Raw genomic sequence first — 144,179 nt, 5'->3', positions numbered from 1 at the left:
GACACCATCTTCTCCTTCAGAGGCTCCAATCTCAGAATAATTATGACCAATGGCTTCCAAGGTGACTCTACCTTATCTCTCTAAGTATCTATGCTCTTGTGAGGGATTGATAACTAATAAAGATTAATTACTATTATTATTATAATAGTATAAAGATGTATAGTTCAATCTTTTATATATATATATATATATGATCATGTCATCATGTCTTTAATAATAAGGCTGTGTATTTATATTATTTTGTATTCTTAATATGCGCCTTAATATATTCAATAAAAGGAAAGTTTAATTTATAATTTTGAGTTGCTTTTTTTTTTATCAATAACCACACTGTACAATGATTAATTAATCTTTAAAAAAAGTATGAAGAGCCAATGAGTATTAGATATATTACTATTAGTGTTACTTTTTTTCATCAGTTGAAGTTTTTGTGATGAGTAGTATCATAACATGGTATTAGAGCGCTAGATCCGAAATGTTAAGAATTCGATCCTTGATGAATCCCAAAATTAGCTTAAGTTCGATCCTTGTTGAATCCCAAAATTAGTTTTGGGAAGATGTTTATTATCCCTAATACTCTAATGGTTATTCTAATTAGTTAATAAGGGAAATGTTCATTTTATAAGTCAATAACCCATTGTACAAATAGTTCATTATCTCCCTAAGAAGACTCTTAATATTTCATTCAAAAAAATCATTATATACATTTGCCTTAAAAGTATTACCCGCCGCAAAGAAACTATTATTATTATTATTATTATTATTATTATTATTATTATTATTATTATTATTATTATTATTATTATTATTATTACAGAAAAAGTTCTATAAAATATCAAAAACCAATGTTTCATTCTTAAATTATTAAATTTTTTGCCGATCGAGTAATTGTCTAAAGTGTAACGAATAAGTTCTTAGCTTATACTATCTTAAAATTGAGATTGTGAGAAATTAATTTAACACAAAAAAAAACTAGCTCTTGAGAGATGAAATATGTTCACGCATGCTTATAATGCTTATAAATTCTCTAGAGATTTTATCATTAAAAGATATTGATCTCGTAATATGAAAATAAGTTAAAAAAAAAACCAAAACAAATTTGGCTATTTTTTTCTTATTTTATGTAAATGATTACAACGTATATATATCATGATTTTTGTATATATACATTATGTGACAGACTAGTGACTTTATGAGTTAAATTTAATTAGACATAAATTTTGGAAGGCTAATAATAAATTTTACAGTGGAATATAATACACATAAACTGTAAAATGCTCGTGTATATAGCTCGCATATATAGAAACAAATTTTTTTATTCCTGTCGAAAGAAAAAAACAAATCAATTAATCAGAAAACTAAATAATTAAATATTACCCAAGAAAAAAAACAAGAACATAACATATGAGGCCATGACAACTAGAAAACACATAAGAAAATTAAACAAAAATAAATAGGTCATATAATCTTATATATAAGGTTGAAAGTAAGTCAAATTAGTTCATAAATCTATTCAAATTTGACTTATTTGATAAGCTGAACTAGTAAGTTTGTGTTTATATAAACTCAATTCATTAGTTTGTGAGTTGACTCAATTGTATATATTAAATCATTATGAATACATATATTATTTAATTTATATTTTTTATATAAGACATAAATAAAAAATTTATAATTAATAAATAATATATAAAATTAATTTTTTTAATTTTTTAATATATATAAATTATAATTTATTATATTTAAATCAATTTGTACTTTTAATAAACTAAATTTAACTTAAAAAATATATTCGATTATTAAAGAATCGTAAAAGTCAATTTTTGTTATTCGAAAAAATGCATCAATTAGCAGTGAATCTCTCTCTAATTTACCAATTTTAGTAAATACCGAAAATACCCCTAAATGAGCAGTTATAGATAGTGATGGCGGTGTGCGTGGTAAGGTGAGGAAGAAAGAGGGTGCCGGTTCGCCACTTTCACCTAATCATATATACAATTATGTTTAATTTGGTCACTTCAGTTCATGTCTTTTACATGATTGGTTATTGATGATTTGGCATATTAAGAATTTTCCAGAACAAATTTCACTTTCTTTTGCTACTACTCATATGTCCATATCTTCCCTAACATCATTATCTTACCTACTCCATCTCTACTATCTATTCTTTCTTGCTTCTCTACTTGAAATTCATAAAGCTCTTCAAGTTGGTTATCCTATTTAATATGTCCAATTGAAGTGCATATGTGTCTAATTTACTACTTAAGCTTATTCACTATAACTAAAAAAAAGGAAAACCGTGTGAAAAAGTCGGCGGAAAATAATTAATTGAAGAAAAATGTTGAAAAATCACTACCTTCTATAATAAAATTTAATTTTAATATATTAATTATACAATATTTTATGCAATTATTTAATTATATTTATTTTTTAAATAATTTAAATCGTTAATATAAAAAATAATTATTTTTTTAGCATTACGCAATATATATATTAAAATAATTTTATAAGTATTATGTTAAAATTAATTTTTATGAATATAAATTTAATTTTAATATATTAATAATATAAAATATTTTATATACACTATTAACATTAAAATTTAAAATTTAATATTTTTATTAATAAAAAATAATAAATTTTATTAATCATATGCTTAAAAATAAGGAGTCTTTTTCACATGTCATATGTATGTAGTTCGGTTTTGGAATATTCAATGTACCTATCTACTTGTACTTAGATGATAAGATCATATGACACATTTTTTTGGTCTGGTGACAACTGCCAACTAAATCTGAGTCACTACTACCTCGCTAGCCTTAAATAATGCCAAGTGCTTTAATATGCCAAGTGCTTTATACCAGAAAATTAAGGTAGTAACATTATTTAAGGATAAAAATTTAGATACAGTCGATTTCACGTAAAATTGATAGTTGATAACGTCAAATAATTTGATTAATTTAACTAAATTTTTATTTAATAACTCCTGAATATTAATTTTACGTAAAATTAACTACACCTGAATTTACACCTTATTCAAAACACTTTAGCCAATCAAATTTCTAAAATAAACCCTCATGAAATTGATAGCTAAGAACGTTGAAATGACTCTTAACTATCAATTTTACGTGCGACTCCTAACTATCAACTGCACTTGAATTTACACCTTATTCTTTATTCTTTTTTTAAAAAATCAACTGCACCTAAATTTACACCTTATTCGAATAACCCCAGCCAATCAAATTTCTAAAATAAACCCTCAAATTTACTATTTGATCTTCATCATTTCTCGTTAAACTTCCATCCAAATGAAGCAATTTAATTTACATTAATTAATTGATTATGAACAAAACAATTGATTAAGTGAATTTGTTTAATCATTGTTATTATTATTATATAATAAAACGTAATGAAAACTAGACAAGAGGGTTTATTAATTTACATAATCTCAAACTCTCCCCATCAAAAGAATCCACAGGTCCGAATTCTAGACATTTCTATAATTACTCATTTTAAATGTATTCACTTAAAAGATTTTTAAATTATCATAGGTAAATGATAAATTACTAAATCTTTTAATAAATACACATAAAAATAAGTGATGATCAAGATATTATTATATCAGTTAAGGGTTTTCCAGCTGGCAACTGTGGGGACCACGTTCTGAATCTGTGGTGGTTGAGTCATGATGACACGTGAGCAAGATCTTGCCACCTCACCAACCAAGGGAATGACAGGGAGGCACTCACAGTTGCAAATCTCAACCATGAAACCATCAGGGTCATGGAAGAATAACTGATCCACTTGGATTCCTCCTTCTTCAACTCTTGCTCTCACATGATTTATGTCCATCTCTTTCAGCTTTTTTTCCACTGCTTCCATGCACTCACACTGCCAACAAAATATCAAATAAAAATTATAAATATTTTTTTTATTTTTTTGTAGCATTTTAATTTTGAAAAATTAAAGACTAATTTATTATAAATTTAAAATTTATATTTAGACAAACAATAAATTATAATAGTTTTGTTATTCTTCGGAAAGTAAAAAAAAAAGAAACAATTAGATAAAAAAAAGAGATGAAACCTTTTTTAATTAAAAATCAAATATAAAATTTATGTAGTTAATTTATTTTATTTTTTTGGTTAATTCTAGAAAAACAAAACAATTGACTGCTGAACAGTATGATATAGAAAATTTTTAAGTACGATTATGGAAAAAAGGAAAGAAATTGATAATTAGAAACGATTAAACAATAATTATCTGTTATTAATTTTACACTTTCACGAAGATAATTACAATTAAATTCTTATCTTTTATAATTGTTATCATTATTATTAATTGAAAAGTTTAGATAGATTGTTTGACTTGGTCAATGCACATGTTTTTAGAGGATAAACTTTCATAATCTATGATCTAGACACACTCATTAATTTGGTTAGATATATGTATCGCTCTATATGGTTAACAATGGAGCTAGGGTGAGAGTGGTGTCAATTATTATTTCTATAATTGCAAGTAGCTAGAAGTTTCTATGTTCAATTATGTATATCCCTTTGTGTCGTCAATCATATCATGATGATGAAAACAAAACAAGTGTTTGTTTGCCTCATCCACTTACAAGACACGTACAAGTAATCAGTTTCAAAATTGCTTGAAAAATCATGAATTTATTGTTTCTGAACATTTTCTCAACAGCCACGAAAGTGACATGAAAAATAATTAAAGAGCAGTGTTAGAAACCAGCAATTTTTATGATTGTTAGTCATCAATTAACCATTAATAATGATTTGATGATGTGAGATTGGTGTGAAATTTCATCTAATGATTCATCTTCCTCTACTAATTACATGCTGGCCAAAATTTAATAAAACTGCTAGCCCTTAAACTTTTTCATAATTAAAATAATTAATACTAAATAAACAACTCGGTATTCTTTGTACGCATTATTGATCCATATCTCTTAAAATATCCTATCATTTTTAAGGAAATTACATTAATATCATGTTTTTCTTTTTGAATTTATTAAAATAAAAAATTTAATTTTAATACATAATTTTGTATATATATCTAATTACATAACCGCGTCAATAAAAAAATAATTATTTTATATATTAATTACACAATAAAAAAATTAATTATCTAAAGAAACAAATATAACTGTATCACCGTATAAAATGGCAGAACAATTCCGGTAAGTTAGAAACTCGATCAAAAAAGTGAGAGTAAAAAAATTAATTTGAAATTAGATTAATTATATATTACCTGAAAAGATATGTGATTATCCTTTGGATTAATCTCTTTCTTCTTGGGTAATTTCTCAGGATCCTCTGCTTGTAGCAAATGAATTCCGATCCCAAATCCAAATAACCTATTATTCAAAATTAATCACCATATACAAAAATCAAATAATAATAATAATAATAGAAAATGTTTTAATTACTACCATGCTCCATCAAAATCAAAAGATCCAGGCCTCCTTATTGGGAAGAAGCCAAGAACATTCTGGTAGAAATCCATGGATTGTTCCACTGATCTGCACACTAATGAGATGTGGTTAAGGGACTTTAGCTGCAAAGGATTTCCCATGCTTTCCTTCATTTTCTTCTAAGAGAATTGAATAATAATGTTATTCCTAAGAATCAAAAACCAAACACAAGCTTGTGAATTATTGAAGAAAAATTGAAGAAGAGAAGAGAAAAAAATGCATGAAAGTGAATGATTCACGGAAGTAAAGTGACAGGGTGTTGGTGCTCTATATAGAACTTGAGATTGCACCAGTCAGTGCCACGTGTCCGCATACTTTAAATGTACGTGTCAGATACGTATTTTGTTTTTGTCACATCAGCTCCACGTTGCTGATTAGGATCATATGATACTGTTTAGGTAGGGTGGGCCACGTCAACTTCCATCTATATTTATTTATTTTTTTATGAATAATAATGTATCTACCAACAAATATTTCAATTATTATAAAATTTCTAAGTCAGACAGATTTCCTTCTCAATACTTTTAATAAAATTCTTATTGTGTATTTTATATAAATAATTTTCTTTAATAAATATTATTATAAACTAATTAAATTTAAAATTATTATTTAAAATAAATTAATATTTGTTACAAAAAAATAAGTTCATTTAAAGACCTCAACAATAATAAATAAATTTTATTAAAAAATAAAAATTTAATTTAATTTTTTTAAAAAAATTTATTACTCATTAGTGAAAGGATGGATGAAAGGTTAAAATGATGTTTAGAATTTGATGTTATTAGCTACTTATAGAGTTGAAAGTGAGTCAAATTATCAGTTTATAAGTTAGCTCAAGTTTGATTCATTAGTAGTTTGATAAACTAAATTTATAAGTTGGTGAGACGAATTTAAACCTAGAATTAAATTCATAAATTAAATGAGTCGATTTTAAACTTAGATAAACTTCACTCATTAACTTATAATCTGGATCAATTATATATATATATATATATATATATATATATATATAGTCATTTTTATATATAATTTTAATGAAAGACATAAATAAAAAATTTATAATTAATAATACACAACATATAAAATTAATTTTTTTAACTTTTCTCTTCTAGAAAAAGTTAAAATGACATTTTCCTCTCCTCTATTTATATAATGTATACTCCTCACCCTTATAATTTTTAAAAAGTCTCTTCTTTAATTTATTTAAATTTTTTGTATTAACTAACATTAATTTTATCCATCTGTTTTTAAAAATAAATTTTTTTTACAAAAATACCCTTTAAAAATTTTTTTTTATGATTAAATTTTGTTTACCAAAATATTCTTTAATAAATTATTTTTCTACTGATTAAATTGTATTTTTTTATCAAAATATTCTTTTAAAAATTTTTTAATAATTAAATTATTCTTTTCCTAAGATATCCTTCAATAATTTTTTTAATTATTAAATTGTAATTTTATCAAAATTTTTGTTAATAATTATTTTTGTATTTTATTATTAACTTTTCAATATCAATATATATTATTTTAATATTATATTTAAAAAATCTAACCACTGTTAATACGTATAACAATTAATGTTAATAAATAATTTATTTCATAGAATTATTGAAAATTATTAATAATTTTATCAAAACTTAAAAATAGTTGAAATGGATAAATTTCAAATTTAAAAAATTAATATCTCATTTCTTCACATCTTTATACAGTAAGTTCTTTAACAATTAAAAAATTATTAAAGAGTATTTTAGAAAAAATAATTTAATTATTAAAAATTTTTTTAAAAAGTATTTTAAAAAATATAATTTAATTAATAAAAAAATAATTTATTAAAAAATATTTTGATAAATAAAATTTAATCACAAAAAAAAATTTTGCTAAAAGGTATTTTGTAAAATATAATTTTTTTGAAAAATGGGTAAAATTAATGTTAGTTAAAACAAAAAATTTTAAATAAGTTAAAAAAAAAAATTAAAAGTTATAAGAAAAAAATATATTTTATAAATAAATGGAAGGAGAGTACTATTTTAACATTTCTCAAAAAAAAAAAGAGAGTGGAATTTTTTTAAAAATTTAAAGAGAGAATTTTTTCTTTTAATATCTAGTGGTACCTCTAACTTGTTTTTGCTGGGTAAGGCAAGTGCTGTAGTTGTTGTGTGTAGTTTATTTGGACATTTCCCCCAATGTTCCAATAATTAAAAGAAATTAAATAGTAGTAAATATTTTAATTTGGCATTTCTATTTAGACACTGATTATTATTATTATATGAACCTTAAAAATATATGAACGTACATATTCTATATATGTCTGTGTTATCATTTTAAAATTTGATGTGTTCACATGTTGATGTTAGTATTCATATTGTGTTGAATGTCTATTTTTTTCTGGACAACTAAATCAACTACTCAACTCTAAAATAAAATGATAGCATAAATAAAATTATTTCAATATATATTAAAAAAATTTCACTAGATGTATATGACAACTTAAATAGATAACTTGTAATTTTATTATAATTAAGTTGAAAGTTTGAAAAACGAGTTGTTAACCATTTTTAATTTTCTAAATAAAAATAGTTATATATTAAGAGACTTGCTACACATAAAAGTTTTTTTTGGCTTATAAATTATATAAGTTGGCCCAAGTTTGAGAAAAAAATACGCGCACCACTCTTTTAGAATTGAGCGTCCAACACACGCGCCTTAGTCACCCTTCCACAACACGTTCATTATGTCGCACTCTTTCTCTTCTTTCTTAATCAAAACGCCAAGATTCAAGCGACATTCGAAATAAACTACGATTCTGCAGAAATATTCCAACTCCTCGCAAAGAGTAGAAGAAATCAAAAAGTAAAGATACAAATCTCCATAAAAAATCACCAGAAAAAATGAAAAAACATTATTCAAGGTACTGTATTAGTTCATCTAGTTTTTTTTTCTAGATTGTCTCTGTCATGTGTAGCAACCCTCAATTTTAAAAATATAAATATAAATAAGTTATAATTTATTTTATAAAATTAGAATCTCCTTATTTTAAAAAAAAAAATTATTCAATTATCAGAAATCGAACTAATAATTTTAATTTAATCAAATTCATATTATTATTATTATCTTCTGACTTTCCTATTTTGATTACCTATGCTTTCGTTTATATATATATAATATACCTTATTATTATTCACTAAAGTTCGTTCCTGTATTATTATTATTATTATTATTCACTATTTAACCTAATACTTCAATCATATTATATATATATATATATATATATATATCCACTAAAATTTATCATTATCGATATGTATACGTATACATATAATATTAAGTTTTGTAATATAATATTATGGTATTATAATTCATTCTTAGCTTCCTTCTATATAAGTATAATTTATTATTACAATTCCCTTTCATAAAGTGTGTATATAATATAAAGGAAGCTAAGGCGGCGTACTAATCATACATATATATATCATTAACGTATGCGGGAGGAAAGAATAGAAAGAAAACGGAGAGAGAAGACCAAGAGAGAACGTAAAATTCTTCTGAACCTCCGGCTTCGATTTTTTTGTAATCCGTAACTCCAATCAAAAATTTAATCCGGTAAGAGTATTCGTAACCTCTTCTTCTACACGTTGGCACCATTTTTGATTAGTGGAAGTTGACAGTGACATAGTTCATCTTTTCTTTGGGTTTGGCCAACGGGAATTTTGGGAGGCATAAACGATTCTGGATATTTTCTTCTTCAATAGCTCAGCCAAAAAGCTTCTCCGGAGCTTTGAATATTTTGATTCCGTACGAAGGTATGGTTTTGGTTTCTTGTAGTTAATGTTTAAAGTCACGTGAAAACTTAGGCTAGAAGACCTTAAGATAGGAATGAAATGAATGAATAATTGATGGATTTGTGTAAATGGTATAAAATGTGAGGTTTAGCTATTGTCAATAATTTGCTGTTGAAGTTGGTCGGTTTGAAAAAAGATTTAATATTGGTATTTGTTTGATTATGAAATAATTTGTTACTGGAAATGATTTGAATGACTAAGAGGTGTTTGGTTTGATAGTTGGGACCCTTGAAGGGTGGTAGAAATTTGAGTCTTAGAGGAGATATTGCCAAAATTTCTTTAAGAATTGGAGTTTGATTTGAGGTAATATTTTAAAAGAGAAAGAGATTATTATGTGGCTTGTATATTTGAGACTATTTGTTGACCCTCTGTCGCAAGATGTGACCGGGCACTTTAACTCCCCGGATTCCCCCATGGGCATGCATATAAATATGAATATTGAATATTATTGAGCTTGGAGTTTAACTCCATGGAATACTATATTATTGAGCTTGGAGTTTAACTCCATGGAATACTATACTATTGAGCTTGGAGTGTGACTCCATGGAATATTATATTTGAGCTTGGAGTTTGACTCCATGGAATATTATTGAGCTTGGGGATGCGCGCACAGAGGGACTGTCCAATGGTTAACTACCAGGACTTGTCGGGTTGGCTGTATAACCGACAGATGAGACTCATCAGCCATAGGACAGGCATACATCATATGCATCTGTTTGCTTTGTTTGGGTGTGCATTGCTTTAGTTTGTTTAACTGTTAAATTCTACTTATCTGCTACTTGTTCTACTTGCTGTAAATGCTTCTCTATCTGTGTTTTCTTTGCTTGAATTGTATGTGTATGTTTTTTGGGAAATTCCTCTTGACGAAGGTGTGAGGAGAGAGGATTGTTCCACCAATGATTTGGAGGATTAGAGGAGACAGAACGTGAATTATTAGGTTAAAGTTAGATTCAGAATTAGAATACCTTAGATAGCTTACCTAACTTTTGGTTTAGTTTATTTTCCTTAAGAATGATTCTGAGTGTCGAAGTTTTAGGAATGCCTCTGGCTTTCCCGAGACCTTTTATATTAACTATGCGGGCACCTTTACCATACTGAGAACCTCCGGTTCTCATCCCATACTATGTTGTTGTTTTTCAGATGCAGGTCAAGAGACACCTCGTTGAGCATTTGGGTATCCTCCTTACGAGCGAAGAACTGTCTTTTGGACTGTCATATTTTGTTTTAGGCTATGTATATATGTTTATAGAATCTCCGTATGTATATTTTGTGTTTTGTCCCTCCTAGAGGTCGACTTGGAGATACAGGGATTTGTTTTGTGGTTTGAGTTTTATTTTGGGTTGTATATAAACATAATTATATACTCTGGTCGGCCTTAGCTTCGCAGGTCGAGTCTGGAGCTTGCTATCTGAGTTTTGGAACTCTGATATGTATATATATGTGTTCAGTTATATTTCGATTTTACCTGTCCGTTTTACGAATATCCATGCGAGTGTGTCACGATTTTCTGTTTATCAATTTGTTTAGCTTGTTCTTCAAGGCTCCTAAATATGATTTCACCCAACTATATCTATGTAGATATCATTTTCTTTTAGAGGTCGTAATACCTCGCCACCTCTGCTTTACGACTTAAGCGTAAGGCCCTGTGTGGTAGGGTGTTACATCATGTGCCTCATCCTTAACCAACAAAACATTAAAAGATTTCAAGAAGAAATATACTGTCTCTCCCATGTTTTGGGTGTATTTCTTAAATCATTTGGGTGTATTTAATCCTTTGGGTGTATTTTTGTAATTCTTTCTGTAACCGTTTGGGTGTATTTTTGTAATCATTTGGGTGTATCTCTGAAATTCCATTATCTTCAAAATGATTTCAAAGCTTGATTTTAGAAACCATGAAAATCGAAAAAAAAAAAAACGAAGCAAGAATATAGAGAGAAAACACACGAAGGAGATCCAACAAATTTGGCAAGAAACTCGAAAAAGGAAACGAAATCTTTTAAAAAATGAAAGTTATATATTTGTGCGTTAATTGATTTGAATTGATTTAAAAGTCTGTTAAAGAGGCACGTAACATAAGTAGCGCATTTAGTGGATTTCGTTCTCTTCAGGCTTGTAAAGCTTGTAAGCACAAAACACTTGTACGTAGATATTAAATACTCTTTATATTTGTATAAAAATATAGTTGTTATTAATTAATTATGTATTTAAATTATTTTTTAATTAATAAATTAAAAAATTATTTTAATTATTAAAAAAACATTAGCATCAAAATAATGTTTATTTTAAAAAGTATATCCGTAGCGGAATTGTTCTAAATAATGTTGTTGAAGTTCAAATAATATAACATAGTAATTTATATTACTGTAAACACTTATTATGTCTAGTATTCATTATTTGAATCCAAACCCACCCCACCAAAAAAAAAAAAGAAAAACATAAATAAAGTTTCTATAAACTTCCACAAGGTCATAACTATTCTTTTGTTTTTTGTAATAACTTTATAGAGATGATGACCAATAATTGAGTATACCTCGGATTGGTTTTAATATAATAATAATAATGAATTAATAATAATAATATTTGTTTTTTGTGTCTAAATTAAGAATAATAGATACTACTTTAAATATAGCGCTAGCTGGAAGCAAGTCACTCATTACTTAATTAATAAACCATAAATTCACGAGTTTTATAGTATGTGTAAAATAATAATATATATTAGGATATTAAATAGTTAATAATTTTTGTGATTTGTAGTATAAATAATTAATAAATAATATTTTTAATAATATAAAATTTTATTTAGTAGTATAAAATTATTCATTTTTATTTTACAGATAAAATTATTGTACCTAAACTTTTTCGTATTAATATATAAAAAGAATCACATCACTAATTATATGATGTCTTGCATGAAAAAGTGCCATGTGTGTATATAGCTTCAGGGGTCCATGCTAACGATATTTGCTAGTGACATCTTAATTATTCTCATCGTTTTCATCGTTGTCATTTATTTCGGAAAATGAGTTTTTTTATATAAGGTCTAATTTTCAATATCTGACCAGTTTCATTGACTAACATTTCAACCATGATAAGTTTCTTTCGACATTGAACGAATTGGTCGCTCCTACTTAATTAATTCAATGACTATATATATATAAGATTATATTATCATAAAATTTGTCATCTCAAAAATTAAATTAATAAAAAAATAAAATTAATAATTATATCTCTATCATATATATCTTATCCAATATGAAGCTTGTACAGTTTGATTGAGTCTGTCAATTCTAAAACATGTGTGACCAGATTATTGTTTTTCATCTGGTGTGCCACAATGATGAGATGGAGTCTTTTAATTTAAACTTGCTCGAAGAATTGAAGTAAAAAAAAGTGTAGAGACTAGTAATTTTAATGTTTTGTAGTTAGTACTTAATTATTAAAAGAAAATGAAATAATTTTTTATTATTGGATATAATCTCACACTATTAAAAAATTATTAATGGACTATTGATGATTACAAAACACAAAAATTATTATCCCTTAAAAACCAAACATAAAATAAAAAACAACAAAATGGAGTAATAATGAAATTGCTACAATTGAATTAATAAATCAGAAATAAATTAAATTTTCTAACAAATTCTGTTGACTAATAAATTATTACATACACAAAATGAAATTCAAATTTCCAATACTTACTTAAATAGACGAGTTAGTTCACCATAAAACCAACTTAAATTGGATTCATTGAATAACATGTATCGTTTATTAATAATCACATTCATATACCTAACATTTATGACAAATGATTTTCTTATCAACATGGACATATATGATGGTGGATACAGAGTAGACAACCACAACAAAACTATACGTACCTCTGATTACATTGCTTTTTCTTATGTTCTTTAATTTGTTGAAAGTGTGGACAAGTGGCTAAGATTTTATTTTCGGTTATTTTCCGGTTCATCATTTATGTAAGGTTTTTATTTTGTTTTGTTTTTGTTTGTAATATATAAATTATGAGAGGATACTTAGTTGGCAAGTTGATGCAGTATTGCAGGTAGGTTTTGATCCGAAATACATATATATATTATTGAGCCTCTTTAGACATTTCTTAAATTATATATATCATAGCGCTTTAAATTCTTAAATATATGTTCTTTTTATAGTAAACTATAGATTTCGAGAATAGTAGTAAAAGACTTGTTAGAAAATTATTCGTCCCAAAATATTATAATAAAAAATATATAAATAATTATATATTTATTTTAATGTATTTCTCACACATAGAAATTTTTTTTGGCCGTATGCTAAAACATTTTTCCTTTAGAATAATAAAAATAATCAAACTCAAAATTATTAGATACCATACAAATTTTAATATTATATTATAAAATTATTTATCCAAAATTTAAATTAATAAAAAATCTACATTAATAATTATATTTCTAACCAAATTTAAATAAGAACGTGTGTCTTTTACCACCAACACTTAGTCTGGATTGTTTATTATTGTTCTTTTGTGAAGTAAGAGAGCTTTCAGGTATTAAATATAATGGTAGCATCGTAGCACTCAGACGTTTAGAACGTTTTTTTAAAGATGTTTTTTAGTGATTAAAATTTAATATATATAATTAATTAAATTGTATTATTTTTGTCAAAATTAAATCAGACAAATTAATTTGACCAAAAAGTCGATGAACTAAATTTTGAATTGGTCTAAATTAATATTTTTTATAAAAAATGACTACAATACTTTTATTATAGAAAATGACTACAATACTCTTATTATATATTATTAATTTTAAAAACCCTAAATTTTAATCATTCTCTTCTCTCTAAGCTGGCAAGGGGTTAAGATTTAGAATTTTCAATATATATATAAATATTTTAGTAATTTTCTATAATAGGGATATTATAGTCATTTCTTATAAAAAAAATTAGATTGGTTTAAAATTTGGTTCATTAATTTTTTAGTCAAATTGATTTATCCGATTTAATTATGATAAAAATAATACAATTTAATTGATTACATATATTAAATTTTAATTTTTAAAAAATATCTTTAAAAAAAGACATTTTAAACATTTTTATTTAAGTAGCTTCCAAATATAATACCATTATTTCAATACGCATGTCGTCATGATTCATGAATAACAATTAATTAGGCATTCCTAATATTTAAGTTAATTTCAGACCATCACCTAATAAATTACTGAATCACATACATGTGTTAGAATATTCTCTCTTTTTAATTTCTTCTAATTTTATTTTTTTATTATATAGAACAGACAACTAATACTATATATTATACAGGCATGAAGTGGATATTGGTACCAACAAGCTAAGCGATATATATAGATTATCAATGTTAACTTTTGTTCAGATATATATTATTATATTTAAATAAAATGGGTATCAATTGAAAGTGATGATGATGATGAGTTGTTGTCATATTTCTTAGTTAATTATTAGTTTAACATATAATCTAATAAGTAGGCAGGCACTGGTTTTAATTAAAATGGGTACCAAATTTCATGTCTCTCTCTCTCTCACACACACACACACACACACACACACACACACACACACACACACACACACACACATATATATATATATATATATATATATATATGTTTATTTATTTATTTTGAGAGAGTTTAATTTGGTATATATGAATTCATAAAGATTATTGTTAATAATATTGAATTAATTAAATTGTTTGGATTTATCTTGTATTATTCTGATATGTTTGGTTGAGTTATGGTATACATTAATGGTAGAGATACACTGTCTCTGGTATTATTAGATTAGCTGTGTTAGAAGTTAGTTAAGTTTGTTGTAGTTAGTTTCCCATTTAACTAACATTCCTTCTATTGTAAGTTAGTTATAACTAATGAAGGTAGAGATTCATATATATACATGTAGAAAATGCTTAGCTAGGAAATTAACTTTTAGATCAACTATTTCTTTTACTATATATTAATATTATTTTTTTAATTCTTATTTTTTGAAAAATTTAAAATTTAAAATTTAAGATTTATAATGGTAAAAGAAAGCAACCACAACGAGTGTAGTTATGGTATTGAAAAGAAAAAGAAAAAAATGTCAGAAATAATGAGTTTGCGAATATAAAAATAAAGATTTTTTTTAAAAAATATTGGTTAAAATTAACTACCAAAAATTAGTTTTTAATTAATGAGAATTTTGTAGATTTATGCTCTCAGTTAGGCTCATAAGCCTTCTCTAATTCTAAGTTGTTGTTCGATTAAGGGCTTCATCCACCCGAGATCTAATCCGGTGATTTCAAAGACGTCTTGAACAGCTTTCGTTTTGTTCACGGAGGGTTTAGGGAGAGTTTCTTGAATTAGGCTTCTGTTGTTCCCTCCTGATTTGGTACTTGCTAGCTTGGAGAGGGCGTATGCCCTGCTATTGAGGTCCCGAGTTATATGCTTTATCTCGGTCTCTTCAAAGCGCCTAAGGTACTCCAAGGTTTTGTCCAAGTATTCTTTCATGGTGGGATCTTTGGCCTGATACTCTCTGTTTATTTGGGAGGTCACCACTTGAGAGTCGCTGAATATCATTACTTTGATTGCACTGACTTCTTCTGCCAGCTTTAACCCTACAATCAAGGCTTCATATTATGCCTGATTATTGGAGGCTGGGAACTCGAATTTAAGGGAAACTTCGATTTGCGTTCCCCCTTCGCTGACCAATATTATGCCTACCCTGCTTCCGACTTTATTGGAGAACCCATCTACATATAACTCCAATGTAGTGGATTTCTTCTCTTGATCTCCCGCGTATTCTGCTAGGAAGTCGGTGAGGCATTGAGCTTTTATCGCCGTTCGGGCTTCGTATTTCAAGTCGAACTCGGAGAGTTCTATTGCCCATTGAACCATTCTTCCCGCAATGTCCGTCTTCTGAAGGACCTGCTGCATGGGCTGGTTCGTTTGGACTTTTATCATGTGTGCTTGAAAATACGACCGTAATCGGCGTGAGGCTACTACTAAGGAGTATGCAAACTTTTCAAGTTTTTGATACTTTAGTTCTGGGCCTTGTAGAACTCTGCTAGTGAAGTACACAGGATGCTGTCCGACTTCATTTTCCCGTATTAGGGCTGATGCTATAGCTCTGTCTGCTACTAACAGCTATAGGAGGAGCTCTTCCCCGACCACGGGTCGGGTCAGGATTGGGGCTGGCTCAAGAATTTTTTGAACTCCCGGAAAGCTTCTTCGCATTCTGGAGTCCTTTCGAACTAGCATCCTTTTTTTAGTAGAGAGAATAGTGGAAGGGATCTTAGTGCCGATCCCGCCAGGAATCTGGAAAGGGCGGCAAGCCTTCCATTTAATTGTTGGACCTCCTTCAGACAAGTCGGGCTTTTCATTTTCAAGATAGCTTTGCACTTATCGGGGTTTGCTTCGATTCTCCTTTGTGTTAGCATGAACCCTAAAAACTTTTCCGCCTCCACTACAAAGGTACATTTTGTGGGATTTAGTCTCATCCCATGTGACCTTACAGTGTTAAAATCTTGCGAGAGGTCTGTCAAGAGGTCGGTTTTCTCCTTAGTTTTTACCAGTATGTCATCTACGTAGACTTCCATTAAGTTTCCAAGGTGGGGAACGAACACTTTATTCATCAACCTTTGATTTGTGGCCTCGGCATTTTTTAATCCAAATGGCATCACCATATAGCAGTAGTTTGCTCTAGGTGTGATGAATGAAATTTTTTTCTCATCTGGTTTGTACATCGGGATTTGGTTGTATCCCGAGTAAGCATCCATAAATGACAAGTATTGATACCCTGAGCTTGCGTCTACTAGTGTGTCAATACTGGAAAGTGGATATGGGTCTTTGGGGCATGCTTTGTTTAGGTCGGTGTAGTTGACGCACATCCTCCACTTGCCGTTTTGCTTTTTGACTAGTACTACATTTGCTAGCCATGCCGGGTACTTGACCTCTGGATGAAGTCGGCTTCCAAGAGGGCTTGTACTTGCTCTTCCACTAGGAATGCACAGACCCGGCCCGGCCCGAAGGCTCGGTCCGGTCCCGAACACTTTAGGGACTAATTTGGTGTGATTTCATCGGGTCTAGGGTCGGGTACGGGTTTCAAAAATAGACCCGGTCATTATTTCGAGTCGGGTCCGGGCCATAGCTCGGGTCACCCGAAGTCGGCCCGGTGGCCCGGTCATCATACACAATTAATATTTTGTGTTATTAGTGATAGATCATGACTATTCTTATGTGAAATTTTATTGTAAACCTTAATATTTTGTGTTATTAGTCATTATAAGACTATAAATTATTGTATTATGTTTAGAATGCATAAGACTTTAGACTAATACATAAGATTGTGTTATTTGTATTGATTTAAATATTTGGTATTATTAGACAATATTAGTATTGATTGTGGTTATGCTTTAGTATTGATTGTGGTTATGCTTTAATTTTGAAGAAGGGTTGGTTCTTGTTATATTTTTCTAAGTGAATTTTACCATGTTAACTAATGGTTGGAGTCTTAGAAATTTGAATTTTTTTACATGCTAGCTTACAAGAAGGTATCAACGTAATGTAATGTTAACGGCCCGGTTTTCACCCGGTATAATTGTGGCCCGAAAGTGTATTGGTTTCATCGGGTCTAGGGCCGGGTTCGGGTCTAATAAATAGACCCGGTGTATATTTCGGGTCGGGTCTGGGTCACATCAAACTCGACTTCACCCGACCCATGTGCACCCCTATCTTCCACCACCTGAGCTTGTTCTGTTCCGAGCTTACGCCTGCGCTGCTGTACGGGTCGTGATCCGGGGTGTACTGACAGCTTGTGGGACATGAGCTGAGGGTCTATCCCTGGCATGTCGGAAGCTTTCCAAGCAAAGAGGTCGGAATTATCTCGCAGAAGCTTTATCAGCCTTTGTTTCAAATCTCCGTCTAGGCTGGCCCCTATGTTGGTGTTTTTTCCTTCATCTTTTCTGATTTGAACCTCTTCGGTTCTTCCACCCGGTTGCGGTCACAGCTCTTTCCTAGCTTTTATTCTCCCGAGCTCTATGGTGTGAACTTCCTTGCTCTTTCCTCAGAGGTTTAAGCTTTCATTGTAGTATTTTCTTGCCAATTTCTGGTCTCCTCGTACCGTTGCTATTCCCTTAGGTGTTGGAAATTTCATGCAAAGGTGAGGAGTTGACACCACCGCTCCGAGTCGATTTAACGTAGTCCTGCCGATTAAGGCGTTATACGCTGACCCGACATCGATGACAATAAAGTCGATGCTCAGAGTTTTGGAATTTTCCCCATTTCCAAAGGTTGTGTGGAGGGGGATGTATCCTAGTGGCTTAATTGGCATGTCTCATAGTCCATACAGGGTGTTCGGGTAAGCTTTTAGCTCCCTTTCATCCAACCCTAAGTTGTCAAATGCGGGCTTAAAAAGTATGTCAGCCGAACTTCCTTGGTCCACCAAAGTCCTGTGGAGGTTGGCATTTGCCAAGATCATGGTTATTACCACCGGGTCGTCATGCCTGGGCATGATCCCCTATCCGTCCTCTTTGGTGAACGAGATGGTTGGGAGATCGGGAGATTCGTTTCCAACTTGATAAACTCGCTTCAGGTGTCTTTTGCGAGATGATTTAGTGAGCCCCCTCCTGCGAATCCTCCAGAGATCATATGTATGTGTCTCTCGGGGGTTTGTGGTGGTGGGTCTCTTCTGTCTTCATCATCCCGCTTTCTTTTTTCGGGATTCTCCGACCTTTCCATGAGATATCTATCAAGTCGACCTTCCCTGGCCAACCTTTCTATCACATTTTTAAGGTCGTAGCAATCATTTGTTGAGTGGCCATACATCTTATGGTACTCACAGTAGTCGCCGCGACTTCCTCCCTTTTTGTTTTTGATGGTTCTAGGAGGCGGCAACCTTTCAGTATTACAGATTTTTCTGTATACGTCCACTAGGGAGACTTTTAGAGGAGTATAGGAGTGATATCTCCTCGGCCTGTCGGGGCCGACCTCCTCTTTTTTCTTGGGCTCCCTTTCTCTCTCTTTTGCTGAGTGAGGATACCCCTGTCGCCAGCTGGGCTCCCGTAGTCTGGCATTTTCCTCCATGTTGATGTACTTTTCTACTCTCTCTTGTACATCACTCAAAGAGGTGGGGTGCCTTTTTGATATGGACTGAGAGAAGGGGCCCTCTCTAAGTCTATTTACTAACCCCATGATAACTGCCTCTGTGGGCAGGTTTTGAATTTCCAAACACGCTTTGTTGAACCTTTCCATGTAGTCACGTAGGGGTTCCCCGACCTCGTGTTTAACTCCCAGGAGACTCGGCGCGTGCTTTACTTTATCCTTCTGGATGGAGAACCGCATTAGGAATTTTCTCGAGAGGTCCTCAAAGCTGGTAACCGACCTTGGAGGGAGGCTATCGAACCACTTCATCGCTGCTTTCGACAGGGTGGTTGGGAAAGCTTTGCAGCGAGTTGCATCAGAAGCATTAGTTAGATACATCCGACTTTTGAAATTGCTTAAGTGATGCTTCGGGTCTGTGGTTCTGTCATAGAGGTTCATATCAGGGCTTTTGAAGTTTCTTAGAACTTTCGTCCTCATTATGTCCTCACTAAACGGGTCCTCTCCTCCCAAGAGCGACTCTTCTCGGTCGCCATAGGAGTTCCGACTTTTAAGGGAGGATTCAAGCTTCAAGAGTTTTTCTTCTAACTCTTTTCGTCGTTCTATCTCTTCCCTGAGTTTTCACTCTGCCTCTCGTTGTCGTTCTAGTTCCTGTTCCAGTTGTTCCAAACGACCTTGGTGGCCGTGGACCAGCCCCATTAGCTCGGTTGCATGGGGTGGCCCTTCCTTTCCGGACTCTTGTCCTTCCGAGGAATTTACCTTTGGGTTCTTAAGCCCAGAGGTGCCTTCTTTATGCTGGTCGTTGGTTCTTTGGTGAAGGGTTAGGTCCACGTCATTGTTTCCGGTATCTGGATTTTCTTGCTCGGAATCAGACGATGTATGACCATCTTCTGGTGAGTTGTCCGCCATTACTGGTTGATCTCTCGGGTCCCCGGCAACGGCGCCAATGTTACGTTGGGTAACCGGAGATTAATGGGTTAGACTCGTTGGGTTGGCCCAATCGTCTGAGGAAGGAAGCCTTCGAGCTGGTTTGCATCTTTAGGGCCTCCGTCCGACTTGTACGTGTGAGAGAATGGGGGGTGGTACCTGCAAAGACACTCCGATGCCTAAGTCAGCAAATGTGTGAGCAGGTCTAGAGAGTATTGGGACTTTGAGATACCTGAGGGGTGTCAGTGTATTTATAGTGGTAAACCAATAACCACCGTTGGAGTAGTTCTACCTTTTAAGGTGGATAACCATCCCTTTATCTTAGGGAGGTTACGATATGGCTCTTGGAAGTGGATTGAGAGATATTATGGGCAGTTATTATCTGCCAGCTAATCTCTGCTTCCGACTTCGTTGGATCAAGTCATGGGGAGCACCGACTTCTTAAGAGAAGGTCGGTGTATTGAGGGGTCCAACCTTGTGAGTTGGGTCTGTCGTTTGGACCTAGACCTTAGCGTTGGGTCAAGATATGAACAGATATATTAGCTATTCTTCAATTCGCAGAAGCGCAGACACGTCATGTTGTTGGAGGCAGTGAAGGTTGGAAGATTCCATCAAATGATTCTGGATACCAAGATTGGGCAAATAATCAGAAATTTTCCCTCGGAGATATCTTAGGTAAGCAAGGTTAAAATTTAATTACTATATCATTAAATATATCATAGATAGAGTATACTTATTTCCTATGAGATTTTATATGATGTTACATGCAAATTTCAACTATTTGTAAAACTGCGTACACATTACTCGCATTCTTTTTTTAAATTTTAAATGATATATACATGTAAATATCTTTTAGATTGATTAAAACTTGACTTTTGTAAAACTTCCTTAAAAAAGGTTTGTGTTTTTAAAAGTATAAGCATCTTATTTTATATTTGGTAAAACAAAAATATTATATGATATTGTTTGTATATTTTAAAGCACTGAAAGTGATATTTTTTAAAATTAATTTATATTTATTAAAATTAAAAAATCTACTATTTTTTCTTTTAATTGAGTTATTGCATTAAATTTTATTTTTAATCGGGTCTCTATATTTTTTTTATTTGAGTTTCTGCACCAATTTTTTTAATTGGATCCTTATATAATTAAACTAATTACTGTTAAAAAAAACTTAATTGAAAAAAAAAATTGGTACAGGGATCTAATTAAAAAAAATATAGAGACTTAATTGGAAATTTCACGAAACTATAAGGACCAACAAAGTAATTAAACATTTTTAAAAAAATCTCTTTCAAAAATTAATTTTAATAAACTATTTTCGAAAAATAAATATTTTATCAAATCAATCTTTAAAAAAGGCTGAGTCTAAGCTAAATATGAGAGATTTCACAGAAAAGACATGTGGAGTTGGAGAGGATTTTGTTCTCCAAATTTGAGTAAATTTAAACGGAAATTTAAAACCGTAATTATTATGTCCAATCAAGAATGTAAATATTATGATAATATTGAGTAATTTTCTAAGAAAATTAATTTAGACACATCTAAATAAGAGTGTCACATATACATAGATGACAAGGAGGCAGGGTAAGAGCAAGGGACACCTATCTATGAGAAAAATTTTCCCTCGTCCGGATCCTTGCAAAGAAAATTTTTTCCCCATAGTGAGAACTTGCATGGAAAGTTGACAATTATGTTGTGCCTATTATTTGGGGTTGAAAATTTTGTTGAATTTATTTTATATGATAAATTTTAAATATTAATAGTTTTTTTCGATAATTAGACACCAATTTTTTAGATTTTATGGTAAACATCGAAAAGTTGATCTTGGAGCAAGAATTCCATGATAAAGATATGTGTATGTTTCGTTTTTCTTCAAAAATCATTCGCATTTTTTATCTGTATCTCAATCTTGTTATATCTATATATTTATAATTCAGTAGAATAAATTATTAAATTAGTATTTAAAAGATTTTGATGCTAATAAAAATAAATACAATTTAATATTTAATAAAAAAACTAAGAAAAATTCTCTTATATCACCCAATACATTAATGAAAAGTTAAAAGTTAATTAAACTAGTCCAACCTTTTTCCTCTTCATCTTTAATTATTGTCTTCTATTAATTAATTAATATCCGTATGGTTTTGTAGTGTTTGATTTCACTATGAACCAACATAATGTGGTTGAAGTGCCAAAAGATTCCCACGACATTTGCAGTCCAGAAAATGCAATCAACACAACAACGAATAGCCCTGCCAACTTCATCCTTAACAAGGAAGGCCAATTTTACTATATTTGCAGCTTTGGCACACATTGCATTCAAGGACAGAAGTTGTCCATTATTGTCCCTAGCTCCCTCTGGGGCCTTCTCCACAGCTGTCTCGGTCGCCGCCGGTGGTTACTACTGCTGCTACTGCCGCTGCTACTTTCACTTTCATCTTCATCTTGGCATTTATGGGTTTTTAGGTATATATTATGTAGCATGTTATAGAGTCAATTTTATGTGTGTTGGGGAGTATGTATTATATGTGACCAAATAAATTAAACTATGATAGGTTTTGTAATTTTTGTGTTTTCATTTTTTGAGGTGGGGAGTTAGGGAGGTGTTTAAATTATTTGATTGATGTATGGTTCATTATTTTACATTCTATAATATGTGTTGTAATCTTGAGACTCATTAATTTTCATATGATAAAGTAACGTGTGTAACTCAACGTTATGATGGTTTGAAGAGATAATACAGTAATGTAACGGCGTTAGTTAGCTGATTAGGGACTAGAAATCGGACTGTCCGATTTCTTTGTTGGAGAAATTGAGAAAGGGGTGCACAAATCGAACGGTCTGATTTGTGAGTGAGGAAAAAAATCGAGCATAGTAATCGGACTGTCCATTACATGAGGCTGGGATATTTTTGGATTAGTTCACTTAAATCGGATGGTCCGATTTGCTGCATGCTAAAAATTTTGAATTTGAATGTGATCAAAATCGGACGGTCCGATTTCAGAGCGTAATAAAAGTTAACTGTTGAAATGCGGTCGGACCGTCCGATTTATGGTTTTATATATACCTCAACATTACCCAAAGTCTCCAGTTTTTGTTAGTCTTTGAAATCTCTCTTCTGAAACTCCTGTAGTTCTTTCTTCTTCTTCTTCATTGTTTCGGCACCAGCTTTCATGTTCATTGTTTGAAGATCCTATTTTTACAAGTTTGAGAGTGTTTCCTGTGAGTATATCATAACGGATGATAGAATATTGTTAAAAATTTATTATCATTGGCAGATTTTATTACAAACAGCTGAAGGTGTAAAATTTGTGTGTGAAAATTCATTGGATATTGTTATTCCATTTACGTTGTCGTTTTAAGAATTAAAAGATGTAATTTGTGAAAAGATAGATTCTCAAATATGTAGGAGAATATCGTGCATTTAGTACAGGAACCCATTATCTGTATTTGGTGGGTTCGTTCAGTTTCAAACCAAATATGTAACCGATGAAGCGAGCATGCAAGATATGTTTTCAGTGTACATGGAAACTCGCTCACAGATATCATTCATCGAGCTGTATATTGAGTTTGAGCAGTCGGAAGCAGACCGAAATATTGAGCTGGAAAATTATAATAGTGATAGTGAGGAGGAGTTCGAAAGTAATTATGAATGCCTTGATCCGGGTGGAGATGGAGATCAGGCTGATGACACTATGCAGGCAGATGTGACGGATGTGGCAAATGCACTAGTAAACCAGCATCCGTTTGTGGAGCCTACTTTCATGCGCTCGCTGGATTTGGAGGCCATGCATACACTGAAATTTCCCGCGCTAGATGAGGCACACCCTGACTCAAACCAAACTGTCTCCTCAACCTATCAGACGCATGTCACTCAATGCATTCAAAAGAGATCAGCGGCACGGTTGCACTCTAAATAACCGAGTGGTGGCCAATGTCAGCCGGAATCACACCCGCCTCAATGCGATCAACTGCATAGGACTCCCAAACAAACTGAACACATTGAAGGTAACAGAGTATTACACACTAGATAATAATACAGCTAATCAAAAAGGTAAAAACAACTGAATATCACATACTTGTCCTTCCTGCAGATCGTCCAATACCTTCCTATAGTGAGCCAGAGAATGATATTTGTAAGACTGTTCATCACGGTCCCAATTACGCCATCTGACATCAAACAGTCCGTTACAAAAAAACTTACGATAAAACTCTCAATTAAAAGGTGATGCACTTATTCAAAGCAAATGATGCTTGAACTTACCTATTAGCAAGTGGAAAGACTCGAGGATTGCCTGGTATAGGCGAGAGAAACGGTAAACGAATCCAAGCTCAAGTAAGCAGAAGGGTCAGCGGTCCATCAATCTCCTTGCAGTCGACACGAGTAGCCCTACACAATGCTCTATACAAGTGAGCTAAACATGCCGAACCCCAACTAAATTCTCTAATCCCGCCGAAGTTACGGAGCAACGACAGAAATTTTCAGTGCACTCCTGCCCCAGACTTGTCTCCAAACATAATCGTCCCAAATAATAACATTATGTGGCACTTTGCATACCTCTGAATCTGAATATCATTATCTAAGACTATATCATCTTTTAGTCTCCGAAACCAAGTCAACTTTACAAAACTTCCTCTACATTCTGTCTTCCTGGGTGCAACACCAAAATGATGGAGGCATTCGACCTCTAATGCCTCATAATTACTCAGAGTCGGTCTTGTAACTGGAATACCATTTGTCGAAAGGCCAAAAATTACCGCCACATCCTCCAACGTCACAGAACACTCGCCAATTGGAAAATGGAAAGTATGAGTCTCGGGCCGCCATCTTTCGATCAGAGCATTAACTAATGCCGATTGAGATTGGACAACTCCGATATGCGAAACACAATAAAATCCAGACTCCCGCAAATACTCCTCCACAATTGAATTATATGGATCCGGTGACAAATAATGATCACATATTAATATCCGTAAACCCTACAAAACATAGCCATATATCACATTAATCAAATATAACCATACTTAATTAACATACTATATTTAACATTTTACTATTCTCATTATCACATAAGCAACATAAAATAATTAATAAACCTTAAATGAAAACTAAACTAAACATCTATTTATTATTATTATTTCTATGAAAACTATATTTTCTAATATCTAGATCCTATTTATTTCTTAATAATGATTTTCATTCGTTTAATATGAATAAAATGTTAAACTCAAATAAATTTAAAATTAAATCTAATTATTATCATTACTCGACAGCAATATAGAAATATATATTCTAATTCTAATATCTAAACTAGATTCTATTTGGTTTATATTAATAATACCTAATTTATATTTATATAACTGATTCCTCATTTTTGTTATATATTATTATTATTATTATTATTATTATTATTATTATTATTATCACTGTACGGACACATATAAAAATTAAATTAACAACCATACATAATCTATTCTACTAACTAACCACATTATTCCTAAATTAATTAACTATCTAAACTAGTTTAAATTAGTAAACTAAACCTAAACTAACGGTCACTAGAAAAAAAATTAATAATAATAATAATAATAATAATAATAATAATAATAATAATAATAATAATACCTCGATCAGGAAAAATAAATTTATGTTACTTAGTTCACTAATTATATTAACACAACTCTAACACTTGAACTAACTAACAGCATACATTAACTAAATATTCAAATAACATGTAACCTAATTATTATTGTTTAAATTTAAAAAATTAATTTAATAAAATAAACTTACATAATTAAGATGATCAAAATAATTAATAATGTATAATTCTGGACGATTAACATCTTTTATTCTTCGTCTCCTTGACATTGTTTAACTTGGTCCCCCTCCTTAAATTTTTTTGACTATTGCTGGAGCTTCAATGGAAGAAAGAAAATAGGTTTTGAAAGAGATAGAAGGGTCTGAAAATGAGAGAGGAACGAAGTGGGGCACGAAAAGGCTGGGGTTTTACTCGAATGTGAGAAGGGGTCCACTGGCTGGTTGGTGTATGCGCGACGCATGGCAGTGGTACGCAAATCGGACCGTCCGATTACATGCCCCCTAAATCGGACCGTCTGATTTCACCTACGCAGTCTCCACACCCATATAATACACGCTAGACCCCAATAATCATGGAATACACCAAAGCTAGCCTCATTAAAATTAAAAATGTGTAATCTTGAGGACTTATTTGATATTTCTTAGTCAAAATGGTTCAAGTTATAAAACATATATTTATATGAATATGAAAATCATATGATACGAAATACGTAGATATACTAATTTTAATATGGGAAGTGCTAGATAAATAATGATTATTTTGAACAACATGAACAACCACTAATCAAATAAAAATATACTATACTTTTAAATTAATCATCTAAATCTTAATATTAAAATAACCATCTATACACCTAGTAAAATGAATATCCGATATATTATTGTTTATATTGTTTAATATTTTTATTGTCTACCTATACTTTTCTTTTTAATATTTTGTATGACACATGGACACATTAATATAAAGTATTTTTTTAGATAAATTATACTAATATTTTAATGTTATTAAAATGTAAATTAATATTTTAAGTGTTTTTAATTTTTTAATTTTTAGATAAATTATATATTATTTTAAACTCATTATATTTTTTAATTAGGAATGATAAAATGGGTAGTTTGTCCTACTCTATAAAAATCTGTCTAAAGAATGAGACGGACCACTCTATTTTGCTAAGTAAAACTGACTTAAAATATTAGTCCACTATGTTTTATAGTAAGTTGGTGGGCTAACAAACTAGTCTTCTTAACTTTTTAAAAACAAAATTAGAAAAATTAATTAAAATTAATCCAAAAAATAATAATTAAAAAATAAATATAAATAAAAAATAATTAAATTATTATATATATTTTTTAATTTTTAATTTTAATAAAATTATTTAAAATGATATTTATAAATAAAATAATTTTTATTTTATGAAATTTATAAATCACATAATTTAAATATATATATATATAAATAAGTGTAAAATAAAATAAAATAAACAATAAAAAATAAAAAAATTATATTTAAAAAATATATAATTATTAATTTTTATAATATTAATTATTCTTTTATTAAAAAAATTGAATTTAAAATTGGATTCGGGTCTTAATGGATTCTTTTGGTTGGAGGAACTTAATGGGTTTAAAATTGCTTTCTTCGTCCGGGAAATTAGTCTATGCTTAAACTCTTGTGATTTTGAAACACTGCTTTGTCACTTTTAATCATGTATGTGAAGTATTTCATTTAGTGTAATTAACTTGTAATGACTTTTATGTCTGAATTTGATTTACTTTTGGAGTATTTTGTATGTTTGGAGTGCTAGAAATTGTTATTCTACTGTCTTTTTGTATTTTTTATAAAGAGTAAATGATCAAATTCGTTTGTAAAAGATCATTTTTTTTTAAAATAGTCATCGAAATTTTTTATTATCAAATTTTTCATTTAAAGATTCTAAATGAATCGCATTATTTTTTCTCTCCTTTTTTTATTAATGGTGTCAAAATTTATTAATTAATGAAAAGATTAAAATAATTAATTTAAAATTTTTGAAGAATAAATTTAATTAAAAAATCTTTCTACGACTAATTTAGAGAATAAATTTAGAACTAATTTGACTATCTAATCTTCTTATAAATCACTAAAATATTTAAAATTATACTAACATCCTTAAATTTAAAATCTAACTCTAACCCAAACAGAGTTTATTTTTTATTGGAAACTTAAATATAATTAATTTTACGTAAAAGTAATATCTGAGAGCCCTAAATTTTTATCTAACAACAGATATCAACCTTACGTAAAATCCACCCCGCCTAAATTTTCACTCCTTTTTTTTTTAATCAGACTCCAGCCCCTTCCTTCTCTCCCATGAAATTGTAACAGAGAAAGGAAGGAATCCTCCGGTCTTCATCGCCGCCGGCAGTGGTGTTGTTGCTGCCATGGTTGTGAGTCTGGGTCTGCATCATTCCGCCCGCGTCATTCACCTCGTCGCTGTCCCTTACGGAGCTAAGGTCACTCCCACTTCTCTCCTTGCCGTCCGTCACTCACCTCGCCGACTTGCCTCTCCGGTCTCCGGCTTCTGCTTACCTCGCAGCCCCTCACCTTTCTCCTCGTCGTCTCTCTCTGGTAAGCCCTCCTCTGCTCGTGTCGAAGCTCTCTCTCTCTCTCTCTCTCTCTGTGCCGGCTTGCCGTCACCGTTGGCTCCTCTGCCTCGTCCCCGGCGCCGCTTGTCTTAGTTTGCCTCTGCTTCCTCCGTGCGTCTGCTTCCTCTGCTCGTGATTCCTCCTCGTTCCCGTTGCCGTCTTCTTGCTTATGCTTCTGCAGCGTGGGTGAGTTCACTGACTTCATTCTTCGCTGAGTTGTTTTTTTATTTATTTATTTTTTCAGTTTTTATTCTATCAATTTTTTATGCTGATTTTTTCAGTTTTTTCAATTTTAAATTTTGATGTGGATTTAGATAATTTGTTTAATTTGATGTAATTAGTTATTATTGATTAGAATGAGATAATTGGTTCATTGCTTGCAGCCTCAGTTTCAGTTCTTTGTCATGAATCAATGAAATACAGGTTCCGCTCCGTTTTTTTTTTTTTTTTAATTGAATTCATTTTGTTGTATTTTTAGTTTCAGGATAGTCCTTTTTTTTTAATTTTCAGTGCTACCAATAATAGATTATATAGTCTGACTTGGGAAGTTTAAAGTGAAGCAAGTTATTGATGGAAAGCAAGAGTACCTATTTGGCAAAGCTACTTCAGTCGTGCATTGCCAGCAAAGCTCTATCATCCGGCAAGGTTCTCCATGCGAGAATCCTCCGAGTGGGCCTTTTCTCCGACACTTTTCTCTCCAACAACCTCGTCCAATTGTACTCCAGCTGCGGTGACATTGTCTCTGCACATCAAGTGTTTGCTAAAATGCCTCAAAGGAACATCTTCTCTTGGAACGCCATCTTGGCTGCCTACTGCAAAAACCGCAACTTGCAAGACGCATGTTGTTTGTTCCTGGAAATGCCTGAAAGGAACACCATCTCGTTGAACACCATGATCAGTACAATGCTACGTGCTGGCTATGAACGACAAGCATTGGAGACCTATGATTTGATTATGCTACAAGGTGTTAAACCTTCCCATATAACTTTTACTACTGTTTTTAGTGCTTGTGGGCTCTTTTGGATGCAGGATGTGGTAGGAAAAATCATGGGGTTGCGATCAAGCTTGGTCTTGACGGTAACATTTATGTAGTTAATGCCCTTTTGTCCATGTATGCTAAGTGTGGCCTTTCTGGGGATGTAATTCGTGTCTTTGATGACATTGATGAGCCTAATGAGGTTACCTTTACTACAATGATGGGTGGATTAGCCCAGATGAATCAAGTCAAGGAAGCTTTGGAGATGTTTAGGCTCATGCTGCAAAAGGGGGTTCATGTTGATTCTGTATCTTTGTCCAGTATATTGGGTGTGTGCGCAAAAGGAGGATTTGATGAAAAGGACATTGGTCTATGCAATCAGAGTCATGGAAAACAAGTGCACACACTCTCAATTAAACTGGGATTGGAGGGAGACATCCATTTAAGCAACTCGAAGCTGGATATATATTCGAAAATAGGGGACATGGATAGCGCTGAAAAAGTTTTCGCAAATGTGAGTCGGCATAGTGTTGTTTCTTGGAATGTGATGATAGCTGGGTATGGCAACAAATGCAACAGTGAGAAAGCTGTGGAGTATCTCCAGAGAATGCAGTGTTGTGGATATGAACCAGATGATGTTACTTATATCAATATGCTAGCAGCATGTGTCAAGTCTGGGGATGTTAAAACCGGGCGTGATATATTTGATAGCATGCCTTGCCCGAGTTTGAGTTCATGGAATGCTATACTCTCGGCCTATAGCCAGAATGCAGATCATGAAGAGGCACTAAAAATGTTTAGAAAAATGCAATTCCAATATCAGCTTCCTGATCGAACTACATTAGCAGTTTTTCTTAGTTCATCTGCGGAACTGGGACTTCTTGAGGCTGGAAAACAGGTTCATGCAGCCTCTCAGAAGTTTGGGTTCTACGAGGATGAGTATGTTTCAAGTGGTCTTATCAATGTGTATTCAAAATGCGGGAAAATGGAGTGTTCAAAGAATGTATTTAATAAGCTGCCCAAAGTAGATGTTGTTTGTTGGAACTCAATGATAGCAGGGTTCTCAATAAATTCTCAGGACAATGAAGCTTTCTCTTTCTTTAAGCAGATGCGCCAATGCGGCTTCTATCCTTAAGAGTTTTCATTTACTACCATTGTGAGCTCTTGCGCAAAACTCTCTTCATTATCCCAGGGATGCCAGGTTCATGCTCAGATCATAAAAGATGGTTATGAAGATGACATATTTGTTGGCAGTTCTCTTATAGAAATGTATTGTAAATGTGGAAATGTGGATCAAGCCAGATACTTTTTTGATATAATGCCAAGTAAAAACACTGTTACCTGGAACGAAATGATACATGGTTATGCACAGAATGGATATGGTGACGAGGCTGTTTCCCTTTACAAGGACATGATCACATCTGGTGAAAAACCCGATGATATTACTTTTGTTGCCGTCTTAACTGGTTGTAGCCACTCTGCATTGATTGACGAAGGAGTTGAGATATTCAATTCAATTCAGCAAAGATTTGGAGTGGTGCCAAAGTCAGATCATTACACTTGCATCATAGATTGCCTCGGCCGAGCAGGGCGATTCCAGGAAGTAGAAGTGATCCTAGATACTATGCCATGCAAGGATGATCCAGTTGTTTGGGAAGTGGTGTTAAGCTCATGCCGCATTCACACTAACTTGAGCTTAGCAAAAAGAGCAGCGGAGGAACTCTTCCGGTTGGACCCTCTAAATTCGGCATCTTACGTGCTTCTAGCAAACATGTACTCTTCTTTGGGAAGATGGGAGGATGCAAGGGCTGTCAGGGATCTAATGAGTGATAATAGGGTCAGCAAGGATCCTGGTTATAGCTGGAGTGAGTACAAAAATGATATTCAGCACATTATGGAAAACAATCTATAGACTATAATCTTCCACCTGATTGGCAAGAAGTTCAATTAAGAAATATGATATCTCTGTGATAGTGGATGAAAAATCAATGCCATCTCTACATTAGAAATCCTATACATACATGTAATGCTCACTCATTTTGTTGGCCTTGAAGTAGGAGGTGGCAGCACCTCACACCATAATTGGGTGGTTCATCACTCCATGAGTTCTTCGCACTGCAAATTCTTCAGAGGGTGAAATTGGGTGTGGGAATGTGGTTTGTGGTGCAGTTCTTTCCCAATTTGGAGGCTTCTTTTTCAATTGATGTGTACAAGTGGTGGGAGTGGAAGCAGTAAGCTTGCTTTGCAAGCTGCTTCTTGTCCTATTAATAGCAACGTTCATTTATGGGTTTGGTAACCATAGCGAATTGAAACATCGATAGAGACATTAATGGCAGCGGAGCGGCGCTTGTTCCATGGCGGAATGGGATTCAAAGGTATTCATGACCGCCTTCTTCCATAATTGCTCCAACCACCTCCTCTTTGCTCCATAATCTTAACAGTAGTGATTATATATACCGTTTACTAATGTGATGTGTCTATTTATAAAAAATTGTCACGTAAATAACAACTTTTGAGCGAAATTTCACCTGTTTTGGTAGGATTCGTGGTAAATAGAGAGCAGTTGATAAATGTTAAATATAAACTCAAAAGATAATAAATGTTTTACTGTCCAAAACTATATCATTTCTATGCTCATGTGGCTGCAACGGTACACGCACCATTGTAGATAACGAAATACATTGACAACTTCGTTTCGTTTTGTACTATCTAATGACAAAAGGACATACATGTCCACCGTTTGCTATTATGGAGGACAATACTTTTTTTTCCTTTAACGACTAATTAGTCTGAGGTCGAAATCCTTATGGATCTAATTGTAACTTTACTCTATGAATATTATGTCGACAATGACTTGCTTTGGTTGTTTATTTGTATTTGTGATAGTTGTGTCATTTTATTTTAATCTTTCGACTGAGATTTATGAACTTAAGCTTTTAGTTTTTTGTCCAAATTTAAGAGCTCAGTTTGTGCTCTCTGCTTTTCATGTGAACATTATAACATCGGGAGTATCTTCCCATTCGGACTTTTCCTCATCTAGTTATAATTGGTGTTATGGTTTGTGTTATTATGACCTGAAGTGTATGAATATAAAATTGATTGAATATAAAGTAAATTCCGAACACCCCTTTATGGGCCCTATATTTTGATGTGCATATCTATGTTTGTTCTTTCCAACCTTTTGTGATCCAATCTCCCAAATAAGTTTTGTTATGCTATTATTATTTACTCTGTGATGTATACCCCCATGATTTAAAGGAATGCATTATTAAAAAATCAAGTGCAATGGATGTGGAACATAAGAGGAAAGCTAGACTGGTTGGAAAGCTATGATCATATGCTCATAAAGTGGGGTAATTTTTTTCCTATGAAGCAGGAGCAGACAGCATCTCCATGACTTGGTTTGGCCATGAGAATTTCACAGACCATGGAATTGGGATGACCGCTTCCTTCACTTGGTAATTTTTTTTGGGCATAAATGCAGATTCGGGTGTGCTTCTGAAGGGCTTGTTCTGCAGCAACTTGAGTCAGTCATAAGTTGTTTGAATCTCTGAAGTTGTGGTGGCTTCTTTTTCAATGGATGATTTGATTTGGTGGAAATTTAGGAGTTGGAAGCAGTGGAGTTGATTGCTTGATTCAACCCTTCTTTGTTGCTGTTGAGACCAAGTGGAAATTCTAATTTTCCATTTTGATAATTATTATGCTTTCAGTTCTTGATTATTGAATTTAACTAGGAAAGTAGATACAAGAGTTTAATTTATTGTTTATGTTTTCTGTTTTGCAGCAACTTCAGAAGATGAAACATACAAATTTTCAAGTTCATGTGTATGATGAGGTAAAAGGAACGGATTCATGGGATTTAAAGATCTGGGAAAAAGGGAACTAGTGACAACAATATTACTATGATATATGTATTTAAGTAGCTGGTTATCCGGCCACAATGTCATAGCTTGATTTTCATAGTTATCATAGTAATATTATTGTCATAGTAATATTTTAAGATTGTTCTATAATTATTGTTTTCCCAGATAACACTTTAGACAACAAGCAAATAAATCTGGTCAGGGTGTTGTGTTTTTGGCTTTTTGCTAATTATGAATTATGAATTGGGTAAGGTATTTGTGGCTTTAGGACTTTTTGGTTTGGAATCAATGCAAGAGGGTACAACAAATGTTGTCTCAGCTTGGGAGTAAGGTGGGTGCACTACTATTTGCATGTTGGGAGTATTTACCCTAAATTTTGTTTTCTTTCCAGTGATTCAGATTTTAGTCCCTTGAGGCTCCTAGCGTTTAGGTTCAAGAAGGTTTTATCCATTACTAAGTAATTTTTTGTAAACTCATGTATTTTTTTCTCTATAATATTTATTTTCTCAAACCACCTTATTCTGTTGTTGCATGCTTTATAATCTATATGTATGAAAAGAAAGAATACCATCAGTCATGTTCACACAATTAATAGATTTGTTCAATGTACATACAAAAGTAGCATATGAAGTTTAAAAACGGTGAATATTGGATCCGATCCGATCGGATGATTTTAGTGTGGATCGGATCGAAATTTTGGTCATATTCAATCTTATTCGATCCAATTTACGTTCACTCCTAAACACAAAAATCTAAATTCAATAGCATACTTAAATTGATATTTGGACACCAAAAAAAAAAAAAATCAAATTTTAAATATTTCTCCTTAATCCCATGCATATCACAGGTTAATATACTAGTGAGTGAGTGTAAAATATTTGTGTGCGTTTGTGTAAAAAATCAAATGTAAAATATTTGTGTGTCTATAAAATTTGTATTGGATTTATAGAAACTACTAGAGTTATTAACTGACATAACAATAAAATGAATTATATATCTAATTATTCTTACCATCACCATAATGTACCAACTATAGTCTTCAGTCTTTTCTTTGCTGGCTTGATATGATTTAAATATTTAATTTGATGCGTTGTGTGTTGTTTAAATATCTCTTTTCTGAACACTGAAATTTTAAGCATATGCGATACGTATATTTATATAAATAAATATTTTATATATATATATATATATATATATATGCGGACTACCTTCTCTCAAACGTTTTAATTAATAAATTAAAATAAAATGTGGAATACTAAATTGAACAATAATGTGCACATTTCCCTCGCGACCATTTTATATCGGAGAAGTTTTCATTATAAATATTAAAGGAAAAGAATATCACCTGAAAAGTCTTCATTATAAATAGGTGAAAATTCAGTTGTAGCTTATCTCAAATTGATAGTTTCGAATTTTTAAATAATAATTTAGTTAAATTTATTAAATCATTTAAATAACTTTCAGTTATTAACTTCACATGAAATTAACTGTATTTAAGTTTTTGCCTTATAAATATTACCGAAAGAACATAAGCATATATACAAAGATTTTGTGTTTTCCTAGACCAAAAAAAAAAAGTTCAAGAACATATAATGCATGGGAAGAAAATAATAAATTATTTTTCATCAATCCTTTTCAATACCAATAATGAACACAAGTAGTTACTATATATCTCCTCTCACAAGCTCCTTCATATATCATCCAAACTTTTTGTACCTGGGGAGAAAAAGGAGATAAAAGAAGGGAGACAACAATTTATTTAACTAGAGCACAAATCGAATTCTAACTATACATTTATATTATCAGGATACCAAAGAAAAAAAAAACACAACGTAAACTATATTATTGATTTAATTGAAGTCACTTGAAAATGGGAATAAAGCCCCAATTTAGACATTGAAATTGTAATTGTCGTTCAATTTCATTCCTAACATTTAAAAAATAGTGATTGAATCTCTGAAGTTGTATTTCATCAGTCCCTGAAATCATAAATAATTCAAATTAGTCAATGAAAAATAATTATTAACTCAAATTAGTTTATAAGACCTATCACATTACATCAAAAATTCAAAATTGTAGTTCTTGAGAATGAAAGTTTGGTTTTGCTAATTAAAGTTATTTATGATAGAACGTTTTATTTTTTTATATACAATAAATGGGAACACCAATAATTGCTTTAAAAACGTATAATTTTTAGCTTTCGAACAAAACTTTTTTTTATATTTAACACCTGAAGCACAACAATACAATTTAACAAAACCCATAAAAGATAGTTTAAATCAAGTTGGAAACTCAGGTTGAAGCCATTAGATTATTTGACTGATTTGACTAAATTTTCATTCAACAATTCTCAAGCATCAACTTCATGTCTTCACATGAAGTCGAGTTCAGCTAAATTTTCACCTTAAATCAATTCTTATCATGGTAAAGATTTAATGCAATTCTAAAATTAAGTGGTGACATAGATAGCTTCACATATAAAAAGGTTCACATATCACTATCTAAATGGAAATAGATTAACATCTAATATGTCGTATATATTCTTAAAACTTGAATCCAAGACTATTTTTTAGAAAATATTAAAATATTCATGCTTTTGACTAAAAAAATTGATACAAGTATATTTCATCTTTATTTCCTTTTCACATAAAATTTAAATTTACAAGATAGCAAAGGTGGAACTCATTAAAAGGTACACCTCAAAAAAAGATTAGTCAATTACATCAAACACATATATTTCTTTTTTTTAAAGAAAAGGGGAGAAAACGCAAATTCTTAATCTTCTGTAGTAGGGTGCACCGGAGACTCCGTGGTTCCACTTTCAAAGTAATTCTCACCGTTGATCTGATCAAGGAACAAGACCAATCCCATGGCAAGTGCACCATCAAATCCAGGCTTAACGCAAAGCGAGAAGACTTCTTTCCCAAGCATAACACTTGTGGTGGAGTCCACCTTTCGACGAATCTCAGCCATTAATTTCTTCGCTGCGTTATAGATCTTGCAACATCGCTGCGAAAAGCACCCTTCGATGTGATACTCCACACCGGGCTTATCGTATACCTCCACTATAAAACTCGCTCGTGACCGTCCGATTAAAGATGTTCTCTTCATACTTAACAATGCTTTATCGCCGTCGATTCTTTCTCCTTTGAAACCTTCCCATCGTTGATGAAGACTCGGCCTCTGCATCGCAAATAGAAACTCAGTGAGTCGACTCGAATAAATGAATAAATGTCCTATTTTATTGGAATAAGTAAAGGGTACTACTAATTTTTAACTTGATAACATCAGCTAAATTTTTCATTGTAAAATTATTCTTTTAATTTGTATTTTTTACAGTATTTAAGATTAAAATTCAGCATTTGAAATTTAGTATTTAGGATGTAAAATTTAAAAATTTAAGATAAAAAGTAATAATTTCAAAGAATTAAATAATCTTAATTGAAAAAAAAATCTCTAAACTCATTTTATTTAAATAATTATTCTTTTAATATAATAATACATAATTAGATATATGAATTGACAATGCACCAAAAAAAGTGATAATGCATCAAATTCTTTTATTATAAAGCAAACGGAAAATTAAAATGATTTAGATATTTTATGTTGTCTAGTAAGTAGTAACACATGAACTGATGAATCTGACTCACTAACTCGATCGAACTCACTGAGCTGACTCACTCACTCGGGATCAGAATGGAAAGAAGAAACAGAAAACAAAGTAAATTAAGAACAAAAGAAACCGATCATGAATAACGAACGTACCTTTCGTTTTACGGTGAGAAGACATCGACCTTGTGGATCCATGAGGACGAGCTCATCCTTGTCACGTGCATCGGGACCGTAAGAGTCAACTCGGAAAACGAGTTGGCCCTTGCAATCGTAGACGGTGAAGCCATCGCCAGCGAAGAACCGTGAAGTTTTCAGCACCGTCAGATTTCTCTCTTCTCCTGAAACGTACTCTTCTTGCACAACAAACTCTTCCTTAATAATAATAATAATAATAATAATAATAATAATAATAATAATAATAATAATAATAATAATAATAATTCTCTTTTCTACGAGAACCGGTGATAATTCAAATGAGCGATGAAGAAATGAGTAAGTTATTGAGGGGAGTGCATATATATATAGTATATGGTTTGTGAGAGAAAAAGAAAGGGAATTAACACTTTAATGTGTTACTCGCTCGGAGAATTTGACAAGCCTTTTATATTTGGCGTGTGCCGTAAAGTCTAGGGCATTGGTTTCTCATTAGAAATGTGGAATGGAAAATTTTAGCAACTTTATTAAATTCTGATCAGTATGTAACCAGTAAAAAAAATAAGTTATTAAATGAAATTTTACATCATTAAAATTATCATTGATAATTATTTGATAGCTACAAATCACAAAAATTGCTGTACTCTTAAAACTCCTAATGTAGAATATATAAAAGGTTATCATGTATAAACTTTACAAAAAAGATATTGAGAAAAAGGTGTTTATAATGTTCGTGACTACTGATTATGTGTGTGCTCTTACTATCTTCACTATTTTCCCTTTTTTTTAATCATGAATATTATTGCAAAAGGTGGGGTTTGCGTGTGTGCCCTACAGATTGGATGCTTGGATTGATGTTGATACTCTTAGTGTATACTTGTGTGGAACTTTTTTGACTAATTGAAAAGGAAAATTTTTCATTTTAATCAACAGATTTCTCAAAGTTATTATTTTACTAAAATATAATTTATAGAGTATTTTTTTTATCATTTACTGACACTATATATTCTTTATCATCAAAGCGTGTAGTAATAATTTTATCCAAAAAATTATTTAATAAAATTTCAGTTTAAATTATTTTATATATGTGTATAAGTACACTCAAGTTAATTTGTAATATTTTTTATTTATTGTTTTACTATATTACAAAATTTCCAAGCGGCATGAAGGTACTACTAATGATGAAAATCTATACAAATTTTTATGGAGAATTTAATTTTAATGTATTTTTAATATAAAATAATTTTATATATATATTTAATTATATAATATTATATTATTAAAAATAAATATTATTTTTATTAATTACGTGAATGATTATTTAAAAAAAATAAAATTATATAAAATATTTTATATTATTAATATATTAAAATTAATTTTTATATATATATAAAAAAAAAACAACCGATAGAGACAGGGTTTAGTTAATGGTTAGTTGTTACTTACTCATCAGTCACCCCTTTGATTCTTCAATATAGATTGGTTGCCTTTTAACTTGGCTGTTAACTTAATAATGAATATTAAATAGTTTGGTTTTGGCTTTTGACTAACCTTGTGCGGTTTCTGGACACTCCAGGTGTTTCGGAGAAAGTACAGCTGGTTAGGAAAATAGATGTTTTTCTTTTTCATTTTTCTTTTTAGAATTCCTTCTTACTTAAATAATGTTATAAAATTATTTATTCAAAAATTTTCAATTAATAATAAGATATTATGACTCTTCAAATAAAAAATTTCTTTTACTACTCCTAAAATCTAATTATGCATAAGATAAAAAGGATAATCTTTTTTTTTTTAGTTTGTCCGATAAGAAATTTCTTAACAATAATCAAATTCTAAATATTAAAGTTTTTCATTTTATTATTAATAATGATCGAGTTTTGGATTTTATATCTTTTTATTATAACAGTTTTAATATTATATTATAAAATATATTATATAAAATTTAAACTAATTAAAAAATTATGAATAATTATATTTTTAATACTTTTAAATTTGTCATTGATTAAAATTTTATAAAAAATATTAATCTATTATATATTGTTAAAATTAAATTTCTTCAATTAATAGCATAATTGACATAGCATGTTCTTAAAGGTATTTTTTAATGTATTTTATTTAATTTATTTAAATATGTTAATTAATTATTTAATTTAATTAATTTAAATATATATTATTTGATTAAATTTATTATCACGTTAATTTGTTAGAAGAACACAATTTCATTCTTTTATTTTTTATTTTACTTATTTATGTATTTCATAACTTATTTATGGTAAAAAATCATATATGCTAAAAAAAATTATTTTTTTATTGATTATTTTTTTATTTGGTAATATTTTTTTTCTCTTATGATGCATTAGTTTTATTCTTTGATTTTTTTATAAACTATAAAATGCTATTATTTTTTATTGTACTCATTCTCTTTTATCATTTCACAATAATTAAGACAAGATATTATATATTTATTTTATCTTTAGTAGTTTTGGTAGGTGTTTAAACTAACAAAATAAATATTGAACTATTTTTAGATTTAAATACAGCTATTTTAAGTCAAGAATAGATAAAATATATTGATAAATTTTAACATGTAACAACATTAATCATATCACTTTGATTTTAAAAATGAATATGATACTGAAATATAAAATCGTTTTAGATAGATTTTAAGAAAAACAGTTCTCTATAATAATTGTTTTGCTATGATAATAAAAAAGATATTTTATGGACAAATTTTATCTAATGTTAGATTATGTTTGCTCAAATCAATTTTAACATAAGAATAAAAAAATTTTAAAATTTTACTTATAAATTATGAAAAAGTATTTACAAACTCAACTACTAATTTATTTAAAGAGAAATCTTTAAAAAGATAGAATTCTAATATAAATATTTTAATTTAATTACAAAAAATATATTATAATTAATGAGTAATTATTATGTCATCACCCATTGATTTTATTTTTTTAATATTAAAAATAATTAAATTTTAAATTTAATTAAATTCATAAATTTTTTATAATAAAAATTACTATGTGTGTTTTTATTTAAAAAATATATATTTTTGTATATTATTCTGTACATAATACCAATACACATATACTAGTTAATAAAAAGAAGTTATTCAACCATGCCATGTGATTATTATCTCCCCACCCTAACAAAAAAAAAATGCCAAAAGAGAAAAGACAGTTTCCCATAAGTCAACTCTTGTTGAAAATATCAATCTACTCGTACACCGATTTAACAAGAAAAAACTTTTAATTTATCAACATGTAGCTAGGCGTCTTTGAAGATAAAAGTTTGCGAAGATCTTTAGAATAATGTATAAAAGCCATGTTTATATACATACCTTGAAGGAGAAAATAACCATATTTTATTATTTAATCATAACTGTTTAAGCAAGCTATACAAAATTTACAGAATTAAGTTAGTCAGGCTTTGGGACCCACAATAGAGAAATATGAAATTAGATAAGCAATTTAGATGAAGTTTGGTTTACAACCCAAAATATTTTCCTAACTTCTCCAAAACTTGAAATATAACTACCATTACTATAAAATTAGAAGATCTTCACTATCCAAATTAAATGATAGGGACATGTAAATAACTTAAAGAGTTCAGTTCCAACCTTTCACTATCCAAGAGAACACATACATTTTAAGTTGAAAAAAATTAGGGATAAGCAACTTTTATATTTTGTGATCAGTACTTGATTATAAAAAAAAAAAAAGTAAGTGATTTTTTATAATTAAATGTAATCTCACACCATTAAAAATATTATTGATGGTCAATTAATGATTACAAAATATAAAAATTGTTGTCCCCTAATACTCTTTTTTTAAATTATAGGCTTTGAAATAATTAATTACGTTATATATATGAATAGTTTTTATAAAGTTATAACTTTAGGTTATCATCACATGGATCCTAAAAATATTTGGCACTCTTTATGCAAACGGAATATATATAGAGGTCGGTTAATTAAGAGGATATGATTTATGGTGGTTGTTTGGTTTACTGCCATAGCTAGCAAGCCAAACATATAATTATGAGACAATAAAAAGTTAAATAAATGTACAATAGTCTTTGTGTTTGGTTTTCATTTTACTTTTCCAAAATTACTTGTGAATTTGGTTGGCGTTATGTTTGGTCACCTAAAGTTGAGAGTTACATTACATATTCCCGCATTTTCTGGAAATTAATTAAATTTTTGTTTGGCCATTATATATATGGAATAGAGAGAGGAAGGTGTATTTTAGTATTCTATGTTATTGTAACTATAATGGCTATAATATTTTAAAAAATATTAATCAAATTAAATTAAAAATAAAAAAACAATATTAATAAGTATTAAAAATTAAGCTATACTAATACTATTATATTACATAAAAAGAATCAATCATATCAAATTATTTATAAAATTAACAATTTAACTAATTCATTGTCTCTCTTTATTTTTCTATCCTGATTTTAATTTTTTGACTGATTGTAAGTGTGGTTGAAGAATCAAAAAATTCTTGATGTGTATTTTAACGATGTGTCTCATCAACCTGAAGTAAAGTTTTGCATCAGACCTCATCAGTTTGTCATCAAAAATTTCAAAAAACGTCGCAGCGATATCTTATTAATTTAGCTGTCACAATTTATTAGCACTATATTACAAGAATAAATGATTATTCAATTTAACTACTGGATCAAAGGTTCAATCGTAGTTTAATCGGAATAACCGAATTATAATAAAATAGCATATAAAATATAAATAAACATACAAAACATAATTATATGCTAATATAAATCTTAAAATCTCATCCAAATAAAAAATTATACACCAGACAAAGTCTTATATAATCTCATCCAAGTTCGCACAAGTCAAATAATAAAAGAAATATCCAAACAAGATTAATAAGTAGGCAACAATTAGTATACAAATAAATAACAACTAGAACAATAATAAATAGGCAGCAAGAACAATAACAACTAGACAAATAAATTCAATAACTACATAGCAAAAAGTTTAAAAACACCTAACAAATAGCAAAAGAATTATTTGTAAGAACTGAACAATTATTAACAAGAAATTTAACAAATTAACAAGAACAATGACAGTAACAACAACAATCACTAACAAATTAATAAGAACCATAACAGCAATAACTACGAGAACTGAACAAGTGAAAAATTAAAGCAATCAAGAACAATAATAACAAATAAATTTAATAACTACAAGAACTGAACATCTATGCAACAACATAACAATTAACAAGAAGAATCAGCAACAAGAAGAACAACTAATCGAGAGAAACTCACAGACGAGAGGCAGAAGACGACGACAGAACTCGGAGAGTGGCGGACAGAAGAACTCGCAGCTTCTAATGAGTTTCAAACTTGAATTTTGATTAAAAAAGGGTTTCATCTCTTTTTCTTTTTATTTTTATAGTTTTATCTTTTCTCCTACCTTCCGAAGAATAACACATCTACATTAACATTCTCTAATTTTCTGAAAGGTAACTATCTCAATTTCATATATCATATACTTTCTAATATGACATTTCTATGGTCTATAGAATCTTTGAGAAAGACTTCTTTTTATTTTTCATAAGAAAGAAAAGACTTACTATCTGTGGGATCTGATACTACACCGCTGCTCAAAACCTTAGGGCAGGGGATCAACTTTATTAACCCCTTGGACTGCTACGAAAAACACCATCTGATTTCAAAGTGGCACGATCTAATTCAAAAATTTCACCCAATTGAGCACGTCTAGCATATTTTTTCACAGTAGCGGGATCACTATAATTGACTCCGTTGAGTTCGCCACCATAGAACTCAACAATTACACCTACTTGTTCAACACTATACTTCGATTCTGCTCTTCGAAAAAGCTCCGAGAGAGGAAGGAGACGCACCATCGAAGAGGGCAAAAAGGAGTTATGATTTTTTATTAAAAAAAATAAAAACAAGATGGAATAGGAAGAGGGATGAGGGCAACCTAACTGAACGACGGAGGAGAGATACAACTCTGGCAACAGAGGGAGCGGCAGCAACAGCTCTTTCAATGGTGACGGATACAGAGGATGCAGCTCCATTTGAGCAACGAAACACGATACGGACGACTTGACACAGACTTTGGAGAAGAATGGAGGTGGGCAGTATTAGTGGAAGGTGGCTGAAGGGGCAGCCGGAGGTAGTTGCAGGGGAGAGAGAAAATTGGTCTCGAGAGTGAGGGGAGAAAGCCGTGAATGAATTTAGATCAGGTTTATCGTCAGATTTATCGGCGGATAAATTTGACACTAATGCATTGCGTATAACCAAAATGCAGCGTTCCATTAATTGAACTTTACCAGTGGATAAATTCGACAAAATTCCCATGGTAATTTTAATGACAATTTTCTTTGTTTTCTCTTCAATTATATATTATCGGCGAATTTACCATGGAAAAATGAAATCTGACGATAACCTTTTTATCTGACGTATTTATCATCAAATCCGCCGATAAATCTGCCGGTAAATTCGACGCTAATGTTCGATGCTAAATTCGACGAAATTAAGCATTTTTCTTGTAGTTATATATATATATATATATATATATATATAAATTTTCAAAATTTAGTTAATACAAAATATATATCATAGATAATGAGGACCTATTATTGTATTTCTTCGGCTTTTAATTCATTGTCAAATATATATATAAGAGATGAACACTTTTTTTTTTAAGTTTGTTTATCTTATAAATTTTTTATAAATATGCGAAAAAAATTGAGGTAATAAAAGAAATATTTTTTACTTAAAAAGAAAAACAAACGCACTTATACTACGATCATATAACAATATTAATTAGGTGATGAATTTTGCTTTCTACTAGAATCCAAGAAATCCTATGCCATACTAAAAGGAAGTCCCAATAGTAAACCCGTTCGTGTGGGTATGAAAATGAAAAAGGAAGAATATTGCATGCATGGGAAAGACTTCATTCACATGGGGAGTGGAAAATTAAAGAGAATAAATTCCTTTCTAATATCGAATACAAAATGTTGCCTTTTATCTTTGTTTCATCATAAGTCAGCAAAATTCCCACCACTGACCAGACCCACTCCAATATATATGGCTATCATAATCTAACCCTAAATTTTAGATTCATTCTAAGCTAAGCTATGTGTAACCGATCATGTGAAATATGTATTTTAATTTTATATGTTGCAGCATGGACAACCATAATATATAATTCAATGCAAGTCAAAAAGAAACTAAAGCAATCTCAATTGGTGGGCTTCTCATTAATTTTCAAACTCATATTCACGTGTCGCATTTTCTTTTTTAAGTAGTAAACTAAAAGTTTGGGTTAATTTGATATGAAAAAAGTCATCATGGTATTAAGACTAAATTGTGACCTCTAAACTCTCGAATATGTCGGGAAATTTTTATGCGATTACACCTATCAATGATGGTTTAATAGCAATCTCGTATAAACTCTAAAATCTAGATAACCGTAAATTAATAATGTTTAGAAGACAATAAAAATTTTATTCAAATAATCTAAATTTATATTATTAAGTATTTATTAATTATTGTTAAAATTAATAAATAATAAAATAAATTTAGATTTTTTAAATAAATTTTTTATTTTTTTAATATTATCGATAATAAATAAATAAATAGAAGTTAATATTAAATAATGAAGGTAGTGGTTAATGTTCTTATACTTTGGTACCTCGAGATTATGGTGATGATTGATTACGTAACATAACTTTCGGTATATAGAAGATCAAGGGAATAGAGTAATTTAGGCAATTTTGTTGGTTACATATAGTTACGACTCAGCTAGTTATTGTGACAATAAGAGAAATATCAGGGGTTAACATTTTTATTAACATTAGGCAACACTTGATTAATGTTTTATTTTTATATTATTAGAATTTAGAATTTAAATTTAAAATTTAGTATTTATTATTTAAAATGTTGGTTTAATATTGTTAAAAATAATAAATATTGTTGGCTATATATTATTACTTATTATGACAATTCAATTTTTAGATTGAATTTAAAATAGTGGTAGATTTATGAATATTTTTTTTAGGTTGCGATTGGAAGGAAGATTGAGATTGAAAAACAGATATTAGAAGTCAGAAATAAAAAGATAGAGAAACAGAAACTAAATTAAGTATTTATATTGTATTTAGTGTAAAGTATACAAAGCTAAATTATATCATAACATCCTATTTTGTTTAAAATAAATATAAAGACTAAAATGAATAAAAATACTTAAATAACCTTGTTAATTAAACCTTAATATATCATCATCATCATCAGAATTAGCCTCACCTCAAAACTCAAGGAGAGTTATTGTAGGACCATATCAGAATGGCAGACAGAAATTCTTGCAGTGACAGTTCTAATGGCAGCAATCCTTCTCTCTCTAACAATGGCGGTAATGACAGTAATGATTCCTTGGACTATCGCCTCTTCTTTCACTTTCCTCTGCGAACTCTCCCTCTCTTTTCTCGATCCATGTCTCTCTCCTCCCTGAGCCGAACTCACTCATTCTTTACAGCCACAACAGTATACACCGACGCGCGGCAGTTCTCCCTCTATTGGCGATCTATTTTTCTTCTATTCTCTCATTCTCTATGTCTTAAATTCTTTCACTTGGATAGTATGGTGAGGTTGGAGAAACGAAGATGGAGAAGAGTAGAATGAAAATTCGAATAGAAGTGTTATTAAAGTTTAACGTTCTATTTTTTTAATTTTAAATTTTGTGTGTCTTTACTTTTTAGAAGTATTGAAATTTTAATTTTTTAGTCAACAAAATATAATATTAAATTTCAATTTTTCAATCTCAATTTCAAACTTAAAAAACAAACGCTACCTTAATACTGTATATGATCTAAATCATATAACTACGTATGATCATGTCTATCTCTCACACGAATCTATTTAAATTCTCTCCAATATATAACACGTATGATCATATATATGTTATTTATTTTTAACTATATTTTTATAATTCTTAAATTATTAATAATTTAAATATTGAAATCTCTTACAAGTAGATACCAAGAATAAAGCGATCTAATGCTTCTTATAAATTTATTTTCTACGAGTGGAAGTAATCGTAATCTCACATCGCGAACACATGTATATCGTTCTAATATGATTTTATTTTGTTTCATTGTTTATTAATGAGTTGCTCTAAGTCCTTGATGTCTGAGTCTATACCTTGGGTAATTCTATTATTATTATTATTATTATTATTATTATTATTATTATTATAAAAACTTTAACATTTGGTTTCTCAATTGCAACCAAACTCACATTTTTTCAGTTGAACATATTATTTTTTTATTTTCAAATATTTTCAAATAGCTATTAGCATATTGGTATATGTACTCACATAGGACAATCACATTGGTGCACGTATATATATTAATTTTAGTGGCCATATTAAATGCACATATATATGATCATTTAACATATTTGTTTCAACAAGCTAAGCAACTTTCCAATGCCAATCGTTTCGTTCATGCACTATTTAGTAATAAGAACTCATTGCGTGTGTTATTTGCACAATTCACACCCCAACGTGTTCACTTCATATTTGACAATACTTTTTAACTTTTTGGAGAATTAGAATAATAACCATGAGTCCATGACTATATATAAAATGCATCTTTTGTTCCGTCTTGAATGTGCCAAGGTCTGTAATTTTTAGTCGAACATCTGGATTTTTAGTCGAGTTATACGTCGTCCAGGTATAAATATGTGATTTTAATCTCGATTTTTTGAAACATTGCGGTGAGAGCACCTGTACAAAATACTCCAACGCTCAAGTAAGTATATGAGTGATAAGAGATGATAATAATAAAATCAGAGTGAGTTATGTGACCTGTCCCTATAGGTTTATTCGACTTAGATTTATAGGCGGGTGGTGTGTTGGTTTTGATTCTTTTTTCCTGATATGCTTAGTGAAGGCTGTTGTTAGTATCTTTGACCTGCGTAGAATTAGGAGTGAGTTTGAGTAGTGTAGTCCGTTATGAATAACGGTTTAGGAGATAATGTGATTGTGATCAATGACGTGTTTTTGCTTGTCTCCGGATTTTTAGGTCGGATCAAGCTTGAGTTCTTGATTCCGAGTATAAAAGATACACGTCAGTAATTATTATGCTTTAAATGAGACTGAATATGTAACATTATGACAAAAAAAATACCGTTTAGAAATTTTGTTGTAGACACAAAATTTTGCTACTTCAAAAAAGCTCTTATTATATATGATTAGTCTTTAAAAATTAAAATAAAGCATCATCTATGAAGTTAAGAAGTTGCTATTTCATTGTTAAAATTTGGTGAAGCTAATAATCTACATTTTGTTGGGGTTGGTATTTGGTAATAGGCCAACTTAATTGGAAACACCAACTACTTTAATCATCGATAATGTAAGAGATAAAAAAATAGCAAAAACTTATTTTATTTAGCATTTATTAATTGTCACAATAATTAATAAATATTAAATAAAATAAATTATGACTGTTTTTTTATTAATTTTCTTTGTTTACTAAACATTTCTGCTTAATCATTGTGTGGTTTTGTGAAGTTCCTATTATCTCGGACCAAAAACAATAATTCACTATCTATTATTCTATTATCATTGTCATCTCAGTATTATTCATGTGAAACCAATTTTTTCCTTGTTTTCTCGCAATTAAGAGCATGGCTGATTTCTGTTTTAAGAACTTTTAGAAGAAAAAAAAAGTTAAAAATAAAGAATTTTTTACTTTTGGTTTTTCATTAAAAAAAAAAAAAAACTAGAAATCATTTCAATCAAACCCGGTTTAGTAACTTCTATTGTCAGCTGAAATTATTGATGGACTAAGTGGGAGTTTGTTTCAAAGAAATTTTTCGAAAATTGTCCATGAAAATATATTATTACCATGTTCTTTTGAAATTTTAAAATCTAATTCGTAGAATAAAAAATTAAGATATAAAATTACCGATATATTCCTCAATTAGTAATATATATAATTTTTTTGTCAAAGAGCTCATCCATTTATTGATTCTGGGTAATTTTGAAGATTAAGAATCTAGCTAGTCCTGAAAATATATAATAAAACAAACGTATTATAATTTGTTCTTAAGAATATTAAAATAATTTCCAAGCATTTATAGCACTAAACAATTTTTTTATAATACTCAGGTATAATATTTTCAAACAATATATTCTTAGAATATAACTCCTTCAAATATGTTTCTTAACCTTGAAACAAACGCTCACTGAAAATATTTGTTCTCTCATTTTTTCGCTTTATTATCCAAAACATTTTTAAAATAGTCAATTTGTTTAATATTCTTATTGAGTTTTGGTATTTTAGTTTTTCTTTTTAAGTTTTTGCTTAATGAATTGTACATGCCTTATCTTTCTTTCCAATCTTAGATAATCAATATGGCCCAAAATCCAGTTTTTTTTTGTGGTGCTTGATGAATTGGAAATTGGGCTTACTTTATCAATGAGTATGATTAAAGTTTAAAAGGATTCTGACCAAAAATCTATGAAAAGGATAAAAAAAGTTGAAAAGGATCCTAATTATCGACAAAAAAAAAAAAGAAAGAAAGAAAGAAAGAAAAGTATCCTTACCCCTCTCCCCCACCAAAAAAAAAGAGAAAAAAAAAGAAAAAGAAAAGAATACTCACTTGTAAATTGTAATCTTCGCTTTAACAATAATTTTCATATCTCTATTGTATATCTATTAATTATTTAATTATCCATTTTTAAATAAGCAAATATGTTAAAAAATTAGTTGAAAGTATTGAAATATAAAAAAATAGAAGATAAATTTACAAAGTTACTCTTAGTATTAATAATAGTAGTATTTTAGAAAAAAATAGTTTAACAAAACTGACAAATAGTTTATTAAAAAAAATAATCTTATCTAAATCCACTAAATAGGTAATTATTTGTGAAAAAAATAATTATTTTATACCGAAAGAAATGAAGAAGTACTTCCTCCAATATCAATAATTAAGGCATGTTTAGTTCTCATTTTATTTCTTTCAGTATTTATTATGTTTTTAGAATTTTATAAAATAAATAAAATTTTATTGATAATTTTTTTCTTTTACAAGATTCTAAAACAAACAGTTAGAGACATAATTATTTATGTTGTCTTTTTTTATTAACTTCAATTTTTAGAAAAAAAAATTTATGACATAATATCAAAACTTTATATTCAAAAGATCTAGAATTTAATTTTTGGTGAATCCAAAAAAAAAGAATAGTATAAGATAAATAGAAGAAGAAAAAAAAAGACCTATATAAAAATTAAACAAACATAAAGGAGGTGCTTATTTGAGAGAAAATATTAGAGACATAATTATATATATATTTATATTATATTTTTTATTATTAAAAAATATAAATTAATATACTTTAAATATATCCAATTTCAAAATACCACTTTTATTAATAACTTTTTTTTATTTTTGATGTATCTTTCAATTCGACAAATCAAGAATTAATTTATGGTGATAATAAGCTCTATTTAAAAGTTTAACATTCGCTAATAAATTACTTTTACTAATAACTTATTTATTCACTATTCAACACTTTAAGTGCAATTAGGATTGGACTTTTTTCACTTACCCATAAAGTAAATAAATTTCAAAGTCTCCCAATATCTAGCTCGCTACAACAAATTCAAATTGAGTGTTTTAATAGTGTGAAAAATCCACTGATACAATACAATACAATGCAGGTATAGTATGCTAAGTCCTAAGTCTATTAATTAAATTAATTAATAAATGAAGATGCATATATAGACCACACAGAATGTTCACTGTAGATTGAGATGGACGAGACATATGGTGCTTGGTTCAGTGCAGCCGCATTGTAATATTATTCTAATTTCTAAGTCACACTTTGCACTTTACACTGAAACACACCCTTGGAATAGCTTCTGAACCCTGCTTTGAATTTCCTGTACTTTGGTCAACATTTTGACTATGTAACAACATCATATCATATCAATTTGCCTCAGCTTTAAATAACCAGTCTTTTATATTTCTGCTCTTTCCACTGAATATATATACCTACTTTCTCAAATATTTTTACTTCTGTAGTACGTAGTTTTCCATAAATATATATTAAGTAATATGGGATTTTTTATTTAAATTAAATAAATATAAAATTTATAAAAATACATAAAATATAATTACATAAATACACAATTCACCATATCTCGAATAACGAGAGAATTTCAAAAATTGAACATATTTCAAATACTCATATTCCAATCTGTGTTAGAAAAGTTAAATAGAATCTTAGTATCCGAAATACATGTATAAATAGAATACGAGTTTAATACTCAAGATATACACAATGCGTAAATTGGTGACTCAGTATCCGAGATATGGTTATCCAATTTAATTCAGTAATACACATTTTGAAATATTTTTATGATGAAACAATCAAATTAATTTTTACAAGAATTTAAATTATATCTTTTTTTTAAGTCTTCAAAAATTAATCTCTTCATATAGATTGACCTCTGTTTTATTTTGAAAAAAAAAGAATTAATTTTTCCTATAATAATATTTATATATTTAATATGAATAATTCTAAAAAAATTTTAGAATAACAAAAAATTGTTAAGAATGAAAATATTCGATCTATAATTTGTTGGAGACAAATTTAGATACTTATTTTATTTTTATTATGAATTGAAGTTAGATTTAATTAACTTTTTGTCATATAGAAGTTTATATATTTAATTAATTATATTTAAGCCAAAAAAAATTGTTCATATAAATGAAAGCTACTATATTAAGTAAAAAAAAAAAGATTAACTATCATCTTTAAATTAACTTTTATGGGTGAAATAACAATTCAATACAATTCTAAAAATATTTACAAGAATATATAATATCTTTCATGACTTTTTCAACCAACAAGCTAAGAAGAATTGTTCATGAGGTCATAGCTTGTTTTCTACTGAAAACTAGAATAAATCATCTTATTGCTCACTTCCAATTGATGATAAGAGCTGCAAGATAAAGATATGAATAAATAATATATGTGACCAATGGTTAACTAGCTACGCTAATATAATATAGGAAGAGTTTCAAGTGTATCGAAAATATCGATGTTTCAGTTGTTTTAACCATTGATATGAATCATAAAAAATATATATAATATATATTAATTGAAATCAACGGTTAAAACAATTAGAACACTGATATTCTCGGTACATTTAAAATTTTTCCTAATATATATACATGATTTTAAATTTTGAACACATATACATATAAATACAGAAAGTGCAGTCACTTTGAACATTTTTTGACTGACCAAGATAGAGAGATAAATTAATTAATTAATTAGATTCTCCATGGTAGTATGTAAATAAATAGCTTAGTATAGCTTTGGAAAATGTAGTTATAATGCAAATATATATGCAAAACTAAGCTAATTAATTAAATAGGTTCCATTGTTTGGTACTTGCAGCTGTTGCAAGAGAGAGGGAAAGAAAAAAGGAGCAAATGGATTCTCTCTAACCTTTTGCTATATAACACAACTAGCTAGAATGATTGACATGACTCAGTTTTCGATCCATGCATGGTACCGTGTGGTGTGTAAGACTTCTCTTTTATGGAAAGAGAATCTCTTTAGGACCAAGTAAAATTCTTATTAGGTTATATTTCATATGTTTTTTAATTTTTTTTTTCGTTTTTAGAATTTTATATAAAAAAGGGGCAAATAGCAAAATTAATGAAATTTTATTGTATATTTTTATTTCTTATTTTAATTTTTTTATAAAATTTTGATAACAATAGAAGTAAAAATGAAAACATAAACTTACTAAACGACTATTTTTTTTATAGGAGTGAAACAAATCAGCGATATGTTTACATATTGTAATTTTTTGTATTTTTTAAATTTGTAAAAAGTATATAAATTAAAGGCTCTAATTTTTGTATCTAATTTTTTGAAATAGAAATTGGACAGTCTAATTTCAAAAATCAAAAGATTCGATTTTTATACCCTATAAATTTAAAAAGTACAAAAATTGAAAAAATCGATTTTTTTACCTTAAATTAAATAATATTACATTTGATATTAACACCCAACAGTTTATACTCTAAAAAATTTTATTTTTAACCGAATATCAAAAATAGAAAGTGAATTTAATTTATGTATAATGAATTTAATTTATAGTAATTACTATGGTACCTAAAAGTGTTTGTCTAACTTATTAAAAAGAATTAAAAATTAATATTTAATTTTAAAAATATAAAAGTAAATAATTATTAACTATTCAAAAATTATCATAAAAAGTAAATTAGACAAAAATTAAACATCAGATTATAAACACCATAGAATTCACCTTAATTTATTTGTTCTTTTATTATGATTTGATATGAATATATTATTTTGTTTGCCAATTTCGTTATAGTATAATATTAGTAGTGATCACGGGTTTAATGACTACAAACTTTATGAGTAATATGTGTAATGTTAACAATCCACGTATACCATCTAAAAATTGAAAAAGAAATCTATTTTGGTTCCCTTGATTGGTCCATGAATATATATCTAGCTAAGATACAAAGCAGAGCATAGTTTCTATAAATAGAAAACATGTAAAGACTACCAACTTTCATTAAAGTTAACATGCTTAAAGCGAAGCATATATGTAGTGAATAATAGCACGATAGATTCTAGGTACTACATACGTTCATTCATGAGATCAATGAGAGAATCCAAAATGCCAAATTAAAGTTGGTGATATTTGATTTAACCCTTTTTCCTATTCCCTACTAACCAACTATAAAAAGTTTTGTGTGACTTGGTTTCTCTAAAATCGGAAAGACATGCCTTTCACGGTTTTACCATTACAAAGTAACAAAACCATATGCATGGGAATGGAAAAAAAAATAAAAAAAGGAAAAAAGAAAAGAAAAGAAAAGAAAAAAGTCCTAGTTTGAATCCAATTATATTCCTTCTTTGATTTGCTTTGTTAATTATTCTGCACCGGGTACCTCACTCCTGCTGCCAATGCACGTTGCTGTTCAATCTGTTCATTAATTAATATTATTATTACTATCAAATTTACTTTAGTGTACAATAATTTAATTTAATAGAAGTTATTAATAGAGTGCAACTTTAATTTACTTGGAATAATTCATGTAATTTGTTCTTGAGATAGCAATATTCGTGCTCAAGCATCTCCAGCGCTCGCAAACATCTGCAATAATCGGGTAAAGATTAATTATTATTAGACAATAATTATTAATTAAACCCTAATTAGATTAGCAGATTTCAGTTAAAATAAGAAGAAAGCTTGGCAGGAACAAGTATATAGAAAGGTGAAAATTCAAGTGCAATCGACTTCACGTGAAGTTAATAATAGACAGCACTTGAGTTTTCACCGTACAGAAATCATACATATGTTTTCGGTATACATTTAAAATGATCTAAATTATTTTATTTTCATATTTTGTTAATATTTAGTATAACAAAAAAATAAAATTAAAACAATTCAAGAATAAAGAATAAGTTTAAAAATTTTCAAAGAAAAATATTAGAGATAAAAAATGTTGCCAATAATGAATTATATGGGTGAAATAATTCCTTCTAGTTAGCATGCATAAAAAATTATGATTTAAGTTATTCAATTTATGCATGAAAAGCAATTTACACAAAAAATTGTATATTAATTTCTTTGTTTTAAAATAACTGCCATTTAGATACATACATTAAGGAAAAAAAAGTCAAAACAATGATTATTTTGACTTGAAAAAAATACTAGAATATATGATGAAGTAATGATAAGAGTTGATAGAGAAATGTTGAAATTGAGGATGTAATTAACTAACTAATTAATTAATTAATTAATTAACTAACTAACTAACCCAGAGCGGTTACTGTGATCAGTGGCAGCACGAAAGGCAAGACAAACATTGGTGACTCTCTTGGCGCCAATGCTTGAGCTGCTTCCCATTAACTGATTCAAATGGATTCCCATTTTCTTGTAATCTGAAAACTCTTTTTCCATTAACAACCCTCTCAGATTCCTTAGAAGCTTTTCCGATTCATGAAAGTAAATGTTCACTACTTCGGAGACAAAGTTTGGAGACGTCTCATCCTGCAACTGCTGAAGCTGCAAGAATTGCTCATCCAACACTCCCTGTTCATCATGCATTATAATTTAATAAATATAATTTTTAATGTATTTAAAAATACATTGTTAGTAGTACTTTAAATACTTAAATTATTAAATAAAAATATATCTAATATTTTTTTTAAAGAATTTTAATCCAAAAAAAAATAACATTAAATGATTTTAGGTAGAAATTCAGGTTAAGTTAACTTCATTGATAGTTGAGAGATGTTAGTACTTTCAACTATCAACTTCACGTGAAATTAACTGCTCTGAAAAATATTACCTGGTGGAAGAGAAAAGCAAGAAGACGGTTCATGTCGGCCCACAGGAGGTCCGCACCCAAACCAAGCATCCAGAGAGGGAGACCCGTTTTGGCTGACGATCAATTCACTCAACACAACACAACACCAAAGTAAAGAAATCACACTTTATATTATTGATGATAAGAGTGACAATGAAGAAGGAGGAAGAGAAAAAAAAAGGGTTTGAAAAAAATTGTTAATTAAGAGTGGAACGAACACTACACAAAGAGCAAAGCCAAAGGTGTGTTTGTTGGAAAAGAAAGGTGTTTGTGTTTGCCGCGGGAATGCCACTCTTATTTAAAGCCTTCAATTCCATTTCCACCACATTAATTATTCTTCTCTTTCTTCCATTAATTTATCGATTTCCTAAACACAATGGTAATAAATACAACTATCTTCTACTCTAGTTAAGCTAAAATTATTTTTAATAATTGAATTTTAATTTTTTTTATATCATATCAAAAGTTAATAAAAAATTATATAATTATTTATTTATTTATTCTTAATTTCCTTTTAAAATAGTAAGTATTTAATACTAGTAGTATGTAGCTATAGTAATAAGTGAAATTTGAATCTTCTAAATTTTGAATTTTACTTTAAAGATTTAAGTGTAATCTCTCACCATTTATTTTATAGGTAAAATCTTAAAAATTTTTATTCTCTAAAATAAAATTTAAATTTTAAAATATCTAAATTCTAATAAGTGAATGAAAAAGAGTAAAATTAGTACGGAATAAAATAATTAATAATAACTTTTAATTTAATCTCACCCAAACTTAACTTTATTGGAGATAATTTTTAATCATTTTATTAATTTATGTTCATGTTATGGCTGAATATATTTGAGATTTTAGTTATTAATTAAATTATTTAACTAACATGTAAATGTTAAAGATACATGATAAATTTATTGTTATTGAAATTTTTTAAATGTTTTTATTTAATAAATATTAAATAAATGTATTAAAAATTTAAATTTTTAATATTTTTAATAAAAAATTTTAATTTATAAATTTAATATATATTCTTAAAACACAAGATAGATAAATTCTTAATTAAATAAGGCTATTTTAGTACATACATTTGTAATTGAAGCTTGTTTTTTAGTTTCTTAATCAAATTAAATAAGTCTTGTTCGATTTACATAATGACTATAACGATTTTTGATTTGGATAATTTATGTAATTTAAAATTGTATTTGATTTATTTCTATGTTTTACTCTTAACATAATTATTTTAAAGTAAATTTTAAATGTGTTTGTTAACAGCATCTAAAAGAAAATGCTTTATAAAATTTATTTAAAAAATTTCTCAATACATTAAATATACCAAAAAAAAAAGTATTATGCTTTGAAAATATGGCTTAAGCTAAAAAATAAACATTTGGATTCTCTAATTTTTTTTTATAAAAATAAAATATAATTTTTTACTATTTATTTTATAAGTGGGATAAAAAATATAAAAAAATTAAAAATAAAAAATTATATTTTATTCTGTAAAATAAAAATTTAAAATTTAAATAATCGAAATTCAAAAATAAATGTGGAAAATGGTGGATGGGCGTGCACGCAGGTGTTGTTGTGTGGGATATCGAGGTGAATGTGGGATATCTGCCGGACCATCCTACATATCACCTGGTGACCTGCTGTTCCCTTCTCCGGTCACTTCGCATGCGCCTGCCCTTGACAGCTCTGTGCGCCGTTGCTGCCTCTCCTCCCCCGACAACTCCCTGCAGCCGGTAACCTGTCAGTCTCCCACCACTCCCCATCCTTCCCACCTTATGTCCACCACTCCCCCAATATGTTTACCCTGCACACTACAATACTTGTAGAATTTACATCCTCTTTTATAATTTAATTTACTACTATTATATTGCTACATAATTAAGCTTAAGTTTAAATTTCACATGCTAATAAGTATAAAAAATTTATATAAATAAATAAATAATTATAAATTACTGCATTAATCAATAAAAATTATCTAAATATATAAATCTAATAAAATATTTTTATATTATAACACATCAAAATTAATTTTTTCAAAATTTGCATCCCATCATCGTAGTAGTATCTTATGCTATATTCAAATAAGAAAATATAAAATAGATTTTAGTATGATTATACTACAATGATTATGATAATTATGTAAATATTTTTAAAATTAAAATTATATTAATTTTATATTTTGATAATATTTTCTTAAATAATATTTTTTAAAACACTATATCTATTGTAGTTACTATAATATATTTAGACTAAAATGACCTAAAATATAATAATATAGAGCTAGTAGAAATAATCTTAAAGGAACATGCCTTTATATATTGATCTTTTATTGATTGATCTAATCTCTTGATCTTACCATAGTTCTAGTATTTTTATTATTTTTTTTGGTTTTTTTTCGGTATTTTTTAACCCGGCACGTTAATGACTAATTTTCTGTGGTATTGAGCTCCATTTAACAATTTGTCGCTGGCTAATCAATTACTACATGCATAAAACAGGATTCGAATCTCCGACATTTACTTAAACGGACTAATGAGCTAATCACTAAAACAACCTAACTTTATTTTTTTAATTTCTTATATGTACGATTCATTATTCACTCTTATTGTTGTTATTTTTTATTTTTAACTCTTTCCCGAGGAAGGAATGGTAATTAAAGTTAAAAAAGAAGAAATGGTGGTGCATTGAAGTCAGGGCTGAGAGGAGCAGAGGGAAGGGGTAACGCCCGTTGAACAAGGCCCTGTTCTGTGACTCAACTCAGTCACTTCAATTCAAAAAGCTTCTGCCCATGGTGGCCACGTGCTGCAATATGCTCCACTTCCACTTTTTTTTCTCTTTTCCAAACTTTTTAAATTCAATATCATTACATATTTACTAAATTTATAAAAAAAAATATTCAATACATACATATGATAATTTTTTTTAATTTTTTTTTACTAATAAAAGCAATCTTTACTTTTTGCTAAAACTGCACTTTTCAAAATAATATTATCCATACTTTTATATACTACTAAAGTGATTTTTAAAACTTTAGCTTTTATATAATTAATTTATTATTTTTCACAAAACTTTAATAATTATTGAATTAAAACTTCTTGATATTTTAAAAATTTATACAAATATATAAAAACTATTAAAAAGTAACTAAATTCACTCTAATAATATAGTAATGTATTATCTTGTGTTACTTCTAAAAATTCGGGCAATTTACCAATTTAAAACAATTGGTTGAAAGCTTTACCAAATTACAACATTTAGAATTTGGTTACCATTTTGCGTTGAATCAATTTATATAGAAACCGTGGGAGGCAACCACGGATTCCAAATGTACATAAACCGTGGGAGGTAGGAAGGTTTTATGATCAAATCATGTTGTATGTAAACCGTGGTAGGCAGCCACGGTTTACGTGAAGAAAATGTAAAGCATAAACCGTGGTAGGCAGCCACGGTTTATGGGTAAATGCTTTCGAACATAAAACCCTAGAGGCAGCCACGGTTTATGAGTGAGTAGTATAAATACCAAAGCCACGGTTTAATACGATTGGAATTGTATTAGTATATTTTTATTTTTTAATTAATTTAATTTTATATAAATAATTAGAATTTTAAATTATAAAATTTGTATTAGTTTGTAATTTAAAATTTAAATAGACATAATTTAAATTAATAATTTATAAAATTGTATGTATTTGTATTATTGTACTCATATGATTTATTTTTACTATTGTATTCATATGAATATTTGTAACTAACTATAACTAACTATAAGTTTACAAATATGATACTATAAATTTACAAATATGATACTATATAAATTAATGATATGTGTAAACTTATAGTTAGTTATTGTAATTGTGTAAAGTAACGTACTTTATAAGGATATTTATTGAAACTAATATGTTAATTATTTATATACTTAATCTGGACACTATAATTTTGCATTAAGATAAAAAAAAATTATTAAAATTATCATGGCTTATTATAATCAACTACTATTAATATTATTGCACATCATTCAGCCATTGTATTTATAATTCAATGATTATATTGTAATTTGAAGTATTCCAAAGTCAAAATATATGATATAAGATATCCAACATAATTACATTGTGAACTTTACATATATATGTACTAATATCTCAAAAACTCAATCAAAGATCAATAGGCATATTTAACGATTGTCACTGAAGTTATTAAATATAATTCAAAAATTAAATTATACCACTCAATGGTATTATCATATGATAATTTAAAATGTTGAGGATAAATAAAAATAAAAGATGAAATTAGATGATAATTAAATACATTCATATTATTTTTAAATTAAAAGAATATACTTATTTAAAATAATATGATTACGTTTATTTAAATTTAAAAAATTTTAATAAGAATATGTTTATTTAAAATATTAAAATTTTAAATTTTAAATAAACTTGTTTATATTAATTTTAAATTTTATTTAAAATAATACGAATATATTTATTTAAGTTAAAAATTTAAAATAATAAGAGTACATTTATTTAAAAAATTTTAATTTAAAAATAATATAAGTGTATTTATTTGTTAGTTAAAAATTAGCAACTGTTATTTTTTAAATAGAATAAATATAATTAATCATATGAATACAATAGTAAAAATAAATCATATGAGTACAATAATACGAATACATACAATTTTATAAATTATTAATTTAAATTATGTCTATTTAAATTTTAAATTACAAACTAATACAAATTTTATAATTTAAAATTCTAATTATTTATATAAAATTAAATTAATTAAAAAATAACAGTTGCTAATTTTTAACTAACAAATAAATACACTTATATTATTTTTAAATTAAAATTTTTTAAATAAATGTACTCTTATTATTTTAAATTTTTAACTTAAATAAATATATTCGTATTAACTTAAATAAATATAAACCGTGGCTGCCTCTAGGGTTTTATATTCGAAAGCATTTACCCATAAATCGTGGCTGCCTACCACGGTTTATGCTTTACATTCTCTTCACGTAAACCGTGGCTGCCTACCACGGTTTACATACAACATGATTTGATCATAAAACCTTCCTACCTCCCACGGTTTATGTACATTTGGAATCCGTGGTTGCCTCCCACGGTTTCTATATAAATTGATTCAACGCAAAATGGTAACCAAATTCCAAATGTTGTAATTTGGTAAAGCTTTCAACCAATTGTTTTAAATTGGTAAATTGCCCTAAAAATTCTAAATAAATGTCCAGTTATAATTGAATATAGGAATCAAAATTAATTATATAAAATTATTTTTATAAATTCTTTTTCAAAAAATATTTATTCTATTTTTCGAGTTATTATTATCAAGTACTTTTTCGTTTAATAGAGTTACTAATTGAACAAAATAAATTAAGACATAGATAGTAGTAAATAATTTTAAATTTTAATATATTAAATATTACAAAATAATGCAAAATATAGTCAAGTATTTTTAACATGCTAAAATCTCCAAAAACAACAATAATTCTTAACGTACATATTAAAAATTTTAGAATAGAAAAATAATTTGAAGTCTTAATTTATTCTCTTAATTTTTAAATAAAAAATTTTAATCTTTTTTTAATTTTTTTATGCTTTCAAAAAGTATCATATATATTAAATTTTTACTCATTTAATAATTAGAAGATAAATTAAAATGATAAATTAAGACTCCCAATTAATTATCAGTCATAAAAAGAATTTTGTTAGCTGGTGAGACATTTCTAAAGTATCCAAACTTGAGACAACTTCATGAATCTAGGGCAAAAACCTATATTTTTTTTTCACTTTTTTGATACATTCAACTATTTTATTCCATGTCAAATTATACTTATTTTGACCACCCATAATTTGATGTTCTTATTCTCTAATGCATAAACTTTTCTTATTGATCCCTCTTAATTATGTATAAAGTGAGAACGTTTGCATGTTTTATTTTTTGTAAAATGATGAGAACCAGTCATTTTTAAAATAATAACTTCTATTGTGTATGAATTTTAATTAAAATATATATATATATATATAGTTCACTTCCACCATTTACATAGAGTTATCTTACATTTTTAATTAAAAAAATAATCATATATCCTCCTTTATGTTATTGAAATAACCACATCTCTCTCCTTTCGAAATGTGTGGGTGTAGAACCAAAGGCACCTGATGAATCTGTAATGTGAATGGAGAAATTAAAGGAAGTGCTTGACAACAAGAAGAGTACAACACTTTTCAAAAGGATATATTCATATATCGATAATCGGGTACCCTACCAGAAACCTAGCTAGCTCATAATATCTTGCTAATAATATTTTCATAAATTTATTTATATATATTGTTAACTTTTATGAATATAATTTTTATGCATTATTAGTAGAAAATAATATTGTATAGACAATTAATTGTGTATTATTATATCAATAAAAATAATTAAAATTAAAATTTATTATTTTAAAAATCATCTAAATGTACCAGCTTCGTTAGATCGTCGTTTATATTAAAATTAAATTATATTCTAAAATAAAACATAATTTACTGTATAAGTTAATAATTTTTTTTGGATCTACCGTTTTATCATTATAATTAGTATGTAGATAGAATTGAGCTAAATGTGTTATAAATTGTTTTACAATGTACAAATTATTAATGATTTTGTTTTTTATGTTACACATTTTAATGATATTAACTAATTATAGGCTAACTAATTTGAGTCAGATTAGTGGTTGCATTTAAATTTTATCTTCTACATGAAGTAATTTATTGACAACAGAAAATCTTTAAATAGAATCTCGATTTACAACAAATTAATTCTTATTCTATGAGACTTAAAGATATCATGAAAGAAAAAAATAATAGTGGAAACTCAAATGAAGTCGACTTTACGTGAAGGTTATACTTGAGAGCCGTTAGATAATTTGACTGATTTAACTAAATTTTCATCCGACGGCTCTCGCGTATCAAATTCACGTGAAGTCGACTTTACCACAATTTCCACAAAAAATAATTACATATTATTATAATGAACTCACTATAGATCATATATAACAATAATGCGGAAGATGTCTTTAATTCAGTGAGACAATACATAATATTTGGTGTCTCATTGTCTAAGCTTCCTGTTATTTATATTTAGTTCCTATGTGATCCTGAAGTATAAAATGGTAATTATATTTCTTATATCTAAGTTAATAATTCCATTACTGTTGCAGTAGAAGGTGTACACAATGCAAAAAGCTGTTTTTTATTAAGGTTTATAAGGTGGCATGTGCTTTATGTTTTGGTGTCCATATATTTTGTCTATACTTATAAGGGTGTATTTGTAGTGGAATATTAGGAACAAGAACCTGTGATGTTTTCTTTCTTTGTTTCTTTATGTTCCTTCAGACCCTAATTTAATTTCAGACATTTATCAATTATTAAAAAGAAAATAAAAACGATATTCATTCTAAACATTAATAATGTTATCAAAACTATTATAAACCCCAAACATACTTATTGATAGTAATAACATAAAGGGTGTTCCGGACATAATATATAAAGGTTTAATTTTATTAATAAATTATTTATATTTGTTTGGGGTGGGTGATTTAAAGGGTACTAATTACTTAAATTAGTAAAAATATAAATAAAAGTATGTATTGTTTGGACTTGTTTTCTAGAGTATTAGGTTTAAAAATAAATTTTCATAAGTCAAAGGCCCAGTGTTTTAAAAGAGTATCGGAGAAGATGAAAGAGGTTCTTTCATGAGTCTCTAACATCTGATTCTGAAAAGATTTAGGTAAATACCTGTGAATTAATACCGATCATGCCAGAGCTTCTAAAAAGACGGTTCAGGAGGTTATTAAAAAAATTTCGAGGAAGCTCTCTAGTTGGAAAGAATACCTGCTGAATAAGGCAGGGAGGCTTTGTCTTATTAAATCGGTTATGGCCGCTATCCCGGTTTATGAAATGCAAATTTCTCTTCTCCCGAAGTATGCATGTAATAAAATTGATTCCTTGATAAGATAGTTCTTGTGGAAAGGCCAAGCGACCGGCAAAGGATTGCCTCTAATCAGGTGGGAGGTCACCATAACTCCTAAAAGGGCAGGAGGATTGGGTCTTAGGGATACTTCATGTGCTAATATGTTGCTTCTGGGAAATTTGGTATGGAATTGTCTAAATAATGTGAGAAGTTGTGGGTGCAGGTTCTGAAGCATAAATATCTCAGGAATCAATCTAGTATGAACGAAAATAGTAGAAATTCTTCATCGGCTACCTGGAAGAACATTGTTAGTGCCTATGAGCATCTCAAGGAAGGGCTTCATTGGAATATTGGGGATGTCTACAAATCAGTTTGGTATGATGAGTTGACTCCTTTTGGTAAGCTTTGCAACCTTGTTCCTTATGTACATATTTCTAAATCAGATTTCATAGTGGCTGACTTGTGGAAAGGGGTGTCTTGGGAGGTTGATAGTCTTACCACGCCTATTCCACATGAGATTAAACAGTTTATTTGTGGTCTGAGAAATCCTAGTTCGACTGAGTTGGAGTCACAGTGAGAGTGGTGGTCTGCAGCAACAAAAAAATATAGTGAAATGGAGGGTTATAGATGGTTATTAGTGAAAACATTAAATTGGAATGCCAATAGTAACTGAAACTGATTGTGGAATACAAACATTCTGGAGAAGTTCAAATTTACTATGTGGCTTGACTTACATGATACTCTACCAACTGAGACCTTTCGATTCAAGCGGCATTTAGCTTCTTTAGATATGTGTAAGAGATATAACAAGGCGCAGAAGACTATGGAGCATTGCCTAGAGACTGTGAACGATCAAAGGTAATTTGGCATATGTTGGATCCTAATATCCTGGACTCGACGGCTGGTACTGCTCTTGAAGAGTGGTTTCAGAAGGCCTTGGCTAACAATGTGGCGTCTTTTGGTGCAGGATTTTGGTGGGTATGGAAAATAGGTGCAATGACATATTCAATATTGACAACCCTTAGACAGACCACAAAGTTGTTGTCTTGGCCAGAATTACCGCTAAGGACTTACAGGTTTACAAGAATCGAAACAATGCCTTTAGGTCTCTCCGAAATTGCCTGTGTTGGGAATCACCGGTAGACAATAATTTTAAAGTTAATTGTAATGCAAGCTTGTATCTGGATTCAAATTTAGCGGGATTTGGGTGTATTATTAGAGATTCTAAGGGAGATTGGATCTCGGGCTGCTCTAGAAGCATTCCCCCTGGTTTATCATTAGATGTAAATTATTTGTTGCTTGGAGGGGACCGATTTTAACTTGGGATTGCGGTTTGAGGAATATTATATGTGAAACGGATTGCCTTGACATTCTGTCCATCATGCATGAGCTTACAAGTGGGTATTCATCATCTGAAGTAATAGATTTGGTTCACAAGATTTAGGAGCTTTTATCTCGTTCTTGGCTTGTTCACGTTGAGTGAGTGTCCCGAGAAACAAATAGAGCTGCGAATTGAATGGCTAGATATAATGCCAAGAATAACTATAATCATGTTATTTGATCTGAGTCTTGTGTTGATCTCCAGCAAATTATTCACTTGGATATAGGATAGTGTTTGCTTTATTTCTTTCCATCTTTAGGCACAAAAAAATAATATATGAAATGAAAGTATTAATTCATTAGAAAAATTATTAGTTTTTAAAAATATTGGGAGATAAAAAAGAAATACAACTTGCTTTGAACTTAATTTGCTTCGTATGTAATTTAATCTCTAAATTTTTTTAATAGACAATAATTTAACTCCTTAGATATTAAAATAATACTTGATTTTTTTCTAAAACCGATAATATTAGAAAAAAAAATTAAATTTATCTTATTTAATATTTATTAATTACAGCGATAATTAATAAATTTATTAATTATAGCGACAATTAATAAATATTAAATAAGATAAATTTAGACTATTTTAACTATTTTTTTCTGTCTTTCAAACATTATTGGTTAGCATAATACAGATACAAAATAAATAATTATTCATCTCTTAGCTTGAGAATCAAAGTTGCAAATAATAAACAAGTTCAATTGCCTAAGCAATAAGCTAGTTGTGCACCTAAAATGGAGAACACCCTTTTTTTTTGTTTGTTTTAGTTTGTCTTTATTGTTGGCCTATTTTTGGGGTTCAATCTCTTCAACTTTGAGCGAAAAACAGAAACATATATAGGTGAGCAGAAGTGCACTGGTAAATTATATAACAATATTATTATTATAATATTATTTCAAACTTAAAGTTAAATAATATACTTTTGTGTCAAAATTATTTAATAATTTGTTTACAATGATATAATATGTATGCTTGAATAATAATCCACACATGCAACCGATAAATCTACACTTTAACCAAACAAAAGTGTGAATGCAGCTCAATCTAGGTTATGGGCTTACATATACTTTTAATTTATAAGTTACTTTAATTAACTTAAATAATTAGAAGCATGATTTGTTATCATCTTGAAATGCTTGCTTGAAAGGCATGCTCTGTATTGAACATTGAACAATTCATGTTTTTTGGCATTTTTATTCTTTCCTTTTTTTTTTCATCTAAATAATAAATTTATGCTGATAAATTCTAAGAACGAAAAATCTTTGATAATAAAAAAAATAGTCAAAATTAACCAAAATTTATCCTATTTAATATTTATTAATTATAATAAAATAAAATTTGACTTTTTTTTATTTATCTCTCTAACATTACTGTTCTAAGAAAAGTAATTAGAGTGTTATTGGACCAGATTGGTTTTAATTTAAGCCAAAAAATGTACATGAATAAATTAAAATATAATTGGGTTGTATTTTTTTTAATTTAGATTTGTACTGATTTAATTCAAATAAAATCGAATTGGTTCGATTGGGATAATTATATATTCAAGTAAAATAAAAAATTATAGAAAATAATTAGAGATTATTTATGAGAATTAATTAGGAGAATTTCTCTTGCAATATATTGCTTTTTTACGATGATATATTAATAATACTATAATATATTTAAATAATTATATGCAATAAAAATTAAATTTATCATAATACCATTTTTTCAAAAACTTAAACAGATTGGAGGAGATAAATATGTATTAATAATTATATCTTTAATAAAAGTAAGACGGTGTAACAGTTTGATAATTAATAAAATAACCGTAGGGTGAAAATTGAAACACTTTAGAAATATATTGAAATTTTATATAAAAAATATGAGGGGAAAAATGAAAATAAAAATAAGATTGGTAATTACACATTCCTAAGAAAACTATCGTATATAACATATTCTGACCAATAATCAACGGAAATTAAATTTGCATAATAATTCACAGAATGCACTTTTTGAATGCGAAGGTACCAATGTTAAATTAAAATATAGTGTATAGTATATTAAACCATAGTCCATAGGCTTCATCTATATCGTGCCTTTTGTTCCCTCGTGCTTATAACACTCCATTAATTAATTTATTTGCATCAAGCTATACCTTTCTGTCTCTCTTCATATGATTATTATTGTTTCATTCTCCCTCTCAAATTAAATGATATAATAATAATCAATAGTATAATCTTTTTGTCCTTGCTCGATAAAAGCATTGCGGAAATAAATATATATTATAATCTTGCTTCTTCTATTGTTAGGATTATTTTAATTTTGTTGCTCATGTTCATAAAATGTATACAACTATGAGGTCATGAAAGCATGGTGATTAAGTTATAAAGGTAATGATGAAAAAAATGGTGGTTCCAATGCTCGAGGTTGTTAATTCTAGGAGTAATATTTATGGTTATCCTTAATTTACTTTTTGAATATTCCACTTTCTTCTTCATCATTTTTTCCCCCAATGAATCTGTACTGTGTTACGAGTTACACCCAGATTCCACACAAACAACAATTGATTAATATAAAAGTGAAAATTCACCGATAATTATTTTTATATAAAGTTAATATTTAAAAATTATTAGATACTTTAATAAGTGTAACTAAATAATTTTTTAACGATTCTCAAATATTAGTTTCACATGAAAATAATTACACATGAGTCTTTACTCTAATATAAAAGTTATAAGTTATGCACGGATACGGTATACGATACGACACGGAACATACCAATACACAAATTTTAAAATCTTACAAGACACATGATACGTATACATATAAATTATAAATTAATTTTTTAATTATTTTTAATATTTTATTTTAATTATATAAAGTATTTAAAATATTTTTTATTTTAATAAATAATAATATATATTATATCTAAATTTATTTCATGTTAAGAATAAGACTAGATATACTTACACATGATGGTATTTAGAATTTTAGGTGTGTCTAAACGTGTCTGAAAAAGAATTTTTTACTTTTTATTAAGACACAGTTGAACACAACAAACACGCATGTCGGATGAATACCAGTAAATATCATGTCCAAAATGTGTCTAACATGTGGACACGATAACTCAGCGAAGTGTCCGTGTTTCGTAAGTTATAAGGTACTATGATATGGTATTGGAGAAGATGATATCATCTCATGAATGAGTAAAAGTACTGAATGGTAATTCTGTATTATTATTGAACAAATTAATACTTTTAACTTTTTTTTTGTCTTTGATTTGAAGAGCTGTGTTTCAAGATCGGAATGTGCATGTAAAAAATTAGGGTAAAATTGCATTTAAGTTGTCCCAAGTTAGGGGTTGGAAATTGAGATAATGATCTATTAAGAGGGAATGAATCCAAAATAGCTTAAAAATCACAACTCATTAAGAAAAATATTTCACTTTCTAGTAGCCAAAAAACTTTTACTAATGATAGGGATTTCATTCTTTTGTAACTAATTAAATGAAAATCTAATAGAGAAAGCAATTAACCTCGAGCCTACAATCAATTTATAGTCAATGCTAATTTGAGTAATTTCTAATTCGCTAATGAAGCTACAAATAAATTCTTAAAAATTTACATTTTAGATAAATTAATTTAAAAAAAAAACATCAATAAAATCTTGTACAATAACAAATGTATACACGTTAGTTTAAATTAAAATTTATCTTAATCGTAAGAATTAATTTAAAAATAATTTATCTATAATTATTATAGTAAATAATTTTATTAATATTTTTTAAAGAATTAATTTGTCTAAACTGTTAATTTTTAGGAATTTATTTATGTATTTTAAGTCTCATGACTAAAAATGTTATTAGTATTAGATGGTGGTTCATTATGGATGTCTTTCATATGATAAGTCAAGCCCAAAACAAATTCACTTATTAAATCACTAGAGATATGGATTACATAGTAAGTAACATCATTAATGGAGTATACTAAATGACAAGCCCAAATGATACTTTCGTGTTAACAATTTTCAGCCCAAAAGGGAGTGGCAAAAAGAATATTAATTTTGAAACTCATATTTTTATTTTATAAATCTAATACATTTCAATAATTTTTTTTACTCTGAATAAAAAGATAAAAACGGACACTTATTTGGGAACTAATAGAGTAATTCATATTTATTATATTACTTTTGGTCTCTTTTTACTAAATTGTAAATGAGAAAAAAATAATATTCCATAAATATTCACATATATAATAAAGTTATCATGGGCCAAAAAAGTTTACAAAAAAAAAGGAGACTTATTTAGTTATTTATGAAAGAAAAGAATATTATCTAACAATGTCTATAACAATTAAGCAAATTATTAACCATCTTCAAAGCTTAGTAGAAATTCAAACTTTATGTGCCTGGAGAACTTTTTAAGAATGCATGCAACATGTGAAAAAATAATATATAGTACTAATATTGAATATAATTCCCCATTTCATTCAAAATTATTAAATGGACGGTTACCCCAAAATGAAATTCCAAAATCATAAAGATTCATGGACGGTGTTTACAAAAATCAAAAGAAAACTATTAATTAATTAAGAGTACCTAATGTGTTTAAACTTTTAAAAAAGCATTTCAAACATTAAACTACTTAAAAAAATATTCAAAATCATCTAAAAATTGAAGGGAGAATGTTCTTATAGTGGTGGAAATTAAATTACAAATGAAGTTCAGTTTAATACACATTCAGTTAAGGGATATGTATATACAATAAAATAAAATTCTCGTAATAAAATTTTTTGGTTTTTAATTAGTGTTTAAGGAACTTGTTTACTAACAAATTCTAAAATGGAAGTAGTACTAAAATGTGCAAGGGATAAGAGGGGTCCATTTTTATATGCAACATTGACCCGTAAGCATAAACTTGAGTTGTAATAACTAATAACCATTTAAGAGCATGAAGAAATCCACAAAATTCCAGTGATAAAATTATTAGAGTCGTACATGACTCGGCCCAGCACGAAGATTCGATCCATATGCATCTTAAAAAAATTAAAAAATTATATATATATTTTAAATTAATTTTAATATTATATTATATTAATTATTTATTTTATTTTTAATTATATTTGTTAAATTAAAAAATAAATCAAAAAATATAAAATTAGAATTTATAAATAAATTTAAGTTTAATTATGAATATCAATTTTTTGATAACAAATTTTTTTCTTATAAATAAGTGTATTATAAATAAGTTTTTTATAAACTATTGTTAAAGTTTTAAAAATTTATTTTCATCCAGTTTGAACCCGGTATAATTATAGTCCGAAAATATTTAGGTTTTATCAGGTCTAGAACCAGGTCTAAAAAATAGATTAAACATACGCCAATTACAAAAACAACTTTTTTAATAGGTACGCTCTCTTTTTGTGGTATTCCACCCTTTGCTTGTTTTTTGTCCAAAGATCTTTTGGTGACTGTTTTTTTTGTCCAAAGATCTGATTCTTAATAATAGTTAGTTGTATTAGTCAATTTTTACAATATTAGCTTATTTTACAGATGTATATTTAGGTTCGGATCTGAGTTAGAATAAATGCAGTTTTTATCCAGCCTATATACACTCCTAAAAAATATAAGTCATAATATTAAATCAATTTGAGTTGGTCGAGTAATCAACTCACTCGTCCGTTTAAATAAAATAAATGTTGTTCGAATATTACTTTCTATATACAAACAGATTTTAAAATAAAACTCATATTCGCAACAGATCATCAGTTCTATCTTTGTCTAGTTAGGGAATAAAATAGAAAAAAAGGCCATAATATTAATGTTGTCCGGGCTCACCACTACTAACAAAAACATGTGGATTATAGTGTTCAATCGTCGGTTTGATAATTCAAGATTCCAATTAACACAACACCATATTAAGAGGTTTTAGTCGCTTATGACTTTGGAAAAAATGAATCACACAATTTTGGATTTATTTCTTTATTTATATAAGATAAGGCTCATGTTTTAAATACATTGGGAGAATTATAAACCATTAAAAGAAATTGGAATAAAATGGACGGAAGAAGAATAAAAATCATGCTCTGAAAATGGCATTTGCCTTTCCCCAATGTGGGTGGAACTGTTGAACACCTTGAATTGGTATGAACCATGAAACATGAATCATTTAATAATAATATTAATAACAAATCAGTATAATTTATTTTTTTTAACTAGTAATTAATCAATTATATTTAAAACTTTTTGTTAAAAATATAATATTAGACTAAAACCATTAGAATACCGACTAAAAATAACGATTAATATAAATTAAAATTATGTGTATTCATAAGAGCAAGGTAGTAAACTCGTAGTTTTTACTTTAACTCGGTCGACTATGATAAAATCGTAATTCGTAAAATCGTAAAACGAAACGTAAAATAAATTATAAAAAAAATATAAAAAAGATTAACGAATAAAATAAGGAAAAGTATAGGGTACCAACATATTATCCGCCAACTTCTGCCAACTCTTATTTATATTTGTGTTTCATGGAAGTGTGTTCGTAGATGTGTCTAGTAATTAATATATTTTAAATACATATATAAAGAGACACATCCAGAAAATATATCTATAAAGACACTTCTATTAAACACAGTTATAAAAAAAACATTTTTATTAGACACATCCACGAACACACTTTCATGAAACACAATTATAAATAAGAGTTGGCAGAAGTTGACAGATATGTTGTTGGTAACGTAGCAGAACCGATAAAATAAATTTTATAACTAATTCTCAAATTAATTTTAACAAAAAATAATTTAATAAATTCATAATTATATCATATGTATATGCCATAAGCCCAAAACACCATTTGGACAAAAAATAAAAATTGGCTAAGCTCGTCTAACTAAAAGCAATAAAGCAAATAATAAATAAAGGATATAAAAAAAATCAATAAGAGATATTCATTAAAAAAACCGACTTCAAAAAGAAAAGAATAAGGAAAAAAGTTTAAAGTTTTCAAAAGAAAAATAAAATAAAAAAAAACCAGATTTATTAATCATTTTAGGTCCATCCCACTCTCTTCTCGATTGTCCTCTGATATCTTTACTTTTCTTCAAAATTTTCATTTATCACACCACCATTTCAACTCTTTACTTCTTTTTATTGTTTTTGTTTAAAATAATATTTTTTTTTCCAGACATATCCTTATCTCTCTTCTAATAGAATAACCCCTATTGAAATAATGAAATAGAAAAAAAAGGCATAGTGGGTTACACACATCAGAAGCAATTGAGAGGAAAATCGAAGGTTCTAACACCTTCTCAGCACATTATGCTTGGGATTCAAGTGGGTTCTGTATTGCACAGCAAAACTAAGTTTTGGTCCAACTTTTTTCTCCAACCGTAGATTGCCTGCAAAACCACGATTCTGACGACTCTGCGATTTTTCCCGTGTTTCTATTCATAACCAACTTCAGTGACTCGAGTAGTAGAAGCGCGACGGAAAGAGAGAGTAGAAACGTAAACTCGTACGTTTCCACGAATCAATTCGCGATTCTGTCTACCTTGCATAAGAGTAACCGAAAAAGAATTTCTGTAATCATATGTATATTTTATATTGAGAATTAGTTAGGTAATTTTTTTTTGTTAATAGTCAAATTAGTTCTTAAAAGATTATCCCTTTTTTAAATTTATTATTGAAAGATTTTATTAATTAAATTAGTTCTTCAAAAATTATAAATTAATCATTTTTGTCCTTCAATCACTTAATTAACATATTTTGTCAACGATTGATGACCCAGAATATTAACTCACATCATACATGAAGTATATCTAATTAGATACTGAACAAATATATTTATGAAAATTTATTGATTTAGTGTAGTTAAGTTATATTAGGATTAGAATTATATAATTTAAAAAATGGACTAAACTAATAGATTTTTATAAATATATTTATTTTTTGTTTAGTGTCTAATTAGATATATTAGGTATTATATATATTACCAATTAATGTTTTATATCATCAATGATCGATAAAAACTATTAATCGAGTGATGAAAGATACAAATAATTAATTTGTAATATTTAAATGACTAATTTGAGTAATAAAATTTTTCAAAAAAAAAATTTTGAAAGTTGACTCCATTTTTAGCTACTAATTTCACCATTAACCCCCTTTTTAAGTAACATGTGGTTATAATGTTTTATATCTAAACTATTAGAGTGACCTTATACATAGTGAAATCATACATTCATTATTCATGAATGCTGAGAGTAACGCCCAAAAAAGGGAACAAACTACAAGCAACTTTCACTTGCCTAACAAAACAACTTTGCCATCAACAAAAGTACCACTCACTCAAATCCTCATTTGCCCAACTTGTTTATCTTCTTTTAAAATATTACTAATATACCCTTCTTTTTTCCCCTTCCTACCACATAGGACTTGAACAAAGAACCATGTTTCATGTGGCTACTTTGAAATCTTGCACCATTCAATTGAATGCCATTTTTTGCTTGTGACTTTGAGAGGGTAGCTTCACATCAGTGGCCAATCCAATTGCTTGTAAGAACCTAACCACATACCAAGTCATGTCCAATTGCCACCACTCTAAGCCATGTCTAGCTGAATACTCAAATGCATGGTGGTTGTTGTGCCAACCTTCACCAAATGCAAGCAATGCCACCCACCTTATCAATTTTTCCAAGATTTTAATTTAATATTCAATCAAATAACATGTAAAATTAGCACAATAATTAAGGATAAAGTACACTAATATCCATGAGATTTAGGTGATATTATACACAATACCCCTCAATTTGTTCAATCAAATTATAAGCTTATAACATAGTTGAAAGATTGAAAATATAAGTACCAACTGTTTCTGGATAAGTCCTTGGTGTTCCATGCTTGATTCCCCCATACATGGCAAGCTGAATTTACCAACCAAGTTATGTGGTACACCCAAACAATCCTCACACCCTGTGTTCATGTAACCAATTCATGCATAAGCTTCAAGTAAACACTCCCTATATCTACAAAGTTTAAGTAGATAACATATATATAAAACTCAGGTGGAGTTAACTTCACGTGAAGTTGATAGTTGAGAGCGGTTAAATGATTTGACTGATGTGACTAAATTTTCATCTAACGGCTCTCAGTTTTCAACTTCAGGTGAAGTTGACTGCACCTTGTGTTTCCGCCATATGACAAATGAATTGAAAATGGAAAGTATAGGATTGATTTTACTTCTTTACTTTGCAACTTTTTGAATGCATAAAATAAGATATTGCCAACTTGACATTGCATTCCAAAATTGACCTCATTTTAATTTGTCATATATCATTCAAATAAGTGATATTAAAGAAAATTATGTTACCATTCCCCAAACAAGAAAAGGAAATCCTCCAATGGCATAAAGAAGAGCTCCCAAAGCAAGTGGATGAACAATGTAACTACTTCTTATAAACCTATAAAAAGATTGTTTCTCTAAATCACCAACATTGTTTGTCTCCCCACACTGCAAACATATACATTCAACAACAATAAAATTTGTGTACTATTGAATTAACATGTGGGAAATTAACAAAAAGACAAAGAAATAGGAAAATAGTTGAAATTACTCAAATGAATGGAATTCCTATAATACCCTTTCTATGATAGAATTTGTATCAAATAGCCAACTCATATGGCTGAACCAGAATCCTTCAGTGGGGCTATGAGGGTCTCTCTCTGAATCACAGAATTGGTGATGGTACCTATGAGTGCTAACCCAATCAATTGGGTTACCCTGAAAAAAAAATCATTTTTCTTCTTCAATTCAGTCCCAAGCATTTATAAAAATATGTATTTGAGTGAAATTAAAAAAATTATGAATTAGAAGAAAAAAGAATTGCACCTGAAGAGCAAGAACTCCACAATAGGCAAATGTATATTCAAGCCATTTGGGAAGCTTGAAGCTCCTATGAGAAAGGTTTCTATGGAAAGAGAGTGTGATACCAAATAGACCAGTCACAATATACAAAGCCAAAGCAACACAAAGAGCATGGAAATTGAATTGAAATGGTGCAAAGAGACTAAGAACATGCATGGCAAGGACAACACCAGCAGTTCCAACATCCAATGAGTTCCATTTCCTTCCAAATAACACTTTCCTCTCTCTCTCCACAATCACATCAGATAGCAGAATCCTTCTCTGATTCTTCAATGGCCCTTGCTCTTCTTGTTCTTGTTCTGGTGGCACCAAAGTTTCTGAAGAAAATGCAGCATTTGCTATTGTTATTGGCTTCTTGTTATTGTTATAGGTAATAAAGTTGTGATTTTGAAGAGTGAATTTTCTTGGGTTTGAGTCAAAGTTGCAAACTTTAATGGTTTTAACATTGTTTGTGAAGGATCCAAGACCAATCACAGTTCTGTTCAACCTTGGAAATGCACAGTGAACAGTGGTAATTTGGTTAAGAAGAGCGTGTTTAGGCTGTGATGTGATCAGAGCCATGAAGGGAAAAAAAAATGACCCTTTTTGTTAAAAGACCCTTGTTTTTGTTAAAATGAATAAGGCCTTAAAAAATTGTACTATTTTGAGGGTGGAGAATAGGAGAATCTTGGGTTTGGGTTTTAAAGGGGGTTTTATGTTGTTGGGGTTTGATTTTGGTGATTGTGATGTGGCAAGTGACCCACAATTTGTGGTGGCAGTCACTTGTGGGGAAAATGGAGTTTTAATTTAATTAGTTAAGTAATTAATTTTTCATGAAAAACGTGGCATGAAGTTATAAAGCTAAGTGGGAGAAAAAAAAGGAGAAAGAAAGTGTAGGAGGATAAGGCAATCCTTGAAGTCTATTGGCCTATGAATGGGATTTCCCTAAAGTAATAAGGTCCAGATATTTTCATGGTGAATGCAATAGTGTTTATAATGTGGTGCTTATTTACTAAAAAGAGTTAAAAGTTATTATTTTATTTAAAAGATATAAAAATAAATAATTTTTAAAAATCAAAATTTACTACAAAAAGTAAGTTAAGCAACATTTAGACAAAAACTCATAGGCACTATAGAATTGGCCTATTTTCATAGCTTAGATAACCCTTTTGTTTTTTTTGTTTTTTTGTTTTATCCTCATTACTAGTACAACTTTTGATGTTTTCTTTTATATTGGTGTTATTTATTTATAATGGAAAAAGACTAATTACAAGGTTCATTTCTATTTTATTTTCCAAAATTACCAAAATCTTGGTTTAATAGGGTGTTATAGACGTGTCTTACCATATGATATCATATGATATATGATGATTTAGTTATACTTTGCATCATTCTTTCTAACCTCAGAGAAAGAGAGTGGTGGAGAAGCAAAGCAAATTTGACGGCACAAAAAGAGTGTGAGTGATTTGATTCAATGATGGCTGCAACAACAAATGTATCAATGTTTGGTTATTCCACGCAACCTTGTGTCTTGGTTAGTCTTCTAATACGCGTTTATTTCACTTTAGTTATGTAATTTTAAGAATCAATTAAAACGCCACATGTTTAGTTTAGTTTAGCTTTTGATTATAATGATCATTGTTTAATTGTGGAAACTCAGATACAACCAACTTCACGTGAAGTTTATAAGTGAAAGTCGTTAGATGAAAATTTAATCAAATCAGTTAAATCATTTAACGGTTCTCAACTATTAATTACACATGAAGTTGATTGCGCTTGAGTTTTCACCTTGTTTAATTCATGTAGTTGAGCTTATGTTATTTAATGAGAAAAGCTTGATTATTCTAGACTTTTGAAGTTATGATTAGAAAAAAAAAAGAGAAGTCCAAAGACTTTTAGAAGATATAAACAACTATAGATTTTGTGTCAAGTTTCTCCACCAAAGTAGGAACTATAACAAATTATCATTACATTGAAATTGAATTTACATGAACTTTGATACGAGGCTAAGATATGTTCTGTGCTAATAATCTTCACCAACAACCTTATTATATGACTCATGGCAATTATTTTACTTAAACTGGTAAAAAGGTGATGATTCTATATTTATAGTCACTATTTTCATTCATAATGTTTATAGAGTTATAATATATAGAAAATCACATATAAAACACACAAATTTCATAAGAACCTTCATGTTTAAGAATCCTTTGTAACAGAATGTGTATGAGATGATCTAAATCAGTGTAACATTTCTGATGCAGCCAATAATTTTCTCAATGTTTCACTACCAAGATGTTACCCCATGAAGAAGAGAAATGTGAAACCAAATAAAAGGATTAGTGCTGCTGCTGCTGTTGCAACAACTCCATATCAGGAAATTCAGGAGTATGAATTCCCACTGAAATAACATTTTCTATTTTGGTTTTGATTCAGATTAATTTCAACTATAATTTTATTCTTTTAGGTACAAGCTTCCATCATGGGCAATGTTTGAACTTGGGAGGGCACCTGTATATTGGAAAACCATGAATGGTGTAACACCCTACCACACAGAGCCTTACGCTTAAGTCGTAAAGCAGAGGTGACAAGGTATTATGACATCTAAAAGAAAATGATATCTACATAGATATAGTTGGGTGAAATCATATCTAGGAGCCTTGAAGAACAAGCTAAACAAATTAATAAATAGAAAATCGTGACACACTCGCATGGATATTCGTAAAACGGACAAGTAAAATCGAAAGATAACTGAACACATATATATACATATCAGAGTTCCAAAACTCAGATAGCAAACTCCAGACTCGACCTGCGAAGCTAAGGCCGACCAGAGTACATAATTATGTATATATACAACCCAAAATAAAACTCAAACCACAAAATAAACCCCTGTATCTCCAAGTCGACCTCTAGAAGGGACAAAACACAAAATATACATGCGGAGATTCTATAAACATATATACATAGCCTAAAACAAAATATGACAGTCCAAAAGACAGTTCTTCGCTCGTAAGGAGGATACCCAAACGCTCAACGAGGTGTCTCTCGACCTGCATCTGAAAAACAACAACATAGTATGGGATGAGAACTGGAGGTTCTCAGTATGGTAAAGGTGCCCGCATAGTTAATATAAAAGGTCTCGGGAAAGTCAGAGGCATTCCTAGAACTTCGACACTCAGATTTCAGCTTAAGAATTCAACTAAACCAAAAATTAGGTAAGTTGTCTAAGGTATTCTAATTCTGAATCTAACTTTAACCTAATAATTCACGTTCTGTCTCCTCTAATCCTCCGAATCATTGGTGGAACAATCCTCTCTCCTCACACCTTCGCCAAGAAGGATTTCTCAGAAAACATACACATATAGTTCAAGCAAGAAAAGCACAGGTAGAGAAGCATTTACAGCAAGTAGAACAAGTAGCGGATAAGCAGAATTAAACAGTTAAGCAAACCAAAACAATGCACACTCAAGCAAACAAACAAATGCATATGATGTATGCCTGTCCTATGGCTGATGAGTCTCATCTGTCGGTTATACAGCCAACCCGACAAGTCCTGGTAGTTAACCATTGGACAGTCCCTCTGTGCGCGCATCCCCAAGCTCAATAATATTCCATGGAGTTAAACTCCAAGCTCAAATATAATATTCCATGGAGTCACACTCCAAGCTCAATAGTATAGTATTCCATGGAGTTAAACTCCAAGCTCAATAATATTCAATATTCATATTTATATGCATGACCACGGGGGAATCTGGGGAGTTAAAGTGCCCGGTCACATCTTGCAACAGAGGGTTAACAAATAGTCTCAAATATACAAGCCACATAATAATCTCTTTCCCTTTTAAAATATTACCTCAAATCAAACTCCAATTCTTAAAGAAATTTTGGCAATATCTCCTCTAAGACTCAAATTTCTGCCACCCTTCAAGGGTCCCAACTATCAAACCAAACACCCCTCAGTCACTCAAATCATTTCCAGTAACAAATTATTTCATAATCAAACAAATACCAATATTAAATCTTTTTCCAAACTGACCAACTTCAACAACAAATTATTGACAACAGCTAAACCTCACATTTTATACCATATACACAATCCATCAATTATTCACTCAGTTCATTCCTATCTTAAGGTCTTCTAGCCTGAGTTTTCACGTGACATTAAACATTATCTACGAGAAACCAAAACCATACCTTCGTACGGAATCAAAATATTCAAAGCTCTGGAGAAGCTTTCTGACCGAGCTATCGAAGAAGAAAACGTCCAGAATCGTCTTTGCCTCCTAAAACTCTCGTTGGCCGAATCCAAAGAAAAGAGGAGCTATGTCACCGTCAATTTCCACCGATCAAACGTGGTGCCAACGTGTAGAGGAAGAGGATACGAATACTTTTATCGGATTAGATTTTTGATTGGAGTTACGGATTTTAAGAAATCGAAGCCGAAAGGTTAGAGGAGATTTACGTTCTTACACTTCTCTCTCTCGGTCACTCTTCTCTCTCGTCTCTCACTCTTTCGTTTTCTGTATGTATATATATATGTATGGCGGCGTAAATATAATAATGATAATAAAGTAAATATTACTTATTCCTTCATATGATACTATTATATATAAAACTAGCTAATGATATAATAAAGCTAACAATTCTCATAACTATTTATTACATATATGTATACGTATAGAAAGGCTTTTCATTAGCTAAATGGCTGCCGCCTTGCGTACATAATAATAATAATAATAATAATAATAATAATAATAATAATAATAATATGATTAATGTAATATATATATATATATATATATATATATATATATATATCCGACGTAATTCATAATTGAAGCCGCCTTTTACTTCCATGCTTTATGATTAGTAATACTAATAATACTAACAATAGTAATGATAATTATGTAATAATAATAATAAACGTAATAGTAATAATAATAATACAATTATAGCAATAATATTTATAAAGCTGAAAGTATATAAGTTATTAATATAAATGATATTAGTAATTTAAGGATAAAAGATATTTGGTGAAATATTAGTAAAGTTAAGCTCACCAAAGAGTACTAATATTTATTCATATAATTAAGTATCAAACTCGATAATAATATTATGATCTAAACTCTATTTTTAAATAATTAAAATATCAATTATTCAAATTAAAATATACATATAAGTTTCATTATTTATAAATTACTGGAATTATAGTTTTAATTATATAAAATATTTCATCATAAAATATTTATATATATAAGAATATGAATTTGATTGAATTCAAATAGTTATAAAATTAGTTCAATTACTGATAATAAAATAATTTCTAAAGGTAAAAAAAACTCCAATTTATGAAATAAATTATAACTTATTTATATTTATATTTTTAAAATTGAAGGTCGCTACAAATGGCCTCTTTCCAACTTCAGTATGTGTAACATATGGTGAAAACTCAGGTGCAGTCGACTTCACGCGAAGTTAATAGCCGATAGCTGTTAGATAAAAATTTAGTCAAATCAGTCAAATCATCTAACGGCTCTCAATTATCAACTTCACGTGAAAGTCGAATGCACCTGAATTTCAACCGTAACATACAGTATCACATTGTATTATAACTAATTCTGAATTATTACATTTCAATGAAATAGTTTAACTTTTTATTTTTTAATTTCTTTCAGGGAGAAAAGCTAAAGCTTTTTTTACAATCCAGCAGCAGCTCAAATTTCACCTAATCAAGAATTTGGAGTTGCTTTTAATGGTACTAGTTTTTGACCAAGTATTTAGTTGTCACAGCATTTTTGAATAAATAGTCCTCATAGATAATAAATTTCCCTTTTTTTTTTTCTCTTCTTCCAATTTTAAGTAAAAATTTTCAGGAGGTTTTAATCAGCCAATTATGTGTGGTGGTGAGCCAAGGGCTATGCTAAGAAAAGACAGAGGCAAAGCTGATAATCCAATTTATACCATCCAAATATGCATTCCTAAGCATGGTATATTTATTTTATTTCTCTCAAAATGGAAGTGTACACTCTTGACAAAAACCATTTAGATTTTGCATTGTGGTGTTATTAACTTGTTATTGTTCTCTTGTGTATAACTTTGAACTTGATCTTCTCATTCACAAATGGAGTGGACTGGTATGGTCCATAGGCTGCAGTTTCAAGTTCCCAAAGGTTTTCAGAACAAGCCAATTGAATTCTTTAATGAGGTAATAATAATAATAATCATAGTTCTTTATTTTCTATTGTGAGATTGTAAATGGTTAAAAACTCCTACACAAGTAAAAATTAAATTAAATCAACCACCAAGGAGATTTCGAGAAGGAACTAAGTTAGTAAATTAACGGGTCTCTCATGTTATAAACTCCTCACTCTTTTTTACTTTCTTTGATGTGGGACTAACTTCATGCACTCCTCACACTTGCAACTCTAACAAAAATATGATTCACTGTATTATTAAATTTATCAATTCACTTATTGATAACATAACATTAGAAGGGGTAACTACACATATAGTGTTTAACTTGCTATTATGATAATTTAGTTAACATGATCTTAAATTTGTGACTTTGGTGTAGGGATTGGCAGAGGAACTGAGTAAAGATGGAGCATGTGAGAAAGCAATATTCCCAGACACAAGTGTAGTCATGACCAGATGTGCTAACTGGTAACTTATCATTAGAAGGGGTAAGTACAAACTACAAAGACATTATAGCATCTTCATTTGATTTATGTAATTGATTGCTAAACCTTCTTGATTAAGAATATAATTTCACAATGCAGGGTGATAGATGCAATCTAGATCTTGTTCCAGGGTGCACAGATCCTAACTCCATAGAGTTCAACCCACTAGCCACTTGTGATGATGGAACATGCCCCATTGATGCTGATTCTGACCCTGAGGATTAGAATTGTATATATATAAGGAAAAAATTTAAATATACCTAAAACACTGATGTTTCAATAATTTTAATGGTTGATTTTAATTAATATATATTGTATATATTTTTTATAATTAAAATTAACGTTTAAAATTACTACTTTAGAATATCGATATTTCAGATACGCTTAAAAGTCTTGATTAAAGCATATTATTATTGATTTGAATACTCAAACATATATAAAAGCATTGTATATTCCAATTCTACTCTGCACTGAAAAAAATGGCAATACATAACTGCCCCATCAACCTTAGATAGTAATGAGTGTAAAATCTTGCAAGTTTAGGTCTATTATTTCTCTTTCTGAAAATGAAGTGTTTATACTTATATAGCATGCATGTAATGATGTGAAGAATAGTATAAATAAATATATAGAAATGTACTATTACAAACCATTAAAATAGTACTATGTTATGTTTGTTTATATATGCAATTTCCTTGGAAAAAAGTGATTTTATATAAAATAATTATTTTTTATTTCTTAAAAAAAATTTAAGTGACAATTATTATGAATAAAATGCAATAAATGCTAACCATATTAATTTATTGAATACAATGACATGCCAAAGTCAAATAGAAGCTGCAGGTCCATTAATTGAGAGAAGAAAAAAATGGTTTAGAATTCTATGAAGGTTTAATTTCTCTATTCCATTTTAAGTGGGAAAAATGTTTGCCATTAGAAAAGATTTCCAACCTACTAGTTGGAAATTTTTGAAAGGTATTAGTTATTACGCCATCAAGATTTTCATATCCGTCAATGAAATGTGAGTTATACTAAAAAAATGTATAAAAAAGGAAAATAGAGCCGTAAAAGCAATTATAAGAAGAATACCAGAGATTTGAAATAGAAAAAAATAATTTAGGGAAAAAAAAATAGGGGTGAGCACGGATAGTGGGTACCCGATTATTCGTCCGAATTCGAACCGAACAAATTAAATTAGTTCTGGAATCAACGGGTAATTGGGTCCAATTCGAATCAAATCAATGACCTTTGTTAATGATTGGTTCGGATATCGGTTTTGAGGATGCGAAACTTAAACCAACCCGTAAACCTGATTATATATTAATTAATGAGATTATTCACTATTAATACGTTTGGATTTTAACGAGTTTAGTTTTTAATGTATTTGGTGTTTAACATTTTTAAATTATTTATATTGATATTACATGTTTATTATACTTGTTGAATTTTTAAGATAAAAATTGGTTTTTTTTATGAATTTCAAAGCCATCGGGTACCTAATTACCCAAACCGAACCAATTCGTTGTTATTTGGTTTGGTTTAATTCGACAGATACATACACAAAAAATACAAATCCGAACCAAACCGAACCAATTACATTTTGATCAGTTCGATTCTAATTTTACCTTAAATCCAAACCAAACCCTGCTCACCCCTATTATTACATGCAAACATGAAAAATATTTTCATTGGTATTGCCTTTAAAACTAATTATTTACTATTTATTGTTTTATAATTACAATAAAGTCCTGCATTAATTCCAAATCTAAATCCCAAAGGACAAAATGTGTTGTTTCAATCCTGGCGTTCTAGCACGCGATGAATTCAACTGCATAAATTGTCCTTATTTTCTTAACCCACCTTTGACAATTCTCACTTTTAAATGTTACTCTTACACTTCTTGTTTTCCTCAAAATCTTCTTCTAGGTGTTTGTATATCTTCTACCATTAAAATAATTGTATAATATAGCCTTCTAGATTAATATTTAATTTGTCATATTAATATCTAACAAAACATACTAACGATAAAAACTAAATCAAAGACCTTTACAAAGACAAAAACAGAAAACCGAATATTTTATGATTTATTTAAGCCTTTACCAAAATATAGATTTTTTTAAAAGTCTAATTACAAATTTTCTAATTTAAATATCTCCTTTTTGAATGATGAATTTAAATATCTCTTTAATTATATCAACATGTGAAAGTTAGTAAGTGACTACTATCTATAATTTAAAAATATTTTGTAACCAAAATAAATTAACTAAAAATAGTTAGAACTTACCTTATTAACATTCATTAATTACAAAAACAATAAAATAAATTCTGATTTTTTTTTGTCTCTCTAATATTACGGATCTACAAAATGTAAAAACAATATCGCTAATCACACCAATACTTTCAACCAACATTAAATAAATAAATTAAATAAACAAATCAACAACATTGCAATTGAGACTGCATTTACTTTTTCACACACACATCCTTCCCTTTTTCTTTCCTTTGCTTTTTCTCTCCTTTTGTTTACTTTTTCCCTCTCTTCATGGAATCAAATTTCGTTTTGTATGGTTGGCAACACCATTGATATGATCACCATTGAGACTTAATAACTTGCTCTGGCTAAACTCCTCGTACTTGCCTGCAAGAGAATCAAAGAGAATCCCAGCACCAACACCAACTGCCAAATCAATGGTGTAATGGCCCCTTGTCCCTAACAACCTCCCTGCTTGCAACAAATTCAGCACGTCGAACAACCAAGCCAGCTCGTGCCTCTTCATTCTCCTCATGTCCAGTGACGCGATCACTGATCCGGCCACGTGGCCGGAGAAGAACAAGAAGAACGATACGTTCCCAACGGGGAAATCCACCCCGGAACCCAGAAATCCCTGAAATTCACAATGAAACAAACATACATTTTCTTTAGTAATATGAATTTAATTTTCATACAACATTAGTGTAAAGCTCTTTTACTCTGTCAATATATCAAAATTAAACTCTAGTAATTATCTACTGAAAACAAAACACATTTGGTTAATGGTTAGGTTATATTCTTATAGACCATAGTTTTTGAGGAAAAAGAGAAATTACCATATATATCTTAATAATGTGAATTTACCTAACATTATTAACAAACATGCAAATTAAACAACTCAAGCAGACTTGCCAAAAGTATGAGTGGTTTTATAGTTAGAACATTGGTTTAAGTGGAAAAAAGTCATTTTCTTCAATTCTGTTTTGTTAACATGTGATTTAACTAATTTAACACACAAATATGCCAATTCTCAAAGATCCAACTACTAATAATACTGAGCTCATCTAAACTATTTTCATTACTAATGCAAGATCAAAACATGCAGTAAAATGAACATAGACACTGAAAACAGAAAACTCAGTTACCTGTGGCAATGGAAGCTGTGTGGAATAACCCAAAATCCCACGACATGTGAACATGAATAGTGCTGAGATTGTTGCTCTTGGTCTTCCTTCAATCAACCATGCCCCCATGATATAAATCATTTGCATTCCCACAAATACCTGAACCCACAGAATCCACAAAATTTAAACTTTTTTTCTTTCATCAATCAAAATCAGATTTTGACACCGACTCATTTACATTCACCACAAACACATTGAATCTCCTGAGATCTGAAGAGAGAGGAAGTTACCGTATTGAGGAAGGCCAAAACGGTGTTGAGATTAGGAGAATCTTGAAGCAGGTGGTGGAGTGAGCGCGTGGCGATGAACCCCAAATCAAACGGAGGAGAAGAAGGAGGAACCATTCGGAGCGTGTACTCCACGGCCATGAAGAACAGCAAGCCCACCGCGAACAAACACGGCATCCAATGGTGTGTCGCCACGTATACAGCATCCTGCAGTCTCCACTTCAAGAACGAGGGTCGAGAGTAAGAATGGTAATGCAACGCCTTCTTCGCTGCCATCACTTTAACGCCGTTAGCTGCTGCTTCCGTTCGGTTATTACCGCCGTTCCTTCGCTTAACGGCTCCGTTAGCTAATGCTGGTGTTTGTGTCTTTGTCTTAGCTGTGGTGGCGGCTGCAGCGGCGGCGGCGGAATCAGCAGAGAGAGTGGGTGCACCACCGTCCATGGTGGTGAGAGAATGTGAATGATGATGATTGCATTAAGTGTGAATGGTGTATTATATAAAAATCGGTGATCGTTAAAGTGATGGTGGTGGTGGCGGAGATTCCAAAGGTTAGGTATTTGTTAGTTTGTGATTTTGTTTTTCTTCTAAAGTTTGGGAATTTCGGAAAATGGTGGTAATTGATGTTGGTGAATTGGGGTTTTAACTTTTAAGATGATGTATGTGTTTGTTTAAATGTGTAGAGAGAGTTTAGTCTGTGGTCGGTGAAGAGTGAAGACCGTTAGGGATGTTTGCGGATTGGATCGGATATGGCAAAAAATTCGATCCGATCCGCACTAAAATTATCAAATCGGATCGGATCCAATATCCGCAACTTTTGAGGTTGGATCCGATCCGATCCGCACATTTACGGATCAGATCGGATATTGGATATCGGATATATTCGCAAAACACAAAAATATTTTTAAAAGCTTATTTTTATTAAAAAATATCAATAAAATTCATTTTTTCTATTCTTTTAAATATGTTTACTCTTAAAATAATATTAAACATACTTTTTTTAAATAATAAATTAAAATAATATAATATATATGATAATTATTAATTGAAATAAAACATAAAAAAAATATTTACTTATTTATTTCTTTAATTTTGCGAATACGCGGATACCAACACAAAATCCGCAATTCGATCCGATTAGTATGTGGATCCGATCCGATCCGATCCGAAAGCCTTGCGGATCGGATCCATATCCGCAATTTTCAGATCGGATTCGGATAAATATCGCGAATATGCGGATCGGATCCGATTTATGGACACTCCTAAAGACCATAACTTACTAAGGTAGGTTATTTTATTTTAAAATCTTATTAATATTTATTTTAAGGATTAAAAAACAAAATACAAATATATATTGAATATTTGAATGTATTTGTTTGTGTGGTTTTGGGACGTAAGTAATGTAACCAACATAGATTAAAAGGCTTGGCCTAACTTACAAGTTACCACTAAAAATTTAATTTATTCTCTGAAATTCTTTTAAAATTTTAAATTTAATATTTTAATTAGTGTTATTTAGAAAATTCAAAATTTCATTGAAAACAAAAGTTTGAATTTTATTTTATTTTTTATCTTATTTATTAAGTAACCAGTTGGGCCAAGTAGTAGTCTAAGGATCAGGATAGCGTGTTCCATATAAAAGGCCCAAAGATCACGTCTCTAATTTTATTTTATCCAACTTGAACAAAATGTATTATGGGCCCTTTGGCCCACACCGTGCCCAAAAATATTATAGCAGTATCCCACTTTCGTGGGTTGTAGCTAGCTTAATTGATTGGCTTGCTAAGAACAGCCTACAAGCTTTTCCAGGATTTCACTTTATTGACCTTCTCCCACCTGAGTTAAGGCACATTATTGATGATGATAGTAGAGGAGTTTTATTACCCCGTATAGTCTCTAGTATAAAATTTTAGTTTTTGTTTTCTTGGGCTCTAAGCCCCCTTGTAAACCAAAAAAAAAAGGAAAAAGCCTTCCATGCTCAAAAGTCATTAAGTCAACCTCAGAAATATATAAAAATGGATTAAAATATGAGAAAATGTTGAAATTCATAAATCCATTGAGACTCCTACTCCATAGTGTGCATTCAACAATGGATCCCATGAAGGAAGATGATTCCGTGTTTACCGATTGGGGAAGGGGTCTGTGTGAGATACTAGAAAATTTAGAGAAGCGATTAACTGGGGAAGATAACAGAGTTTCAAGGCCTAAAATACAAATAATTCCAAAGTACATGGCTGAAAAAGTGGAGTTTCAAAGATACTACAAGCCACAGTTCATTTCACTTACTGTGTTTCACACAGGAGAGACGGAAAGAGAGTGGTATAAGGGAGCATGGGCATCCATGTATGTTAGGGAGACTAATCTAAAGGTTGAAGATGTATACAGGGAAATGTATGATTGGAATATAAGAGAAGGGGCGGTACTAAAACCCATGTGGACCAAATTATATGATGTGGATCCCTTTGATGAACAGGTAGACATCGGTTTAAAGAAAAGGTATGGTCCCATAGTGGATGGATGTTGTGTACTTCAATTGCTGCAAAAATCAGAAAGCTCAGTTGATCCAGAGCAAGAGCTCAAGATTAGCCTTGACAAGCTTGGATGGGAGAGGCCTCTAACACCTTTTTTCGCTCGCCATGGACCATCATCGCCTTGCTTGCAGCCACTCTTGGCCTTGTTCTTACATTTATCCAGACATGGTTTGCTATCCACCCTAAAGCTTCATAAGTCAAAACATGTCTTGTTCTGTGTGCTTGATGATGAATAAAACACTATGTGAGCTGGAATCTGCTTCTCTTATGTTTATTGTTGTCATGTTAAAATCCATAGTTTGCTTTTGTTTCTAAATTTTCTCTGTCTTTTTCTTCAATGATTATCTGCAAGGTTTTGATTATTGTTTGTGTTACTATTAGCTATACTTCTAGAATGCTTGTGGCAAGGTGCAACTTGCAAGCTTAAAAAAATTTGCATATGAAAAAGACATATATATATATATATATATATATATATATATATATATATATAGAAAAGAACGAATACAGAATTAACCATGCTTTTAGAGAAACTTCACTTAAACGGTTAACATTAATTAACAAACACTAAATCAAAGACTTTAAGCTTGACTTAGTTAGATTGCAAAGAAGTAAAGGAATCATTCCTATTCTTATTGTTTTCCATTATGCGCCAAGTATTCAATGATTATACATTATCAGATAGATAGATATGGATCAAGCTCCTCTAAAGTATTAAAAAAAAATTAATAAGGTATACCATATGCTGTAGGTCACTCACGTTCATTTGTTTATTTAGAATATCTTTAAGACAGACAAAAGGAAAACTACAAGATGAAAAACACAACTAGATAATTATATTTCTAAGTATTATTTTTATGATTTATTTATTATCATAACAACAATAGTGGCCTTAACCTACAAGAGTCAACCATATTTCAGCGGTCAACATATTATAGTTTACTGCTAGAGACAAGGTGCAAGTTGCAAGCTTAAAAAAAATGGCACATGAAAAAGACACATACATATATTTAAATATCTAAAAGGAATGAATATGAAATTCACCATGCCTTTAAAGAAATCACACTTAAAGAGTTAACATAATGATTTTGGTTAATTAAGAAACAGAAAATCAAAGACTTGAAGCTTGACTTAACTAGATTGCAAAACAAGTAAAGGGGTCATTCCTATTCTTTTCTTATGGCTTTCCCTTAAGCCTCACTTCAGATATTTAATTTATCTCCCCTTTCATAAGCAAAACAGTGAACCCTATGTTCTTCATTTATCTTCTCATATAATGGACAGGGAGGAACAAAACTGGTAATGACTAGAAGAAGTGAGGAAGAAATTAACTGGTGGAGTAATTAACAAAAGTTCAAGGCCTAAAATACAAAAAATTCCTCTGTACATGGCTGAAAGGATGGAGTTTAGAAGATATTATGAACCACAACTAATATCCTTTGGTCTATATCATCTATCAATGCTGTCTTGGATAGGAGAGGCCTCTAAAACCTTTTTTCTGTTAGGTACCAGAATTAATAGAGATAAAGTAATGCAACTAAAAGTTGTGAACGAGAAATAGATAGAACTGAACAAGAGTATAGACAATAATGAAAATAATTATGACCAAGTGATAAAATTACAGTCTCTCACAATATATAGAAAAGTCTATAATACTCTCTTACGTATTATGGAAATTTATATAAAGGAATTACACATATGAAAAATTTTACTATTCTTCTCTCTGAGTTTGACTCACTAATTCTATGCAAAACATGGCATCCATTAGCAAATGCCTTAACCCCTATATATAGTATTTTGTGGAGGTGTATTTGGTTTTACAAGTTGATCAAATTGTGCATAAGTGTGTGGACTACATTCATTTTTATCAAGTTGTATGACAAGTTGATAAATATCAACTTATGTAACAACTCATTATTTGACCAAGTCAAAGATTGCAACTAATCTTATCTTCAAGTTGCAAATTTCGACTAGAACTTTGACCATGTAAGTTGGACAACTTGCAAGTAGTTTCATGAGTCTTCTAATTTGATAAGAATCATTTGCATCATACTTGATTCTAGATCAAGCTTAAGTTTTATAATGTTCTTTAATTTTCTTGAAACTTTATCATGCTCCACTTGTATCACTTGTAACCTCTAGCCAATTTTGTTGACTTCAAACTAAAAAAAGAATTTTGCTTCTTCTTTTCACAATCTCCCACTCAAAATTATTCTTTTGGCGTATTCATGCTGCTTTCATATTTTCAATAGGGCAAGAGAAGATCTGCACCAATCAAATTTATCTTTATTGATTGATTTTGTCATGATATCTGCAAGATTGTTGTTGGTGTGAATTTTCTACATATCCACTTTTCCTTCCTCCACTACTTCATGAATAAAATGATATTGAACGCCTATATGCTTCGTTCTTGAGTGGAAGGCTGGATTCCTTACGATTTGCAAGGCACTCTAACTGTCACAAAATATTGGAATCATATCCTAATTGTGCCCAAGTTCCTCCATTAACCTTTGCAACCAAATTGCTTCCTTACAAGATTGCGTAGTTGCCATATATTCAGGTTCTGTAGTTGACAATGCTACAACTGCTTGTAATTTTGATAACCAACTTATTGCTCCTCCTGCAAGTGTGAAAATATATCCTGTAGTGGATTTTCTTTTGTCAAGGTCTTCTACGAAATCAGAGTCAACATAACCTTTGATGATAAATTCAGATCCTCCAAAACATAAAGCAATATTTGAGGTTTTTTTGATATATCTCAGGATCTTCTTTACAGCACTCCAGTGCTCTTTTTCTGGATTTGCCATGAATCTGCTAACCATCCCGACAGATTGAGCAATATCTAGTCTGGTGCAAATCATGGAATACATAAGGCTTCCCACTGCAGATGCATATAGTACTCGAGACATTTATATCTTCTCTCCTTCATTGCTAGGACACATCTCAAAAGATAATTTAAAATTGACAGGAAGTGGGGTAGATATTGGATTACTCTCTTGCATGTTGAAGCGCCGCAAGACCTTTCTCAAGTAATTTTCTTGGGATAGCCAAATCTTCTTATCTTTTCTAGTCTCGGCAAATCTGCATCCCCAAAATATTGTTTGCTGGTCATAAAATTCTTCATATCAAATTCCCTGGCCAACTGAGCCTTTAATTCGTGGATATGATCTTTGTTGGGGCCTATCACCAACATGTCATCCACGTACAACAGCAGAATGATGAAATCATTATTACTAGACTTCTTGTAATAAGCACAATGGTCTGATTGAAATCTGTTGTAATCAAGGCTAATAATGAAGTAATCAAATCTCTTGTACCAACATCTTGGCGCCTGCTTTAAGCCGTACAGAGATTTGGTTAACTTGCAAACCAAGTTTTCTTTTTCTGATTCTTCAAAGCCTTCTGGTTGGAGCATATATATTTCTTCTTCAAGTTCACCATGAAGAAAGGCAGTCTTTACATCTAGTTGCTCTAGATGTAAGTCATACACAGCACATATAGCAAAAACTATTCTTATTGTAGAAATTCTAACTATTGAAGAAAAAAATTCATTAAAATCAATACCTTCTTTCTGAGCAAATTTCTTCACCACCAATCTTGCACGACAACGTTCTATTTAGTTGTGATTGTCACGCTTTATTTTGTGAACCCATTTGTTACCAATTGCTTTCCTTCTGTCCGGGAGTGGGACAAGCTCCCACGTCTTGTTTTTACGTAGTACTTTCATTTCTTCTTGTATGTCTGTCATCCATAAAGAAGAATCTGGACTTTCAACAGTCTTTTAAAAGGTTGATGGTTCTCCATCTTCAGTAACAAAACAATATACATCATGGCAGGTCATGACATAGTCGGCATGCCATGATGATTTTCTCAATTCACGTGTTGTTTTGTGAGATTTAGCTGGTTCTTATACAATTTGCTCAAGTTCTGCTTTAGAAGAATCCTTTTCTCTAGATTTATCAGTCATGTATATTGAAGTAGTGAAGAGTGAAGAGTGAAGACCGTAACTTATTAAGATAGGTTATTTTATTTTAGAGTCTTATTAATATTAATATATATTTTAAGGATTAAAAAAAACAAATATATATTAAATATTTGAATGTATTTACTTGAGTGGTTGTGGAACGTAAGTAATGTAACCAACATAGATTAAAAGGCTTGGCCTAACTTACAAGTTACCACTAAAAATTTAATTTATTCTCTTAAATTCTTTTAAAATTTTAAATTTAATATTTTAAAAAAAATTCAAAAAAATTCATTGAAAACAAAAGTTTGAAAATTTTTTTTACACTACGTTCTTTTTTTTTTTTTTTGGTTTCTCACGGTATCCCTCAAGACGGGATTCGAACTCCCAACACTTGTTTAAGCGGACGAGTAAGCTGACTACTCAACCAACCCAAGTTGGTCTTTTACACTACTTTCTTTGAAGCCTGAAGGCTTCAATCCACTTTCTTATTTGTTTGTTTGATTTTTTTTTCTTGTTTCTAACCGCTGTGTGAATACGTAGTTCACGAATACATGGATATAAAAGGCCCAAAGATCACGTCTCTAACTTTATTTTATCCAACTTGAACACAATGTATTATGGGCCCTTTGGCCCTCACTGTACCCAAAAAACATATTATACTATTATCCCACTTTGGTGGGTTGTAGCTACCTTAATTGTTGGCTGCCACACTTGATCTTGTTCTCACATTCATCCAAACATGGTTTGTTATCCACCCTAAAAGCTTCATAAGTCATAATATGAACCTTAAGAAGAAGTTGTTATATTATCTTCTTTGGTGTGCTTCATGATGAGCTGGAATCTGCTTCACTTATGTTTATTGTTGTCATGTTAAAATTCATAGTTTGCTTTTGTTTCTAAATTTTCATGTCTTTTTGTTCAATGATTATCTGCAAATGTTTTGATTATTGTTCAATGATTTCGGTTATATTTAACAAACACAAAATCAAAGACTTTAAGCTTGACTTAGTTAGATTGCAAAACAAGTAAAGGGATCATTTCTATTTATTGCTTTCCCTTATGCCTCAATGGGGCCAAGTATTCAATGAGTATACATTATCAGATACATAGATATGAATTAAGCTCCTCTCAAATAAAATTGACAAAGTGAAAAAGTGAGTATCTATTTATCTTTAAATCAAAGTAGTAGGACTCACACATGATATTTATTTATTAAGAATATAAAAATAAAAAAAGTTAAGGATATTTATCAAACGGTCTATGATTTGCATAGAATAATGTATGATAATGTTAGAAATATAACTATTCATGTCTCTTCCTATTAGCTTAAAATGCATAGAATTAGCATTTGTAATTATAAGATAAAAAGGATTTTTGTATTTAAATTTCCACTTTTAACATATATTTCACCAAATAAAAAATCACTGAAATAGAGCTTATACTTTTTCTTTCAGAGTTCAGAACAATACTACATGTCTCTCTTAACACAACTTGCTGAGAGTACAATTTAAGATCCTCAAACCAATTATTGACTTAGTTAGATTGCAAAGAAGTAAAGGAATCATTCCTATTCTTATTGTTTTCCATTATGCGCCAAGTATTCAATGATTATACATTATCAGATAGATAGATATGGATCAAGCTCCTCTAAAGTATTAAAAAAAAATTAATAAGGTATACCATATGCTGTAGGTCACTCACGTTCATTTGTTTTATTTAGAATATCTTTAAGACAGACAAAAGGAAAACTACAAGATGAAAAACACAACTAGATAATTATATTTCTAAGTATTATTTTTATGATTTATTTATTATCATAACAACAATAGTGGCCTTAACCTACAAGAGTCAACCATATTTCAGCGGTCAACATATTATAGTTTACTGCTAGAGACAAGGTGCAAGTTGCAAGCTTAAAAAAATGGCACATGAAAAAGACACATACATATATTTAAATACCTAAAAGGAATGAATATGAAATTCACCATGCCTTTAAAGAAACCACACTTAAAAGAGTTAACATAATGATTTTGGTTAATTAAGAAACAGAAAATCAAAGACTTGGAGCTTGACTTAACTAGATTGCGAAACAAGTAAAGGGGTCATTCCTATTCTTTTCTTATTGCTTTCCCTTCATAAGCAAAACAGTGAACCCTATGTTCTTCATTTGTCTTCTCATATAATGGACACTGAGGAAGAACATGTTGTGCCCCCTTGGTCAGAGCAAGAGCTAAAGATTAGCATTGACAAGCTTGTGAGGGTGCACCAAGATCTGCTTGTCATGGACAACCAAATTCCTTTCCAAGTTCTCAGGCTCTTGTGTCAGGATGAAGCCAGGCTCAAAAAATGCCTCCAAAACTTCCTTCGAGTGCACGGTATTGAGACAACACCCAAGCTTGGCAAAGGGAAACTATGTTTTGGAATAGAAAAGGAGAATAACGGCACACAAAGTGGACAACAAGAAGCGCAAGAGATTGAGGTAATTGTCCAGGGAGATGACCAACAAGACAAAGATGAAGACAAAGACGAGCCAATCCATCTTTAGATTATCTGCGGAAGGCCTTATTGATGAGAGACTGCAACACAATCCATAAGGAGATCGTGATCAAGATCAAGAGGAGATCACTGCACCTCAGAAAGTATAGGATTGGGACCATACAGGAGCTCAAGGCAGCAGGGATTGGTGTGAGAAAAGATTCCCACAACAACTCGGTGTACCCGAGCTTCAAAGATGGGATGCTGCAGCTTCCTGAACTCATTGTGGATGGCTCAACACCTCATATATTCTTCAACCTAGTAGCCTATGAGATGTGTCCTGATTTTCACAACAACTTCGAGATCAGCTCATTTTTAGTCTTCATGAGCTCTCTCATCGACCAGCCGGAGGATGTCAAGGAGCTGAGAATGGCTGACATAATTATCAATGAACTTGCAAGTGACAAAGAAGTAGCAGATCTGTTTAATAAGATGGACAGCATTCTTGTGCCTGAGACACCATTGTTCGCCCACATTAGAGACCAAATCCATTCACATTTTGAGTCCAAAAGAGGCAGGATCACAATGCTGTCTTGGATGGGAGAGGCCTCTAACACCTTTTTTTGCTCGCCTTGGACCATCATCGCCTTGCTTGCTGCCACTCTTGGTCTTGTTCTTACATTTATCCAAACATGGTTTGCTGTCCACCCTAAAGCTTCATAAGTCATAACATGTCTTGTTCGGTGTGCTTCATGATGAATAAAACACTACTCATCAGTATGTGAGCTGGAATCTGCTTCTCTCATGTTTATTGTTGTCATGTTAAAATCCATAGTTTGTTTTTGTTTCTAAATTTTCATGTCTTTTTGTTCAATGATTATCTGCAAGGTTTTGATTATTGTTCAATGATTTCAGTTATATTTAACAAACACAAAATCAAACACTTTAAGCTTGACTTAGTTAGATTGCAAAACAAATAAAGGGATATGTGGTTTCTTAACACGGTATCAGAATCTCGAAAAATCTAGAATTCAATCTATGCTATCCCAAAAAAAGAAGAATAGCATAAGATAAATAAAATAAGAAAAGGAGATCTATACATGTTGAGTTAAGAAATTAACTAACTCAATTGATGATGACAAATATTGATCTAGTGAGTTAAACACCCAATTAGTTTTTAATTGTTTTGATTAATATTGCAGGTCAAACTTACAACAATAGCAGCCCAATGAGATAGAGTAATTAAAACAAAGATTGTTAGTGAGTTCTCTAGCTAACAAAGCCCAAAAATAATAAAGCAAAGAATTCAGCTGAGCCATATAGAACATATATCCAACCCAAATCAAAGCAATCTAAGTTAAGTTAGAGGATAAAGGTGCTTTATTTTCATTTGCATTCTACAAGTCAAATCAAATCAAATATTACACACTTAGGGTGACTCCACTTCTAAGGTAGCCCTTTCCTCTACTGTACCGGTACGGTATAACAGATCCAACGTATGACCAGGCTAGCAACGCTCCTGCTAGCTGAGGTCTGAGTTAGATGCAACTAAATTAACGTCATAACTGCTGTTAATTACGATTTTCAGCTCGTTATTCATATTGTTCAGATTCTCCGTTGTCTATCTAGCAAAGCCGAATTTTAATATAATGTATTTCAAAAAAAAGTATTGGCTGGTAATTAAAATATTGAATGGAGTTGATTACTAGTTGCAAGTTGATTGATTGAACATAAAGTTCACATGGTAATTTCTTAGAAGATGGATGACAAGGGATCCAAAGCTTGTGGCATGCTTCAATTAAAAACACAAAATCAAAGACTTTGCGGGTGCTTGACTTAGAAAGCAAAATGAACAGAAACATCATTGGTTTATGGAGTTCTCATTCCATATTTTAATGGCAGATCGGATGTATCCTAGTTAGTTCTAATTAATCTCTGTTTTCTTGTGTGCTTCCAAGAATGGATTTCCCAGAAGAACAGGATAGTTCTTGGGAATTCCAAAAAGAGAACACGGACGATTGGTTCGTAGGAAGAGTGAATTACATAAAATATCACAGGAAGCACTCAAGCAGAGATGTTAACAAAGTTTCAGATTCAAGTCCTAAAATACACAGAATTCCACAGTACATGGCTGAAAGGGTGGAGTTTAGAAAATATTATGAGCCACAAATCATCTCAATCGGTCCAATTCATCTAGCCAAAATAGATACTCTTCAAGGAAAGCCATATAAGGATGCATGGACAGCAATGGACAAGCTTGTACGAGTGCACCAGGATTTGCTTATCTTGAACAACCAAATTCCCTTCCCATGGCTCAGGGTCTTGTGCAACGACGACCAGAGGCTCGAAAAATGCCTCCACAACTTCCTCCATGTTCATGGTATTGAGTCAGCACCGAAGCTTCAGAGAAAGAAAAGAGAGAATGAAGAAGTGAAGGTAGCCGTGGAAGGAGATGATGATGAGGAAGAGCAAGAGGACGACCCTGCCCATCTTCTAGATTATCTGCGTAGGGCCCTCTTAATGAGAGACCAACACACGTTGTATAAGGATATCAACAACAAGAGGAGATCCCTGCACCTCAGGAAGTATCGAATTGGGACCATACGGGAGCTCAAGGCAGCCGGGATTCGTGTCAGAAAACTTTCCAACAACAACTCAGTCTTCCCTAGCTTCAAAGATGGGATGCTGCACCTTCCAAAACTCACAGTGGATGGCTCAACGGCTCATATCTTCCTCAACCTTGTAGCCTATGAGATGTGTCCTGATTTTCGAAACCACTTCGAGATCAGCTCATTTTTAGTCTTCATGAGCTCCCTCATTGATCAGCCGGAGGATGTGAAGGAACTCAGATTAGCTGACATAATTATCAATGAACTTGCCAGTGACAAAGAAGTAGCAGATCTGTTTAATAAGATGGACAGCATTCTTGTGCCTGAGACACCATTGTTTGCCCACGTTAGAGACCAGATCGATTCACATTTTAAGTCCAAACGAGGCAGGATCACAATGCTGTCTTGGATGGGAGAGGCCTCTAACACCTTTTTTCGCTCGCCATGGACCATCATCGCCTTGCTTGCTGCCACTCTTGGTCTTGTTCTTACATTCATCCAAACATGGTTTGCTATCCACCCTAAAGCTTCATAAGTCATAACATCACCATTAAGAAAAATTTGTTATATTATCTTCTTACTTATCACTTTCTCTTTTTTAATATTCGGTGTGCTTGATCATGACTCTGCTTTTCTTATGTTTGTTGTTGTCATGTTAAAATTCATAGTCTCTAAAAATACAAGCAGACATCAGCCATGTTGGCCCTTTTGTCAACTAAAATTCTGTCATGATTATATTCATTGAATTGCTTTACATATCATGAGTTTCTATGGTTTGGATTTGTATTAGTAGTTACTCCCATATTTGCCATAACTTGGTAAATTACTGAGTATGCTCAAGAATTCAAGATGCTACAAAGAAAAATTTCAAAGAATATTGACAACAGAATAGTAAACAACAAAGGTAACTGAAATGACATACATTCCAAACCGGCAACACAAAATGTCTAGCATACTACACAGAAATCACTTCATCAAATTCAAATCAATACCTGCACAAGCCATAACAATCTCAATTCTCAAACACTTGACAATGGAAGAGAGAGGGAGAAACCTATTTTCAAGTAAAGCCAAATTCACATTAGACCAACTTCATCCTAACTTCACAACTTGTATTTGATATATCAAACAATAATATAAGGTATAACTATGTTTTTAATCCCTATAAATGTGTTATTTTTATTTTGGCCCACCTAAAATTTTTACTTTGCTCTTGGAACCTCCTTCTCTATTATTAACTTAGTTATCACTCTCATGATATCATCTAGAGTCAATGTTAAGTTGCCATATTATAAAGACTCAGAAATTCTGCAAATGTTTGTAGATATTAAGACCAAAGCTTTTGATATAATAATCAAAATTATGTAGTGACATGGACTAAAAAAAAAAAGAGGGATCAAAACTAGGTTTTTACTCACACAATCCCCTCAGCAGATCCAATTGCAATATCCATCCGCCGTTTCCAATCAAGAAGGCATTCTGACGACTGCGATCCATGAAGATGAGAGAGCAAGCTCAGATTCGGCATATAATCATATACAATCAACCTCCTGCCCTTCAGCACAATAGCCACGTAGACTAAGTGCATGTTTGGGCGCCATTATTTTGTTAAAAAAAAGATCTTTTTTTAATGAAAAAAATCTTTTTTTAATGAAAAAATATATTTTTTAATTTTTTAACATGTTTGGCAAATTTCTAGTAGTAAAAGTAAAATTACTAGTAAAATAAAAAAAAAAAGATCTTTTTTGAGAAGCTGTAATTTACATCTTTTTTTTAAAAGATCTTTTTTTCTTAAAAAAAAGATGTTTTTCATGTAATAAATAAATAAAAAAGTACTTTTATATTGTTATACCCAAACATAATTGATAGATAAAAAGACCTTTTTACATGAGATATCCAAACATAAAATTACTTTTACTCCTCTACAAGATCTTTTAAAAAAAGATAACTCGAAAAAAGATATTTTCTTAAAAGCTCACCCAAACAAGCCCTAAGAAGATTCCTGTGCCGAACTCTTGCCAATATTTCAACTTCAACAGCAAATTCCATGTCAGCTTTGTTACTCCAAACTTTCAATATCTTGACTGCAATCTGCAAGTGTACACAGATCAACATAGCAACAACTTTATAGGGATCAAAAGTCAAAACAGAATGTTAAGAACTTCGAAATGGAAAAATGGTAATATAGTTAAGATATTTCAATTGAATTCACATTCACTAGGTAAAATATTTTCATCAGAGATTCATGCATCATTGGCTCTTCAAAATGCTGATAACATTTTCTATTCTATAAATCACATTATAAAGTCAAATCAAATCCTACAAGTGCTAAGAATCTGCTAAGGCACTCAAATAAAAAATGCCTATCATTCAAGACTCATCTGGTATCATAATACAAAACAAAGTCTAGTCACATTGAAGGATTGCTTCAATGGAAAAATAGGTTCAGCCAAAAGGGGGTTTCTCAGTTTCTAAATCCATGCACTTCAAATCCTAATACGATTGAGAGGGAAAAAAATTATTCTTTGCATGTCCCTCAAAATCTGATCCTTTCATCCATGAAAGAATGATCTTTAATTATTGTGATGTAAGATTGATGCATGAAATTTTATAAAGCAAAGTCCATGGATAAAGCAACAAGTCAGACAATTAGATCATCATACATGAGATTGCTGCGAAATTTACTATACAAGTAACAAATTCACAGCATGAGTTGGCAACCACAATTAACACTGCCAAACCAAGATTCACATTCACCACAATAAGAAGGCACATATTGCATGAACTTTTTGACAAAATAATAACAACAATGAGAACAACAACAACAATAAAACACACTGCCAAATCCCCCTTCTCCAAGCTTGTTATCATAGTTGAAATTATTTGTAGCAGACTGTAGTTCCTTCAAAGAAAACACACGCCACGTCGCGTGTTCTTTCCCTCGTTTCTTGCTGCACAATAAGAGACTCCAACATCAATAATCCACCGAAAGAAATTATGTACTCCAAGAATTCTCCGGATTAATGAAACAAGCACCTTCTGTGCCCAGAAACAGAACCAGAACATTTAATCATTGTATATATGGTCAATTCACTCATTAGAGTAACACTCAAAAGTCAAACACATATTGCATGCTGAAGATTATGCTTATCAATTAAAATTAACAGTAACTTTTTATATCCTATTTGGGAGGTTTAACCTGTATAATTTATCATTAGCTGTACTCTTTTCAGGAGAATTTGTTGCTAAAGGAGCAAATCCAGGTGCTGATTAAGGAAAGAAATTCTTTCAAAAATGCGTTTAAAATCTAGCATGAGCGTTTTTCTGATTACGATGAAAAGAACCAAGAGTTGCAGAATTTGAAGCAGTTAGTGTCTCAATATCAAGAACAGATCAGAACTCTTGAGGTCAGTATCAACTTTATCTCTGTTTCACACTAGGCTTACAGTTCTCTATTGGGAAAATGTTTTGCAATAATCTCATTATTTGATTTAAATTTCTCCTTGATAACATGCATTTGTATATTCCAATATAACCTTGTCAGTTTTACCATTGTCTTAAATCTCCCATAACTTATTTCATTATTTTAAAATAACTATCTATACTTATAAAACTACACACATTAGTAGTAAATTGCAGGTCCTTTAATGCATACTGATGTTGAGTTACATGGTTTTGTTGGCAGGTGAACAACTATGGTTTGGCAATGCATTTGAAGCAAGCTCAACAAAGCAACCCCTTTCCAGGGCATTTCCCTCCTGATGTCTTCTAATTGCACAATGCAAATATTAGGAATGTCATAATAAAGCTAACAAAGTAGCTGAATTTTTTCGTTGGGTCTAAGGTTCTGTCATTATTAGTTTCTGAGGGAAGGTAGGAATTGCATTCCATATGCTGTCAACCCAGCTTATAATTATAATTTGATGTTGTAAGATGTTTTCAGTTAATTCAACTATCGCGGTTTCATTACTCCATTTTGTTGTTTTTTATTTTACGTTTGGCTTTTAATTGTTAGCACTGAGCAAGAAGCATATTTTGCTCTTAGAGCAGCTTTCTCTCCAATATTGTTCATAAATAAAACTTGTTGTTTGACTGTTGAGCATTGCACTTATTCGTGCAACGTTTTCACTTTTATTTACTTAAATTCTTAGAGAAAATTTAAACTAAAAATCCCCATCTCGTTATTGTGGGTCAGCTCCTCGTTCAATTTAAATTTTTAAAAATTATCAAAAGAAACTAACCATGGTTATGTGCTCAATTTGTTCTAGCTTGTAGCTGCGAATAATTGAGGCATTCCATTGCTCTCCTTTATCTCTCTTCCTATGCAAACTTCTCTGAAATTCTGAATCTTATTATCTATCAATGCAAGCACTGAAAAACCTTTGCATAATATTTCACAGGCCAATGGTGATACCACAAAAAAGTTATTCTTTACAAAATACAGAGAATTAAGTGGTATGTAAAGATGCTTCAAGATAGATGTTTGGTTAAATTTAGTTAAAAAGAGTGTTAGGGGGATAATAAGTTTTGTGATTTGTAGCTATCAATTAGCCAGTGTTTTTAATGGTGTGAAATTTTATTCAATGATATGAGATTATTCGCTTTTCTTTTGCTAGTTAAGTGCTGGCCAAATTTTAATGAAAGTGCTGTGTACCTAGATTTTCTCTTTAGTTAAAACATTAACTTAGTAGCATTCTTCTTAAAATTGTATCCCTCCAAATTTAAACCCAATCTTTACTCTTTGGGACTCAAATACAGACAACAATAGACAAATCCACATGCTCGAATAATGTTTTATTCATCATCAAGAACATATAGCAAACTAGAAAAAGCAAAAGATCGTCCGTAATATTGTGTTGATTCTGTTCTCTAGAATTAATTCTATATTGCACTTGAGACAACTTCTTGGCTTCTCTGAAATTACTGGGTTGAAACTAGCTCCTTGACGCTAGCAGGAACGAAGCACTGAGATTATGGCTATCTTAGTTTGTTGTGGAAAGAAAGGATAACATATGCAGACACTGTTTTCTAATGCTTTCATACAAGACAATTTCTTATAGTTTTTACAGAATGAATAATTAGTTTGAGATCTTCAAAATTACTCTTAGGAAGCTCGTCAAGAGAGACATGTAGCATTGTTCTCAACTGTGAAAGGAAAGTATATGCTCTATTATGTGAATTTTCATTAGGTGAAATATAAGTAACTGGAATTTCCGATAACTCTTTTTTCTCTCTCTCTTAACAGTGGAATTTTTTAAGTGTGTTTGATTTTGTATTTGCAAATCTGGATTAGTATTAATGTGATTGTAATTATAGGATTGATTTCGATCAAATTTCGTCTAGTAATAACTATAACATTATATGCACATCAAAAATATAAAATAAACTAGCAATATTTAGATTGTCCATGATAAGCAAATCCTTGTGCAGCCTTAAAAAATTGTCCATGCTAATGTTTATATTTCGATGCAGAGAAAGTTGTTTGTATTTTAGGCCTGGAAGCTTTCTTAACTTGTCTGTTTAATTGCTTTTCGGCTTCTTCTAGTCCCTTCAGTTCTCATTCTAACCGAGAGAATATCACTTACTCTTATGAAAGGAGAAGAAAAGAACATGAATTATTCTTTGAGTGTGTCTTTTGAGTTGATTATAGTTGATTCTGTTTTCTAGAATTAATTCTTCATTGTACTTTCACATAGATATCAAACAAGAAATCATGCATATTGTTTTATTCGTTGCACGTGACAAGGCAATTTATTGTATAGCTTTTGTAGAATGAATAATTGGTTTGAACATCTTCAAAAATCAAAATTACTCTTACCTAGTTTGTCAAGAGAGACATACAGTGTTGTTCTCAACTCTTACAATTACGAACGCCAATTTTACATTTTCTTCTCAATTATTGATGATGGTAGTAATGTTTGCTTGGTGAACATAAATTCTGTCATTAATAAGAGTATATTGAAATCTTGAAATAATAATTCAACTGAAGATAGGAGGCTCGAACCTGCAACCTCTTAGTTAAGTATGGAAAAACTATGCCATTTGAGCTATAACTCATTGGCTTAATCAAAATTGGTTAAGTATCAGTGATTGATATTAAAAAATAGTATATATATTCTAATAGCTAATAAATATATCATAGCTTATTAATATTGAATAACATTTATGTGACAAGTAAGCATGGTTAGAAAGCTAATTTAAAAAATAAAACATAATTAATCCTTGATATCTTCGCAAATAGATATAATATAAGTAAAATCATTCAATCTTTTTAGATAATCAAACAAATGATTAAGAGGCATAACAGGATAATATTCAAATACAAATTATTGTCCACATACTCATCATGCAATGTGAGTGATGGTTTATTCATAATTAAACACAGAAAAATAAAAAATAAAAGATGTTCCATAACATTGTTTTATTTAGGAAGCTTTAGGGTGGATGGCAAACCACGTCTGGATGAATGTGAGAACAAGGCCAAGTGTGGCAGCCAACAAAGCAATGATGGTCCATGGCGAGCGAAAAAACGTGTTAGAGGCCTCTCCCATCCAAGACAGCATCCTGATCCTGCCTCGTTTGGACTCAAAATGTGAATGGATTTGGTCTCTGACGTGAGCGAACAATTCTGTCTCAGGCACAAGAATAGTGTCCATCTTATTAAACAGGTCGGCCACTTCCTTGTCATTGGCAAGTTCATTGATAATTATGCCGGCCATTCTCAGCTCCTTCACATCCTCCGGTTGGTCGATGAGAGAGCTCATGAAGACTAAAAATGAGCTGACCTCGAAGTTGTTGCGAAAATCAGGACACATCTCGAAGGCCACTAGGTTGAAGAATATATGAGGTGTTGAGCCATCCACTATGAGTTCAGGAAGCTGCAGCATCCCATCTTTGAAGCTCGGGTACACTGAGTTGTTGTGGGAATCTTTTGTCACACGAATCCCAGCTGCCTTGAGTTCCCGGATGGTACCAATCCTGTACTTCCTGAGGTGCAGGGATCCCCTCTTCATCTTCTTGTGGTTGATAGCTTTGTAGAATGTGTGTTGGTCTCTCATTAAGAGGGCCTTCCGCAGATAATCTAGAAGATGGACAGGGTCCTCATCATCATCTCCATCCACTGCTACCTTCACTTCTTCATTCTGTGTTTTCTTTCTGGGAAGCTTGGGTACTGTCTGAATACCATGAACTTGGAGGAAGTTGCAGAGGCATTTTTGGAGCCTTTCGTGGTCCTGACACAAGATCCTGAGTGATTCGAAAGGAATTTGGTTGTCCAAGATAAGCAGATCCTGGTGCACCCGTACTAGCTTGTCCATGCTAATCTTTAGCTCTTGCTCTGGATCAACTGACAAGTCTGATTTTTCCAGCAATTCTAGAACACAACATCCATCCACTGTGAAAGTTTCTATCACATCGCGGTCATAATATGGCCTACTGTGATTATAGAATTCCTTCCGCATCGATGACAATCTGTCCTCCTCATAGAGTTCCGTAAACAAATCTTCAAACTTTAGGTTAGCATGCTTAATATACATTGCTGCCCATGCTTTCTTATACAGCTCTCCTTGCCTAGTTTCTAATTCTCTTCTATGAAACTGACCAAGTGAAATGATCTGTGGCCTGTAATATCTGTGAAACTCAACCTTTTCAGCCATGTATGCTGGAATTCCTTGTATTTTAGGCCTTGAAACTTTGTTACCTTCTCCAGTTAATTGCTTCTCCGATTCTTCTAATCTCTTACGCAGAGAACCTAGCCAACCGGGTTCCTCCGTGGACTCTATTGTTGGATGCATACTATCGGGTAGGTGGGTTGAGGTGAGAAAACAAATGACTCTGAGTGTGTTTGGTTGTTTTACAATCTAGTTAAGTCAAGCTCAAAGTCTTTGATTTTCTGTTTCTTAATTAACCAAAATCATTATGCTGTAAGTTGGGGACCCACACTTTAAAACAAGAGAAATGTTAGGGAGCCATCAATTTTCAGGATTTATAGCCATCAAATAGTTATCAATGAGACTTTTAATGGTGTGAGAATAGTGTGAGATTTCATCCAATGACTCACTCTTTTTTGCTAAAGTTGCTGGCGGCCCCGTAGATTTTTCCTTAAAACAAAACGAAACAAAATAATAAAAAGTAGTGGTGGCTTATATTCATGGGCAATAAAAAGAAGAGAAAAAGATAAATAAGTTATTGAATTTTTTATTTTTTAGACATTTAAGTTTTTAAGAATTTAAAATTATATTTAATTTTTTGACTTTTTAAAATCTAAACATATCAATTTTTCATGAAATACGTGAGAAAATTTGTAAACGGGACAAATTAGACCAAAGGATTGATGTGTCCAAAATTTTAAAGAAGTCAATAGCTTAAATATAATTTTAAATTTTTAGACATTTAAATGTTGGCGAACAAAAAAATCAGGAATTGTCATTTTTTCTAAAAAGAAAAAGTAGAGAGAGAGAGAGAGAGTCCTTCGTTTGAAAAAAAAAAAAATTCTCAGACAAGAGCATGAGGACTTGGAAGGGAATTTGGTTGTCCAAGATAAGCAGATCCTGATGCACCCGTACAAGCTTGTCAATGCTAATTTGTAGCTCTTGTTGTGGCTCAACTGAGTTGTCTGATTTCTCCAACAAGTGAAGTACACAACATCCATCCAAAACCAGTGCCCATGTGGCAAACATGTTCTCATCCTGGGGTCTGGGGATGCTGATATGCAGCTGCAAGCTTTTTCATTCATTAAAAGCTCTTTGTACATCAAGCCCAACGTTTGGTAGAGATCTTGAGAATCTGTACTGGGTTTAGAAATCATCCCATGTAATTCCTGTATCCATTGAAGGCTACGAAGATAACTTCCAGTCCATAAATCCTTATATAACTTTCCTTGAAGAAGATCTTGTTTGGGTAGATGAATTGGACCAATTGAGATGATCTGTGGCTCATAATAGTTTCTAAAATCCACCCTTTCAGCCATGTGCTGTGGAATTCTTTGTATATTATGTATTACATCTTAAACTCTAGTTCCATCTTTGAAATTTATATTAAAAACTAATAGTCTGCTCATTTGTCCTCTTAACCAAGTGTCTTGTATGTTCTCTATTTTTTCTGGGAACATCATAGAAGCAAAGAACATGCACATGAGAAGACTTGTGAGAAAACAGAGAGGAGGAAGAGATAGTATATGTTAAGGTTTAATAATTTTTTCATCAAAGGTTTAATAAGTTTTTCTAAGTTTTCCAGCTAACTCCGGGGTCAACTGACATGTTTTAGTGGATTTTTTTCTACGAAGCACCTACACTTCGTGGAGTTATAGACTTCGTGGAGTTATAGTATCTGCGTGTTGGACACATTTCGAATACAATATTCATCGATACTTGTTCTATACGCATGTTTACTGTATCTAACCGTATCTTAATAAAAAATATTTTATATTTTATGTGTCTCGTATCATGTAAGATTCTAAAATTAAGTGTGTTGATGTATCCCATATCGTGTCTGTACTTCATAAGTTTTTTTAATGTATTATTGTTTTTCTTTTAACAGAAATAAAGAAATTTATAAGGTATTAAGCATACAAATTTTTCATGCACATTCTTTGTATATATATAATTTTTAAATGTGTTTACTAGTACAACATTAGAAGCTCCATTATGCATCGTTTGTTAGCAAAAGGTCAAACGACTACAGCCCTTTTTTTTATAAAGATCTTATAAAAAAATTATTTAAATAAATTATTTTTTAAAAAAATCATCCAAACAACACCTTAGTCATATTTATCTTTTGTATATTTAATTAGATATTAGACTAGTAAATTTATGTATCTAGTACTTATTTCGATACTATTAAATTCATAATACTTTTTTTAATAGATTTAATAAATTTTTAATAATAAAAATAAAAATATTAAAAATTTTGTTTTGAAAAATTATAATTTATATTTTTATAAATTTTTTTAAAAAATATATATTTTTTTACATAATAAATAAATAAATAATATTTTTATATTATTCTATTCAAACATAATTTATAAATAAAAAAATTATTTTTAATAAATATTTAAATATAAAATTAATTTTATTTTTCTAAAATCTTTTAAAAAAATAACTCAATTCTTTAAAAAAAAAATTCGTCCAAACAAACCCTTAATTACAAACACGCATATATATATATATATATATATATATAAAAGGATTTGTATGAATACTTTATATTCAACCACTCTTATACCCTTCCAAATTCCAATGAATCTCATCTTTCCATCATTAAGAAAAAGAAAAACAAAAATAAAAGGAGTATACTTATTAAATTAAGTAATACTAGCAAAATGTACAAAAAAGTTAATCCTATTTAAAAAGTAACATATACTTATTAATTATTTTGTAAATACCTGAATTTTTAAAAATAGAAACAATAAATAATTTTGTTAGCCTTTTCGATGTTTTTAAATTTTAAATGAATTAATTATCATCTTTAAATTAGGAAAGATCTCCAAAAAAAAAAGAAAAAAAAAACTAGAAGAGAATTTTCATGGAAACTATTTTTGTTTATGTTAGAATTTAAAAATAATCAATATATAATAAATATAAAATTAATAAAAAAACTTAAGTTGTTTAATCTCATATTCAATCTTGGAACTAACACTATGCATGTTTGATAATAATAATAATAATAATAATAATAATAATAATAATAATAATAATAATAATAATAATAATAATAATAATAATAATAATAATAATAATAGAATTAGTGAATAGTGAATATTGCTAACATTTATTTTTTATAAGGCTAGCATTTTAATTTTAAGTATAATATAGAATATTTTACATATTTTTGTTAATATATAAATATGAAATTATTTTACAGCACATAAAATTTTAAATTTTTTCAATATCAGATTATTAATATTTTTCTTTGTACTTATCTTATATTTGACTTAACATTAATTAATAATTTTCAATATTCTTACTAAAAATGTTGGCTCAAACACTATAATATATAAATTTAATTTCTATACACTCTTTATACGAATAATTAATTATTAATTATATATTACTATAATACACTAATAAAAATAACCAATTTTTAAACACTTAAAAAATTGTTTTTGAAGAGTGAAGAGTTTTTAGGATTTATTTGGAAGCTTAAACCCTTGATTTTGTTTTCTCTTCTCTTCTCTTCTCTTCTCTTCAGCCGCACCAAGTATTAATATATTGCCGCTTCTTCTTCCAACCATCAAAATCTTCGTCGCCAATCCAAGTCGGTTCCGTAAGTAGGGTTCCTCTTCTCTCTCTCTCTCTGTATCTATATATATATATGCGCATGAATATACAAGAAGACGAAAAATCACTAACCTTTTTTGCGTCATATTCGGTTACATCAGGAATCGCTTTCTCTCTCTTCCGCCGCCACGCTGGCACGTTCTCCTACCATTCTCACTCCCGCAAGTACGAGGTTTATCAGTCTATGTATGTGTTAGTAGTCATAAACTCCTTCATTCATGTATTTAGTTATTTTAATTGTTCTTCTTTTGCTCGTTTAAGGTTTTTGTTTGTTGTGTTTTGCTCTCTTATCAAACCAAAAACCCTACTTGTGATTGTTTATTGTGATTGTTATGTGTGTATGTGTATGTATGCATCATGCGGAATCAACTGGCTTGTTGTTTTTGCTCTGGTTCTGATTATCATTGTTGTGCCAAACTATAGTGCAAGCCACATTAAGAATTGTGGTTTTGATTTCACAGGCGATAGGATGCTACACCATTGTCCAATTCATGTTATTCAGCAAAAGTTTATAGATGTAACCAGTGATTTTAATTTGTTTTCAATTGTAAAATTATAATGTAATTAACTTGGTTGGTTTTTATTTTATCTATCTAGGGTTAGAACTTGGGGAGATGAGCCTTAGTAATTAGTATAATGGTAAGGGATTGTGGGATTCAAATTCGAGAATCAATCCCACCTCTTTTGGAAGTAATATGCATACATCTTTTCCTGCAAATCCCACCCGATGGAATTCTCGTGCACTATGCCACCCCACTCTTTCGTAGGGTTAAAAATATTGTGTTTGAAAAGCCTACCCTGCTTGAATCTGTATTCGAATAACAGAAAAAAGAACATATAAAAGGATATAGAGGGACTGAGCATGAGAATCCTTTTTTAGCCTTTATATAGGGTATCCTTCTTGGACAGTTTTAGTGGATTTTTCTTGCAGCTGAAGTTCTATGGCTTTTAAATTTTTATTACATGTATCAAGTTCAATTTTTTTTAATATATGCATTCACCCCCCATATTGATGACCCTTTATTGTTTCGTTAATTATGTCCTCTAGGATTACACCTGCATTCATGGCGATTGATGCTGGCATTGCTGTAACTAATAACAAAGAGAAACCTGATTTAGGAGAACATCCGAATCTACCTAAGAGAAAGAAGTCTATTGTGTGGGAATATTTCACTGTTGAAACTGTTGGAGCTGGATGTACCAGGGCATATTGCAAACAGTGCAACAAATCCTTTTCTTATATAAATGATTCAAAACTAGCCGGCACAAGTCATCTGAAAAGGCACATTACTTTAGGAATTTGTCAAGTTATTCGGCAGAAAAATCAACAAGGAGAAACTCAAGATACTCCCAATCCACCCAAGAAACGGCCAAGAGCAACACCTGGATATGCTGGTAATGGTGTCACATTTGATCAGAGCCGGAGCAACCATGATATTGCTAAAATGATAATTTTACATGATTATCCACTTCATATTGTGGAGCAGCAGGGTTTCATTGATCTTGTGCGGATTCTTCAACCCCAGTTCAATCCGATCCGATCTGATTCTGTTGAAGAGGATTGTGTTGCTTTATATGTAAGAGAGAAGCAAAATCTTTTGAATCTTATCAATGGTATTCCTGGACTGGTTAACCTGACATTGGACTTATGGACTTCAAACGAGGCAATGGGCTATGTTTTTGTCCGCGGACACTTCATTGATGGCAATTGGAACTTACATCATCCTGTTCTAAATGTCATTAAGGTACCATTTCCTCTTTCCGATGGTTCCTTAAGCCACACTATATTAACATGTCTATCTGACTGGAATTTAGAGGGACGACTCCTTACCCTTGCACTCGATAAATCCTTCTCCAGTGAGACTTTGATGGGAAATCTGAAAGGCTTTCTTTCTTCCAAGAACCCAGTGATCCTCAATGATCAGTTCTTAAACCAGAATTGTTATGCCCGTGTTCTTAGTCACCTTGCACTGGACGCATTACAGGCAATGAAGGAAACTGTTGACAAGGTCCGTCAAAGTGTGAAGTATGTAAAGTCTTCAGAATCTCACCTAGAAAAGTTTATTGAACTGAAGCAACAACTACAAGTCCCAAGTAAGGTGGACCTCATACTTGATGACACAAGTAGATGGGATTCAACATACCATATGCTTCTTGCAGCCTGTGAATTAATGGAAGTCTTTGCTTGCTTTGATACAGCTGATCCTGATTACAGAATGACCCTTACAATGGATGAATGGAAGCAGGTTGAAAAACTCTGCAAATATTTGAAATGTTTTCATGATGCAGCGAACATTTTGACTTTGCAACCATACCCGACCGCAAACTTATTTTTCCCTGAAGTGTCAAAACTTCAGGTGGAGTTGACTTATGCGGCATTTAGCGATGATCCCTTCCTTAGTAGTCTGATTAAGCCTTTGTATGAAAAGTTTGATCGGTATTGGAGAGAAAGCTGCCCCATCTTGGCAATGGCCGTTGTCCTCGATCCAAGGCATAAAATGAAACTTGTGGAGTTCACCTTTTCTAAGATACTTGGTGAGAATGCAGAGCCATGGATAAGAACAGTTGATGATGCTCTTCGTGAAATGTTCATAGAATATAACATCCAAATGCTTCCGTTTGAAACGACCAATGGGGATGATGAAGGGGATGAGATCATGATAAAGACAGAGTTGTGCCCAGAAGGTTCTCTTGATGATTCTATCTATCTTGATGACTATGAATTTTATATCTCCGATTTTGTCGGTAACCAGCAATTCAAGTCAGAATTGGATGAGTATCTAGAAGAACCTCTACTATCCAATTATCAAGAATTTGATATTTTGTGTTGGTGGAGGCTGAATGGATACAGGTATCCAACCTTGTCAAGAATTGCATCCGATCTTTTGTCTATGCCAACGTCTACAGTGTCTCCGGATTCTGTTTTTGACACAGAAATTAGGAAAATGGATAATTACAGGAGTTCATTAAGCCCTAGGACTATTGAGGCTCTTATTTGTGCCAAGGATTGGTTACAGAATAAAATCTTACCAATAGATGATTCAAAAGCATTTGTGAAAATGGAATTTTAGATATAGGTTCTTTTGTAGGACATAGGATTCTCGAGTAATTTTGAGGTATACTGAAGTATTGAAACAAGGTTGAAGTAAACTAATTTGTGTGATTAGTTTTCAGGATTTTTCTTTTGAACTTTTTAATAACATGTTTATAGTATAAGATTGATTCTATATAGACTTTCAAATTTAGCCAAAATAACCCTTTTTGTAAGTGGAAGAAGAAAAATATTAAGTAATTGTGTTCAATACTCATACTCGAGTTTTAGTGAAAAGCAATTTTATTCTTTTTATTGGGTTTGGCTCATAATTCTCGGTTTATTGATTGTTACTTGCAGTAAAAGAAAATACGTGTTTCGCTTCGGTTGATGATTCTATTATGATATATAGAAATAGTGAGAGATTGTACTTTATCTAATAATTAAAATAAAAAAATTAAGAAGATTTATTCTTCTTTTAAGTCATTTCTTTTCGGTTTGAGATTTCAATTTATAAATACATTCTTAATGGTTTTGATTAAAGATTGGTTGTTTAATATTGTCTAATGACTAATGATAAAACTAAAAAGTAAAAACAATCTTTTTTCTTTCTCGGAAAAAAAATCTTAAAGACATAATGATGGTTCAACTTGCTAATGCAAATATTAATTTATATTTGTGACTTGTGAGGGATATACCAAGTTAAGCTACTCCGTCAAACAAAAACAAAAAGGTAGTACAACACGTGTTGAAATTACTATTCAATCAAGAGTTACAAAATTCTTAATTTTCCTTTACAAATTAAAAATTAATAAATAATAATCACAATATTTCTTTAGAATAATTTATATTAAAAGAATTGAATGTTATTTCCTCTTGACTTTTAATTTTCATATCTTATTAAAAGAGAACCAACTTACATAAAAAGAGAATGTGTTATACAATATACATGATTTAACTTTTCATAATATTTCATTGAAATAAAAGATAACTGTTCAATATTTTAAATTGAATAATAAATCAAATTTAATATAAATTATACAATAAACTAACATATTTGCAATAATTTCACTCAAAATAATAATAACATATAAATAATTCCTTCCTTAGTTATTATTTTGTATTTATTTGTAATTAGAATTAGTTATCTGATAATATTGTATTATAAAATATAATATTATACATTATCATATAAATATAATATCAAAGGTCTAACCAACCTTAAACCTCGTACTCTGTCTTTTCCCTTGAAAACTGCTATTAAAGTGTTATTGGAACTTAGTGAGTAAAGTACCCAAAGCTTCAATCTTTCATAAATATTAGAACCTTTAAAGTTAGATATAGTTTTAGTAATTTAGTACGCCTTGTGAAATTCTGACATTGATCTTACAGTTAGTTATTGTTCCATTTTTTATAGTAACATAACATTTACAGTTAAGTTAGTTATATCTGTTATAGCTTTGTGTTGGTGCCATCTTATATTATCCATGCTTTGTTTCTCAACTTCACTGTCTTGTTCACATGCAAGTTTCACACTTTCACTTTCCTTGCTCATCAAGAGAATGCTTTCTAAGTCTTCTGATATTGCTTTTAAGTGTTCTGCACATTTTGATTCCAAATGTTTTGGAGAATATGCAATATCTTTGCTCGAAAGATGCAATTCCATGGAACAGTTAAAGCAAATTCATTCACAAACAATCAAAATGGGTCTAACTTCAGACCATTTATTTCAAAACAAAGTTATAGTCTTCTGTTGTACCAAGGATTGTGGAGATGTGAAATATGCTCATAAGGTGTTTGATACAATTCCAAAACCAAGTGGGTTCATTTGGAACACCATGATGAAGGGCTATTCTAGGAATAACTGTCCTGAAATTGGAGTTTCTATGTATATAGAAATGATCAGCAACGACACCAAGCCCGATCATTACACGCTTCCGTTCTTGTTGAAGGGATTCAACAGCAATGTGGCTTTGCGGTATGGGAAAATCTTGTTTAACAATGCAGTGAAACATGGATTTGATTCTAACGTGTTTGTTCAAAAGGCTTTCATTCATGTGTTTTCCTTGTGTGGTATGGTTGATATGGCACGGAAGGTCTTTGATATGGGTGAATCATGGGAAGTGGTTACCTGGAATGTAATGATATCCGGGTATAACAGAGTTAAGGCGTTTCAGAAATCAAAGAAGCTTTTTTCTGAGATGGAGAAGAAAGGAGTATCACCCAATTCAGTTACTATAGTTTTGATGCTTTCAGTATGCTCTAAATTGAAGGATTTACATGGGGGAAAGCACATATATAAGTATGTTGAAAAGGGTATTGTTGAACCTAATCTCATATTGGAAAATGCCTTAATTGATATGTTTGCAGTCTGTGGAGAAATGGGTGCTGCACAAAGTGTTTTCAACAAAATGAAGAGTAGAGATGTAATTTCTTGGACTTCCATCGTCTCAGGGTTCGCCAATGATGGCGAAATTAATTTAGCTAGGAAGTATTTTGATCAAATGCCTGAAAGAGATTATGTTTCCTGGACTGCCATGATTGATGGATACCTTAGACTTAATCATTTCAGGGAGGCTCTGGTGCTTTTCCGTGAGATGCAAATGTCAAATGTAAAACCTGATGAATTCACCATGGTCAGTATCCTATCGGCTTGCGCAAATCTGGGAGCACTCGAACTAGGGGAGTGGGTGAAGAATTACATTGACAAAAACAGTATCAAGAATGACACTTTTGTTGGGAATGCTCTGATAGACATGTACTTCAAATGTGGTAATGTTGAGAAAGCAAGGAAAATATTCAAGGAAATGCATCAGAAAGACAAGTTTACATGGACAGCAATGATAGTTGGTCTTGCCATTAATGGCCATGGTGAAGAAGCTCTTTCCATGTTTTCAAATATGATAGAAGCTTCAGTTACACCAGACGAGGTAACCTATATTGGTGTCCTGTGTGCATGTACACATGCCGGCATGGTAGAAAAGGGAAGAAACTTTTTCACTAGCATGACCGAGCGACACGGAATCAAGCCAAATATGACACATTATGGATGCATGGTTGATCTTCTTGGAAGAGCTGGCCAATTAAAAGAAGCTCTTGATGTCATTAAGACTATGCCCTTAAAGCCGAATTCAATTGTTTGGGGATCTCTTCTTGGTGCTTGTAGAGTTCACAGAAATGTGGAGCTGGCTGAAATGGCAGCAAAACAAATTCTTGAGTTAGAGCCTGAAAATGGAGCTGTTTATGTCCTGTTATGCAACATATACGCTGCGTGCAAGAGATGGGAGAGCTTGCGCCACGTCCGGGAAACCATGATGGAGAAAGGAATCAAGAAAACACCAGGTTGCAGCTTGATGGAAATGAATGGCAATGTATATGAATTTGTTGCTGGGGACCAATCACATCCTCAATCTAAAGAGATATATGCAAAGCTAGAAAACATGATGCAAGAGTTGAAGATTGCAGGGTATTCACCTGATACCTCAGAGGTTTTTCTTGATATTGGGGAAGAGGATAAGGAGAGTGCAGTTTATAGGCATAGTGAGAAGTTGGCTATTGCCTATGCAATTATTAGTTCAGGAAAAGAAGTTACCATAAGAATAGTAAAGAATCTTAGAATGTGTGTGGATTGTCACCATATGGCAAAGTTGGTATCTGAAGTTTATGGTAGGGAGATAATTGTTAGGGATAGGACTAGATTCCATCATTTCAGCCATGGTTCATGTTCATGTAATGATTTCTGGTAAACATTGGCATATCTGTAGTTGGGTATAGGAATTAGGAACAGAAACTATTTTATAAAACCATTGAATCAGTGTATCATATGTATGAGTGTGATTGGAGATATGAAGTGTTCTTGTTCACTTAGTCCATCTTCTTGTATAGCTCATCCACCTTGGAATGAACTCGGATTTTTCTGGATGGATGAAAAATACGTCAATTAAGGAAGAACACGGAGTGTGAGTACCTATAAAAAGCACTTTGATACTCAAATAAGTGTTTGAAGTATTTCTTGTGAAAACTTAATTTTAGATTCAAAACATACCTCTTCTTCTAAAGAGGTTATTGTTTTATAAATATAGAAGATAGTTGTTGTTCAGTTTTAGATAAGTTATACTGATAAAGAGTAATAACTGAATTATAATAAGACAGTTATAGCTGAGTTATAATGGACAAATCATGAAGGTATATGACTTTATTTAATGTAACTACTAAGATCATATTTATTTAAATAATGAGTTTAATTTTCGGAGATTAATACTATATAGTTTTTATTTGTTTTTAGCATTATAAGTTAATATATCTTTATCTCATTTAATAAACACAACAGTTACATAGCATTAAGGGCCCTTCTTTTTTATTTTATCTATCAATCTATCAGTATCCTATGTGGAATAATGAGAGGTCTATAATAACGTAGGGACACCAGCCTCAATTTTTGTAGCCAAAAAAAGTAAAGGGGGAGAAAATTTGGAAAAAAAAAAAACAGTGGCTAGTTTTGTTCGTTAAGTTGAAGTTCTTTGTTGAGTCATGTAATGTAATACCACACTTCATAGTTCATAGTTCATAGTTAAAACCTCTGTCACTGATCATAAATTCATAATACCAAAATAGCAATGGTGTTTTCTTCAGTGTTCTCTCCCACCCTCAACCTTGCTATGTCTTCTTCTCATTCTTGTTATGTTTCCTCCAATAAGTACTGTTACAGTTACAGAAGGAGAAGGACACAAAACACAAGAAGAAGAACAGTGAGAGTGAGAGGTAGCAGTAGCAGTAGCAGCTCCTCCAATGAAAAGGACAAAGAAGATTCAGATTCTGATTCTTTCAACCCTTTTGGATTTGTGACTGATAACCCTTCAAGCCGCAGCGCAATTCAGCTTCCTGAGAGTCCTGCTGAGGATGGCAACGTTGGTCAGATGCTCTATGTAATTCTTTCTTTCAATCATTCTTCTTTATATAATGTAATAATTGTATTCTTTGAAAGTAATTCTAAAACTTTGGTAAATTTGAGTATTATTGATGCTCTACTAAGTATGTATGATTTTGAATGTTGATGATAATGATATTATTCATCATTTAGTGGGAGAGTATGGTATTGGACTAATAGTTTCTGTGATTTGTGTGTTCATAGAGGATAGAGGACAAGGGCAAGGAATTCGGTTCATATGTTAAATCTGGAAAGTTAAGATGGTTTATGAGGGAAACTGGTAATTTTCATTTCTTTGCTGAGAAATGTTTTCAAAATTTTTTTTAAGGAAATTTAGAACACATGTATTGTTATATGTTGCTTTGGTTCTGCTTCTTCTGCAGGATCTTCTGATAGTAGAAGAGGGACAATTGTGTTCCTTCATGGGGCTCCAACACAATCTTTTAGCTACAGAGTTGTTATGTCTCAGGTAAGTTGGTCCCCATTCTGCTATGAAAAAGCATTGATAATTCAGGCAAACTACACCAACCTTTCCTAAAAGTTATGCGATATTACACTCGACACCCTTAGTTTGTTGTATTTACACTAACTTCCTTCAAATTGAAGGATGATGTGTGTAATATGGCCTAACCTGTCCTTTGTTTTCGCTTTACATTGTTCATTTTCATTGGTCATTGCATTTCTTGCTATTTCTAATAATTGATGATACATACATTCTTTTTTTGTCACTATTTCAGTTTTTGTTCTACATATATATGCTTTTTCCTCTCTTTTTTTACAGTTGGCAGATGCAGGGTTTCATTGCTTTGCACCTGATTGGATAGGATTTGGATTCAGTGACAAACCTCAACCAGGATATGGTTTTGATTACACAGGTTTCCTTTTATGGATGATCTCACACCAGAATCAAATTTTAGTAATGCAGAAACCTTAAAAATTGCTTTTTGTTTCAATTCTTATAGAGAAGGAGTTCCATGATGCATTGGAAAATTTGCTTGAGGTGTTGGGGGTCAAGTCTCCTTTTTTCCTAGTTGTTCAGGTATCTAATTAATCATGGATACTATACAATCTATGGTAGCATCCATCATTTGAAAGTTACATTGAATTCACTGAAATACTATGATGCATTTATTTACATGCACATAGGATGCTTGATTTAGAAAGCTTATAGTTCATACTATAGTTGCATTTATATTTTTGGCAAATTTCTATCTGACTCTCATCTAATTGTACAAAATATACATTATCTTCTCCTAAGATCAGATAATAAATCACACTAGATACCTCAAATATTTTGTAAAATTTGACTCTAAACACCCTTCAAAAACTTCATATTATAATCTCCTAAAGGGAGCTTTAGGGCCCTATTTAGTAACTGTCATGACAAAACTACAGAAATTTTCTGAGACACAAATTTATTTAGAGAATGAGAGCGTTACATAAACAGACAAAATATCTCGGTCATGGGAGAAAATATTAAATATGCTTAGTTTTCAATCTACCCAAAGATCGGAATAGTAAGAACAAGAATAAAGACTTGACTTTTCTGTCTTGAAATACTTACCAAACATAACGTTTGGGAGGTCAATGAGACCTAAGTAACACCAAATTTTACCAAATTTCAAAGGAGAAGAGTAAAATTTACCACCCTTTAAGTTTTGCAAAATGCTTATTAGACATTGTGTCTAACATAAGGTCACACTTTGTTCTCAAGGGATTTCTTGTAGGTTCATATGGACTAACTTGGGCCCTGAAGAACTCAAGCAAGATATCAAAGATAGCAATACTCAACAGTCCATTAACACTTTCATCTGTCATTCCTGGACTTTTTCAGCAGCTAAGGTTTGGTTCTTATAGCTAGTACCTATGACATGTGACAGACATAGCAACAACTAACATTTTCACAGCATAATTAATAATTATTTTTCATCCCTGCTTGTTAATTAATTTCTGAGTAAATGACTATGGTGTCTTGTTACTTGTTATTAGTCACCTTGCCTATTTTAATTGTACTAAAGAGTAAAACAGATTATATATATTCTCTAACACTGATGAATGTTTATCTTCACAAATTTGATAGTATATGAATGACTATTCACCATCCTTATTGTAATTGATTCCTTTTCTTCTTTCCTTTGTAGAATTCCATTGTTTGGTGAATTTACATGCCAGAATGCTATTATTGCTGAGCGATTTATTGAAGCAGGTAGCCCGTATGTATCCAAAAAGTTTATTTGGACCTTTTTTTTTTTGGGGGAATTTCTAACTTCTAAACTGAATTTCTTGCATACAATAATTTAATTAGCTTAGGACTTCAGCAAATAAATAAATAACAGCTTTAGATCATTTTCTGGTATATTTCATGGTTATGAGAACCGGACTGAACCGACTTAGTTCAATCGGTTAAAAGTCGGTTGTAAACGAACCGGTCAAAAACCAAAAGAATCAGCAAAAAAAAATTGGTAAACAGATCAAACCAGTCCTGTTTTTAGCAGTTAATCGGTTTAAATATTTGAACTTCTAACTCTACCAGTTTAATTATCAGTTCAATTTTAAGAATCTTGGTATATTCTTAGATTCTTATATTTGGATACAATTTATATATTTAATGTAACAATGGAAAGTATCTTTTGTTCCTTCAATAATTATTGCATTGTGCAAAGAGCATGGACTAGCTCATGGGGAGCATATAGTAAACCACATACATAAATTCATAATCATAACTGAATCATTGCTGTTTTTCACATGCCCTTAAAGGAATTCAAATGCAAAAGCATTATTCAAAATATGATTAGAAATTAGAGGTAATAATTACTACTTCATTTGAGGCTTGACATTAAATTATGTTGCAGCTATGTCTTGAAGAATGAAAAAGCTGATGTATATCGTCTACCTTATTTGGCAAGTAGTGGACCTGGATTTGGTTGGTGACATTATTTATTTTCATTATTTTCATGGTTTCAGAGTTAGCCATTTTCTGCATATTCTTTTTCATAATGAAATTGATAGAGCCTTTATGTAACAATATTTAATTTCTTATATTTAAATTTATATATAGTAATGAAGTTTCTAATTTATTTTGTTTGCTCAGCTCTTCTAGAAGCAGCAAGAAAGGCTAATTTCAAAGGCACTTTAAGGGAGATAGTGGAAGGATTTGCATCTGAAAGGTATGTTTCTGAAATTGAGGAAGCAATAAAACTGAACATATTGAATGCATGCATGTATTAAGAAAGAATATAAGTAACCGAAAAATGGTACCAAAAACCAAAAAGTAATCTAGGCCTTTTGGAGTTTGGACGTTATATAAGAGTTGTTGCTTGCAATCATGACGGGGGTTGTACACTTTCCATTAGGGTAGCATGCTCATCATTGGTCAAGATCCTGTTTGATTTTGTTATTTTTATTCGTTGTTATTTTGAATAGAATCTATTTGGTCTCAAGTTATGTATTTTTTTTCTAGAACAACAATACATGGTGGTTGATTAGTTTATGAACGAATTTCAGCAATATTGAAATTTTGTGTGTGTTTTTTATGGTGAAAACTCAGGTGAAGTCGACTTTACGTGAAGTTGATATCTGACAGTCATTATATGAAAATTTAGTCAAATCGGACAAATTATCTAACGGCTCTCAGCTATCAACTTCATGTGAAGTCGACTGCACCTGAATTTTCACTTTTTTTTTTATATGGAAAACCATAGTTCTGATGGTTAAATTTGTGATTTTTAAGTTTTTTTTTAACATACAAATTTAATGTGAAGTCGACTGCACCTGAGTTTTTACTTTTTTTATATGGAAAACCATAGTTCTGATGGTTAATTTTGTGACTTTTAAGTTTTTTTTTTAACATACAAATTTAATCCTCAGATTTATATTTTAGTATTAATTTTTTTTTAAATGGGTAAATCGAACACTCCAATTTACTTTGTGAAAAAAAGAAAATTTATTTTAACATAAATCAGACTCTCCGATTTATACCTTATAGTCATATTTCTATACAAATTTTATTATTCCTCAAATTTAAGAGTCTAATTTATTATTTAAAATAAAACATACCAATTAATCCTTACACTAAATTACACATCAGCTTCTTTCGTTTCTAAAAAAATTATCCATATTTTACTACTTGTCATTCAATAACAACTAGTGGATGAAAATCCTTCCTTTGAATCTGGTATGATGCCAAGCACCAAAATATTTTATAGTTTAAATATTGGTATAAAATTATTTTAAAATTCATATTAATTATTTTATCTCAGTGCATCACAGCATTGTTGTCCAAGGTGGGTGGAAATTTATTATTTAATATTTTTATTTTTTTTCTTTATACAATTTGAACTACTTTCAGATGGGACAAGCCAATACTACTTGCTTGGGGTTTATCAGACAAATATTTGCCACAATCTGTGGCTGAAGAATTTAAGAAAGGAAATCAAACAAACATCAAGCTTCAACCAATTGAAGGAGCTGGCCATATGCCCCAAGAAGATTGGTAAGTACAATTTAACATTTTTAATATTAAATTTCATTACAATAATCTTTTAATTATTCTCCCTCTTAATTAATTGTTTTAACAGGCCAGAGAAAGTTGTTGATGCTTTGAGAATGTTCTTCTGATTTCAAGTGCAGGCATTAATGCATCCAAGTGCTTATTTAATTATTGGAGGATATTCCTTTTCCTCTTTTTCTTTTTTTATCCTTAAATTGAAAATTTAATCATTAAAATAGTTTATTACTATTAAAATGATTACTTTCTAATGTATATATATGTCCTCTAATTCCGGTCCTAGTAGAAATGAAATTAATTACTTGAAAAGCATGGAATAATTCTATCTATTAAATAATAGTGACGGTTTTCCAAAGTTTTTGCGGTGGTTTCAAACTGCCGCGTTAAACAATTATGTACATTTAAGATAATTCAACATTATATAGTATATATACATTTGAACTATTATTGAATTACCTTAATATTTGATGTACCAAGTTTAACATGGACACAAAATATATATAAAATTTAAATTTTTATTTATTAACTTTTTTAAATATTTAATAATTATAATTTTAATATATATTCTAAAAGCACATGTTAATTAAATGCAATAAAATTACAGTAATTTATAACCACTCCTCCCATCCATGTAAAAAAAAGTAACATAAGTGAAGTATTAATGACCTGTCTTTAACACATTTTTTTCCAAAAATAAAAACAAAAATGGAAATAAAAGAGAAGGGAAAAGTGGCACAAGCATTTCCCATGAGGAAGGAAGTGTTGTTCCACTTTAATTGGATATATATGTGATATGATATGTCATATATATATGTTTTAGACTTTAGCTTTTGTTACTGTCATCTTTCCAAAGATTCACTGACCAATAGTAAGATAACGAAAGGTTGAAATTAAATTCTATTAAGAGAAGTAAATATATATAAATTTTTCATGTGATGATGCATATAAAGTACCCTTGCAATTATATGTTTTGGACATATATAGAGTTCACTTGATTAGGCCATAACCAATACTCTTTGGGTATGGTTGTTTAATGTACATATTTTATTAACTTGAATGAAAATGGATCGTTCATTATTATTTAGTATTAATTATTATAACTTTAAAAAGATTCACTTTTGAGATTTTGTCGTATTTAATTTTAGTTTTTATTGAATTGAAATGCACTGTTTTTCTTATTGTAAATAATATAATATAACTTGATGAACATTAGAATAAGCAATTGAGGCTATATTTAATCATTAGCTTTACGGAAAAAAAAAAGGGTTATATCATTTGAAAAGATTTAGTAGCATTTTTGTTTCAACCAAAAAAACAGAGGAAATGATCTAGTAGTTAACTCACTAGTCTGATTAAGTAAGTGTCGGAGATTTAAATTTCGTCTTGTATATGCAGCAACTCATTGACCAGCGACAAATTCTTAAATAAAGTTCAGTACTGCGACGAATTAGTCTTTGACCTATCGGATTGGGAGATGGTGGAAAACAAAAAAAATGTAAATATTATTTGTAAAATGCAATATGTTCGATACCTGAGGGATGTCGGGTGCGCGACGGGTCGGGTGGTGGAGAGAGAGTGAGCGGATGAGGCCCTGGACGGACTTGGAATGGGGGTTGATATGTGAGCTAGGCGATGGCGATGCCAGAGACGGTGTGGACGGGGGGTGGCCACCTGTAAGGACACTCCGACGCTCAAGTCAATATCCGTACGAGGTAATAGCCGAATTAGGTAAGATGTCGCATACCTTGGGGGGAGAGCTGGTCTCTTCTCTTACATACTGTGCTGGGTGGGCCCATAAGTGACCTAGCCTATTGGCCAAGAAACTTCTATGAACTGTCCTAGTTCACGTGGGAGAGGAGTAGGTCGTTCCAGTTTCTGGATCGGGGCTTCGGGTGCTGTCTCGAGGATACCGACCCGACCGATCACTGAGCGTGGTGACTTGAGCCATCTAGTGGCAAGTCGCACGTATTTTAAGTCGGGTGCGGGGACCGACCAGTCGGATTTTTCTATCGTGGAGGATGGTTCGGGGCTTAAGTCGGAGAGGCTGTGTTTCCAACTCGTCGGATAATTGGACTGGACTGTGTGAGTTCGTAACACAATATAATGAATATATTACACATAAGACTAATAAAGAGTTAAAGACAAAATATATGGAAATTTATTATTATTTATTAATTTGGACGGTACTCATTAGAAATCATGCATGAATTTGAAAGCTAATCACTTTTGAAACTAGTGCTAACCATACTCTAAGTAGTTTCATTCATTCATGCATGAATTTGAACCTGAAAGGGTCCACATAAAACATGTATGACCCAAGTGATTGACTAAACAGTAAATAACAAGGACATCTTCCACTGAGAATGTTACAAATTTCTTCCATCAGTGAAGAGTTTGCACTAGTTAAGATGGAGGACTTGGCCTTTCATGAGATTCTAGCCTTGTGATTATGACAAAACCAAACAAGGCCTTAATTGAACATCAACGGTCCACAATAACCAAAACATACTTCTATTCTATGTTCTTGTAACACATTAATGTATTTTGGAAACACTCACCAACCAATAAGATTTATATTTTTAGTATTTTGAAATTAATAAATATAATGTGTGGTTGTAAATATTTTTTGTCATGAAATCACTATTCTCAAAAATTTAAATTAATAGGAGAAAATACGTAAATAATTTGACAACAATTTATTACGTGTACACTAAAATCAGCTATCAGTATAAAATATATGTTAAAATATAAATACATATTAAAAATAAATTAAATTATATATGTATTTATACACAAATACATTGATGACTAATTTTAGTGGCTGCTTTTAATATACAAATAATATTTTTGTAAATAATTATATTTTTAATATATCTCTTCACACATTAACTACTTCTTTTAAGTTTGCGTGAGTTTTGTATAGACTTTTTTTATTTGTTTTATACTGAAATGGTTTTTTTTCTTTTATAGTCAACAAGGTCAAATTATAAATATTCGGTGATAAAAATTTTGATATTTTCTCACGAAATTATCTTTTAAAAAATTTAAATTGATAAGAAGAGATACATAAATTATTATGTCTTTAGTTAAAATATAGTTATTTAAAAATAAAATAAAACAATTTTTTTTTAAAAAGAGATAAATCTTTAATTATTTTTATTTGTATTAACAAATACTTTAGTAAAATTCCTTTTCCTCATTAAACCCCACCCTTTTTTTGTCAACACAATGTGATTGGGGTTAAAGAAAAAAAGAGAACACTAAGAAGGCCCAAACATGTGATAAAACAAAAATGCATCTGCCACCACTAGTTTCTGCCACGTGGCACTTGATCAACGGTTAACTTGCCTCTACCACTGTCCTGTTTTGTCTCTAGCCTTATACTCAATTGGTGCATGAGGCTCTCTCTCACTCTCTCTCTCTACCCTTATAAGCTTCTCTTCACAATCACATGGTTCCCACAACACTATATACTCATAACATTAATAGAGAGAGAAAGAGAAAGAGAGTGTGTGTGTGTGTTGTGTGAAACTCTATCCCCCAAGTTTATTAGCAACAAGGAGAGGCTAGGATTGCTCACAAATCTTGAAAAAGGTTGAAAATTTGAGGACCCTTATCCTATCTTCTTTCAAAAACACAACTTTACAATTTTATATCATCATATATCATATCATCATATTCTTCTTCCCCCATAGCAACATAAAAAACACTACTTTGTTATTATGACCATAATAACAAACTTATTATATAAACTCTTTCTTCTCATTCTTCTTCATTCTCCTCATCCTCCTAAAACATCATCATTCACTTGGTGATTGTATTTATAAAATTTTGCTTCTGTCTTTGTGGTGTTGCCTCTATATCTATATCATCACAATCAATAACCAAATTTGGGTATTGGTTAATGATTTTTATTGTGGCGGTTTTGTGAACTTTTTTGTTACCCTTTTAGTTTTGTGACAACAGCAAAATGGCCCCAAGGTCAGGAAAAGGGAAATCAAATAAAGCTAAGACTGAGAAGAAGAAAAAAGAAGAGAAAGGTATGTTGCACTAAATAGTAATAATAATAATAATAATAAAATTTTCATGTGTCATATTCTTTTGCACTAATTAATTAAAACTATATATATAAATTTTCTAAAAAACTTTTAATTATTTGCAGCAGGAGCACCTTCTCTTGTTGACATAACTGTGGTTACTCCCTATGATTCACATATTGTATTGAAGGTATAGTGCTTAATTATTTTATTATTCATTCTTTGTATTTTAATAGCCACCAACAACAAGAATTAATTAATTAATTAAATGTGATTATATATTAAAAATGTTTAATATAACTAATAATTGTTTATTGTGATGATGAAATTTTCCAAAAGGGTATCTCTACTGATAAGATACTTGATGTAAGGAGGCTATTGGCTGTGAAGGTGGAGACATGCCATTTTACAAACTATTCTCTATCTCATGAGGTTGGCATTTTCTTGAATTCAACAAATATTTGTATTATTTAAATGAATAATATATAATTTTTTTTTCTTCTTCCTTATTTTGTGGCAAATTATATCATCTTTCTTTTTGCATTTCCTAAATTTCCTCAAGTTAATTAGAGTTTCATAAACATTAATGAACTAATTAATAATTCAATGCTCTTGATTAATGTTCCCCCTTTTTAGGTTAAGGGTCAGAGATTAAATGACAGAATTGAAGTTGTTACCCTAAAGCCATGTCTTCTAAGAATGGTTGAAGGTAGGTGTAATTTGCATACTTGCCATTCAGCATCAACCACCAATTTTGTGTCTCATTTGAATTTGCATTTGCATTTAGTTGAATCTAAAACAATTAGGTATGTTCTGACAACTGCAATGTACTTTGTTTTTGTATTAGCCTAAATCACAATATTTTAAGAATTTTAAAATAATTTCATTATTTTTAACAAAATTTTAAACCATGTCTTAACCCAATTATAATATTTTAAAAAATCATATGTAATACATATTTTTTTTTTAAATTTAGTTATAATATTTTTGTTCAATTTCATTCTTCACATTTTTCTAAACTGAATTATTTAACTATGCTACTTCAAGCTTCTAGGCCGTAGAATGCACGTGATTAAAATACTAAATACCCATATTACTCTCTTATTTTAGATACTTATATATTAATATAATGCTAATTAAATTGCTTACCTCATGAGGTGGATGAATATTTTATATGGATTTTATTATCATGTGCTCTAAAGGTATATGTTAAACATATGATAAAAAAATAATTTAATATTATTTATTATTTTTATATATTAAAAATGTAAAAAAATTATTTTTATAATAAATAATATTAATTTTTTTAATATATTTAATTTATACCCTTAAAACACACGATAACAAAATTCATTTTATATATAAGATTTTGTTATTCTGTGTCTTAAAGGCATAAGTTATGCATAGTTGCATACCATAAAAAAAAGATTTAATATTATTTATTATTTTTATGCATAAAAAATATAAACAAAATTATTTTTACAATAAAATATATTAAAATATTTTTTATGATATATTTAACTTATGCCTTAAGACACACTATAGCAAAATCTTTATATATAAAGGTTGTGTTTTGGGTCATGAGTTGTTAATTTGTTGTGGGGTTTGTACCATTTAGGTTGTAGTCAATGCCGCTATTTTGGCATCAAGATTTGGTATTTTAGTAGTTCGAAGTAGAAATGCACCTAGTGTAATTAATTAAAAGTCGAAATTGGGTTTCATACACGTTAAGATAATTTAATACTATAAATTTAATAAAAAAAATATTTATATACCATTAAATTTATCTACTTTCTCTTATTTTCAATTCAAAGCTTTGGTTTAATTTCCCTTGAAACTCACGAAGATATTCTTACTTAGTGATTCTTCTTTTATTGTCAAAACCATCCCTTAATCATGGTTTGATTAAGATTAATGAGAATGGTGGTTGTTGTGAATCACGTGAGTGGGCACAAGTAATTATACAATGTAGTATGTAGTATAGTACCTTGTCATTTTATGTGTAGTGCCCATCCATGAATGATGAATGGCATTGCATATTTATTCTTTTTTCACTTGAGATTGCTACTTCACAAGAAGGCATGTGAGGAAGCAGACATTGAAGTTATGGTTACTTAATTGGTGCTACTTTAATACCATTCCCTATTTGGTTTAGACACAATTTGGTTCTTCCATTCATGTCAATTTATTGACACAAAATCTTCTATTCAAATGGAAAGTTCCGGACCCCTACATACAATTGCTTTAATCATTTTTATCATTATTTTATTTTTGTTTTGTTTTTTAACTAACAACAACTTATAAGTCTTTACAATTATGAACCAACAAAATTGCAAGGAAAAATAAAAAATATTTAAAATAGTAGTCATCATAGTAAATAGTAAATAGTAATCTTCTATGACTTGGTACTTATTTTATGTTTTTATATTAAGTAGCAATATATTATTTTTACGGTGGAAATTCAGGTGCAGATCAACTTCACGTAAAGTTGATATCATTTAACGATTCTCAAATATCAACTTCACGTGAAATCAACCTCACCTAAATTTTCACCTACTTTTAGATGTTATATTTTGGTTTTTGATACATCAAACTGTACTTACTTGGTTTTGTATGCAACTACCTAATAGTTTTGGTACATTTGCATTCAACACTATTTTGATTTAGTTCTTAGAATTTTATTTAATTTTTTATGGAAAATAAGATATTTTGTCAAATGTCACTTTCCATTGTGGTTGTTATCTTGGTATTGTGGGATACACACATTGGATTCGCCAATAAATTGTTGTCATTTATTTATGATGCATCATGTTGGAAGTACAAACACTTTCCCTAGTTTTTTGGTCTCTCTCTTGCCATCACCGTCTCATATTTATATCAATGCCAATCCTCTAATTTGACTTTTTATCCATTATTCATATTTATAAGCAAAATTTAAAATTACTATTTAAAAATACTAAAAAATACTTTTATAGAAAAAAAATATATTTTTTGTTTTCATATAATCAACACATGAAAAAGAACTATTTTTTTTAATTTCTTAAAATAAACAATAATATAATATTACTAACCTATCATAATCAAATTTTAAGGCATAATAATTTTTTTTAAATCAAATTATGGAAAACATAATACTGAATTAATATATTTTCAATATTTTAAAACACAAATTATTTTTTTAATATTTATTTTACTTTTTGTTATTTTGGTGAAAATTTATTTTATTTTTGTTAATTACAGAGAATTACACAGAGGAAGCTTATGCTGTTGCACACGTGCGGAGGCTGTTGGACATAGTGGCCTGCACAACAAGGTTCGGGAAGCCCAAAAGAGGCCCATTAAGCCCAGATTCTAAGCCCAAGAAGAACGCTAAGGCCCAAAATCAGATTAAGGGAGGTTCGAGTCCACCGTCTACACCTAATGGCGAAATCCGTGCCGGATCTCCGCCGGCGCCGGCGGAGCGGGTTATCCCGGCGATATCAGATAGCGTTGGCATGGTGGCGATTCACCCGACGCCGAAGCTTTCAGATTTTTACGAGTTCTTCTCTTTCTCTCACCTCACTCCACCTATTCTACGTTAGTCTCTCACTCTCTCTCTCTCTCTCTCTCTCATTTTTTTTGGTCTTCATGCATTTTTGTTTATTCAGTTCATGTTCTAGTTCATTTCACGTGCTTAAATGATAATGTGGGATAAAGATTATGGATAATGTTTTGAATTTTGTGCTAATGGGTAATTGAGTCAATTGCAGATTTGAAGAGATGTGAGCTGAAAAGTGAAGAAGATAGAAGTAAAGGAGACTACTTTCAGCTTCAGGTTCTAATTTTTTTCTTCATATATATGTGTGTTAGTTTTTTCAGATACAATTAGCATAGAAATTAAACTGTCATTTCTTACAATAATAGTAATTTTGAAGCTGAAAATGGTGCTGGGGCATGCAGGTTAAAATCTGCAATGGGAAGGTAATAGAAGTGGTGGCTTCAGAGAAAGGGTTTTATACTGTTGGAAAACAATCTCTGCAAAGTCACACTTTGGTTGATCTTCTGCAACAGCTAAGCCGAGGTTTCGCTAATGTATGTATTTTTCATGCTGCACTATTTTTTTGTGTTGGTTGTTTTCTGGTTACTAATCATGAACTTGTTGCTGTAATGGAACATATTCATGTTTTAAGTTTTAACATTTTTTATATTCTGTGTTGGTTGTTCTGTAAATTTTAAACAAGCACAATTTTGAAATTCAAGTTGTCTATTGAAATCTTTTTAAATAATTTTCTGATTGGTGCAGGCATATGAATCTTTAATGAAAGCTTTCTCGGAACATAATAAGGTAAAATTTATACCAACTGATTTTATTTTTTCTTTTAAACAAAAAAGTGTTTTCCTTTTTCTTTTCCTAACAATTTATCTCGTTCAGTTTGGCAATCTTCCATATGGATTCCGAGCAAATACCTGGCTTGTCCCTCCATCTGTTGCCGAGTCACCTTCAAACTTTCCTGCCCTTCCTGCTGAGGACGAAAGCTGGGGTGGTAATGGTGGTGGCCAAGGTAGAAATGGTGAATATGAGCTTAGACAATGGGCTTCAGATTTTGCAGTATTAGCTTCTCTTCCATGCAAAACTGAAGAGGAGAGAGTGGTCAGAGATAGAAAAGCTTTCCTGCTGCACAGTCGATTTGTTGATACCTCGATATTCAAGGCCATCAAGGCAATACAGCATGTCATGGAATCCAATATGAAGAATGAATCAAATTCTCCAAGTTCAATTCTGCATGAAGAGCATGTAGGAGACTTGTCAGTTGTCGTCAAATGTGATATTCGCAATGGAAATAGAAAGTATGATTCTATATCTAATGAATCCAGTCTGCATAAGGAGGATGCTCAGAAGAATTTGCTCAAAGGTTTGACTGCAGATGAAAGTGTAATTGTTCATGTAAGTTGTAATCCTGTCTAAGAAATTTGCAAAAGAATCAGAATGAACTTTGCTTACTTTCAGTTTTGCACTAAACTTGTTCATAATTGCATATAGTTTTGTTGTCCACATTTCTAAATAAGACACTCAATCTTGGAGTCTACATTTTTACCATGCATAAATCATGATTGATGGAGGAAATTCATCTTTTCTGACACATACCTGAATTCCTTCTAATATTTCAACTCCAAATTTTAGATAGATTGATCTCTTTGTACTTTTGCTTTTCCACCTTGTTGGTAAGTCCTTAACTTTTTTATACAGGATACATCTTCATTAACTTCTGTAGTTGTGCATCATTGTGGATATACTGCAACAGTAAGGGTCGTAGGTAACTTAAATATTAGCAAGCCTAATGCTCACGATATTGAAATAGACGATCAACCAGATGGAGGGGCAAATGCTCTTAACATCAACAGGTTTGAACAATAACCAATTCTGCTAATGTTAATCTATGGATGATCTGATAATGTCTGAACTTTGAATCTTTGTACTAAACAATTTGATGATCTTTGCAGTTTGAGGCTACTGCTTCACAAACATGTAGACGAACCCTCAGAAGGAACTTTATCATCTCCACCAAATTCGGATGACTTAGATAGCTCTAAGCAACTTGTCTGGAAGGTAATACAAGATTGCTTGGAAAAGATAACACAGGAGACGGGTGTTTCAAGGAGGTTTTTTAGATGGGAACTTGGTTCCTGTTGGATGCAACATCTGCAGAAACAAGAAAATTCGGCGGATAGTAGTTCCAAAAACAAAGACGACATCAAGGATGTTGAGCAAGCTGTTAAAGGTCTTGGACAGCAATTTAAATTTTTAAAGAGGAGGGAGAAGAAAGAAAGTAATCTCGATGGTTCAGATTCTAGTGAGCAAAATGATTCTAATAAAGTTCAGCAATCCAATGAAGAGTCAAGTAGCTCTGCTGAGTTGGAGAAACTACTTTCCAACGATGCATTTTTGCGTCTTAAAGAATCTGGAACTGGTCTCCATTTAAAGGTTTGTGGAAAATTTAGAAGATTGTGATACTTGCAGTTTGGTATATTCTGTTGTTATTACTTGTTTTGTTTTGTTAATCTCTAAAGTACTAAGCATAAATGTCTGTTCCATCTCTGTTTTTTAATTAAAAAAATATATTTTTGTTGGCTTATATTTTCTACATTTGTATATTGATATTCATATCACTCAATTTATTCTTGCAACAGTCAGTGGATGAGCTAATCAGCATGGCACACAAGTATTATGATGAAATTGCTTTGCCAAAGCTGGTAACATTTTTCTGCATGGATTCTGAGTCTTTTAATGTGATATGAAGGTCATTGAGATGCCTTATGAACTAATTGTGTAACATTTTTAGGCTACAGACTTCGGATCACTTGAACTTTCTCCAGTTGATGGTCGTACACTAACTGATTTTATGCATTTAAGAGGACTGCAAATGCGATCTTTGGGTGAAGTAGTGAGAATACTTTCTCTTTCTACTTGCTTTCTGTAGAATCATCTTTGCACTTAAACTAGTTTGTTAATACAGTTTGCATTTGTTGGTTCTAATTTCTTCTCTGAATCAGGTTAAACTTGCTGAGAATCTTCCACACATACAATCCCTTTGTATTCATGAGATGATTACTAGAGCCTTTAAGCATCTACTTAAAGCTGTAATTGCCTCTGTTGACAATGTAGCAGACTTATCTGCCATCATTGCATCGACGCTGAATTTCTTACTCGGAGGATCTCAAACAGAGGATGCTGACCAAAATTTGGGTGATGACCATAATCTCAGATTTAAATGGTTAAATATATTTTTGTCCAAAAGATTTGGATGGACACTAAAGGATGAATTTCAACATTTGAGGAAGTTGTCAATTCTCAGAGGGCTCTGTCAAAAGGTACAAAATGATTGATAGAATACATTTTTTTTTGGATGTATAGTAATTGAGATGCTTCTTTGAATGTCTGAAAAAGTGCTTGTTGGGAAACTAGATCTTTAACTTCTTAAAATGCACTAGAAAGGACTTATTCTATAAATTTTTTCATGAAGCATTCATTGTTATTGTTTTTTCAGGTAGGATTGGAATTGGTATCAAGAGATTATGACATGGAATCCTCCAAGCCTTTCAGCAAATATGATATTATCAGCCTAGTTCCTGTTTGCAAGGTCAGATTCAGTTTATTAATCAGCTTCCATGGCCATTCCAATCTGTAATTCATTAACTACCATCTTCTTAAACCATCTAAAATCAAAATCATGTGTTATTCAACAGCATGTAGGATGCTCCTCAGTTGACGGGCGTAATTTATTGGAATCGTCAAAAATCGCTCTTGATAAAGGAAAGCTTGAGGATGCTGTAAATTATGGAACTAAGGTACTTCTTAATTTGTTCTGTCTCATCATGGAGCATATTTTCATGATTAGTTTCCAACTTAGCATAGTGTTTGATCATTGTATCATATTTCAGGCGCTGGCAAAGATGATGACTGTTTGTGGACCTTATCATCGAACTACGGCTAGTGCATACAGTCTTCTAGCTGTGGTTCTCTACCACACTGGAGATTTTAACCAGGTAAAGAATCTTTAAGATGCATGCTTCAGAAATCGTAAATTTTTCCTCAGACTTCAGTTATAGCCATATTGAAACCTTTTACTTTTTCGGTGCTAAGCTCCTAAGGGAAATGACGAAAGAAGGAAAATGATTAAAAAAATAAATAAAAGTTCTACACTTTCTGGATGTATATATTATGATGAATCAATGATTTTATTCATGGTCTTCAGAAACATAATTTAGATGTCAATCAATAACTTTTGATTACACTTTGTTTATTTAGGCCACCATATATCAGCAGAAGGCCTTGGACATAAATGAGAGGGAGCTTGGGCTTGATCATCCTGACACAATGAAAAGCTATGGGGATCTTTCGGTCTTTTATTATCGTTTGCAGCACATTGAGCTTGCTCTGAAGTAAGTAAACAAGCTTTTGCAGCACATCTTGTACCATAACCCTGTCATAACTTCTTCATTATATCAATTTTGAGTCAATCTGGCGCAAACACCTCCATTCGCCTTTCTCATTGATCCAAATTTGTATTCTTTTACAGGTATGTCAACCGTGCTCTATTCCTTCTTCATTTTACGTGTGGGCTTTCCCATCCTAACACAGCTGCAACATATATAAATGTCGCGATGATGGAAGAGGGAATGGGAAATGTCCATGTGGCACTCAGATACTTGCATGAAGCTCTTAAATGCAACAAAAGATTGTTAGGAGCTGATCATATACAGGTCTCTCTCTCTCTCTCTCACACATGTCCTTTCTATCTAGCACTTAGTTTTGTAGAAACTTTCCACAAAAAGTTATTCAGTGTTGTAAGAATTGAGTTTAAGCCACCATCATAAACATATAATTCAGGAGCTGATCATGTATGTGGTCATTCATGTTTTAGACTGCTGCTAGCTATCACGCCATTGCGATAGCTCTTTCATTGATGGAAGCATATTCACTGAGTGTGCAACATGAACAAACTACACTCAAGATACTTCAAGCAAAGCTTGGACCTGAAGATCTTCGTACACAGGTCAATACTTTTTCTTTCTGGTTTTACCATTGTATGTTAAAGAAGCTTCAATTTAATATCTTTCTTGGGTTGGGTTGACTTGATGCTTTTTCTGCCATTTTTTTTATTGAGATTTTTGGTTTGCAATGTAGGATGCGGCGGCATGGCTTGAATATTTTGAATCGAAAGCCATAGAGCAGCAAGAAGCGGCTAAAAATGGAACTCCAAAGCCAGATGCATCTATTGCAAGTAAAGGCCACCTTAGGTACTGACATGGTATCCCCATATTGCTGTGTTTCGAATTGCTTACATTTCACGGCACAGAGATGTTTTGACCTTTATGTGTTTTCCATGCAGTGTGTCAGATCTCATGGATTTCATAAGTCCTGATCAAGACTCAAAAGGAAATGATACTCAGAGGAAACAACGTCGTGCAAAGGTTCGCAGATTCAATACTTGCTTCTTATTTTTGATACAATCAAAACATGTGACATCTTTTTTTCCTGCCCATACTCCGAACAAATTTTTATATTTATTGAAGTCCATTTTGAATGGCATTCAATCTGTTGTATTATTTCATGTTATTTCTTAAAAGTTTGGTTAGTTTAAAATCAGATGCATCTTTTTAAACTTTACATGAATCTTATAATGTATTTGGTATGCATTGCCTATGTGATTTCTCAGATAGTCCCACTGAATGATTCGCATCAAGAACATGATGATGGACTAGCAGAGGATGAGGGAATTATTTTTGAAGACTCAAAAGATGCTACGATTATTACAAAGACGGTGGAAGAAAAAAACAGCAGAGTTATTGATTCCAAGGAACTAAAAGAAAATAGTGGTCTAACTAGGCATGAGCCAGTGACAAGTGAAGTAGTCTACGAGACATCGTCCGATGAAGGTTGGCAAGAAGCTAATTCAAAAGGGCGGTCTGCAAACCCAGCCAACCGCAAATTTGGACACAGAAAACGTCCTCTTTTGACAAAGGTCAGTATTGATAATTACAATTTTAGAGAAGGCGGTTACAGGAATGACACTCCTTCACCACCAAAGAAGGGATCTCCAAAAGTCACTTTAGCTACTCTGTCTCCATCTAGACAATCGAAAGTTCGCAGCCAGAATTCCAACGAGGATTTTGTAAGTCATCCTACAAAAGCTTCCATGTCCAAAATTTTGTCTCCTCCGCCAGCTCTAAGTTCCTTGGCTTCCAAGTCTATATCATACAAAGAAGTTGCGCTGGCACCACCAGGTACGGTTTTAAAGCCACTGTTGGAGAAAGTTGAGAGGGAAAATAATGAGGCCGAAAATGAGTCATCCACCAATTCAACTGTGATATCAACAAATGAAGAAACTTGCCAAAGTTCCATAGTTGATACAGCTTCAAAGCATGATGAAACTCAAGGAACTCATGAAACCGAAATTCAACAAGAAAATTGTTCCTCGGAATCTGAGGTTTCCCCTGTTCCAGATCAGGTAAAACCTACAGAAACTAATGGTAGTAAGCTTTCGGCTGCGGCAAAACCATTCAATCCAGGAATGCTGTCTATGTCAAACCACCATTTAAGCATATATGATGCTAATGTTAGCCAAGGCATGCTTGTTGAGCCTGTTCTTCCTCCTGCTGCTGCTAGAGTTCCTTGTGGTCCAAGATCACCTCTATATTATCGAACCAACTATGCGTTTCGCATGAAGCATGGTTTCTCTAAAAGCCATACTCCTATCAGGGAAAGAACATATGGTGCTCCAAGAATCATGAATCCACATGCACCTGAGTTTGTTCCCAGAAATGCTTCTCAATTAGACACTGGCAATGCCAATGTTTCATCCGAAGAAAACAAGGCCGATGAGAAATTCGTCAAAGGCAAAGATAGTTCTCTGAAAAGCAGCATTTCTGAGTCCGAGAAGTCGGAGATAGCAAGGCAGATATTGCTCAGTTTTCTTGTGAAATCTGTTCAGCAGAACATTGATTCTGTGGACGAGTCGAAAGCTAGCGAAGGAAAGCATGAGAAGTCAGAAAACTCTTCTTCTGATGCAATAGCTAAAGACAGTGCTATCATAAAAATCACGTATGGGGATGAAGAAAATAACAAGGTTCCGAATTCCAGTGATAGTGAAGAGCCTGAGGATGTAAGTAGAAAAGTGAATGGAGATGGTGAAGGATTCATAGTTGTAACAAAGAGGAGGAAAAGCAAGCAAAAGATCACAAATGGGGTCACAGAATTGCACAACCAACAATCCATATGTGCTTCAGTTCGTTGAATAGAGAATCATATGAAAACCATCACCAATGCTCCAATGTTTTTTTGTTTTGTTCATCTGAGACTGAGAGTATGTTCTGACCAAAGATCTTGACATCATATTTTTGACAGTGTATAGCAGCAACATGGCAGGAATTTTGGTCATCCAATCTTGGTTTGTTCATATCAGAAGTACATTGGCTTTGTTTATTCTTCATCATATAATAAGGTCTATTCTCCTTAGAGATTTTGATTTGTTAATAAAACAAAAAGCTAATTGGCAAGTTCATTTCAGTATTATTGTTACTGTTTTAGTGAACTTGGTAGGTTCATAAACATTCAATTAATAGGGTCTGAGTCTAACTAACTTAGATTGATCGAGTCATGTCATTAGCTCACTCTATTCAACCAAATGCCGGGATTCAAATTTCGCTTTGTGCATACATCAACATTTTGGTAATGAATCTCAAATTTCTGACAGGTTAGTCTTGGCCTACTATGCTAGAGTTTAAGTTTCGCCTTGTGCATATATTAACCTTTTGACCAACGACAAATCCTTAAATAAAACTTAGATTTACAACAGATTAGTTATTGGTCTATTATGCTGAGAGATACCGTAAGAAATTATAAGAAAAATTCCAAGTCTATATTGGGCTATGGTATGGGCCTGGTCAGTTTTTTCCTTTTTTGTCAGGGTATGGGCCTTATAGAAAAAAAAGTAACATGTGGCTTGTTGGGCTTTACTTGCAACATGAGCCGCCCAAATTTATGACATAGTAAAAAAAAATTGTAAATTTCTGAATTGATTATTTTTTCACCAACGATTAGATTATTATACTATATAGCATTTAGGGTTTATATTGAGGTTATAATTCTTTTCATTAATGTTGGTAAAGAGCATGTCACACTTCACTTCAATTAGGGAAGCTAAGATATTCTAACAACTTGCCAAATAAAAAAAGTTAAGTTACATCACATCCAAGTGGGTTATAAGTTATAACCACTGCATAATAGTGTGTTAATAGCTTGAATGTGAAAACATATAGAGCAATAATAATCATCCTGATTATCATGGTGCATCATATCAGTTTGTGACTTTTAGATTGTGGGGTTTCTCTTGAATATTGTTTGTCAAAACATATATTAATTAAAAAAAATGGGGGGCCAAAGTTTTTTGGAGTGATGAACTACTAACTTAATATTTTATGTGCACTTTTCTATGATGGATGTAGTAAGGGAATGCACCTATTTTCATTGTTTTCAATAATATAACAAATTAAATCCACCAAATTTGCACAATATTATTGTTATTTGATGTGTATAAGTACAACACAAAAAACAGGATTTGATTGGAACATGATTTCATTATCATCATTTATTTAATTAGTAATGTGTATATACTTCCAATTACTATTGACAAGAAAACATAGTTTGTAATATAAAATCAAATTCAAGCTTCTAATTATGACAAATAAATTAAAGATTTAATTACTCTGTTGGTCCTTATAGTTTTGCAAAATTTTTAATTAGGTCTCTATACTTTTTTTCCTTTTAATTGGGTCTCTGCACCAATTTTTTTTTAATTAGGCCCCTCTTGATAGTAATTGGCTTAATTGTATAGGGATCCAACTAAAAAAAAATTGGTACAGGAACTCAAATAAAAAGAAATAAAAGTGTAAGGACTCAATTGAAAAAAAAATATTGGTGCAGGGACCCAATTAAAAAGAAAAAAAGTATAGGGACCTAATTGAAAATTTTACAAAACTATAGGAACCAACAAAATAATTAAACCTAAATTAAACAAATTATTAATAAAATTAGAAGAGCAAGTTGCATGTGATATAAGGTATAAATAATAAAAAACAGAATATGCATATTAATCTATATAAGAAACTGTTATAAGGTATAATTGACAACACTATTTTTGTATGCATGCATCTATATGAAAACTGTTTTATTGATTTGATGACTAGTAGGACCCTAAATTATGAAATGTTACCCAAAAAATCATGGTAACGAATACGGTTCATGAATTGTTTTCTCTGATAGAGTTTGATACTATATCACAATCTAATTATCATTAAGTGAAGATATAGATATAAAGAGTTTGTTTCTCTAATGTTCTAATAATTATTTGGTTGTTCAACATGTCCAAATCATGGTAGCAGCATAACAAAGATCATAACTTATGCATCACCTTTTTCTATTAGCTCAAATGGATAAAAGCAGGTGACCTGAATTTGTGTGAAATTAATCACAAGTTTGATGAAAGAAAATATGTCCCTTTCATAAACAACTATATAATATATGATCAGCTATATTTCTATTTTTGTTTAGTAGAATTTAAGGTATGTTTATAAGGTTAGATTATTAGAACTATTTATAGAACTAATCCTTGTTTAATTTGTAATGAAACAAAAGTGTTATATATGCAATAATAATTAATTTCTCTGTAAAGTTTTTATTATTAAAATTTAAATGCATGCTTTTTCTTAGAATCAGTTATTTATTACTACTTCAACCAACCCTTTGTACTATTATTATTTCAATAATGTTAGGAACTAAGATGGTTTCAGCCAAAAACCAGCCAAATGTCTTTGGGTGAATTCAAAATATGGATTATATTTATGTTAGGCATTAGAATGTTTCTTTTCTTTGTAAATTGGATGATTTTAAATCTGTTTTTTTTTATTTATCATGTTTTAAACATTTGGAGAGAGAAGAAAAGTGAAAAAATAGAAACTAATTGAATCAGTTTTTGTGATACTGAATGTATCTCCTCTTAATTTAAATGTGGTGAAACATTTAATAACCAATATTTTAAATTATAAATAAATAAAACTAATTACTATATTTATAATGAATTAAGTTATTCCATTCTTGACTGATTTGGAGTTGATTCGATATACTTTTTCTTATTATTTTTCAAAAGAATTTTCCAGATTCCATATGTCCACCTTCAATGTATGTTATTATATGTTTTTTTTTTTGCCTTTTCTATCACAACATAATTATTTTAACTTTTGAATTTCTATTATGATTTTGTATGTAATAATTTTCTTGACCGAACTTATTAAGCCATTACTAGTATCATTAATATATTTAAGTTTTAATAAAGTCTATCAAAATATAATTGAATGGTCTGCATACATAGCAACTCAGCATTATATATTCTAATAGAGAAATATTAGGAGCCAATATTTTTTATTAATATTAGTCAATACTTTTAGCTAATATTGTGTTTTTATATCATTAGGAATTAGAATTTAATATTTATAGTTTAGAATTTAGTACTTAGATATATAATATTGGTCAAATATTGTTTAAGAAAGATTATTTTTTTGATCTTGTAGTATTACTCAGTTATGTATTTAAATTATGTATGTTTTAATTAATAAAATAAAAATGTGTTAATTGTTAAGAAAATATTAGTGACAAATAATATCTACTATATAAAAAAATATAGACGTAATGAAATTGTTTCAATATTAGTCATGCATTATGAAAATAATATCTATTAGTAATAGAAAAAGTAAAAAAAGTTAGGTTTAATTAATGTCTGAAAATGAAGTGAGGCAATAGAAAAATAAAATAAAAAATACATACCCATTGGGAGTGTAAGAGTTATTATAAGTTATGAAGTATTTAATTCTCATTTTCAAATTTTGTAGTATGCATGCGCGTTCTCACGTGCAACATGCCCTCCCTCCAAATTTTCAATATCAAAGGTTAATAAATAATAATAACTTCTTGTCTTGTAATATATATATATATATATATATATATATATATATATATATATATATATATATATATATATATATATAGTACATAAAATTTATACTAATTTGGTCTCACAACATTAAGTGAAAGAGCGTATTCATTATTTAATGCGTACTTTTGCCTATGGCATACGCAATTGAATTGTTTCTCACCATTATTATTATACATACCAATATTACGGATAAGCTTATTTATATTACAATTTAATTTGTTTAAATACTACTAATAATAAGTAACCAAAAGTGGTTTGTAAATATATAATAATGTATGAGTATATAGTATTTAGGGACACCTTTTACTTTGTGTTATTGTATAATATAAGGCACAAAAAGTTGTTGGTGACATGATTGTGAAACGGACCTTCGTAATGATTGTGTAGTCTAACTAATTAAACGAGAGACCTTATACCTTGTTGCTATAAAAAGTAGTTTGGCTTTATGTATTTCCGTTTTTTATATATGGATGAAATGAAATGATAAGAACTTATTAATCATTTTTCTAAATTTTTGAAATTACTATAAGAGGAATAATAGAATTACTTTATCTGAATATCATGGTGGAAATAAGTAGGATGATCGTAATTCAATTTATCATTTATCATGTGTTAAAATTATATATATTATTTAATTAAATAATTAATATAATTAAATTTTAATTAAATTTAGAAAATTTATTATTATAATAATAATAATTATAATATTGAGAGATAAAGTTTTTAAATTTTATCTAAACTAATTTTTGTCATAAAATTATTTTAAAAATATTTAATAATCTAAATTGATATATATATATATATATATATATATAATTGTCTTCGTTGATGAAGATCAATATATCTTACTTATTAAATTATATATGTATATGATACAGATAGAGATTGAATAAATATTTTTTTAACACACTGTATAAAAGATTGAATTCTTAATTTTTAAGAATGAACACTCTATTATACAGATTGAAGTGGTATAGAGAAAAAAAATAAATTTTTTTATAGTTATTTTTTATTATTTTATTGTTATTCAAAGTGTGGGTCCTATTTTTTTTAATTTCTCTTTCATCCCATAATAAAAAAAAATCTATAAACTATATATGATCAATGAACTAACTAACTCTAAAAATTTTTAATTAATAGAATATTTTCAAAATAAAGACAGTAATAGAGTTTTTTTTTTTACTCGAGACTGTAGTGATAGTGTAATTAATAATAATGTATTTATTATACTTTAATTTTTTAATATTTTAATATGCTAGTTAAATGTATATTGGGTATAATTTGAATAATTGTATAATTAATGATTAATCAATAAAAAATTCGTCAACTTTCCGTAAAGAGTTTGAACTTTATTATTATAATAATTGGAACAAGTAAAAACTTGGCCAAGAGAATTAAATGAAAAAATGAGTTTCGTAGATGATTCACTGTTTATTATAATAATGATAACAAGTTAGAATTTGACAATTAAATCATACATACTCTAAAGATTAACCAATAGCTAAAAAATAGAAAGAACTATACTTTGTTATTCTCTAATGCTTAGTAAAAATATATTATTTCATACTATTGGGTGAGTGTTGCTAGACACTAACCTTGATTAGTAAATTTAGTATGACTAATTTATTACCCGCTTAGTACTGAATCTATGGAATTATACACTAACGAGTATTATAATTTTTGCTAAATAATTATTTAATTATTATTTTAATTTAATCAAATAAATAATTATATTAATTCAAATAGAATATCATTATATTCTTTGTTTGCACCAAGAATATAATAATAATATAATAATTAAAAATATTAAATAAAAATTGAGAATAAATAATTATTTTATTTTTAAATTGAAATTTTAAATTTAGATGAGATTTTAACTGATTCTGTTTTAAATTGAATTGGATTATAGTTCATAAAATTTGAAAGATTAAGTTTAAAATAACAAGATATAATTTAAATTTAAAATGATATTTAAATTCAAAATTAGTAACAAATCTCATACCATATATATGTATAATAAGAGTAAAAAAAAAAAAGCTACCTCTACATACATAATTATATGTTAGTCTAATATTTAGAGAAAAATTTTATAGTATGTAAAGAGTTGTAAAAGATTTCTCAATTTAATTAAATTAAATATTTATTAATCAAAGAGTTGATAACAAAAATTAGTCTTGATGTAGATATACATAACACCCTTCGTATAATAAAAAAAATATTTTTAATAACATATTTAAGTATTTGAATTGATAATATATATATATATATATATATATATATATATATATATATATATATATATGCTATTTGAATAAAATTTTAATTATAAAATAAATCTTTAAAATTATTTTATTATTTTCATAGGGTGTTATGAACATGTTATAATCTGTTATATCATGTAATAGTTATATATTAATAAATGAAGCATAATATATAATTAGATAGTGAACAAACACATCCATCTTTAAAGGGGGGGCCGGAAAATGTAGTTGACAAATTACTCATGCAAACATAAGTGAAAAATGAGAAGCAAATAAATGCAATATAATATGAATACGGAAGAGTTTTGTTTTTTTTTAACACTACTTGGATTATATGGATTCAGATACAAATCAAAGTAGAGTGTTGATCAACATAATCTTGCTAGCTACATCCATTGAAGATTTGAAGGCACTGTCATCAACCCCAAAATTATTTTGGAAACTTAATTACACACAGATACACAACCATTAATAAATCTCATCATAATACTTTATTTTTACTTATATATATTACAGTTTTAAAAATATGAAGAAAATACAACTATTAAACTAGATATTTATTGATATTCGAATTTTCTCTAAATTCTCATAAGCCTAACTATCACAATATATAACAATTCAATGGTTGAATTGATAAAATTCGTCACGTATAATAAATTATTCGACAATATAAATCAACGAAACTTACACCAGGTGTAAAAGTTTTATATATATATATATATCGAAGTTAGTTACAACATTAATAATTTTTTATAGGATAATATAATATATATTCATATCAATTCCACTATTGAATTATAATACATATAACGGAGATTATCGAGTTAAATTTTAATTTGGCCTCTAAATTTTAATCCGATACGATTTAGAATGATCCCTATAATTTTGTTGGCCCCAATTAGAATCTCCAAATTTATAATCATGGTTCTGGCTTGTTTCTGCGATTATCTCCGTTATCGAAATGCTGATTTGACACAATTGCATGACATGGTGGACACTACTTAAACGACGATGTATTGGTTTTGCGTCCAAACCCTTTGAAAACTACGTCGTTTCAGGTTTTTTTCTGTTAAAACTCTCTTTCTTTTTACTACGACAATTATAAGTTGTAAAACATCAAAAAAAATTCTTGCACCACGTGGTTTCCAAAAAATTTGGACACGAAATTAATGTGCCGTCATTTAAGTGGTGTCCATTATATCATACAATTGTGCCAAATCAATATTGCAGCGATAGAGATGATCGCAGGAACACACTGAAGTCACGATTATAAATTTAAAGATTTTAATTGAGACCAACAAAATTATAAAAATTATTCTAAATATTGAGTTAAATTTTATGAACTAAATTGAAATTTAAGTCGGAGATTATCTATATATACCAATTTTTACGGAAATCATACATCAATAAACAAGTACTTAGAGATCCTTTGTTCAAGAATATAAATGGTGTAGCATACGAATGTAGATCAATATAAATTTTCTAAGAATTATCAATAACACATATAAATAGTTAACCTAACAATTGATTTAAAAAAAATACTCAATAATGGTAATTTCATTTATGAGTAAATTTGCTATTATTCTAAACTTTTAACGGTAGAAATGATAATTTATTTATCTTTTATGAATATAAAATTAATTTTGTTCTTTCATAAATAATTTATCATCCTTTTAAATTTTTATCACTGAAAATAATAGTTATTCTATAATATTTACTTAAATTGACATATATATATATATATGTATATATATATATATATATATATATATAACTTTATATAAGTGGGAAAATATTTTTTGTGTTTAACAAATTATTTATGCATTTTTGTGATAATTATTGGCTAACTATTTAAAAAATACATATAAAAAATGAGATAAAATTTCGATCTCTAATTTTATTTTTTTTAAATATTTTTTATCATTAAAAAACATCATTGCAAAAAATATATCTACTTAATATAAAATTATCAAGTATAAGAATATTTAATTTTTTTAATTATAAATAAAAATATTATATTCAAATCTAATATCTAAAACCATTTTGAAAATATATATTTAACAATCGAGTATTTTTGTCGTATTTTAAAATATTTTAAAAATATTTTCAAAGTTAATAAATTTGGAGTAAGTAATTAATTCAAAAATAATTGATTTAATTATTTTATTGTTTTTATAGTTTCACTAAATTTACAATTAAATTCTTTTTTTTATAATTAAGTCTCTAGCTACATTATTTTTAATTTTTTAATTAGGTCATTTTTATATAAAAAATATTACAATTAATAAAATGTTTATTTAAAAAAATAGGTGGTCGAAGATCTAATTAGGTTCTTAATTATAAATACTTCTCATTTATAAAAAAACATTATGTTATTAATTCTAATATTTTTTATACTGATAATGATCTAATTATAAAATTAAAAATAGTGTAAGGACTTAATTAAAAAATATATGTAAAATTTAATTGTAAATTTAATAAAATTATATAAATCAAGAGAATATAATTTTTTTTTTTTGGTTTCCCACGGTATTCCCCAGCCCGGCAAGCCAAGGACTAATCCGCCGCGGGAGAATATAATTGAATCAAAATAATTGTAATAGCTTTACTTATAGAATTTAATTTTGATACACTGTAAAATAATTTTACAAATGCATTCAATCACATAATGCCACATCATAAAAAATAACTACTATTTTTATTGATCACATAAATAATCATAAAAAAGAATGAATATAATTGTCCGATTATGCATCAAAATTAAACTCTTACTCATATATTATTCTGTTGGTTCTTGTTTACTTTCTCCTGTTTCAAGTTTTTCAACAATGGCCCCTTTCTATAAAAGTTTTCAACTCCGTCCATGTGATATGTTGTTGTTCTAATCACCATGCGTAACACTCCAACGTAATCACCACTATATGGAAAATCAAATACACATTGGAAAGATATTTCAGTGTCTATATATATATAAGCCATCAGCAATTTTTTAATAAAAATATTTAATTTTTTTATGTAATGCAAAAGGATTTTACAAATTCAATTATATATTATTATTAGCATGAAAATATAATATTGAACAAGTATTGGTCCGGACAGCACTTAATTAAAATATAATATTCCCATTGAATAAGAAACAACAATCTATCTCAAACATTATCATACATTCATATATATAGAAAAAAAAAAGCTCATAAGCTAATAATAATAATAATAATAATTAAGAAGAATTATCGTTATTATTAATATTATGAGAAGAAGAAGAAGAAGCGTTTGGAGAATGCAGAGGGAAGAGAGGTAAGAGTTGAGGTGGATCAGATCCTCTTGATCTTGGAGTGTTGGCTGAAGACAAAGGGCTAATTGGATGCAAATAGAACCCTTTCTCCGCAATTACCCTCTCTTCTTCTTCTTCCTCCGCCGATCTCGGACTCCCACGCGCCGCCGCACCATCCAGCGTCGAAACCGGCGATGTCTGCTGCTTGTTCCTGTACGGTGAGATGATCTTCATGTTCATCATGTTCATGTTGATGGCGTTGAACATCGTCATGCTGCTGCTACTGTTGCAGTAACGTTGCTGTGTTGATGCTATGTTCAGTTGTTCCAGCTTCTTCCGCCGTTCGTGGAGCTTGAAGAGCGGTTTCTTTGCGGCGGCGGCGGTGGTGGTTGTGGTTTGGCGGTGGTGGTGGAGGCGGGAAGGTATGGTTAAGGGGAGTTTGGGGGTGGAAGGGTTGTCGGAGGCGCCGGTGAGTTTTTGAACGACGGCGCGAAAGTTAGAAGGGTCGGCTTGGACAAACGTCGT

At 30.3% G+C, this 144,179-nt stretch overlaps 12 protein-coding genes, 3 long non-coding RNA genes and 2 pseudogenes across 21 annotated transcripts in view; 9 read left to right on the top strand and 8 right to left on the bottom strand.

Annotated features, from left to right (window-relative positions):
* Positions 1-3,359: 3,359 nt before the first annotated feature.
* On the bottom strand, positions 3,360-5,843 carry LOC112709792 (glyoxylase I 4). The gene is made up of 3 exons (XM_025761762.3): positions 5,447-5,843; positions 5,266-5,371; positions 3,360-3,891 (listed from the first exon to the last, which is right to left on the bottom strand). The coding sequence occupies exons 1-3, from the start codon at positions 5,599-5,601 to the stop codon at positions 3,622-3,624; spliced, it is 531 nt and encodes a 176-aa protein (XP_025617547.1). The 5' UTR covers positions 5,602-5,843; the 3' UTR covers positions 3,360-3,621.
* A 3,142-nt stretch (positions 5,844-8,985) lies between these two features.
* Positions 8,986-10,786, top strand: LOC140174926 (uncharacterized). Its single transcript, XR_011865072.1, has 2 exons — positions 8,986-9,288; positions 10,468-10,786. It is a non-coding gene; the product is annotated as an uncharacterized lncRNA (long non-coding RNA).
* A 17,654-nt stretch (positions 10,787-28,440) lies between these two features.
* LOC112709791 (uncharacterized) lies at positions 28,441-33,560 on the top strand. Its single transcript, XR_011865217.1, has 2 exons — positions 28,441-28,573; positions 33,351-33,560. It is a non-coding gene; the product is annotated as an uncharacterized lncRNA (long non-coding RNA).
* LOC112709790 (pentatricopeptide repeat-containing protein At4g20770-like) lies at positions 29,101-31,649 on the top strand (annotated as a pseudogene).
* A 2,478-nt stretch (positions 33,561-36,038) lies between the features above and the next one.
* On the bottom strand, positions 36,039-37,587 carry LOC112712752 (protein LURP-one-related 12). The gene is made up of 2 exons (XM_025765676.2): positions 37,195-37,587; positions 36,039-36,612 (listed from the first exon to the last, which is right to left on the bottom strand). Exons 1-2 carry the CDS (start codon positions 37,234-37,236, stop codon positions 36,205-36,207), a joined length of 450 nt encoding a protein of 149 aa, XP_025621461.2. The 5' UTR covers positions 37,237-37,587; the 3' UTR covers positions 36,039-36,204.
* Positions 37,588-52,811: 15,224 nt separating this feature from the next.
* On the bottom strand, positions 52,812-54,975 carry LOC112709788 (pseudo histidine-containing phosphotransfer protein 6). Its single transcript, XM_025761759.3, has 4 exons — positions 54,628-54,975; positions 54,094-54,368; positions 53,354-53,426; positions 52,812-53,255 (listed from the first exon to the last, which is right to left on the bottom strand). The coding sequence occupies exons 1-4, from the start codon at positions 54,694-54,696 to the stop codon at positions 53,199-53,201; spliced, it is 474 nt and encodes a 157-aa protein (XP_025617544.1). The 5' UTR covers positions 54,697-54,975; the 3' UTR covers positions 52,812-53,198.
* A 17,176-nt stretch (positions 54,976-72,151) lies between these two features.
* LOC112709787 (palmitoyl-monogalactosyldiacylglycerol delta-7 desaturase, chloroplastic) lies at positions 72,152-74,579 on the bottom strand. Its single transcript, XM_025761758.3, has 5 exons — positions 73,875-74,579; positions 73,626-73,766; positions 73,356-73,496; positions 72,852-72,958; positions 72,152-72,666 (listed from the first exon to the last, which is right to left on the bottom strand). The coding sequence occupies exons 1-5, from the start codon at positions 74,469-74,471 to the stop codon at positions 72,471-72,473; spliced, it is 1,182 nt and encodes a 393-aa protein (XP_025617543.1). The 5' UTR covers positions 74,472-74,579; the 3' UTR covers positions 72,152-72,470.
* Positions 74,580-76,637: 2,058 nt separating this feature from the next.
* Positions 76,638-78,434, bottom strand: LOC140175422 (uncharacterized). The gene is made up of 2 exons (XR_011866174.1): positions 78,087-78,434; positions 76,638-76,948 (listed from the first exon to the last, which is right to left on the bottom strand). It is a non-coding gene; the product is annotated as an uncharacterized lncRNA (long non-coding RNA).
* A 1,351-nt stretch (positions 78,435-79,785) lies between these two features.
* LOC112712751 (protein POST-ILLUMINATION CHLOROPHYLL FLUORESCENCE INCREASE, chloroplastic-like) lies at positions 79,786-80,904 on the top strand (annotated as a pseudogene).
* Positions 80,905-82,831: 1,927 nt separating this feature from the next.
* On the bottom strand, positions 82,832-88,505 carry LOC112709786 (phosphatidylcholine:diacylglycerol cholinephosphotransferase 1). Its single transcript, XM_025761757.2, has 3 exons — positions 84,238-88,505; positions 83,969-84,106; positions 82,832-83,457 (listed from the first exon to the last, which is right to left on the bottom strand). Exons 1-3 carry the CDS (start codon positions 84,673-84,675, stop codon positions 83,113-83,115), a joined length of 921 nt encoding a protein of 306 aa, XP_025617542.1. The 5' UTR covers positions 84,676-88,505; the 3' UTR covers positions 82,832-83,112.
* A 4,792-nt stretch (positions 88,506-93,297) lies between these two features.
* Positions 93,298-93,927, top strand: LOC140175405 (UPF0481 protein At3g47200-like). The gene has a single exon (XM_072203751.1). The coding sequence runs from the start codon at positions 93,298-93,300 to the stop codon at positions 93,925-93,927; it is 630 nt and encodes a 209-aa protein (XP_072059852.1).
* Positions 93,928-102,238: 8,311 nt separating this feature from the next.
* LOC112712749 (UPF0481 protein At3g47200-like) lies at positions 102,239-103,606 on the bottom strand. Its single transcript, XM_025765675.1, has one exon. It carries the CDS (start codon positions 103,604-103,606, stop codon positions 102,239-102,241), a length of 1,368 nt encoding a protein of 455 aa, XP_025621460.1.
* Positions 103,607-106,910: 3,304 nt separating this feature from the next.
* On the top strand, positions 106,911-110,433 carry LOC112709785 (zinc finger BED domain-containing protein DAYSLEEPER). 4 transcript variants are annotated; one of them, XM_025761752.3, is made up of 3 exons: positions 106,911-107,075; positions 107,191-107,275; positions 108,138-110,433. In XM_025761752.3, coding segments are annotated over exons 2-3 (2,025 nt in total). In that variant the 5' UTR covers positions 106,911-107,075; positions 107,191-107,273; the 3' UTR covers positions 110,161-110,433. The 4 variants fall into 4 exon arrangements, with proteins under 4 accessions (XP_025617537.1, XP_025617539.1, XP_025617538.1 ...); XM_025761754.3 differs by having other exon boundaries at positions 106,913-107,075; positions 107,191-107,254; XM_025761753.3 differs by having other exon boundaries at positions 106,920-107,079.
* Positions 110,434-111,371: 938 nt separating this feature from the next.
* On the top strand, positions 111,372-114,071 carry LOC112709784 (putative pentatricopeptide repeat-containing protein At3g15930). The gene has a single exon (XM_025761748.3). It carries the CDS (start codon positions 111,608-111,610, stop codon positions 113,864-113,866), a length of 2,259 nt encoding a protein of 752 aa, XP_025617533.1. The 5' UTR covers positions 111,372-111,607; the 3' UTR covers positions 113,867-114,071.
* A 413-nt stretch (positions 114,072-114,484) lies between these two features.
* Positions 114,485-119,909, top strand: LOC112709783 (uncharacterized). Its single transcript, XM_025761747.2, has 11 exons — positions 114,485-115,045; positions 115,252-115,327; positions 115,431-115,516; positions 115,829-115,922; positions 116,010-116,086; positions 116,762-116,889; positions 117,189-117,260; positions 117,900-117,970; positions 118,139-118,214; positions 119,396-119,539; positions 119,625-119,909. The coding sequence occupies exons 1-11, from the start codon at positions 114,737-114,739 to the stop codon at positions 119,662-119,664; spliced, it is 1,173 nt and encodes a 390-aa protein (XP_025617532.1). The 5' UTR covers positions 114,485-114,736; the 3' UTR covers positions 119,665-119,909.
* Positions 119,910-122,947: 3,038 nt separating this feature from the next.
* LOC112709781 (protein REDUCED CHLOROPLAST COVERAGE 3) lies at positions 122,948-134,587 on the top strand. 4 transcript variants are annotated; one of them, XM_025761744.3, is made up of 24 exons: positions 122,948-123,148; positions 123,521-123,594; positions 123,717-123,781; positions 123,931-124,023; positions 124,228-124,300; positions 126,832-127,167; positions 127,341-127,405; positions 127,531-127,662; positions 127,874-127,915; positions 128,003-128,515; positions 128,819-128,973; positions 129,073-129,553; positions 129,760-129,822; positions 129,912-130,013; positions 130,123-130,440; positions 130,617-130,709; positions 130,816-130,917; positions 131,011-131,115; positions 131,378-131,511; positions 131,649-131,832; positions 131,994-132,125; positions 132,257-132,369; positions 132,462-132,543; positions 132,789-134,587. In XM_025761744.3, exons 2-24 carry the CDS (start codon positions 123,525-123,527, stop codon positions 134,364-134,366), a joined length of 5,031 nt encoding a protein of 1,676 aa, XP_025617529.1. In that variant the 5' UTR covers positions 122,948-123,148; positions 123,521-123,524; the 3' UTR covers positions 134,367-134,587. The 4 variants fall into 4 exon arrangements, with proteins under 4 accessions (XP_025617529.1, XP_025617531.1, XP_025617528.1 ...); XM_025761746.3 differs by having other exon boundaries at positions 122,965-123,148; positions 123,720-123,781; XM_025761743.3 differs by having other exon boundaries at positions 122,965-123,148; positions 123,507-123,594.
* Positions 134,588-143,482: 8,895 nt separating this feature from the next.
* The window catches only part of LOC112709780 (VQ motif-containing protein 11), an 814-nt gene continuing 117 nt past the window's right edge, over positions 143,483-144,179 (bottom strand). The window contains exon 1 of the mRNA XM_025761742.3: positions 143,483-144,179. This exon is cut by the window's right edge and continues 117 nt beyond it. Within this exon, the coding sequence (XP_025617527.1) occupies positions 143,601-144,179 (579 nt within the window). The 3' untranslated portion in view covers positions 143,483-143,600.

This window comes from Arachis hypogaea, chromosome 9, assembly GCF_003086295.3.
Source record: "Arachis hypogaea cultivar Tifrunner chromosome 9, arahy.Tifrunner.gnm2.J5K5, whole genome shotgun sequence".
Taxonomy (NCBI): Eukaryota; Viridiplantae; Streptophyta; class Magnoliopsida; order Fabales; family Fabaceae; genus Arachis; species Arachis hypogaea.
The sequence above is the reverse complement of the archived record's forward strand: the minus strand, read 5'-3'. Positions and strand labels throughout refer to the sequence as shown.

What these genes read in the sequence shown, in the direction of transcription:
- LOC112709788 (XM_025761759.3), bottom strand. Translation starts at nt 54,696, where the DNA reads ATGCTTGGTTTGGGTGCGGACCTCCTGTGGGCCGACATGAACCGTCTT. An exon ending in TTGCTTTTCTCTTCCACCAG is followed by an intron (nt 54,369 to 54,627) that starts GTAATATTTTTC and finishes CATGATGAACAG; the next exon opens with GGAGTGTTGGATGAGCAATT. An exon ending in GATCACAGTAACCGCTCTGG is followed by an intron (nt 53,427 to 54,093) that starts GTTAGTTAGTTA and finishes CGATTATTGCAG; the next exon opens with ATGTTTGCGAGCGCTGGAGA.
- LOC140175405 (XM_072203751.1), top strand. Translation starts at nt 93,298, where the DNA reads ATGAGAGACTGCAACACAATCCATAAGGAGATCGTGATCAAGATCAAG.
- LOC112709784 (XM_025761748.3), top strand. Translation starts at nt 111,608, where the DNA reads ATGCTTTGTTTCTCAACTTCACTGTCTTGTTCACATGCAAGTTTCACA.
- LOC112712752 (XM_025765676.2), bottom strand. Translation starts at nt 37,236, where the DNA reads ATGGATCCACAAGGTCGATGTCTTCTCACCGTAAAACGAAAG. An exon ending in TTCTCACCGTAAAACGAAAG is followed by an intron (nt 36,613 to 37,194) that starts GTACGTTCGTTA and finishes TTTGCGATGCAG; the next exon opens with AGGCCGAGTCTTCATCAACG.
- LOC112709783 (XM_025761747.2), top strand. Translation starts at nt 114,737, where the DNA reads ATGGTGTTTTCTTCAGTGTTCTCTCCCACCCTCAACCTTGCTATGTCT. An exon ending in AAGTAGTGGACCTGGATTTG is followed by an intron (nt 117,971 to 118,138) that starts GTTGGTGACATT and finishes TTGTTTGCTCAG; the next exon opens with CTCTTCTAGAAGCAGCAAGA. An exon ending in GAAGGATTTGCATCTGAAAG is followed by an intron (nt 118,215 to 119,395) that starts GTATGTTTCTGA and finishes AACTACTTTCAG; the next exon opens with ATGGGACAAGCCAATACTAC.
- LOC112709786 (XM_025761757.2), bottom strand. Translation starts at nt 84,675, where the DNA reads ATGGACGGTGGTGCACCCACTCTCTCTGCTGATTCCGCCGCCGCCGCT. An exon ending in TTTTGGCCTTCCTCAATACG is followed by an intron (nt 84,107 to 84,237) that starts GTAACTTCCTCT and finishes CTGTGGGTTCAG; the next exon opens with GTATTTGTGGGAATGCAAAT. An exon ending in CACAGCTTCCATTGCCACAG is followed by an intron (nt 83,458 to 83,968) that starts GTAACTGAGTTT and finishes TGTGAATTTCAG; the next exon opens with GGATTTCTGGGTTCCGGGGT.
- LOC112709787 (XM_025761758.3), bottom strand. Translation starts at nt 74,471, where the DNA reads ATGGCTCTGATCACATCACAGCCTAAACACGCTCTTCTTAACCAAATT. An exon ending in GTGGAGTTCTTGCTCTTCAG is followed by an intron (nt 73,767 to 73,874) that starts GTGCAATTCTTT and finishes TTTTTTTTTCAG; the next exon opens with GGTAACCCAATTGATTGGGT. An exon ending in CAAATTCTATCATAGAAAGG is followed by an intron (nt 73,497 to 73,625) that starts GTATTATAGGAA and finishes ATATGTTTGCAG; the next exon opens with TGTGGGGAGACAAACAATGT.
- LOC112709792 (XM_025761762.3), bottom strand. Translation starts at nt 5,601, where the DNA reads ATGAAGGAAAGCATGGGAAATCCTTTGCAGCTAAAGTCCCTTAACCAC. An exon ending in TTTGATTTTGATGGAGCATG is followed by an intron (nt 5,372 to 5,446) that starts GTAGTAATTAAA and finishes TTTGAATAATAG; the next exon opens with GTTATTTGGATTTGGGATCG. An exon ending in ATAATCACATATCTTTTCAG is followed by an intron (nt 3,892 to 5,265) that starts GTAATATATAAT and finishes TTTTGTTGGCAG; the next exon opens with TGTGAGTGCATGGAAGCAGT.
- LOC112712749 (XM_025765675.1), bottom strand. Translation starts at nt 103,606, where the DNA reads ATGCATCCAACAATAGAGTCCACGGAGGAACCCGGTTGGCTAGGTTCT.
- LOC112709781 (XM_025761744.3), top strand. Translation starts at nt 123,525, where the DNA reads ATGGCCCCAAGGTCAGGAAAAGGGAAATCAAATAAAGCTAAGACTGAG. An exon ending in TCTTCTAAGAATGGTTGAAG is followed by an intron (nt 124,301 to 126,831) that starts GTAGGTGTAATT and finishes TGTTAATTACAG; the next exon opens with AGAATTACACAGAGGAAGCT. An exon ending in GCCTAGTTCCTGTTTGCAAG is followed by an intron (nt 130,710 to 130,815) that starts GTCAGATTCAGT and finishes GTTATTCAACAG; the next exon opens with CATGTAGGATGCTCCTCAGT.